Raw genomic sequence first — 134,481 nt, 5'->3', positions numbered from 1 at the left:
AAAGTGACTGGATACAAAATCAACTCAAAATCAGTAACCCTTCTATATAAAAATGACAAATGGGCTGAGAAAGAAATTAGGGAAACAACACTCTTTACAATACCATTTCTTAAAATCCCTAAGACAGACAAGTTTCCTGAGGCCTATTTTCCTGTCTAGGTGATTGACAGGCCCATTTTTTTTATTGACTATTAGAGGAGAGGGTAAAAGTATGTCATTGTTTCTTACCAGAAGCCCTTGGCCTGACAGTCATCTTAGAAGGTTTAGTCAGCTATTAATGGCCTTCCAGGCATTCAGAATGCCGTGTCTTTCCTCAGGGCTCGAACCATGACTTGGATCCATTTCTTGTGACCAGTCATGTTACTGCAGCATTGCATCATGACAAGAATATTTATTACTCTCTTCATTAAGAGACTGGACCTTCTTTTAGGCCTCACAGCTGGAGGTAATAACACACTTTGAAGTCACGAGATTTAAGCTGCTATCCTGCTGGGTCCTCAGCCTGCTTAACCTGCCTTTAAGAGAACAAGGTAACAATCAACCTTACTTGCCTTAGATCTCCCATGTAAGCAACTTTTACAACTCAAGCAAGCACATAGCTCTAATCCTAAAGTATATACTCTTTCATGGCCCTGGCCCAAGAGTAGTGCATGCGTGCTGGGTGTGAATGCATGCATATGATCATTTACTGGAATCAGAAATATAGGCTGAAGGCGGCCTTATAAAATGAATATCCACTTGTCTTAGAGTTTCTTTTGCTGTGGTGAAATGAAACATCATGGTCAAAATCAAGTTGAGGAGGAAAGAGTTTATTTGGCTTACACATCCACATTGTAGTCCATCCCTAAAAAAAGCCAGAACAGGGCAGGAACCTGGAGGCAGGAGCTGATGCAGAGGCCATGGAGGGGTGCTGCTTACTGCCTTGCTCCCCATGGCTTGCTCAGCCTGCTTTCTTATAGAGCCATTTCCAAAAACTGGGGTCCAGATTAGGGAAGTAAAGGAGAGGGACGAGTTCCATTCGGTGGATGCCCTCAGGCCCGCCAGTCTCTGGCTGGCCCACATTGTTCCAGTCCTGCAGGCTCAGAAACAGGGAGAGATGCGCATGGCTTTTGGCTGGTTTTGTTGTCTCACAATAGGCTGAAAGCAGCTCGCACTGAGAGAGGTGAAGGAAGCTCATATATCACCCACTCGGGCTGAACTGTGGGTGATGCTCCTGATATCAAGTGGTCTGTCTTCCCACAGAGAATCCTTTCCTCCCCTTCCCTCCCCTTCCCCTTACGCCTCCCTAGCCCCACCCTTACCCCAAGAGCTGGGGATTGAACACAGGGCCTTGCATATGGTGGGCAAGTGCTCTATCATTAAACTACACCCCAGGTCTCTGTGCTTCTTTAGCCGCTGTACCTGCTGCCCTTGAATTCACAATTCTTTTTCTCCTTCCTTCCTTCCTTCCTTCCTTCCTTCCTTCCTTTCTTCCTTCCTTCCTTCCTTTTTTCTTTTCTTTTTCTGTTTTTATAATTTAGAGATTGAGGGCTGGAGAGATGGCTCAGTGGTTTAGAGCGCTGCCTGCTCTTCCAAAGGTCCTGAGTTCAATTCCCAGCAACCACATGGTGGCTCATAACCATCTGTAATGTGATATGCCGCCCTCTTCTGGCTTGCAGGAGTACATGCAAGCAGAGCACTGTATACACGCTAATAAATAAATAAATTAAAAAAAAAAATTTAGAGATTGAACCCAGGAGCTTTGTGCCGGTTAAGTAAGTTCCCTACCACTGAGTCAACCCCCACCCCACCCCAAATCTAGTTTTTTTTTTTTTTTATTTTTTTTATTTTTTTTTATTTTTTATCAAAGAGATGAAAAGGGAGCGTCATTTGGTTGTATTTGGTGGCTTCTTTATCCCTGGGTCTGCTCTTTTCCTTTTCATGTTTTTTTGGACTTTGCGCCTGGATTAGTTGTAGTAGGATGAAGGGACCTTTGTACACAGTCTGAACTCAGGTCTCAGAGAAGCTTGACTCTTCAGGAGGATGAGCAAGCAGCAGCAAGCGTGCACTTGTGAGGCTGTCGGGCACCTTTCCTGGGTCATTTGAATTAATTATCTGTAGGAGTTGGGGTGGGGTGGCCCTGTTCCTCCCTCTCAGGTCCCCATTCCCTGATCAGCAGGCAAAGGCTTTGGGCCAGAGCAGGCTGCTCTAGCTTGCCTGCATGTCCTTCCTGTCTATGCTTTGCTGAAATGCAGCTTTGACTTCCAGGCCTTGGGTGGGGGAGTATAAAATTCTAGGCATCCCACACGCTCCCAGATGACGACCACTCAAGAACCTTGCTTTTCCCAGTCTAAGACCCTCAGGATGGCCTACCTTCTGAGCAAGGCCTTATGTTTCCAGGGGCCTTCGGGTCATCTCAGTGTGCCGGAATGTGAGAGACTTATCTGTGCTACCCAGTGGGGGTCCAGCTGCACCTATGTGTCCTACAGGGTATGTTCTAAATGGCTAGAGCCTGAGCCACATTGGAGATCCTGCCTTAATCAGCCAAGAGTGACCTAGAGCCTGGGAACGGTCTCAGTGCCCCAGTCTGCTCCAGCCCTAGTGTGACACCACTGACTTCATCAGGGCGATTCGTGCAGCCATAATAGGTCAGAGTCTTTCTTACTTTTTTTTTTCCACTGCCATGATGAAACACCATGGCCAAGGCAACTTATAGAAGAGTTTATTGGGGCTCACAGTTTCAGAGGCCAAGTCCATGACCATCATGGCGGGGAGCATGACAGTAGGCAGGCATGGTGCTGAAGCAGTCGCTGAGATCTCACATGTGATCTCTGAGCAAGAGGCAGAGGGAGAGAGAAGATCTTGCTGAGAACTCCACCAAGATCAGGGCCTTAGTTATGATGCAAGCACACGATCCATTACTTCCGTGCGCACTATTTGTAGAGAGGGTTCCTGTGACATCTGCTTTTATTCTATCTGTTGGTACTCTCATCCAATATATGCCAGAAGCCACCCTATGATCCATTCTCTCTCTCTCTCTCTCTCTCTCTCTCTCTCTCTCTCTCTCTCTCTCTCTCTCTCGCACACGCACACACACACACACACACATACACACACACACGGGGTGGGGGGCAGATCATTAAAAAGAAATCTTTCTGGCCAGAGAGATGGCTTAGAGGTTAAGAGCACTCACTGCTCTTCCAGATGTCCTGAGTTCAATTCCCAGCAACCACATGGTGGCTCACTACCATCTACAATGGTCCATCCCATAGTAGCATAGTATAAGTCACTGTTCTTCACCCCACCAGCTGTGGAAACAGATGTGTGGAAGGGTTGCCAGATAAAATGTCATCCATCTAGTTAAATTTGAGCCCCAAATAAATAATTTTTTTGTGTATCTCAAATACCAATAAACTGATACATACATTTTGTTGTTGGCCTACAATTTGCATCGAACCTGTGTTTTTAGCTGTTGAGTGGAACCTCCCCTTCCCATGAGCCCCCTCACTCACCTGTGCAGGTATAGCATAGACATATTGAGAATGGGGAAGAATTGGGAATTGGAGGTACAGATGGGACCTGGGAGAACTTCAAGGACTCCCACACCACAGTCTCTGAAGCCATCGAGACACTCACAGGTGGGGTTGTCAGTGGTTAAGTAGAAGTCAGAGAATCTCTTATGGTAGCTCTACGAGGCACCTTCCGGTCCCTCCTGGTCACAAGCCTCTGTCGAATGGGAAACATTGCATAATCCTAAAAGCATTTCTCTAATTATCCCTGAATGATCCGACTTCCAGTTGCATGAACATTACATCAGCCACAACTGTAATTGAGCACTCGAGGTGCCAATGTGGAGGATGACCACACAGCATATTCCAGACCAGCCAGGACTATACAGTAGGACTCCAAAACCAAAAAAATCCCCCAGAACAACAACAAAAAAAGAACGGCCACTGACAAAACCATTAAATCATCCATGTCAGGAGGATGAGACTCTGGTGCCCAATCCTGTGACCACCTCACCACAGCCCAGAGCATTGGATCTACTGTCCACAAACTGAAATCTCTGAGCCATGAGCCAAAACAAACCCTTCCTCTTTTTGAGGTGAATGTCTCGGGTATTTTGTTACAGTGAGGGAAAGCTATATTCTTATTTCTTTTCAGACCATAACTAATTAGCTCTAAATCATTGGATTAAATTAGCAGAGATTAGATAAGCTTATGTTGTCTTCAGCATAATACATGCACAAAAGTTGTGTTATTATTAATTCAGAACAGCAAAATTTCAGAAACCAAATATATACTTGCAACTAACATCCAAAGAAATAGAATATACCTCCTAATCTCATAATTCCAGATTCCAAAGGACCCTTGTTACTACTCAACCTCAGAGGTCAAGGGTTACCATTGCTCAATCTGCCTGGCATCTCTTGCCTGCTCCTGCAGAGCTGTCAGTAGGATGAGAGCATGTGATCTCTTTGGTGCCTGGCTGGCTCAGTGCAGGGCTCCTTAGCTTCTGCCATGCTGACTAGCAAGCCTGGGGTTTGCTTTGCTTTGCTGTGGAGTGAGTAGAAGTCCACTGTTCTAACACACCACAGTTTACTCACCCACCTCCTGCTGGGTTTTCAGCAGCTGTCAGCAGTGCTGTGGTGTGTAGTCCGGTGAGTACCTCACACACTTCTCTCTGACAGTCCTGGAGTGACTGTGAGGCAGTGAACAGTGTGAGAACTGGAGCAGATGTGAGGCAGTGTGCATGTATGAACTGGAGTGGATGTGAGGCAGTGTGCATATGGGAACTGGAGTGGATGTGAGGCAGTGTGCATATGGGAACTGGAGTGGATGTGAGGCAGTGTGCATGTGGGAACTGGAGCAGATGTGAGGCAGTATGCAGTGTGGGAACTGGAGCGGATGTGAGGCAGTGTGCAGTGTGGGAACTGGAGCAGATGTGAGGCAGTATGCAGTGTGGGAACTGGAGCAGATGTGAGGCAGTATGCAGTGTGGGAACTGGAGCGGATGTGAGGCAGTGTGCAGTGTGGGAACTGGAGCGGACATGAGGCAGTATGCAGTGTGGGAACTGGAGTGGATGTGAGGCAGTGTGCAGTGTGGGAACTGGAGCAGATGTGAGGCAGTATGCAGTGTGGGAACTGGAGCAGATGTGAGGCAGTATGCAGTGTGGGAACTGGAGCGGCTGTGAGGCAGTGTGCATGTGGGAACTGGAGCGGCTGTGAGGCAGTGTGGGTGTGGGAACTGGAGTGGATGTGAGGCAGTGTGCAGTGTGGGAACTGGAGTGGATGTGAGGCAGTGTGCATGTGGGAACTGGAGCAGATGTGAGGCAGTGTGCAGTGTGGAAATGAGCGGCTGTGAGGCAGTGTGGGTGTGGGAACTGGAGCGGATGTGAGGCAGTGTGCAGTGTGGGAACTGGAGCGGACATGAGGCAATATGCATGCGGGAACTGGAGCAGATGTGAGGCAGTGTGCGTGTGGGAACTGGAGCGGATGTGAGACAGTGTGCAGTGTGGGAACTAGAGCAGATGTGAGGCAGTGTGCATGTGGGAACTGGAGCAGATGTGAGGCAGTGTGCATGTGGGAACTGGAGCGGATGTGAGGCAGTGTGCGTGTGGGTACTGGAGCGGATTTGAGGCAATGTGCAGTGTGGGAACTGGAGCGGATGTGAGTCAGTGTGCGTGTGGGAACTGGAGCGGATGTGAGGCAGTGTGCAGTGTTGGGTATGCATAGCTTTGGAACACTTACACCATTTTGGGAAACTGTATCAATCGGATATTCCCATTGCCCTTATTGTTGAACATAGGAAGCCCACTTGAGGCTACCTGAAAACATGATTATGCAGCTTTTTTGTTGGTGATGATTTTTTGGGACTTTATAGCCCAGACTGGCCTTGAGCTCATGATGTCCCTGCCTATGACATCTCAGCCTATGAGTGCTGAGATTTGCATCACCAAGGACTTTATGTGTTCAGCTGTGTCCCCTACAAACTTATGTGTTGACATGCCAGGCCTGAGGACCTCGGAGCAACATTATTTGGAAATAAGGCTACTGGGGTATAGTTTTTAAGTTGTGAAGAGGCTACACTGGAGAAGAGTGCTCCCCCTAAAAGGAAGGAGCAGGTGCTACGCAAAGTGGAACTGCGCCATGCCATGTCTCTACAAGCAAATGACTGAAGCAAGCACCAAAGCCTGGGACAGACACAGGCTCTAAGGGCTCTAACTCCTGCCACATGGTTAGGGGTTAGGGCCACCCTGAAAGCTCAGAGTGACAGAAGTCTTATCTAGATGCTCCTCCCAGCCTGTGCTTTCCAGAGAAGGGTTTCCTTCAAATCTCACCCAGGAAGCCATCTCCTGTATAATTTGTCACCTTTCTAACTGCTTGCAGGGGAGGTCAACAAATGACTCAGATGACAGTAAAAGGCTCATTGTGATGGCCAGCCCATTGACATCACCACCCACTCCCTCAGGCAAGCGAAGGGCCTGGCTGATCATACACATTCTCATTGGGCTGTTCTATGCACAGGCCTGGTGAAGGTGGGAGATCTGCCTGCATCTGGCCTTTCCTGTGCTCATCTTGTAGATTGGACCTCCCTACTTACTTGAACACACACACACACACACACACACACACACACACACACACACCAGCATGCATGCACACATGAACAGAGATGCACACACATCAATAAAAATACATCTCCAAAGTTCATGTTTGCCTAACATTAAATATTTTTTGCTGTCTTCCCTGGACTTTTGATTATTTCATCCCAAAGTCTTCGCTAATATGAAGACCATGATGCTGAGGAGCTTTTTGTTAATTTGACACAAGCCAGGATCATCTGGGAAGAGGGAACCTCAATTGAAAACTGCCTCCATTAGGTTGGCCTGCCGGCAAGTTTATGAGAGATTTTAATTAGAGATTGATGTGAGAGGACCCAGCTCACCGTGAGCAGTGACACTCCTGGGCAGGTGGTCCTGAGGAGTGTAAGAAAGGCTGGATAAGCCAAAATGAAGAAGCCAGAAAAGTCTTCTGCCGTGGTCTGTGTTTCAGTTCCTGCCTGTTCTTGCCATGACTTCCCGTCACGATAGACTGACATTTAAGCCAAATAAACATGTTCCTCCCCAGACCACTTTTGGTCTATCCCAATGATAGAATGCAAACCAAAGCAACCATTTTTCATTCTTTTGGGGGCTCTGATGGGTGACAACAGGCTAGGCAGTCACCATATGTACATGATCATCGAATGAGTGAAATAAGAAAGCGCCAGCTATGGGACACTTGGTGAGCATTAGCACTTACCCCGACCCCCCCCCACACCCCCCCCACCCCACCCCCCCGCCTGCCCTGACTTCCTGTTTTCATAGCCAGACATGGAGAACCTTTGCTAGTCATTTCAAATAGGTTGAGTGACATTTATTTTAATGGGCATCTTAAGAGTCTCTATGCGATTAGCCGAAACCATCTGCCAGCCTAGTGAAATCAGAACAGCCAGTCTACTCTGAGATTAGGGGGAGGGGTGGGGTGTGGGGTGTGGGCAGGGAGGAAGGAGAGGGGGGAGGGGAGAGGGGAGGGATCCGGGTCAGCACAGGTCAACACAGCTGTGGAGGCCACCAGGGAGCAGATCCTGGCCTCTGACCTGCAGTCAGGAAGTATCTGAGGATGCAGTTCCAGTTCCTGGAAGAAAGGGAGGGAGGGAGGGAGGGAGGAGAGGCGGGAAGGTGGAAGAGAGAGAGAAAAAGGAGGGAAGGAAGGAGGAGGAAAAGGAGTAAGAAAGGACAGGAAGGAAAGAAAGGTGGAAGAAGGAAGTGAGGGAAGAAGAAAGGGCAGGAAGAGAGAGAAAGGGTGGGCAGACTAGGTTTTACTTACCAGCACCTAAAAGAGACGGTGCTGTGCATACGCTGTGTCCATCATATGCTGGAAGCAGATCGAGGCACGAGGTATATATGTTACTGAAAGGTTTTGCTCTGCTCATTTAAGCCTTTTCCTTCCATGGAAACACCTCAGAGGAAGGAGAGCTGTGGCAGCAGAGAGCAGTGCTAACGTCAGTCCCTGTGAGGCCGGGGCTCAGTCTGGCTCTGGGGGTTGGAGCTGGAACCTCTGCCATCTCGCAGTTCTGGAGCTGCACGCTAGGAGCCTGTCCTAGGCTCCTCCGGATGCTCCATGTGCACTGAAGTTTCCTGGGAAAGCCACATTTGTGCCGAAGAACTTTCAGACTGGTTGATTAATTCTAACTCTGGGATGGTAGAGTTGGAATGTTGCAAGTCCAGAGCTAACATTCTGTTACAAGATGAAGAAGCCTTTGAAATGTGTGGACCTGGAGCTTTCACCAACTCCCAAGCTAAGAGGCCATGAGAGAGGCCTGGAGTAGAGATTTCTGCTCTCTGCTGTAACCTGTCTACCTGATGTTGTCCATGGTGTAGCTGGGAAACCTGCTCAGTCATGCCTTTTCCTCAGTCCTGTAACTGAGAAACTGTAAAATTATAAAATGTAAGATGCTTGTTTACCCTGCCTACCCAGAGGCTTCTCCCGGTTCTCGTTACTGCTAGCCTCAGGAGTTCCACCCTAGTTCCCAGAATAGCTACATGCGAGCTCCCAAATATCAGAGATCCCATACAGTTTCCAGTAACCGCCCTAGGGACCCACACCTAAGTCCCCACAAGAGGTCTCCCAATGCCAGATATCCTAATGTCCATATGATCTAACTTGATAAGTAACCCCACCTGCTTTGCGATTTTAGCCTTTAAAACTAGCCTGTAACAGTCACTGGGGGTCCTTGGCCTCTCGAGTGGTGAGGGACCCTGGCGCGTCAGCAATAAACCTTTGCTTTTGCATTAGTGCGTTGTGCCTCGTGTGGTCTCTCACGGCGACCCCCTTCCTGAGTTGGGCGTGAAGGTCCAACATAACTAAACAGCTCATGCAACTGTTTCCAGAAGGAATGTGACATCCATGTCCCCAGGACTGTGCTCACTCTCATACTCGGCTTCAGAATAAGCCATCTCTTCCTTCCTTTGGAATAAAAACTCTGCCTTGCATCGACAGTCACCGCAAACCTTTTTCTCCTAATAGGTCTTATCCAGTAGCGTAGCCCACAGATATGTCTGGTTAGTCCTTACAGAGACTCCACAAGCTCAGGACTCCAACACACAGTCAGTAGAGATGCCGCAGGTCTGCTCTCTGCTCCTGGACACTCCCTCCCCTGAGGCCCAGCACGTGCTGCTCTTGCATTCTTTATTGCTGACCCCAGGGCTGGCCCTCCTGGAGACTCTGGCAGAAAACTGGAGCCTAGAGTGGCCCTGGGAGGGAGGGGAGTGGATCTCAGGGCTGGTTGCTCATAGGAATCTCTGGGATGAGTGGACTTCGACTAAGTTACGCAAGTCAAAACCCCAGGACCTTCAGGGGCCTCTGTTACTTATTGAACAGTTGGTCAACCAACTACCTGGGTCAGACTCCTCTCCAGGCCTAAAGTCTCCCATATGTGGGTAGAGTTTGTTTTGCAGTTCAGAGGCTCATTATAAACCCCTTTCTCTCTCTTGTTTTTTCCACGATCTTTAATAATTTTGTATGTATAAATTGATGAATATAATCATGGGAAGAAATGCCAATGAAATGATCATTACGTGGGAGGCCTAAACAAATCCCAACATGCTGCAAATTGTAAAAGTAATCTGTTTCACTAGCCTGGTCTATAGAGCTAGTTCCAGGACAGCCAACGCTACTCAAAGAAACTGTCCTGAAAACAATATCCAGATGTGGTGGCGCATGCCTTTAATCCTAGCCCTCAAAGAGTCAGAGGCAGGCAGATATCTGTGAGTTCAAAGCCAGCCTGATCTGCAAAAGGTGAGTCCAAGACAGCCAGGGCTACACAGAAAAACCCTGTCTTGAAAAGCCAAAGCAAGCCGGGCATGGTGGCACACGCCTTTAACCCCAGCCCTCAAGGAGGCAGAGACAGGCAGATCACTGTGAGTTTGAGGCCAGCCTGGTCTACAAATCGAGTCTAACAGCCAAGGCTACACAGGGAAACTCTGTCTCGAAAAACCAAAAAAAAAAAAAAAAAAAAAAAAAAAAAGAAAACCAAACTAAGTCAATGAGTAAGGCTGTTTGTTGTGTAAGCTTGAATACCTGAGATCAAATCCCCAGCACCCATGTAAAAAGCTGAGTGTGGCCAAGCACAACTGTAACCCGAGTATTGGATCAAAGGCAGGATTGCTCAGACTTGCTGGCCAGCCAGCCTCACAGAAGAACTGAAAGCTCTAGGTTCAGTGAAGACAATAAGGCAGGATGCCAAGTTGTCTATCCCTGGCCTCCACACATGCACCACTCACACACCGAATACAACACATACATGTGTCACCCTCTCCCACACACAAAACAAATGGATTGTCCAGTATGCTAAAATGATCCAGGAGATGGACACAGTCAGGCAGTCTGCATTCCTGGATTCTGGCCACAGTCCACAGCGGTGACATCAGGTGGGTGTGGGATGAGTGTCAGGTGCGCATGCAGACAGTGGAACAGAACTCTGCGCGGACAAGAAGGCCTGCGTGCCTGTGGTCTAGTGGGTTAACAACACCAAGAGCAGTCATGAGGAAAGAACAGCTTTTCAACAAGCAAGACTTTTGGTTCCACTCTATAAAAAATTAAATTGGATCAAAGAGCTAAACGTAAAATTTATGATGTTCCATTTGGCTTCTGAAGTATGGTGCCAAAAAAAAACCAAACATAAGCAAGTACATCTTAATCTTCCTCAGCAACTGACGAGTCTGATGCCCAGAAAAAATATACATAAGCAGAAACCATTCAACTCAACAACAGTCAAAACTCAATGAAAAATGGGGGGAAAGTGGGGCTCCACATGGGCAGGTCTTGTGCCTAAAATCTCAGCACTTGATTGGCTGAGATAGGAGTACAGAAGGCAAGCCTGGGCTATGTAGACAGCTTGAGACTAGACAGAGCTACAGCCAAGCTGTCTCAGGGAGGGTGAGGAGAAAAAGGAGGAGGAGAGGGAGGAGAGAAGAAAAAGGAAGGAAAATTGGGAAATATAGGCAGAGGACTCATACAAACTTTTTTTTTGTTGTTGTTGTTTTGTTGTTGTTTTGTTTTGTTTTGTTTTGTTTGAGACAGGGTTTCTCTGTGTAGCTTTGGCTGTTCTGGATTCCCTGGAGCTCAGGCTGGCAATGTGGCAGAAGGCCAGAGTGAGAACAGTTCCGAAGGGAATTCTGCTGCCTCTCAGTGTGGTCCATCAGGATGCTCCTGCTTGGAGCTTTCTGCCTTCTGAGTTGTGGAAACCCCAGGCATGGGAGGAAAGCAGGCACAGTTTTTCACACAGGTTGTCAGCCAAAACCCACCTTTGGGTCATCACAGCTCGGGGGCTGAGAGCGAAGGAGTCCACTATATCCGGCTGTCCTCACCCAAGTAACCCCTCTGTGCCTCACTTAAAAGCTGCACCCGTGACCCTGGCACCCATGAACTCATTCTTGCCTCTGGGTGTTAACTTATGCATGGTTGCTACAGAGCATAGGCAGTGAGGTACAATCCAGGGCGGGACAAGGGTGGTTGATGGGACTCTGGGAATGGGACCTTCATGAGGTGGGGTCATGCTGGAGACAACAAACCGAAGAGCCCCACTAGCTGGCTTCAGACCCCAGCACTGTGGCCGAAGGAAAGCAGCCTAACCTTTCTGAGCCTTGGATGTGTGTCTCTGTGTGGTAAGGGCAATAGCAGCCTCCAGGTGCAGAGTTGTCAATGCACAAACAGGGCATGCTCATTGGAAGTACAGTGTAGCTGGCGTTTGCTACTTTCTGTCTCCTTCTCCTCCTCCTCCTCCTACTTCTCCTTCTCCTCTTCTTCCACCTCCTCCACCTCCACCTCCTCTTCTCTTTGTAGCCTTGGCTGTTCTGGACTCAATTTGTAGACCAGGCTGGCCTCGAACTCACAGCAATCTGCTTGCCTCTGAGCGCCGGGACTAAAGGCATGTGCCACCACAACCAGCTGGGTGGTTCTTTCTTCCACTCTTCTCTACCTCTTTCCTTCCACCCTTTCAACCCCCTAACATTATAGATAGGAGAGAAAAAAGGACAAAGGGGGAAGGGGCTAACACTATTGTTAGACTACTTCCTGCTTTTCAGGGGTGTTGAGTTCCTTGGGAAAAGTTTGATTTTCACTGTCAGAATATCTATTCTCTCCTCATTTCCTTGTGCATGACAAATCTCAACAATAACCAATAGTATCCAACCAGCAGCCCATCCTGCCTCTCAGGGCTCTAGCATTTATATACCCTCTAAAAACTTCCCATAATTCCAAACATCATGGAATCACAAAAACTATCTGCTGCTGGCAAAATGACACCTCTGCTGGAGCTTGAGGCATATCATAGCCAGCTGCTGCAAAACAGCCCCAGATCTCCACACCTGAGATTAGAACAAAAACATATTTCTCTCTCTTTCTCTCTCTTCTCTCTCTCTCTCTCTCTCTCTCTCTCTCTCTCTCTCTCTCTCTCTCTCTGCGTGTGTGTGTGTGTGTGTGTGTGTGTGTGTGTGTGTTTTAAGAAACAAAAATTACCAAATTCTCACTACAGTACAGTTAGTGTTTTCTGTCAGTGGTGACCAGCACAGGCCAGCCAGGGACTGACAAGGATTTAATAATGCCAGCTTCAAGGAGCTAGTAGATTTCTTTGCCTCACAGAGGGATAGCTGAGAGAGAAACAGGCTCTGCTTCTCTGCTTCTCACTGATTCAGTATTTGGAAGGTGGGATATAAAAGCCATGTTCCACTGGGAAGAGTTGTAGGGCTTCTGCCAAGAGGCCTGGTGTAGTTGGGTACAGTGCCTAGTCACAGGGAGGGAAGTCAGGAATTAGCAAGTCAGAGAGCTTGGCTTGGGTGCACATTACTTGTATCCGTGTGTTTAGAGAGACCATAGCCCCAGGAAAGCACAGGTGATGCTGCTGGTAGACAGTCTGGGATTTGCAGTCTGGGCTGGGTATTAGTGATCAAAGGTTCACCCTAGACAGTGGTTGGGAATGTATATGCTGGTCACAGAGCAATCTAGACTATTCTCAGGGACCTGGTGCCTCTTGCATCACCTGCTAGGGCAGGGACCCTCTCCTCCCCTCTGCACCTTCAGGGTGGGACTGGAATCAGAGGGTTTGAATCCTTATGCCCCAAACACAGACACATGTGCACACTGCCTTTTAGATACTGTTAACTTTCTCTCTGTTGGTCTTGCATGTCCTGGGAAAGTGAGTGGTGTCCAGCTTTCGTCCTTACTCTTCCTGATTCTCCAATGGCAACAGTTCTTTCCTGTGGCCAGGCTCCCCTCAGCAGCAGAGGCTGGAGAGGTGATCCTCGGCCGTGCAAAACAGCTGTACCAGGGGAGGCTGCAAGCAGAGTTCTAAGGACCCTGAAATTACTTTGATGAAAACCCTACTTAACGATAAACTCCTATTGTGCAGCAAATCTGCGTGAGCCATCTGCCTTTATTAAAGACCATGATTTGATGGCTGTCCCATAGAAGATGCCTGCCACAGCCACTCCTCCTCCTCCTGAAAGGAGATTATATCATAATCGCTCAGGTCCCCGAATGGTTAAGTCTCATCGTGCCCATCACTGCATATAGTGGGTTTTTAATAACGGGGTGAATGAATAACTGGATAAAGGCACTGGCAGTTAAGAGGACCTAATTAAAACCATTCCAATTTAAGCCTCCCAGCTGGAGGCAGCTGGGATTTTCAACCACCCCCTGCACGGCTGCTGCGCTGGCTAGGTCGCTGGTTTCCTAGATTGGACGGGAAGGTGCTGAAGAGCAGAGCAACAGCTGGGTGGCCTGTCAGCCCTTGCACTGCAAGATCAGACTGGCACCTGCCCCCAGGACTCCTCCCCAAAGAGCCTCCGTGACATGATTGGCAGCTGTCATACCTGGTGGGGATCTTGAAGATCTCCGGATTGGACTCTGACATTACAGACAACTTAAGAACCTGCAGAGCAGCCTGCGCCCTTGGCAATCACAGCCCCCTGTGGCAGGCTGTCCTTGGAATGCTGCCACTGTTGACCATGTTGGTCCCTGACCCTACTTGTGGCAGCCCTGCACATAGCAGGCACTTTCGGCTCTAGCCTAATTACAGGTATAGACAAGCACTTTGACTCTTGGGGGTTCTTGGGGGGGAGCCCTGACTGCCTAGGGGTTGCTGGCTCACTCTGCTTTTATTTGGGAGTTCTCTTCAGCATTGAAGCGCTGGCTTCTTGTCAGTTTTTGACTGAGGGACTGTGGACTTGATGTGTGGGTTGGCTTAACGCCCAGAGGATGCTTCAGGAATAGGCAGTACAGGCCTGGGACTGCACCAGCCCTGAGAACCTAGAACCGAGGAGTATGTATGTGTGTATCAGGGATTCCCAGTCCGGGAGCTGCCTTCAAAGCTTGAGGCACACATTTCCAATATTTTCCCATTAATCTCCCCTCCCACCAAAAAACAAACAAACAAGCAAAACAACAACAACAACAAAAAAACACACAGATCTCATTCTCTGACAGTAGATTTGAATTCTAGAAAAAGCTGAGTTTGGGGAGCCAAGCTGGTGATCAACTTTGGAACCTGCATTTTTTTTTTAGGTAGGAATTGAGGAATGCCTTTATAGCCATCAACTAGTTTTAGGTGTCTCCCAATGTGATTTTCTAAGTCTAATGGTGATCCATTTGACAGAGGCAACAAGTTGATCAAAAGTACATTTCTCAGGGCGGTGAGATGGCTCCATGGGTAAAGGCCCTCGTGGCTAAGTCTGACATCCTAAGTTCGATCTCTGGCACCTGCATAGTGGAAGGAGAGAGCCAACTCCTACAAATTGTCATCTACCCTCCACACACACTCTGTGGTATGACACTTCCCTCTAATAAATATAAATAAATAAATAAATAAATAAATAAATTAAATGTATATGTCTTTTTAAAGTATATTTCTCCAGAAAGCTGAGGAAACATCCATCTATGTGGAACGCTCTCTTTGAGAGCTTGCCCAGGCTCCCTCGGAGACATGGGGCCACCCTGTAAGGCATTCAGAAAGTAGTGAGTTTTGGTGTCCGCTGAGAGGTCCCATTTCTTAGTCTCGCTGTCTTCAGAAGGAGTTCCTGCTGAACATTAGGCCTGACTCTGCCACATGACAAAGGTGGAATTTATTTACTGGAATGAAACATTTGCTAGATTAAAGGTGGGATTTATTTTCAGATTCTCTCCTAAATAAAGACATTCTGGTCATCTTAAATTTCTATGGCAAACTCATTATCAGTCAACCCTGAGTCCACGTCTCCCCTCTGCCTTCTGAGGAGGCCTCCATCTAGTAGTCACAAATTCATTCCCCTTGCAGCCAGGAGCACATTAAATGGAAGCAGAAGCCAAATCTGAGTTTCCTGACAGGAGGCACAAAAACGGGTGCGTCTTCTAGTTGCTTCTTGCTATTTCAAAGGTAAATGCCGAGTCTGCGGCTAGGAAGCCTTTAGGAAAAGAAGAAGTGAGCCTTAGGACAAAGAGGCTGACACACAAAGATGAAGACAATGTTGGGTCCTTGGTGATGATGGCATACAAGACCAGGAGAACCTATGCTGGCTGACTATGCTCTTTTCTCAGCATCAGGCCCGCAGTGACTTAGTGCACAGACTAGTCGTCCCTCAGAGGAGGGACGAGAAGAACCAGAGATTATAAGGCTGACAGATCTTGTTAAAGAAATTTGGTCAAATATGAGGCACCAGAGTACGTGTGAAAGTCATACCCCACTCTCCACTCAACTGTGGAGAATGTCCTGACCATTGGCTAGATCTGGGTAGGGGTTTGAAGTTTACGGCCTGTATTGTCCTTGGCTGGTGCCATAGTTTGAGCGGGACCCCTGGGCCCAAATCTGCCTATCATAATGTTCTTCTAGTCGGTTTCTAGGACCATGTCCCCTGGAGGGGGAGACCTGGTGGCACTCAGAGGAAGGATAGCAGGCTACCAAGAAGAGACTTGATACCCTATGAGCATATAAAGGGGGAGGAAGTCCCCCTCAGGCATAGTATATGGGAGGGGAGTAAGGGAAAAATGGGAGGGAGGGAAGAATGCGAGGATACAAGGGATGGGATAGTCATTGAGACGTAACAAGAATAAATTACTAAAAAAAAAAGGCAGAGAAAAAAAAAGAAAACAAATTCAATCTTTCAGAAAAAAAAAAAAAAAGAATTTTGGAATCACTGGCTCTAATGGAATCTTGTCGATGACTTAAAAATGCCACCAAAGCGACTGCATATTACAGTGTTGGGCTGGCCATGGTAATGATAACAGCTTCAACCCAGCACTTGGGGAAACCGAGGCAGGAGAGACTCCAGCTTGAAGCCAGCCTGGAGTTTGCTCATGCCCCATGTGCTGGAGGCAGGAACCAGACTGTGCTGGCTAAGGTCCCTGTCAAGGAATGAGGAGCCTCCTCTTTGTTATGAGCCAGCTCAGTGTAAGAGGCTCCACCTGCACCATCTCATTGCCATGGCCACCTTAACAGACTGGCCTCCTAGCTTTTCCATTGTCCTTTGTACCAGCTCTGGGCCTCTCATGGCTATACTCAGCTCACAAGTACTTAATGGACATGCGTCAGTGAGGAGCTTCAGGCCATTAGGGAGGTCAGTCCCCTCCATCTCCCTCCCTTTGTTCTTTCCTTCCTGTGGGGCTAACCATGTAACCTCACTTTTGCTGTGTGAATTTAGGGCCCTGCTCTGGGCTGTTTAGATAGCTCGGTTAAGAGCTGTTGAAAGAGACAGTAATAGATTCAAAGCCACCATGATCCCACTAATGCCGTGTTCATGAGAAACCCAGCCGGGGTCATCTGTCTAACTCTCTCATCAGAAGGGAAAATAACAGTTATGATTAAGCCATTCTGAGTTCAGTTCCAAGATGGCCTTTCTCATAGGAAATGCACCGAGGGTCATCTCAACGTTGAGTTTTGGCTACGGCACAGGAGTGAATACGCCCTCAATCTGAAAGGCATTTTAATTAGTTGCATTTCCACGGAAAGCAACCCAAAGGCTGTGCTGTGGCCAAGTGAAGGACTCTGTAGGATGTGTGTAGGAAGGCTGAGAACACATCAGAGCTTCGCATGTCCAAACCTGCACCTCTTTACATCACCATCTTACGTAGCATCCATGAGCAAGCAGTGACGGAGACTGGATCACTCTGTGCTGTGGGTGACTTGTGCCTACTACCTCACCACTGAAGTATGGCCTCACTCCATCAGTTGGCAAAAAGGCTGATCTGTAAGTAATGAAAATGAAACTGTATTAGAATAGGGTGGTCCTGATGCAGTATACCTGCTGCCTTTATGGGGGGGCGGTGCTTGCAAACACAAGCACACAAGCACACACACACATACACACTCATGCATACGCACGGGGCTGAGGCAGACGTTGGACTGGACAAATCAGTGAAATCAAATAAAAAAAAAAACAGCACTGTTGGAATCTCAGTGTGAGTTGGATGACAGTGGGATTAATCCAGTTTGAAGTAAAAAAAAAAAGGTTTTAAATTTTAAACACAGAAACTGGTCAGTGGTGGCACAAGCCTTTAATCCTAGCACTCGGGAAGCAGAGGCAGATGGATCTCTGAATTTGAGGCCAGCCTGGGCTACAGAATGAGTTTCAGGACAAGCAGAACTACACACAGAGAAACCTTGTCTTGAAAAAAAAAACGTATATGGATAATGAATTTATTAAAGTGCTACGAGGGGCATCCACAGGTCATGAGCACACCAAGGCAAGGCCAGGAATCAACAAAGCTTGGTGTCCCTAGCTAACATACTCAGTGTGTGAGCCCCCCAACTCACCACACAGAAATCATGGCTGGAGGGTCCAGGGCGACTCAGCACTGTCTCCCTGGGGCAGTGGGGAAAGGGCCCCAGAACCTCAGTGTGGTTAGTTCTAGTGCCCAAGTGCTGAGCCCACTCCTTGTGGCAGTCACTGCCCAGTTCTTGCTTCCCAGCTTCCCACCCTGGCAGGATGATCTCAATGTGAGCTTAGTGTCCCCCAGAACTAGAGTGGAGGGAGATTAGGGGTTGCTAATTTGGGACCAGGATTGATGCGCTATAAAAAGCAAGGAGACTTTGGGATCTGTAAGCCGTTTTAGAAATGCATCCCACACAGAAAGCATGAAGTCAGTAGAGTTTGTCTCTCCCTCCTCACCCTTTCCTCTTTTAAAGAGCCTTGCAGAGCCTTCTCTGAACCCTTCATGCCTTCAATGGTGTCCCTGTCACAGAAGATCTGGATGGAGGGGTCGGAGGTGACAAATTCAGGGCTCTTAATCCAAGGCCAACACCTTATCTGTCCTTCTGGGAACCTGGGGATCCAGAAACACAGGGCCTGAATGAGGCGAATGAGGGTAGCAAGGAAGTGGCAGGGGACAGGAGAGCTGGCCCTAGTGTGATGCCCCACCAGGAACATTGGCACATCAGAAAAGCTTTGTAGGAGAATCACAGTGCGAGGGGATCTTTAGGGGGACTCTGTAAAAATTGCCTTGACATGAGCATCTACCAATATATAACGTTCACCCCCTCCCCCAATGTGTGTGTGTGTGTGTGTGTGTGTGTGTGTGTGTGTGTGTCTAAAGCTCAATTCTCTGTATCTTAGAAAATAAAAGGAACCTAATACAGGAGACTAATAAAATAGTATGACGAATATATACATATTATATATAGTGTCAGCGTATAATGGTTATATGGATTAATTTACACAGAATAGCATAATTTATGTATTGTATATGTGTCGTCATTTCTTTTCTTGTTGCTGTGATAAAATACTCTGATGAAGGCGACTTAAGGGAGAAAAGTTTATTTCAGCTTGTGGTCCAGCATTTCAGAACACCATGGTAAGGGAGTTACAGTGACAAGGGCTGAGGAAGGTGGCCACATTACATCCCCAGTCAAGAACAGAGAGGAACAAATGCAGGCATGTTAGGATTCAGCTCTGTTTCTGCACTTTCACACAACCCAGCATCCCTGTCTAGGGAATGGTGCCACTCACAGGTGGCAATTCTTCCCACCTCAGTTAACACAATCGGGATAACCCCCCACAGACAAACCCAAGGCCCATCTCTCAGGGGATTCTAACTATTGTCAAGGTGACAGTCAACAACAACATGACAGTGTAGTATACTAGTCATTAACCTCCTTTCGGTTGTAACAACTTATTTAATCCGAAATATTGAAAAGACTATCATTTCATTATGTAACCAACATACATTTATTAGCCAAGTATATGTATTTTTGTTACTAAATCTTAAAAAATTCTCTTTGCATGTTCAGCTTCCAGCACCTCTCTACTTAGAACAGCTCCCTTCCAGGTGATCTGTAGCTCTACACAGTAAGCAGCTGCCATTCTGTAAGCGCAGCTCTGATGCCTCTGACCCCTGACCCCCGACCTCTGTGAGGTGAATGGCTCAAAGCTCCTTTTCTGCCAGAGATGAGAAAACATGCCCTTCTTCAAGCATCTCTCCTCAGGGCCAAGGAGGAAAGAGCAGCGGCTGCAGGCTGAAGGGAAATCCTGGGTGTTAAGTATTGCTTCCCACCAGGCACTTGGCAGGGAGCCAACAACTGACCCTCAAACAATGCAGCCATATTGTCGCCACATTAACGAAGGTTTAAAACACTTCCTCTGCTGTTTTAATTACTGTTGCTTTATAGTACAGCTTGAGATCAGGTATGGAGATTCCTCCAGAGGATCTTTTATTGTACAAGATTGTTTTAGCTATTCTGGGTTTCTGTTTTTCCATATGAAGTTGAGAATTGAACTTTCAATGTCCTTAAAAGAATTGTGTAGGTATTTTGATAGGGATTGCATTGACTCTGTAAATATTTTACCATGTTCCCTGGATGGGGAGGCCTGGTGGCACTCAGAGGAAGGATAGCAGGCTACCAAAAAGGGACTTGATACCCTATGCGCATATACAGGGGGAGGAAGTCCCCCTCAGTCACAGACATAGGGGAGGGGAGTAAGGGGAAAATGGGAGGGAGGGCAGAATGGGAGGATAGAAGGGATAGGATAACAATTGAGATGTAATATGAATAAATTAATAAAATATATTTAAAAAAGAAAAAAAAAAAACACTACCTCTGCTTTAGGTGTCCCTGGGACTGGGGGTGGGGGCTCCTGTTCCCAGCTCCTTTGACTCTGATCATGGGATCTGGCTCTAGATCTTAAGCGTGCAGCTTCTAGGATTTTTTCCACCTCCGGACTTTTCATTTAAGTTTACATGCATTAGTGTGCCCCACCCTAACACCTGAGCATGGCCTTCTGAACCTATTCTTTCCAGCTGGAGGAATTGCCATGAACAGGTGATACCTTTTTTTTTTTTTTTTTTTTTTTTTAGTGTATGTGTGTAGATATGAACCCATGAGTGCAGCTGCCCTTAGAGGCTGGAAGAAGGAATCATATTCCCTAGAGCAGGAATTACTGGTGCTGTGAACTGCCTGACGTGGGTGCTGGGTCCTCTGCATGAGCAATACGACCTCTTAACCTCTGAGATATCTCTCCCTAGGTGACATCTTTTTTTTTTTCCCAAGGTTTTTTTTTTAATTGTTGTTGTTCTTTTTTTAAATTTTATTTTATTAATTTATTCTTATTACATCTCAATGGTTATCCCATCCCTTGTATCCTCCCATTCCTCCCTCCCTTCCTCCCTCCCATTTTCCCCTTACTCCCCTCCCCTATGACTGTGACTGAGTCGGGTATGACTTTCACACGTACTCTGGTGCTTCATATTTGACCATGTCCCCTGGATGGGGAGACCTGGTGGCATTCAGAGGAAGGATAGCAGGCTACCAAGAAGAGACTTGACACCCTGTGAGCATATGCAGGGGGAGGAGGTCCCCCTCAGGTGATATCTTCATTTCCACTCATTTCAGCTTCCTGAAGTGTGCTTCACAGAACATTCTTAAACCAGAGGAGGCCTGCTTCTGAATCCAGATGAGATGGTGTCCAGCAAAATCCATGTGCCACTAGCCATGTTCTCCTGAGCCCTGACAGCCTTCATTGCCTTTTGCCGAGGCTGTCTGTGAGGGCCCAGGGCCGGGATGCTCTGAAGGGAGACAGTCTCTTGTCAGTCACTGCCTGTCTCACATGCTACAAGGAGCAGAAAGCAGGACACAGCCAGCTCTGCCAGGGCTTCTCTCCTTTAATTTTTACATAAATTCTTATGTAATCCAGCACCTGCTCTATACAGGGCCATCTCAACCTTCCCTATGTTAACAATGAGTCCCACACTCACTGCCAAAGCCACCCACATTCTCTCTCTCATACACATATGGCCACGATTCCAGGAACACTCCCGCACACGCTTGTACTCTGACACACGCTCTCTCCATGTGTCTATCTACCTCTGTTTCTGTTTTCTGTCTGTCTCTCTCCTAACCTATCTCTTCCTCCTGGGGTCTTTCTACACAGGATTGTAGGTGGCCAATGTGTACCAGCGTATGCATGTGTACAGTGTGTGCATGAGTGTGTGTTGGTGAAAGGATGTAGGTGTACAAGTGTGACTGAGTGTGCATGTTTGAGAAATGTGGAATGAGGTTATGAGAACACATGTATGTGCACGTGTTAATGTGTGACTATACAGCAGGCACCAACAACGCCTTTGGATGAACTGAGTGTTTAGGAAATTCTGTGAGGAATCACACTCTTTTCTCAACACTTTCTGGGCCTCTGACCTTGGTGGTAGCATCTTCTGCAGGTCCCCCATAACCATAGGGTGGCTCCAAGTGACATACATCATCTAGGACAGCCTGGTGCTAAGATGGGAATGAACTCCTTGCTAGAACATGCTGTGCGAGGTAGAAAAGGAACAAATAGAAGCTCCCACGCCTCCCATGCACAGGGCTGCAGCAGGCGAGGGGGATGACTGACGGCTGAGTCTTAGGCAGATGTGGGAGCCAGCCCAGCCAAGGCTCTGCTGTTCTAAGGCTTAAATGGTGCTCTTCTTATTATTTTATGTTGGTCTCCTTCCCGTGAGTCACTGCAAACATCTCTGCAGGATCACTCTGGGTTCCCTACCCCCACAAACAGTCACTTAAAAATAGCCTAATAAATTTCAGCCCAGAGCAGGATACATTTGACAAGAGCTTGGGATTATTTTATAAGGGATATATATATATATAAAGCAGGCTGAATGTTGCTCATTTCTTCCCCTGGAAGGATCTTGTGAATATGTGGCTGAGGTTAAGGCAATATTTTTCGGTCAAGACTTAATGTACTCTATTGTGCTGAGGAGCTCACCATCTTCACATCCTAAGGTGATTCTGCAACATTCTTGACCATGTGTCACCTGTTCTCCATGTCCTGCAATGCCTTCAGCTTCATCTCACAGAACAGGCACCATTGTCAGGCCCTGCCACATGGCTCTGTCAGCTGGGGGTGGGTGGGCTCCCAAGCTAGAAGCCTCACGTGGAGAACTGTGAGGCACTGGCACGGGGAGCTCTGGCCAGCCAGGGAAAGGCTTTGCTACCAGCCTCTTGGTTTTGAAAGTTCATGAGGTAGCAACAAAAAAATGAAAGCAGAGACATAATCCAAAGGCTGACCAGGGGCTGGGAGAGCCCTGGGCTCACCAGAGAGAGTTCCACAAGTAGGAGGCTTTGAGGTAGAGAGTAAGGAGACCTCTGAGGTTGGAAGCCACTAGGAACCGTGCTATGTAGGTTGGGTGGACTACTATGGCCCAGCACAACAGACAGGGGAGGTCAGGTGAGCTACCATGACCCAGCACAACAGACAGGGGAGGTCAGGTGGGCTACCATGACCCAGCACAACAGACAGGGGAGGTCAGGTGGGCTACCATGACCCAGCACAACAGACAGGGGAGGTCCGGTGGGCTACATGGCCCAGCACAACAGACAGGGGAGGTCCGGTGGGCTACATGGCCCAGCACAACAGACAGGGGAGGTCAGGTGGGCTACCATGGCCCAGCACAACAGACAGGGCAGGTCAGGTGAGCCACCATGGCCCAGCACAACAGACTGGGGAGGTCAGGTGGGCTACATGGCCCAGCACAACAGACTGGGGAAGTCTAGGCTTGAGGAGCTGGCTGGTTGAGTTACTAGCCTGCACTCAGCTTCCTTTCAGTGTCCTCAACATGGCAAAGAGAAGGAGAGAGCTCAGGCCACTAATACTGACTTAGGGGCCTCATCCTCATGTCCTGGTTGTTTTTAATTGTCGATGTGATACAACTTTGCACATCGAAAAAGGAAACCTTAAGTAAAGAACCACTTTATTTAAGAATTTCAAATTGGCCTATAAGAAATTGTCTTGATTGATGATGGATGTGGGAGCACCATTCCTAGGTCTGTGGTCCTGGGCTGTGTAAGAATTAGCAGCCTCATGGATATTTCATCACCTTCCAACCCCAGCTCACTGCAGGTTGGGCCATTATCATAAGACTGAGGGCGTGGCTGAGCCGTAACTCCAGATAGAAGTGTCCTGACCTGTAGCAGACACCTCCTCTACCCCGGTTCCACGTGTGCCTTCCCTTTCCCAATCTTGGCCCCTTGGGACACCTATTGCAATATGGCAGAGGTCTTGATTTGAGGAGATCCTACCACCTTTATTATCCCTGTGAGTAAACTCCATCCCTTCACTTGGAAGTCCTGAGAAAATCTCTGCTTCTGGAGAAAACAGGAAATCTCCACGGACTAAGCCTTCTAAAGCTAGGTTTGCTGCTTGCTTTTAGTTATTTTTGTTTTGAGATAAAGTCTCACTCTCTAGCCCAGGCTGGCCTGGAATTGACTGCAGAGCTCAGGCTAGACTCATACTTGCCAAATACGTTTTATTATTTTAATTTTTCTTTAAAGTATTTACTTATTTTATGCATATGAATGTTTGTCCCACATGTGTGGATACACTCCATGTGTGTACCTGGTACCTAGAGAAGTCAGAAGAGGGCATTAGATCACCTGGAACTGGAGTTACAGACAGTTGTGAGATGTCACATGGGTTCTGAGAATCAAACCCAGGTTCTCTGTAAGAGTATCCAGTTCCTTAACTGCTGAACCATCCCTCCAGCTACTGTAGCTGGTCTTTGCTATTTTGTAGATACTTTTCTTTTCTCACCCTTTATCTGCCCTGCTTCACCTTCTATCATTAGATAGGAGAGAAAGAAGGGTAGAGGGGGAGGAGGGAAGAGAGAGAGGGAGGGGGGGAGGGAGAGGTGGGAGGGAGGAAGGGAGGGAGAGAACCCTGAATCTAATTTCTTTCTTCTTGTTTCTTCTTTCAGCATGACTACTAACAAACCTCAAACAACCCCCTTGAATGATCAGCAACCACCCTCACCTATCAGGCACTGAAAAGTTACTAGAATTCCAAACATCACACAACTGCAGAAATTATATACAGCTGGCAAAACTATGCTTATGCTAAAAAGCACGAGGCAACGCATAGTCGGCTGCTTCGGACAGTCTGAAACAGCCGCATATCCCCACACCTGGGATTAAAGCGGAAACACATTTTTAAAAAAATATTTCTGAGTTTTTAAAGAAACCAAAATTATAGAATTCTCACTACAAGCCTTCTTATTTTATTTCATTTTATTGGTGTATAGTCATTGCATGTAATGCTGGGTTTCATAAACATAATTTGTTTCAAATATATCCTGTGATTTGACCATCTTCATACTCCTCCGTGCCCTCCCTCTACCCACCCCTTTTCTCTCCCCCCTGCACCCCAGTCCCATTCATTTCATTTCCTTATGCTTTTGCATTATATATTATAATGTTTTTTATGTATTTATAAAGGATTATAGGACCCCAAAATAAGAGAAAACAGCAATCTGTGTCTTTCTAGCTCTGGTTTATTTCAGCTTAACGTGTTTACAGTTGTATCCATTTTCCTGCAAATGACATATGACCTACCTCTACCACCCAAAGGGCTTTAAGATTCCTGCATAGTCCTGCTCATCACAGTGCTGCTCAATCATAATAGTCAGGCTCCAGAGTGAGAGTAGGTTGACAGATGAGTGGGTAAAAAAAATGTGGTGTAGTGGGCTACAAATATGGTTAAGGGGACTTGCTGCTCTTCCAGAGGACCTGAATTCAGTTTGCAGGACTCACATTAAGTGTGTGGCTCAAAACCACCTGTAACTCCAGCTCCGGGGATCCAAGAATTTCCCCAGGTGGCCGGGCGTGGTGGCACACACCTTTAATCCCAGCTAGTAAGGACTTGGGGAGAAAGAGGATCTTCCAAGGAAGAAGAAGTAGACTATGGTGTTATAAACACATAAAGGGAAGCCAGGCATGGTGGCACACACCTTTAATCCCAGCACTCAGAAGACAGAGGCAGTCAGATCACTGTGAGTTCAAGGCCAGCCTGGTCTACAAAGCAAGTCCAGCTACACAGAGAAACCCTGTCTCAGGGAAAACAAAACAAAACACAACAACAACAACAACAAAAGAATTTCCCCAGGTGACCCACACAAGTGGAATACATTCATACAGACATAAATGCACACATACATAAATAGCAATGATAAAAAGCTAGTATTTTTAAAAGGAAAATGCAACACATACCCAGGCAGGACTTTTAAATGGAGAAAAGCATAGGGCCCATATCAGAGAGCTCAGGCCTGGCTGCTGTGTTAGTCAGCTGGGATTCTCTCTGCTTCTGCAGCCCTTATGCTCACTAACTTCCCAGAAATGGTTTTTACTAAGTAGGTGATGAAGCCCAGCTCCTGAAAGTCTTCACAGACTCACTGATGGTGCTGTGTGAAGGCTGCCTAGGCAGTGGAGGTGTGTTGCCAGCAGTTAGAGTAGACCTGGCAAGAGCTGACAGAACAGCCAGCAGTCCCCGGGGCCCTGAAGACCAAACACCTCTGATCTTCTCTTCAGAAAGCTCACAGTGGGTGGTGAGTCTTCCAAAGAGGACACTACAGACTGGGGAAGGACCCAGGGGTATATCACAACAGAACGCCCTATGCAGCATGGACCTCAGCAAATGACTCTGGTGGTCCTGGCAGTGTGAGCCCTGGCTATGATGTGATTAAAATGGAGTGCTCCCCCTGGGTGCCCCCTTTTCCCAAGCACACACAGTCCCTTCTGGTCACAGGAAAAACATCAGGGATATTCAGAGATGGGCAGCTCCTACAACACATCTGCTTGGTAGTCCTTTCGGCAGACAAGGTCATCCCAGTCAAGACAAGGAACCTAAAGAGATGTGACAGCTCCGTGCAGTGTAGGATTCTGGAAGAACAGGTTAAGAAAACACTGAGGATCTCTGGGTCTCAGCTGGGAAGAGCTGGGTGTGGTGGCACTGTGTTTGCTGACTCTAGCACTTGGGGAGATGGAGACAGGTGGAGGGCCTAGGCTTGTTGGGAAGTCAGCTGAATCTGGTTGGCTTAATTGGTGAACCCCAGGTCAGTGACAGACGCTGTAATAACAAGCCACAGTAACAAAAAAAAGGTGTACGCTGCCTGAGGGATGACACCTCAGGCTGACCTCTGGCCTCCACATGCATGTGAACCTCCACATGAGCAGACTTGTACATACACACTCAACAGGATGCATACAAATGTGTTTTAATATTGCTTGCTCATAACAAAATGCACCATTTGTGTAAAACATTAAGGAATATAGGAACTCTTATCTGCCCAATATATTTGTAAGTCTAAATTTATTTATTTATTTATTTATTTATTTATTTATTTAAATCTACTTTCAGGCCACAGAGATGGCTCAGTGGGTAAGGCATTTACCACCAAGTCTGATGCCCTGAGTTCAATCCCCAGGACCCACATGATGGAAGGAGAGCACCAACTCCTGCAAGTGGTCCTCTGATCTACACATGTGTACTGTACCCATCGCTCCCCATGAGGCCTGAGCTAAGGATGCTTTAGCTAGTAGACAACCTGACACTACCTTTGGTCCTATCAGAAGGCAAGGACACCCCGCGAAGCATCAGCCTGAGCAGGAGTGTGCCGGGTCTACCACTTTCTACTCCCACCCGTAACCAGGGCCCTCCGAGGCCTATGTCTGAGAGGAACAGAAGTGGCCTCAGGTCTCAGGAGGGCCATGAAAGGCTGTTGGTCTCTTGGTCCTATCACACTGAGGTCCCCTGCCCTTTCATCCCATCCCTATATAATCCTCCTAGTTTCTCTCTCTCTCTCTCTCTCTCTCTCTCTCTCTCTCTCTCTCTCTCTCTCTCTCTCTCTCTCTCTTCTCTTTGAGACAGGGACTCTCTGTGTAGCCTTGGCTGTCCTGGACTCACTTTTTTAGATCTGGCTGGCCTTGAACTCACAGCAATCCACATGCCTCTGCCTTCTGCGTGCTGAGATTAAAGGTGTGTGCCACCACGCCCGGCTTCCCTTTATGTCTTTATAACACCATAGTCTACTTCTTCTTCCTTGGAAGATCTTCTTTCCCCCAAGTCCTTACTAGCTACTGAACTTCTGCGGTAATTTGGATGGAAACACATCAATCAATCCATCTAAGTCATCAAAGAGAAGGTTTTGTTTTCAATCTTCTTCATCCATAGTGAGTTCAGTCCTTGGGTGCAGGGCTGTGTACACAAGTTAAATGGAGTGGTGGCTGGAATGTGCTCCCATGTAGAAGGGATATTTGACCCAGCCACCCTCTGTGATCATTTGTATCAGTTGACTTGTTAGCAGAGATTATCAGCTGGGTTATTTCACTTGGACCACCTTCATCCTAAAATGGTTCTTCTTCTTATTTTCTTTAACTTAAAAAAAACAAATACAAACAAACAAACAAAAAACCCAAATATCTCAAGGGCTACTCAACACATTCTAGAACATTCCTTCCCGAACCCCATAAAGCTACCACAGTCAGCATTGGCCGATTTCCTATGACATAGCTGAAGGGTGCTTAATTAACTCTGTTACAAGAACATAAGCAAAGATGCCAGTTTCTGAAGTGGAGCCCGGCCTCATGGCACCCACATGTAATTTCAGCTGTTCTGGAGGCTGAGGCAGGAGGATGAGGGGTGTAAGGCCTGTCTTGGCTACTTAGCTTGCTCAAGACCGAACAATTTAGAGAGGCGTGTCTCAAAACAAAGAGATGCTACAGATGTACTCAGGAGTAAGTGTGTGACTGGCCCACAAGACTCGAGTTCAGTGTCCATTACTATTTGAAAAGGACAGGAGACGAAAAGATGCCATCACTGCCAGTCAAGGGATCTTAATATTTTAGTGTTATGATTGGGGCATGTCCACCTCCAGGCATCAAATTCAGATTCAGAAAGATTCTTCCATTTTTAAAACAATGCTTTATTTTTGTTCCCCATGGATTCTTTACATGGGAAATAATCCTAAGCCTAATCTGTCACTAATGAGTGACAAAAGGAGCTCAGAAGCTTAGGGGCCAAAGCCCAGAGGCTATTAGCTCTCTAGGCAGGCTAGTGCAGTGACCTCACCTGTCACTCTGCTATTCCTTTTGTACAGACAATTTTATCCAGAGCCCTTATCCTTCAGAGGCCTGACACAGTCGCGGCCGTGGGCGAGGGTGGGAGGAGTGATGTCTGCTGGCTCTGACATTTCCCTGATAGGCAAGGATCATCTGACGTCCTAGCCCTCACTAGGCTCCCCAGGGAGGAGGGTGTGAACACAAATGAAGCTCTACTTAGGCTGAGGATGGGCAAAGGTCAACAGATGCTCTCAGCAGGCCACAAAAGGGGCCTTCCCCAGGACCTTCTGGAAGTTAGTTGTCTTTGGCAAAACTTCAGAATTCTCCTTGGAGAGATGTCCTAGCACAGATGGAATATCAGGGAAAGTGGGGGAGAGCCTGTCATGAACTTCAAAGTAAGAGTCTTGAGCCATTATAGCTGGAAATCTTCCCCCACATTCTGCCCACATAATCATTCAATAAAGGGTTCCCCCCCCAACAAAATTTATTTAAAGAACATTGTCTTTTTTTAAGCTGAAAAGTATATATAAAAGATAATGTTAGTAACAACTCCCAATAGGCATGGCTCAGTGTGGGACCTGAGTATTTCAACAAAGGGAAGTTTGCCTTCAAACTCCCAAATGTAGTTGTGTGATATGATAAGGTTTACCGAAAAGTCACTGGGAATTGCTGTCTGTCTGCCTTTTCTCCGGTATTCCCTAACCGGGACTCTCTGGTTGGCTTTTAGATCCCTGATCGATGCTCAGGCAGCTGGTTAGCATAGTCCAGGTTTTGTATCAATTCCTGGGTGGTTTTTAAAATGGTAGCACCAAGCCTGATGCAGTGTGGACCAGAGATGAGCACTTCCTTTTTGGTTTTCCACACTGTCTCTGCAAAGCCCAGCACTTCCGCTGCACAGGCAGCCAAGACTCACTGGTGTGTGTTCTCTCTTCCCTCCTTTATTTCCTCCTTCTCCTGCCCCCCCCCCCACTACTCTTTCTCTTCTTAAACGGTCAACTTTATTTGAAAAACATTCACATCACCTAAGAAAAACATGAGCTTTTGTGATAATCTTCAAGACCCAAGGAAACCACACTTTCCCCCACAATCCATTATCCAGGGCCACAGAGCTCCTCCATCAACACTAACAATTCCCGTAATTACAGTAATTTGGTTCCCAGAACTGAGGTGGCTTGTGTGTCTAGTGTCGCCTCCCTGCTCATGGGCACCAGCAATGGCCAGCCAGGAAAGACGCTCCTGGATCCCCTCCTGACTTCTTACAGGCTGGTCACTGGTTACCCTCAGCAATATCAAAACTTGGGGGGGGGGCACAAAAGGGGACACTTCAACCTCCTGCCTGCTTCTGCCTTTAAGCACCCCGGCTTGTGAGCAGACAGGGTGCTCTGATTTTTACAGAAAACCCCTTCAGCAAGGCCTGGATTGTACTAAGTCAGCTGTTTTATAGTCTCTTTCCTTTCTTTTCTCAATAGCATTCACAATCTCTGTCTCTCTCTGTTGCTGTCTCTGTCTTCCTGTTTTTGTCTCTGTCTCCCTTTGTGTCTTTGTCTCTCTGTTTCTCTCTGTCTCTGTCTCTCTCTGTCTCTGTCTCTCTCATGTGTGTGTGTGTGTGTGTGTGTGTGTGTGTGTGTGTGTGTGTGTGTGTGTGTTAGATATAGTAGTAGTGGTGCTCGTGTTCAAACTTACATCCTTGCTATGCCCAGCAAGCCCTTCTGCCATATCTCAAAAAACATTTTTTTTTTTCCCCAAAAAACTTCTGGGTTTTAGTGCCTAAAAAATTCAGTACTCAATTTCCTTTATTTTATTTGTTCATCCTAAATAACAGAAAGGAAAGAGAGGTTGATTCAATCTTTTGCAAAACTCAAGGCTTCCTGTGGTAAGATAGCTGATTGAATCATTATCTGATTGAAAATCTGGACTGGCTTAAACAACTATTTTGATTTCCCACCTGGTCCCTCTCCAAAGGATTTTGACCAATATCAGATGCAGATTTTCAGAGTTTCTGTGCCATGACAAATGGTGGCCTTTGTTGCTGGAAAAAGCTGAGTCAAGCAGAACCTTCTTCACTTTGCAGGTGTCTGATGTTGTAGTGTAGCTCTGTCCAATCTCACATGCTGCAGAGAATGTGCCTCTTCAGGAAATACAAGTTATAAACACAAAATTTTTTTCTTAAAATATTTTGACTTGAATATTATTTAAATCAAGAACTTTTGGCATAATTACAACAACATATACTAAAATAACCAATCCTTTTGCATGAATCTGTACATGACAAGAAACAGTGTCAAAGTTTTTGGATGCTATCTTCAATACCCTACTTATGTCAATTTTTTCCTGCTTCTGTAACAAAATACCTGATGCTGCGTACTTATCAGGAAAAGAAGTTTGGGCCTGGAAATGTAGCTGTTGGCAGAGTGCTTGTCTGGATTGCAAGAGGCACAGCACTGCATAACCTGGGTGTGGCAATCACATCTGCAATCCCAGTACCCAGGAAGAGGCTCCAAAGGTCAAATTCAAGGTTCTTCTCTGTCACAGAGACAGTTTGAAGTCAGCCTGGGACACCCAACACCTCTGAAAACAACAACAATAAAACATGACAAAACAAAGAACAAATAAAAGGAAAAGAGGTTCAGGCAGAGGGTAAAGCTTGGTGGTAGAGTGCAGTGTGATGTCTTGATGGCTCCCCAGAACTACATGCACGCACGCAAGCACGCACGCACGCACGCACGCACGCACGCATGCACGCACGCTTTTATTTAGTTCATTGCATATACATGAGCATCAGTGTGGCTCTGTTAGGAACTGCATGGTGGATGGCATTACGGTGATGGGCCTCACTGGAGGGACTGAGGTCACACCACAGACAGGACGCCATCTAACTGCTGAGCGGCAGGGCAGTTCTTTACAACAAAAGAGCAGGAGAACTGACTGGGAACAGCTACTTAACTCTCTCCAAGGGAGATGCTTCCATGGCTCCCCGGACCCGACCTACCCAACATCTTGGGAAACTAAGCTTCCAGTGCATAGCCTTTGTGGGACACTCAAATCCTACCACTACCAGCTCTCCTGTCCTCCTTGAGGGGATCACAAAGAGTCACATACTGGGTCTCACATTTGTGGGATGATGACACTCTAATGCTAGTTCAATTTCAAGTTTTCAGCATAGCAGTTGTATAAAAAGATGTGCCTTTGTTCCCGGAAACCAGGTGGAATTGCAGTCTCTTGCTGGGCTATCAGAACACGATAGGACACTCCTCCCTGGGGCTGCTTCAGTGAACCTGAACTCCGAAACGAGTGGTGTTGACGAGCTAGGGTGCTAGCAGGTTAAAGGGCAAATTCATCTTACTGTGGGTGTATGGGAGTATGACCCCATCATAAGCGGAGGGGTATCTGTGGTAGCTAGGGATACTGACTACAATTCATCACATTTCACTTCCTTGCCCACATTCTCACACGCCCCCTCCTCATGGGACATAGGGAGGAAGGCACATTTAGTGTTGAGCAGCCTGAGTCACAAACAAGGGTTATTCTGTGAATCTCAGTTATGCTGTTTTTTTTTTTTCAAGAAGGATGTGAAACCAAAATATGAAAATATCTCAGATTATGAATGAAGGTGCTTATTAATGCGTGTTCGTGAGATATTTATTTGGGATGCGGAATCGTGTCTCCACTTAAACAGTTACAAGCGATGGCTCACCAACCTCCTACATGCATGAGTTGAATCGGAGCAGTCACTGGGCTTGTGACGTGTACACATTTTTTTTTTTTTTGGTAGAAAAAGCTTGGCAGTTTGAGCGCAGGGGCCTGGTAACCCTACTGTGCTTCCGTAAAACTCTGGGCTCCGGGGGAGTATACGCACTTCCTTACCCACACCAGAAAGGTCTGGTTACCTGACTCCAGGACTTCAGCCTTATCTCTGAGTCAGTTCAGCTCTCAGAGAATAATGAGCAACTGTTGGTTTCCCAGGCTACCACATCACAGTGCTGGAAATAAGTTAGAGCCCAGCTATTAACCATCGCCCAGCTTCCCAGACCACATGTTTTCTGACCGCTCAAGGGAGGACTGTCTTCACTCCTCCAGCTCTGGCTCCACACTCTGGCGGACAGGCATCACTCACCGCTGGCTGTGTTTGCAGGGCTGTCTTGTTAAGGCTTTCTGTTGCTGTGATAAACACCACAACTGAAAGCAACTTGGGGAGGAAGAGGTTTATTTTATTTTGTAGCTTGTAGTCCATCACCCAGAGAAGTCAGGTCATGTGTAGCAGGTCACATGTAGCAGATCACGTGTAACAGGTCATGCGTAGCAGGTCACGTGTAGCAGGGCTTGCTAGACCCTGCTGTTAAGGGTGAAGTCTGGCATTACTGGAAAGCCCCTGAACTTGGTGCTAAAATTCCTCCTCTTTGCCTGATCTTGGGTTCTAACAAGAAAGACATAGCCTTCAGGGAGTTTACAAGCCCAACTCTTTCCTGATAGGAACCCTGTTCAGTATGCACCTGGGGATTCCTAGAAATACCGTCCCTAATACCCATGCTAATCTTGGTACCTTAGCTTTCAGCCAATGAATTTTTTCCACACCTCTAACTGTGCCTGGAGTTCTTCTCCCACCCTCTGCTGCTAAGAATAATTAAGCACTGTGTTCCCTTTCTTAAGACAGGACTGTGCTGCTGCATGCAAATGAGGTACCCGTGGTACTTTTAGCCCCAGCCAATCAAACACATTCACCCCAGAAACCCCTCCCACTGCCCAAAGTTTATAAGTCCGCGTTTTACATGAAATAAAGGGGGCCACCACCATCTATTTCACCAAAGATTGTTGTCTTTCCGGGAGAGTACCCGACAAAGCCCAGGCTCCCACCAGACGCAGAAGGACAACGGCTCATCCATTTCACTGCTTGACTGCATGAATAGGCCACAACCACCTTATGTAACCAACGGTTCGTAACCGTTTGTTCTCTGTCCTCCAGCCACATTCTTCTCCCCACCCCCACCCCAGCACAGGATGGAACATCCATGACTGTTCTAGCCCCTATCTTTCTGGGACACACATGCATCTTGTTGCTGGATGTGCGCTCTGGTAGAATCCCCGAAGCCCATCCATGTATGAGCCTACATGCCAGATGCCACTGTATACCATGGACTCTCAAGCAGGGACGTGGAGGCCTATGGAGAGGAAACCTGATGTGTGCAGTGAAGGGCTAGCTCAGGAGAAGCATGGAGGGTCTCTACAGTGGGTGCCTGGGGAGATGGTGCGATCCCTAATCTTGACTTACAGGGTGGAAGGAGGGGCCATTGTGGGTTTGGCTTGGCCCTGGGAACTCTCACGATGCCTGTGAGCACTGGGTATGGTAGTAGGTATCTGTAATCGAAGCTCCTGGGAGTGGACGCAGGAGGATCAGGGGTTCAAGGGCTTTTTTTTTCCCGGCTGTACAAAGAGTTTGTGGGCAGTCTGGGGTACAAGAGACCTGGTCAAAAGCTGCTCTGTGCCCAGAGTGCAGCTAGTGTTATTTGGCCCCGTGCTTTAGTCCTGAGAAGGTTACGCTCTTGAGGCCAGACTCTGGAACCATAGGTGTGGGCCTCAGTGGAGACGAGAGCTCTCAAGAGTAATGGGCATAGAGAGAATTGCCAGGAACCAATAGTGCAGGGTGAGGCACCAGCGCAGTGCAGTGGGAGAGCAATGCAAGCTGGGAAAGCAAGACAGGCTGTGGCCTGACCTTTTTGTGTACAGACAGCTCACAGTGTTGTGCTTGTTTAGTGGACAGAGTCTGTGGGTGTCACTACATGGTGATGGTGTGTAGAAAGGGGTAGGTTGTCAGGGGGAGCGCGGGGGGGGGGGAGCGGGGGAGGCGGGGTAGGGGCGAGGGGGGCGAGGCGGGGGGCGGGGCACATGCGCCGGCTGAAGGAGGGGAGAAATTTGATAAGAGGACTTCAAAGGACCTCCTCAAAGAATTAAACGGAGGCAGGAGAAGGGAAAACACAAGAATAAGAGGGTGGAACTGAGTGGAGATTGCTGAGCTTAGCAAGGTCGTGAGGCGAGGTCAGCTGACGCACAGATCCACTGAGCACCAGGTGATGGGGGTGGGAAATGTGTGCCATACGTCTCCTCCACAAATGTCTGTGGCTAGATCAAACCAGAGCCTGTCTTCACCATATGCCCAGGAAAATAGTGGCGCTGTGAAGTACCTCCATCTCAATTCTGCCTTTTCGATCCACACTTTTACTTAATCGTCAAGTGCTGGCTATTGTGGGAGGCAGATAATTCACTGACACAAAAGAGATGGGTGGGTGGCAGGTGTATAAAATCCAAAGTCCTTACATAAAATGTGTATGGATGCATGTCAGCGCATGCGCATGTTTTCATGCATGTGTGTATGTCCACACGCGTGTGACATGAGCTCTTTTGAGGCTGGTGGGGGATGGGGACAGCCTGCTGGCCATGTGTGACAACGATAGGTGTCCTCTTAGGCATCCTTGGCACCAGTGTCCTGAGGCACACATGGCCTCAGTGAAGGTATGTTCTTCTGCTTCTGAGGGTGGCCAGCTCAACCAGCCAGCCACAGAGGCAGCCACTGCCCATCTGCCACACTTACTGCTGGGGTAATACAGCCCCTCCCTGCCTGGCTTGTCTTGAGCCAGATAGAGCTCAGTCACTCTGGTTCTCTCCAGGACTCTACTGAGGCCCCATTCTTTTCAGGAGCATTCTCTCTCTTGAGGAATATCTGTCAATTTGAAGGCACCATGGTCGGCACTTTCCAAATTCTAACTATGAACGTTGGGAGAGAGGGCTACAAACTCAGATTGCTTTCACCCTGTGCACTTGCCAGCAGAGCCATGCTGGGACCTTCTTCTGTCCTTCCCTGCCCTCAGAGGACATTGGAAGAAATACATAAATGATAAATTAGTGCTTAATTAATAGTAGTCCTGAGGTGGTTGCTTGGGAGGGAAAGGAGTGGAAAAGGTCTACTGGCAATGCTGAGCCAAGTCTCAAGGGGAGCCAGCCCTGGAGGCATCCTGGAGGCTGGAGGGACAGGGAACCAGCTGCTTGCAGGGAATATGGGCATGAGTCACTCGGGAGACTCAGGGAGAGTGAGGAAATCAGCAATGTGCCTGTGAGAGAGGAGGGTGCATCTGTCGTGCTCCAAAGTTGATTGACCAAGTGCTGATGGATTGGGAGATGGAAGGATATAGGATATGGGTGTATTTATCTTTATTGATGGGATATTTTTAGTATTGAAACTAAAATGCTGGCTGGGTGTGGTGGTGCTCACCTTTAATCCCAGCACTTGGGAGGCAGAGGCAGGCAGATCACTGTGAGTTCGAGGCCAGCCTGGTCTACAAAGTGAGACTAGGACAGCCAAGGCTACACAGGGAAACCCTAACTCAAAAAATCAAAAAAAAAAAAAAAAAAAAAAAAAAAAAAAAGAAGAAGAAGAAGAAGAAAATAAAATAAAATGCTGGAATGTTCTAGTAAATTGTCCAACAGATCTTATAGGCATAAAACAAACATACAAACAAACAAACCCAAAACAAAAAAAGGACTATGTAAGGAAAGTAACAAACTGGAGTTGTAATTTTCTCCTCAGCCTGGCTCTGCCTCAGGCTAGGACTCTGGTTCAGGAGTTCCCAAGAGCTCTCCCCAGGGATCGGATGGCCTGGTGGGGGGCACAGCAGGTTGCTTGAGAAGCCTGCGGTTACTCAGCCCTCCTCCATTACTAGTCACTGGACATGCTTCCTGGGTCAGGCCACACACAGCTGCAGCTACTCAGGAAGCTGGGAAGTCACCGTCTAATGTTAGGTCCACAGCCATGCTCCTCTGCTGTCCTCTGGGAGGAAGTGGACTGGTCCCCTTCAACCTTAGGACTGCAGGAGGATTCCAATCCCTAATGGCACTAGGTGATCACAGTATGGGCATTGGAGTGAGTCCTGATGTCTGAGTCTGCATTTTCTCACCGTTTACACAACGAGGGGGCTGTCTGAGTGTGCACACGGCTCCGAGCTGGAGGTGTGCACAGAACTCACAGAACTGAGCTAAAGCAGCTCTAGGCTTCGCTGGGGAGCGGCAGAGAGGAGAGGGGGCTGCAGGGAGGGAAAGAACAGCAGGTGCAAACAGCAACGAGAAGACTTTTCTTTGTCTTTCCACAGACCATGGAGCTTGTTAGGCTCCCTTAGAAGCATGGGGGTACTTTTGTAATTTTCTTTTCTTTTTTGTTTTTTCAAGACAAGGTTTTTCTGTGTAGCCTTGGCTGTCCTGGACTCACTTTGATCCGCCTGCCTCTGCCTCCCCGAATGCTAGGATTACAGGTATGCGTCACCACACCCAGTTTACTTTGGTAATTGTCAAATATATTTTTAAATAAGTAAATCAGACAGGGGTGCAGCATGTGTGGCAGATGTGTTCTGTATGGGGCTGGCTATTACCTGCTACCAGTTTTGCATTCAAACTGGATCCTTTTTCTCTTCTCGGAACCAATAACGCAGTGGAGCACCAAGGGAGCAGTAAGGGAGGAGGGAGAGGAAGGAGGAAGAGGAGGAGTAGGCATAGGACAGTAGTGGTTACAGATAGATGGTGGGAACCAGATGTGCTGGCTCACTCTGGCAATCTGAGCACTTGGGTGGGCTGAGGCAGGAGGATTGTCATGATATAGGAAGCTAGTCTGGGGAAAAGATAGGCTAATAAAAGTGAGGAATATTCTTGTGTTTTTCTGGGAATACAGGGATTTCCTTGGAATTAGGGCTCTGATTTTTTTCTCTTTTTAATTTTATCTTTTTTAGTACAGCCTTGGCTGTTATCTTGGCACAGGCTGTCGTGTTGTTTAGTGTGCAGATGGCATTGTCATGAGGTCAAGAGTTTGTCTGGTATCACTGTGGCAAGCCACCTAATAACCAACCAGTTTCAGCCAGCCTATCTGAAGAGGGACTTCAGGTCTATGGGTGTTTTGTCCTCACAAATAGACAAGATTAGGGAGGCTGAAATTCAGGCTAGGTAACATAGGGGAAGGGGAGGAAGGGGGGGGGGAAGAGTCGGCTTCAGGGCAGGCAGGGTGAGTGATTGAGGCAAAAGGACCCTGAGGAGGGGTGAGTGACGCCATCCACAGTCCTGAGGGCTTTGGGTTTGGAGTCCAAGATAGGACAAAGGGCAGAGCTTCAGGGGATTGTGATAGGCCTGAGGGAACCCCAGGTGCACACACAGGAGTTCAGCCTCCAGCCTCTCTACAGAGCAAGAAAGAGGACATAGATGGAAAGGAATTAGGTGAGAGGGGAGTGGGGCCTTGTGGGAAGGCCACTTTGGGCCCTGGCAGCAAGGACAGGGTGTGGGAACCTGTACAGCAGGAGCTAAGGCTGCTTGTGCAGAAGCCGGCAGGCCCTGGGGCTAGAGAGTGAGGGGTTAGGAATAAGTCTGGCTGCCTCCATGGATGGACGGGAAGACATGGGGCAAGGATGGGCTAGAACTCCTGGGCTGGTCCGGCTTGTCCCCCAATTCTTAGGGTCTTCTTCTAAATCTGCCTTCTCCAAGGGACCCCCCCCCCCTTTGCTCTCTCATGAGCCCTCCTGGTTTTTTCCCCTGTGTAACCCTTCCCTTGGCATGTTATTCGCAGACTGTGTATGGCAATTGGTTGGATTTAGGAGCAAGGTCGCCTCCTTTGTAGGCAGCCAAGGTAACAGGCCCAAAGAAAACAATGCATGGCACCCGAAGTCAGTGTTTACCATAAGCTCTGCCTATCAATGCTCTCAGAGCTGAAATACCAATGGATTCCTGATGGCATTGCTGATCTCAGCCTCTGCGGTTTCTTTCACTGCCTGTTCTTCTTCCCTCCTTCTCTGAGCCTGTGCACTTGCACCAGAGACAACAATCCATGTTCTCCAGCTGCATTCACATTAACCAATGACGATCAAGTTCATTTCAATGCATACTTTACTTATCACCTGAGTCATACTGAAAGTTGAAAGCCAAAAGCCAAAAGCTGGTCCACTCAAAGAAAAGGCAACAACAGCCACATGATATATTTTGTTTGTTTGTTTGTTTGTTTTTCCTTTTTTTTTTTCCAAGACAGGGTTTCTCTGTGTAGCTTTGGCTGTCCTGGATTCACTTTGTAGACCAGGCTGGCCTCGAACTCACAGCGATCCACCTGCCTCTGTCTCCCGAGTGCTGGGATTAAAGGCGTGCACCGCTGCCGCCACCACCACCACCCGGCTGATATATTTTGTTTTTACTTCCAGGTTTCAGGTGACAGGAGATAGGGACTGACCGGAAATCCCAGCATTCACACACTAGGGGCTGGAGGGATGGCTCAGTAGTTAAGAGAGCTTGCTGCTCATCAGAGGACCCAAGTTCAGTTCTCAGCACCCACATCAAGCGGCTCACAAGAGACTATAACTCCAACTCCAAGGAATCTGATGCCTTCTCTTTTTCTTAGGGGGAACCTGTGTACACATATGTACATAAGCGTGTAATACACACATCTTGTGTGACAAAACTTTTCCTGGGGAGATGCAACTCACGTGTGAATTCACCCTAGATAGGGTACCATCACCAAACCAAAGTACAGATCCCACCAAAGTCCCAATTGGTGAACCAATGAGTTTTACTGGGGTCACTTACAGGAATATGGGTGAGGCATTACTTACAGGAGCAGAAAAGACACAAAGGCAGCGGTGTCACCAGGCCCACCCCAGCACCTGTGATGGTTCCAGCACACTGCCCAGCCTGCAGACAGCTCAATTGCCTGGAGAGTGTCCTTTCCAGGTGCTCGGTCTAAATCTCTTGCAGTCAGCTCAGCTGGGTTCTCCTTCTCCCAGGATGCAGCTGGTCTGGTCTCAAGCTCTTCTTTGAAGCTCCCTTTACAGTGCTGCCTCTGCCAGGTAGGGGCCTAGTGAATCTGGTCAGCTTCAGGGACTGGCTGAAGCTATTGTGATTTGTTTGTTTACCTTTCCGACTTCAGGGATTTCCCTTCGGGATGGAATGTTTCAGTCTCAGAAGAAGCACAGCACCAAGCAACACACAAGTAAAATGTTACGGTCTCTTAAAAAATTAACATAGCAAAGAAGCCGGCTTGCTGAGGGAGACTGGAAGTCCTCCCTTATCTGAGCTTCAGCTAAAGAACTGCGCACACAGGGTATCAAGTCTCTTCTTGGCAACCTGCTGTCCTTCCTCTGAGTGCCACCAGAGGACATGGTCAAATATGAGCATATACAGGGGGAGGTAATCCCCCTCAGGAACAGTCATAGGGGAGGGGAGTAAGGGGAAAATGGGGGGGGGGGGAGGGAAGAATGGGAGGATACAAGGGATGGGATAAACATTGAGATGTAACAAGAATAAATTAATAAAAAAAATTAAAAAAAAAAAAAAAGAACTGGGCACACAAGAGGGGAAGGTGCGGACTACTAGAGTCCTAGAAAGGAAGTGCTGTTCCCTGAGTGGCCATTCTCCTCAGCTCCTTAGCCCATGTCCACCTCAGGAGTGTTTTTCCTTTCCTTCTGCTGCTCCCTCCACCCCCTTCCCCGTGCAATCTTATGCTCCGGTTTGGCACCAAGGGTGCTTTCCCTGACACCATGGCCTTCTCATGGTTTCTCTGATGTCCATGGCTAACTTAAAAAGCAGGACTTTCCATCTTCCTGCCTCTTGGAGGCTGTCAGGAGTTTTTGTTTCCTTGCACTATTGTTTTTCTGTAGAACTCCAAGAAAATTGGCCTTGACCTTCCTTCTGAATCTGATTTTAATTTTTTATATTTAAATTTAAAAAATATGTATATGGCTATTTTGCCTGCATGTGGGTCCATGCATCTTGTATGTGCTCAGTGCCCACAGAGGTCAGAGGAGGGTATTGGAACCCCCTAGAACTGGACTTATGGACACTTGTGAGATGCCATATGGGTGCAGGGAATTGAATCTGGGTCTTCTGGAAGAACAACACGTGCTCTTAACCATGAGCCATCTCTCTAGTCCCCTAAATCCTTTTTAAATAAAGCCAAGAATACTAAAGGCCTTTCAGTTTCTCCATTAAACACCAATGAAACAGAAGCCTTTCACAAGCAGATGCTGTGGGTTCAACTGTAGACTTCTCAAAGTCATGTTATATCCCAACATTCAGAGGAACTGGCATTATGTGCGAGGTCTTGCAGATATCTTCAGAGTGGGCCATTAGTCTGAATGTAGCCCCATAGAAAGGACAGATTGACACAGACACACAGGACGCACGTGCAGATGAAGGGAGAGACTGGGGTGATGGGTCCACACAGCCACGGAGCATGATAGGTGGCCAGCAAACTGCTGTGGAAGTCCTCAGAAGTAAACTGTGGACACCCTGATTTTGAGCTTTGAGATTGAAAGAACCACGAGACAGTGGATTTCTGCAGTATATGTCAGCCAGTGTGTGGTGTTTTGTTAGGGAAACACTGGATGGAGAATTCTGCTAAGAATTTAAATTTTATTTAATTTCTTCTAGACTAGATATATTTAGGTTATGGAGATGTCTTTGAAAGGTCAGGTGTGGAGAGTACAGTCTTCCCAACATGCATTTGCGCATTCAGCCAAGTTTCTCCCACCTTGAGTTTTGTCTCCATGGACACGTTTTGATTTGAAACTTACTCCAGAAAGAATAAGCCAAATTGCAGCTCGTAGTGATGACTGTCAGAGCCTGATGCAGCCTGACTTTGGTTACTAAATTTATACTCTGTTAGGGAGAAAAACCAGAGGTGATTTGGAGTCTCTTCCCTCTTGGGGTGTCAGCACTAGCACTGGGCGATGCCCAAAGTCTTTTGGTTTGTGAATTCTGCCATGTACAGAGGGCAACAAGAGATGAACCTGGCTTTATAGGGAAGGGCGGCCCTAGGATCTGGGGTGACCCCAGGGAACTCCCTCTTCTTGTTATGTCATAGGTTTCATCCAAAGACGTTTGATGTGTCCTGGCCTGTGGGACAAATTGAATCAGGGTTCACTTGAAAGAGGGAGTGGGGATTAAAAGTAGGGTACAGAGACGTGATAAATAATGAGTCAAGTCTAGAACTTTCTGATCAAGACTCCCTTTAATGCCAACGAGTAAGACTTTTTATAGCAAGGGCAATAGGATCTATTCTGATCCCTCTCGCCCTAGGCCCCAGGCAAGAACACAATAGCCTGAGTATCTCTCTGTAGGAACTTCCTTAATACTCTGAGTAGCTCTCTGAAAGGACTTCCTTAACTCTCAGGTGTCACTCAGTAGAGATTTCCCTACTTCTTTCAAAGGTAAAGAGTCCAAGGATAGCCTGGAACACAAAGACCTCCTTCAGGCAAAGCTCAGCAACTGGAAGGTCACTGCGTGCAGCCTAAGCATGGGATTTCTGACATGGCAGAATTTAGCGTGGCCCCCCACAGACATTGAAATGTAAATGAACAAAGAAAGGTTGACTCCCCAATCAGCTGCTCCGTTCTGCAACATGAGAGGCTCCCTAAGGCCCCTGGGTGAGGTGCCAGGGAGAAGGTGGTAGAATTCAGGAGGCATCACCTTGTCTTTCATCCAACTGGGCTGGTGAGTATCTATCAAGATGGCAAGCCTCCTTTGTGGATGAAAAAATTGAGAGGAACAGTGAAACCTGGTCAATGTGTTTGGTTGCAAGGGAGAAGATAGTTCTGTATAAAACCACTAGGAAAATACAGAAAGGGTATTATTACAGAGCTTGTATAGAGGCCCTAGGATGGGAAAGAGTGGAATCGCCACACCCCCACCTGTCTCTGATCTTGGAAGAGGTGGGTCATGGCGTGTCTCCTGCTGTTTGGCTTTTGTTGTTGTTGTTTTTGGTTTTATATCACTTTTTGTTTTTGTCTTTTCAAGACAGGGTTTCCCTGTGTAACCCTGGCTGTCCTGGACTCACTGTGTAGACCAGGCTGACCTCGAACTCAGAGAGATCCTCCTGTGTCTGCCTTGGGAGTGCTGGGATTACAGGCTTGATGGTACATGTCTAAAATTCCAAGGTTCCTGAGGCCGAGCAGGAGGATTGCTAAGAATTGAAGGCAAGCCCAGGCTCCAAAGCAAAACTTGATCTCACAAAAACAACCCAGATAGCCACTTTCTGTTTGGGTTTAAGTCATGCTCCACAACATGAAATCCACACGTGGCACTATTGTTGGGTGAAGAGTCTGTAGTTAGAGGTGGGAGACTCTAGGGCAGGGATTCCCAACATGTGGGTCATGACCCCTTGGGGGGGAATTGAACTACCCTTTCACAGGGGTCACCTAAGACCATTAGAAAACACAGATATTTATATTATGATTGATAACAGTAGCAAAATTACAGTTATGAAGTAGTAATGAAAATATGCTTGGGTTCTCCACAACATATCAAAGGGTGGCAGCGTTAGGAAGGCTGAGAACCACTGACCTAGGAGAAGGCCTACTACTATTATTAAAATTGACACAACACTAACGTGGCTACCACTGACTTATCACTGTACCTCTCAAGCCTCATCAGGGAAGCTTTTATCTGCAGTAGATGATCAACACGGAGACACACAACCAGCCAAGGTTTGGAGAATAGGAGCCTTCAGAATGTTCAGCCCTAAGTGGAACACCTCTATCTACTGCACCCCCTCCTCCCAAGGCTCAGGGGCCATTTTGGAACAGGAAGCAGAGACGGGAAGAGCCAGAGGCAGTGAATGAACTCAAGGGAAGCCTGTCCTCAGGATAGAGCAGGGCTGCTGCACAGATGAACTCACTGCAGCTCTGAGAGTGTGTGTCAGACCTGTGCAAGCTCAACCACACACACACACACACAAACACATGCAACCTCACACAGAACCACCCCAGCGTGCGCGCACACACACACACACACACACACACACACACACACATGCAAGCTCACACAGAGCCACCCTCAGCACACACACACACACATACATACACACATGCAAGCTCATACAGAGCCACCCCCAGCACACACATACACACACGCACACACACACACACATACACACGCATGCAAGCTTCACACAAAACCATCCCCCAGCACATACACACACATGCAAGCTCACACAGAACCACCCCCAGCACACACACACACACACACATACATGCAAGCTCACACAGAACCATCCCCAGCACACACACACACATACATACACACACACATACATACACACACACAAGCTCACACAGAACCATCCCCAGCACACACACACATACATACACACACACACAAGCTCACACAGAACCATCCCCAGACATAACACAGACATGCAAGCTCACACAGAACCACCCCCAGCACACGTGCACACACACACACACACACACACACACACACACGCAAACTCACACAGAACCATCCCCAGCACACACACACATACATACACACACACACAAGCTCACACAGAACCATCCCCAGACATAACACAGACATGCAAGCTCACACAGAACCACCCCCAGCACACGTGCACACACACACACACACACACACATGCAAGCTCACACAGAACCATCCCCAGCACACACACACATACATACACACACACAAGCTCACACAGAACCATCCCCAGACATGCAAGCTCACACAGAATCATCCCCAGCACACACACACATACATACACACACACACACAAGCTCACACAGAACCATCCCCAGACATAACACAGACATGCAAGCTCACACAGAACCACCCCCAGCACACGTGCACACACACACACACACACACACACACACACACACGCACACACGCACTCACGCACTCACGCACACACGCACTCACTCACACAGAACCACCCTCAGCATGGAGAGAAGAGGTGAGAGGTGGACATGGAGCCTCAGCCCCAGTTGAAAAGCTGTTGGTTAATTAATAGCTCCAGGGAAAGGGAGTCAGCTTTCTTTAATTCTGTGGCCAGTCCTAAACCGACCATGCTCCAATGGAAGGCCACACATCCAGGATTACATGAGCAGCACAAATTGGGTTTGATGGATGAGGGGGAAAAAAAAGGTGGATAGGAAAGTGGGGCATGGATCTGGGAGGAGTTGATGAACATAGCCAAAATTCATTGTGTAAAATTCTTCAAGAGTTAAAAATAAAAACAAGGAAACTCAAAGAAACAAGCATATTGGGGTTTAAGGAGCCCAAGCCACTTCAGGTGGGATGATCTTCAAAAAGAAACACCTGAAAAATTGTGCACGTGTTGGGGAATGCTGCAACACCTGAACATCATGACTAGCATATTTGCTCGTAGGCTGATGCATACCTGTACACCCAGTCCTTCAGAAACAAGGGCAGGAGGGTCAGGAGTTCAAGGTCAGCCTGAGCTACCTGAGACCTGGCTGCTCCCTGCACCCCTGCCCCCCCCAAAATGAGTAGGAGATGTAGTCAAACACTGTGAACTCACAGGAACAGACATGTAGGATCCAGGCCTATTACCACAGGCTTAGCAGTGGTAGGTGTTGCTTGGGAGCCAGGCTGTCGTTAGCACAGCATGCTCTCAGCTCCAGCCATGCTGCCTTATATAGGACAGCATAAAAAAAAAAACATGCTTTTTAATTGACTCTAGTGGGATGCTTTTCTTGCTAAATGAACTAACCAGCTTGGAGAAAGCTTTTGTAGAATGACTTATACCATCAAGGAGGGTGTATTTTAGTTCTCACAATAGCAAAAGTTAACCCTTGAAGGTAATGCTGAATTCCAGACCAGGAGCAAAAGCTTAAAGGCTGGGAAGCCCAGCCTCACAGGTGGTAAGTAGTCATTATTATTTTTCCATATTGATTTTTTTTTAAAAAGAAAGAATCTTATTCTGAAGGCCAGGCTGGTCTTGAACTCACAGCAATCCTTCTGCCTCAGCCTCCCAAATGCTGGGATTACAGGAGTATGCCACCATGGCCAACTAGTAGGATGCTATTTTAGGAACACTGAGATAGGCTTGGGTTTGCTCTATTGTTAGGGTTTCCTAACTGCCCCGCCACCCAAACAAAGTGGGGAAGGGCAGCACCGAGGGGTGTACATCCACAACATCTTCAGGGATAAGCACAACACCATTTTTAAAGATTTATTTTGGATAAAAAAATATTTATTTTATTTTACATGCTGAGTGTTTTGTGCCCCTGGTGCCCCAGGAGGTCAGAAGAGGATGCTATATTCTTGGCTGAAATGATAGGATAGCTGTGAGCCACCGTGTGGGCACTAGGAACCAAACCCCAGTCTTCGGCAAGAGCAGCAAGTGCCCTTAACCCTTGAACCATCTCTCAGCCCTAAATATTTCTTTTCATTCTGAACTGTGTGAAATTGTGCTCATGAGCGCAGTGTTCATGGATGTAAGAAGAGGGTGTCAGGTCCTTTGTAACTGTAATTATGAATAGTTGTGATCTGCTCAATATTGGTCCTGGAAATCAAACTTGGGTCCTCTGCTGGAGAAGTGCACACTCTCAACTGCTGAGCTACCAAGCCAACTCTCCAATCCCAACTCCCCTTTTTGAGACTGAACTTGCAGCAATCTTTTTGCCCCAACTTCCTAAGTGCCAGGGATAGCGAGGATAGCGAAATGTGTGTCGTCATGCCTTGCTTTACACTGTTTTTTTACATTTGTTTGTGCACATGTGCTTGTATAGAGGGCAGAGGACACTTCTCTGAAGTTGGTTTACTCCTTGCACCATGTGTGTTCCAGGAATCAAACCCAGGTGGCTAGGCTCAGAGACAAGGGCCCTTACTGAGCTGTTGCAACAGTCTAGCACTATAATTCTGAAATGCCGGCTATAGAAGAGTAACTAAGGCAGTGCTGAAAATACTTTAATGTTGTAAAGACAAATTATTAAGCTACATGGACAAAGTGATTATATATATAAGTATATATGTGTGTGTGTGTGTGTCTGTGTCTGTGTGTATATATATATATATATATATATATATATATATATATATATATATATATATGTATATATGACATATCACATTTACAACCTGTAAAACGATTCACTGAATGAACTCAATTTCTCACAATGTAATTGATTTAAAAGTGAGCCTGTGTCTATCTGTAGTTTTGGTAAATGTTGGCTTTGCAAAAAATTACATACACACACACACACACACACACACATTTATATGCCTCATTTCGAGTTTGTGTTTGTTTTCTCTACCTTCTCAAAGGTGAGGAATCTATTTCCCTTGTGGTAAATATGTATATTTAAAATATGTATATATAAATATATATCTATCACAAACATAGATAATTGTTTTTGAGACTGAGTCTTATGTAGCCCAGGCTGGCCTCAATTTTGCTGTGTAACTTAAAATACCTTAAGAAGTTCCCTCTTCACTGCCCTAGTACAGGGATTACAGGCACAGTAAATGCCAGGCTGAACAGGTGTATATTTTTAAAGACAGTGGGAAAACAAACAATATACAAAAACACCAGATCAGGATTCATTCTTTGGAGTTGCTTTATTTCTCCCACCCTCAAAGTGCTGAGAACCAAACCTATACCCCATGCTAGGCAAGCGCATTATCACGGAGCTATACCCCAGTTCCATTTGTGTTTATCTTCAAATGGCAAATGATTCTAGCGCTATTTGGCACCAAACTTCTGAGAAAGTAAAGAGGAAGTGGAAAATCAACCGTCTCCTTCCCTGTCAGTAATCATAAGCTCCAGCTGGCTTCAGGACGGCACCCCCACCCCCCCGGGTTGCAGCTTATCCACTCCCCCATCTTCAGAAACAACCCTGTCCTCGAAGTGGTCCCATGTATTTCTCGGGGTGATGGTGGTGGATTCCGAATGTAAAACAACAGTCCGCCAAACCGGGAGGAGCATAAGTAAAGACAGCAAGACCGGCACCACCACCAACCCCACTGTAGAACTCAGGGTTTGGGGGGCAACTGCCCTTGTAAATCCCCTGAGTCCCGGTGACAAAAGGCAACCTGGAAAGGGAAATTCCTAGTGGGACAGTTACAGATACGGAGCAGCTGAACCGTGATGGGGAGGTGGTGGTGGTTTTCAGGAAGAAAACCCCTAGCGTAACAGCATCTCTGACCACTACAGTGTGACCGGTCCCACGACCCCCCACCCCCGTTTGAGTGGTACCGGGTACTCTAGGACCTAGGGTCAAACGTCTCTCAGCTTATACGGCTTGCGCTTTCCCACTATGCCCTTCGACTTGCCTGCCTGCACCCAGGGTCCTTGTGTCTTGGCCCCAGTGTCTCAGTTTGTTTACCTTTGGGCCGCCCACGGGCTGGCACACCTGGTGGGCACACTGTCAGCCGGGGTGGACATGGAGAGAAGGAGGCAGTGAGGTGAAAGAGATCGGGGTGGCTCCTTGCAGCTTTCGGAGACACAGCTGGGATGTACAGGTTTTCCTCTAGAACAGGGTCACAAATCCTTAGACAGGTAACAAATCCTTAGACACACGCTTCCTGACAAAGCAGCCAACCCTGACAGATGCGTAAGGGATGTAGGGTGCTGCGGGTACTTGGCAGTGTCCATGGCCAGTAGTCACGGTTTCAGACGTGTTTGGCGGCAGCTCTCCGCCACCCCCCACCCCTCCGCCTCCCCAAATGGAGAATGGAGCTTCTCATGGCTCTGCCCTGGTACTGTCCCTTTTCACCCAGGCGTCCTCCCTTGATCACCTTTCCATCTCCCCAAGATCTCTATCCAGCCAACCTGCCAGCCACAGCCAGCGTGGGGTTTGCGTGACTTGAGATTCGGCAGGCCTCGTCTTCCCTTCGAGTTACTCCCACCAAATCAGCCTCGAGTGGGGACAGGTTCTCCCCAAGGTGGTGTTTCCTCCAAAGTGGACGGATCCACCGACCGCCCCAGAGTGGACGCCCTTCCATGCTCTAAGAGCGTTTCCAGGGAATTCAACTGGCCTCAGAGCTCCTGTTGCCCAGGAGGTGACCTGTCCTGGGGCGGCTGGAGAAACTGACCCTCCTCCGGCCCCGGGGCAGGTTACGGTCCTCTTCCGGGAGTGGAAAGGGGAGGTCTCCAGGGGCCGGTACTTTCCAACGCTGGAAACCTGCTCAACCTTTGGCGTCCCGGGACCCCCATCACCACCCAGGTCCCCGGGGAGCTGCCCTTGCAGGGGCGGGGCGCCCGCTGTCCCTCACGCTGGCTTTCAACCTCAAGAGTTACAGCTTTGGTTTCTCCTGCGAGTGCCTCTCCCTGGCCCAGGACGAAGCAGTCCGGTGGCGGTGTCGCTCAGGAGAGAGAGGACCCCTCCCCCACTGCCCCCACCCCCGCTGCGCCCGGGACTCCAGCTGGGAAGGCGCCCCGCCCCGCCGCCTAGCTTCCACCCGGCTGGGCAGCGTAGGGAAAGCCCCCGCGGCTCCTCCCACCCCAGGGGCTTTTCTCCAGTCGCCAGTGACTTCGCTCCCAGAGCGCAGCTGCCTGGTGCTGCTTTCCTCTGGAGCGCGTGGGGGGTCCTTGCTCTTCTACGAACGCAAGGGGCAAGGGTCAGTGACCTCGGGGCGCTCCCCGTGTCCTTGTCCCCTAACCCGAGCCCCAGCCCCCGGCCCGCGCCTAGGCCTTCAGCATGGTGCTGCTGGCTGGGCCCGGGCCGGAGGGCGGCGGGACAAGTTGCTTGTCCCCGCAGTCGCCGACGCCACCTCGGGGAGTACAGACGGGGGACGACCCAGCGGACTACGAGGAGTATGAAGACTTCTCGAGTCTGCCCGACACCCGCAGCATCGCTTCAGACGATTCCTTCTACCCTCCCGGAGGCGAAGAGGAATGCGGCGCGTTGAGCGCGGAGAGCGTCCCGGAGGGCGTCCCCGAGGCGGCGACCCTCCTGCGTGCCGCCTGCGCTAACGACGTGGGGCTGCTGCGGGCGCTAGCGCGGCGCGGACCGAGTTCGGAGGAGGTACGGGAGACTGACCGCAACGGCCGGGTAAGCCTCGCGTCCGGACAGGGTTGGGGTCCCTTCCGATCTCTTCCCTGTCCCCCCAATCCTGGATCTACTGCTTCTCAGAGTACTCTTTCCTTCCTGGTTGGCTTGCGGCAATGGGACCCCGTTTGCTCAGCTCAAAAGTGAGGAGCGGGCGGGAGATGGACCAGCCTGGCTTCCTACTGCATTCCAGCTCCTTTACCTCCCAGGGATCTCTGAATTCTCCTTAGAGGCCCGCGCTGGAAATCTGTTGACATGCCGGGCGCGGGGGTGGGGGGGGTGGGGGTGGCCGGGGGTGGTGGTGGCGAGCTGTCCCTTCCACTCAGCATCCTCCTGGACTGCTACATTTCCCTCAGGCTCCAGGCAGGTGACGGTTTCTACTCCCTTGCAGGGGACAACCTTTTTCTACCCCTCCCCCAGCCCCGTTTGTCCCCTCGGCCTCTCCCACTGACCTTCTCTAACGCGTTGGTGCTCGATTGTGATTCGGAAGCTACAGTTTCTTTTCTTGCCCAAACTGGCCTTTCTTCCCATGCTTCTCGTAGTAACCCGCGCAGCGACCAGCCAGCCTTACTTGCGGTCACCGCTGCGGGTCGAAGCCTAGGAGCCCTCACAAACCATCCTTCAGACAGGCCCGGTGCCGCGCAGCACAGGAGCGGCACACATACGGGGCTCCACACACGGGGAATTGCAGAGACAGTCTCTATAAATTACTCCGGGACCCAGAGAAAGCGAAAAAAAGTTTCAAAAAAAGAAGAGAAAAAGTTGGATGGCTGTTCCCACTGCACAGTAACTGGGAAAGTGACCGCTGTGGTCGCAGTATCCCCATTAGTCTCTGCTGGGTAGACAAACAACCTCACCTGATTTCCATGTTCCCGGAGGCCCCACGGTTTCTGCAGACTCAGCCTTACACAAATTAGGGACGGCTCGTGCTTCTTCTTGGAAGGCACAGCTGACGGTAAATATGGCGTTTTAGTATAGCAACCTGGTGACCCCCGAGCCTTTGGCTTATCCCGAGCCTGTATGTATGCAGTGGTTTGTCCCTGACTGGAGTCTGGGTCAGGCTCAGGTAAGTGTGAAGCCAGTGTGTTACTTTTTGTGCTTTCGATAACCTGAGAACATTGAACCTAGAGGAATGACTTGTGTTTGCCATAGGTCAGGGAGACCTTTATGCTGAGGGCCTGGCGCCTGTGGTGGCTGTTCCAGCCGGCATGCTGCAAGGTGGAAAGGCTCAGGGGCCTATTTCTTTCTCTGCTCCACTTTCAGTTTAACTAAGCGAGTTTTCCGGGTCAGATACTCGCATTAGAAACCTCTCCTTCCAGAGCCAGCCTAGCAAGCAGCTTGGATGGCCAGTGACAACGGGTCTCTCTCTATGTTTGGGATGGAATTTACTGCAAGCCATCACCTGTGAGTGACACTCAAGCGCCGCTTCAGCTTTATTATGTTTTCTGTGTGTGTGTGTGGTGGGGGGAGAAGGGGCGGTCAACCAACAATAATCAAAGTTTGAGAACAGCCAAGGAAAGAAAGCTGAGAACAAGTTAAACCATGCACAGGAGGCTTGTGTAAGACTGATCAAATTCCAGGACCCCTGGAGAGCTCCTCCTGGGAGCAGAGGCAGGAGAGGGCAAGGCGGGGGAGGGGGGGAACTGTCTACGTGAAGCTCCCATTTTCCGGACATGTAGCACCCCTGCAGAGACAACCCCTGCAGAGACAACCCCTTCTGCAGCCTGGTGAGCTTTAAGCGCTGTGCTGCTCCAGAGCTGGGAAAAGCCCCGCGTACGTGGTCATCACTCACTTCCTTTCTCCCTGTTTCTTCCTCATTAGCGTCTCTCTTGTTCTGAAGAGAATGTGGTCCAGCCTTGTGCCCTCAGCTTTCTCTTGCCGTTTTTTCCCTCTTCCCTTGGTGATGATGATGGAGACTGAAGGGCCCTTGTTGTTCTGCTTTGCACCCATCAGATAACCCTGGGGACCAGAGGAAAGGGCCCTGGATTTTTTTTAAATCTCTGGGTCAGAGGACTAGGCCTGTGTTCTCTGTGCCCTGAGGGGAGAAAGCAAGAGATTGTGTTCTTAAGAGATTTAGGGAGCCAGGTGGCAGGTGGCAGAAGATATTCTGGTCAGCCAGGTGGAGCCAAGAGATAGTGGCAGATGTGGCATGCCTGGAGTGGAGCGCAGGGGCTGTGGGAGCCAAGGTTAGAGAGGCCCACTCAGGTCAGGCGAAGAGTAACGCAGCTGTCCTTAGGTGGCTCAGAAGTGCCGGGAATTGGGAGAAAACAGTGTCAGTTTCCCTGTAATGCTTTAGTAGTGCCTTTCTAGTATCATGACTTGCTTTCTCACCACATAGAGGTTTTTGTTTAAGGACACTTTCTCTGGAAGTTTCCACCTGCCTCCATTTAAGCCCAGAGCTGGCTAAGGGTAGTTCACGTGTTAGTGAAATACAGATGGGCTGAGACTGTCAATTTGGATGGCCATTTGTGAGCAGGAGTCCCTTAAAAACAAAGAAGAGTCTTTAGGCAGATAGGGGAAACAAACGTACAAAGGTCCTGCGGCAGGAGCAGCATTTCAGCCTGGCCTACAGGTTGATCGTGATCTGCCTTAACGAAAGCCTTAAGGCAGACTCCAAAGCTATGGTGGTTTTATTAACAGCAGGTGACAGCTGGTGGGTGCCTCTGCTCAGGGCCAGCTTTCAGGAGGAGCCCCTAAATCAGAGATTCTCAACCTGTGTTGGGGGTGTCAGGTGCCCTTTCACAGGAGTCGCATGTCAGATATTGGCATTCCGATTCAAAACAGCAGCCAAACTACAGTTATGAAGTAGCAATGAAAATAAGCTTTTGGTTATTTGGAGTTCAGCACAACACGAGACAGCAGCCTTAGGAAGGCTGAGAACCACTGCTTTGGCTAGAGGCTTTTGAATGCTGCTGTAATGCAGAATAGCTCTCAGGACCACATGTGGAGACTCGGGGATGCTGCCCTGGACTACCACGACCACACAGCTTTGCTTCTGAGACATTGTTCTGGAAGGATCTTAGGATTTGCTGCACACGGACATTGAAACACTTGTTGCTCCTGTAAGCGCCAAGCACGTGTTCTTTCTGTGCTTTTGGGTGCAGGTTGTTTGGTCCCTTTCATTAAAGGATGGCGAAGACCTCCAGAACCCCCTTTCCTGATTCTTCACTTACTCACTACAGCCCTGGTGCCGCTCCCTCCCTTCACTGTGAGATGGAAGACAAGTTAGTGCCATTTTAATGGCCGTAGAAAGGCCGCTTGCATGCCAGGTGCCTGGACCAAAGTGGGCCTGGGTAAGCTGAAAGGTGGAATGCCTCAGTGTGCGGAAACCTCAGGAAGTTTCCCACAGTCACTGATCATTTATTTTATCAGCACAGCAAAGCCCCCCCCCTGTGCAGTGGCCCGCCCCCCCCCCCCCCCCCCCCCCCCCCCGCCTCCCCCATGCAAGAGGTTTACATCTCAGTTTTACAGAGACTTGGGTATGATCAACACTTTACTTTGAAATACAACTGAGAAATTTGTTGCATTAAAAAAACAAAGATTTATGGATGTAGAAATCTCCTTTTCCTAAATTGAGGATCACAAGTGTTGGAATTCATGCACAACCCTTCATTACCCCCTAGGCCTTGGTAGGTATGACCGGTGAGTGCGTAGAATTAAGCTGACTCACAGAGAAGCTGGACTCTCAGGTCTTTCTAGTTCCTATGGAGAGTGGCCTTTGACCTTGAACCTCTGATGCCTGCCAAGGGCCCAGTGCCCACAGGGAGAGGTTTGCTTTGCTCTTTGGGACGATGTGTCCATGTGTTCCCCCCTCCTCCTAGCTAGCCCCCCTCCCCCACGTGTGTGTGTGTGTGTGCGCATGTGTGTGCGCATGTGTGCGCGCATGTGTGTGCGGGTATTCTTACCACAGTGCTTGTGTGGATGCCAGAGAGCAACCTTGGGTGTCTGTCCTCACCTTCCACCTTCTTCGAGTTGCTTAGTTTGCTTCTGCATGTGTCACAGTGACCCACAAATTGCGCGACATTTCCCTGTACCTGCCTTCCTTATTGCTGTAGCGACGCTGGGACTGCAGTGTAGAGCTGGGCTTGATGTGGGTCCTCGGGGTTCAAACTCAGGTCCTCATGCTGTGTGCCAAATGCTTTACCACTGAGCCATCTCCCTGGCCCATCGTGTTCCTGTTTTAGTTCCATCCTCCCATGTGGGGAAGGAGAGAAGGCTGGGGGCTCTTCCTTTTGGCTGACCGTGGGCATATGCAGGCTCAGCAGCAATGGAGAGACACTTACATTTTAGGTATAAGGCTATGTATTGGCTATCTGTGCCTACTGTAGTGATGTGTAGTCAGCCCTGTGTACCTATAGCAAAAACATCTCTAGTGATAAATTTATTTATTTTATTAATTTATTTTTGTTTTTTCAAGATTGGGTTTCTTTGGGTAGCCTTGGTTGTCCGGGAACTAGCTCTGTAGACCAGGCTGGCCTCCAACTCACAGAGATCTGCCTGCCTCTGCACCTCCTGTACTGGATCAGAGGCATGTGCTAGCACCACCCAGCAGTAGCAATACATTTACAAGAAAATGTTTGTGTTTTTACTTGTGTAGTTTCCAGGCCAGGCCTGCACTGGCCTATTGTCTTGGGCCTCTGGGTGGTAGATGGCTGTGGCTGCAAGCCTGGGGTGGAGGAAGGTGCTCGCCTTGATGCAGCATCAGACCTTTAAGTGTTATAGTCTCCTTCAAGGACACACACCTCATGTGACCTAAGAACCTCATGCAGGGCCCACCTTCTAATGGTTTGACTGTTTCTTAGGAATACCATTTTGGGAACCAAAAGCTTTGAACCCATGGGCCTTTGGGGACGTTTACCAAAGCCAGATACCACATAACTGACATCTAGGAAACCCCAGGGGTTCAGGAGGAACCCTTCAGTTGACGGTGGCCAAGTGTAGCATATGGAGTCTAGGTTTTCTGTTTGTCTGCACCCAGCTGCGGTGGGCTGCACTGGCACGAGTAGGCTGGCCTGAGCTGGTTACACATCTCTGCTCATCTTCCAGCAGGCTGGTCCTGCTGGGTTTCGGTAGTACATGCGGGTTCCAGGAGGGACGTTTTGGCCCAGGTTTAATTCCAGTTTTGCTGAAGCAAGTCACAGGTCAAGGCCAAGTTCATATGGAGAAAATAGGTTTTCTTCTCAGTGGAGGAGCTGTGAAGTGAGGGACAGAGGCGGGAAGAAGCTCTTCTTGCCATCAGTCTATCAAAGGAAGATGAGGCTAGCCCAGGGCAGCGATATGCTCTCCTCTGGGTATCATCATCAAACCCTAGGCTTTTGTGTGTTTAGCTGTTGAGCAGTGGTGTGTGTGTGTGTGTGTGTGTGTGTGTGTGTGTGTGTGTGCGCCTATTTGAGCTCATGAGGAATTGTGTCGGGGCTAAGGAGGTCACAGGTCATGGTCTGAGGGCAACCCTCTGCTCATTATGGTTGTGCCTGCTGGCTGGCAGGGGTTGCTCTCTGTTGGTTCTTTCTTAGTTGCTTAGATGCACACTAAGCCACCGTGCCTATAAGATGCCTGGGATTTCTAGGCCACCAAAACTGCCTTTGGCGCAAAGTTCAGCTCCAGGGAGGCTGTGGATGAGGGAGTGGTTACTTCAGAACAGGTGAAGGGGCCCACGAGATAGCTCAGCAGGTGAAGACGCTTCCCACACAAGGCGAACAACCTAAATTTAATCCGAAGACCGGGCATAAGGGTGGGGAGGAGAGAAGCCACTGGAGAGCACTGTCCTCTGATCCTTTGCACATGCGTGCTCCAGTGTGAGTGCCAGTAAAAGGTTTATTTTGGCTCACCGTTTCAAAGGTCTCAGTCCACAGTCACTCGGGCCTGTGGGATCGGACCTGTGGCTGCGCAGTACAGCGTGGTGGGAGCATATGACGGGGGAGGCTACTCAGGTCGTAGCATTCAGTAAGCAACGAGAGAAAAGGGCTGAGATACTTACTACTCATTTGAAAAACTTGTCCCTAATGCCCTGACTTCCTCCCTGTAGGCTCTACTTCCTAACGGTTTTTATCACACCTTGGTAGTGGATAGGACCAAGCCTTCAACACATCTATCTCTGAGGAACATTCAACGTCTGTTTTATAATAAGATAATATACAGAGCCCTTTCATTTTTATAGCTGGTGAAATAGGGCTCATGAGGCAGGCAGACGGGGCAGAGTGTTGAGACATTTGCTACCAGGTCCCATGATCAGAATTGCCCTCTAACTGCCCCACACAAGCTCTGGGGCACACAGGTGCCAGCACGTGAGACTCTGGGCATTAACTATCTGTTGGATGTGTAGCTGGCAAAGGGTCTCAGTCGTTTTGTAGGGTGCCTCTTTGCTTGATTTGACTGTTTGCCTTGCTCTATAGGAGCCTGTGAGTTTTACGTGGTCTCCTCATTTCCTGAGTAATTGGATTCCTACCTGTGCCTGTGTGCTGCGGTACACTGTCTATCACCCCTTTGAGCAGTTTCAGGTTTGACCTTGAGGGTTTTGACTCTTTTGGAGTTGATTTTTGTGCAGTGAGAGATAAGGGTCTAGTTTTTCTACATGTGGGAATCCAGTTGTCCCAACACTGTTGCTGAAGTGGTCGTCTTCCTGTCAGTGTTTATCCTTGGTCAGGTGCCTGTAGTTGTGTAGACATAAATCTGGGTTCCCTAGTCTATGTACATGTCTGTTTTTGTGCTAATGCCATTCTGTTTTTATTACTATAACTCTGTACTATAACGTGGGTATGCTTCAGATTGCCTTTAGCCAACCCTGCTCTCCCCTCCCCCCACAGCCTTTTAATTTGTTGTGAACCAGTGTTGCAGCTTATTGGCGTAGTAATTCTAAAATCATAGCCATGGGGCATACATAAGTCAAAACAATCTCTTATATAAAACAATGTTATTTATTTTTTATTAAAAAAAATAAGAAAAACTGGAAGTTGTTAAGTTGAGTGAAGACAATGTGTCTAAAGAAGTTTGAGAAGTAATTTATGTAGGTGGTCTGGGGTGTGTGTGTGTACATGTGTGTACATATACATGTGTAATCATGGCATTGTAATTGTGTTCTGGCCTTCCCTTAGCTTCCTGATCTCTGTGGAGAGAATTCAGATGGTATGGTGTAGAGGATTAGTGGATTTATTACTGAGTAAATTGCATTATTCCCAGAGAGTGAGGCTTCCCAGTAGCCAGAGAGATCATTGCAGAGTAGAAAACTCTCAATGGGTGAACATGGCCAGTGGCCAGAGAGACTGCTGTGTAGGGCACTCTCAATGGATGGCCATGAAGACTGGCTAGAGAGGCCATTTTCCAAACTTTTATTTCAGGCAGGTTTTATACCATTTCAAAAGTCTCTGAAACAGCCTTCCCAGTTGGTCAATTTCCTGTCAGGTGATTGGCAGGCATGTTCGGAGTGACTCTTGCAGGAGGGAGCAATGGTAGGTAAAGTGTCCTGTTAGATAGATAGATCTTGAAGGAGTCAGGATTCCTGGAACCAGGACTAGATACTGATCAATGGGTGACCTTCCAGGGAGTCCAGAAAGTTCATGTCTCCTACCAGGGCCAGAGATAGGACTCAGATCCTGTCCCTCTGACTGGTCAAGTGAGTCCTACTGCTCCAAAATTTTTCAAGGTATTGATAATGAGGGAGGGGTCCTTACCCACTGCCGCTCCATTTTGCTGATTCCTAACTGGATACATAGCAGTACCAAGAGAAAGAAGGGATCAAGGAGGATGGGGGATGGAAGGCGCAGAGACTTGAATAACATGGGGACAGGCGGAGTGTGAGTGATGACCTCAGAGCCTCTGTGCAGCTCTCAGGAGGTGGCTTTTAGATGATGTAAGACACTTAAGAATTTGGGGCTGGAGAGATGAAAGCACTTCCTGCCCTTCCAGAGGTTCTAAGTTTGGTTCCTAGCACTCACATCAGGTAGGTTACACATGTCTGTAATTCTGGCTCCAGGGGATCCAATGCCGTCTTCTGGCCTCCATGATACCTGCACATAAATGGCACACACACACATAAAATCCTTTTGTAAAGTATATTAAGAATATTTGATGTCATTGTGTATATATGTATGTAAGAATCTAGAAAAGAGGTTTTTAAATGGTGTTTTTGAATTTTAAAGGACAGCTGGAAGTAGAATTGACTTATTTCACCTAAGTCAGAGAAAAGGAAGTACGGTGGACATGAAAGACCATGTGACACCTGGCTTTATGGGAAATTGGATTAGAGTGATGGGATTTGAGTGCAATTTCTAAGTAAGAGCAAAATCAACACAGGCTTCCAAAGGCATATTCATGTCAGAGCCAAATACGCTCATGCCTAAAGTAGGCACTGGATGAACAGCGAGTCAGCATCTCTGTCCGGCTTCCGCTGCCTCTTCAATTGGAGACAACACTGGGATGTTTCAGGCGAGCGAGGCGTAGGCAGATGTGTGGGTGGAGAGGTGGCATATCCAACTCCTAGTGTGCTTGTGGGAGGCATCAGTTAAGAGTGCTAAAGGTATAGTACCAATATCTCCAACAGTATGTATTTGTTGTTTGTTTAGTTAGTGACACTGAGGATGGAACGTAGGGCCTCACACTTGCTAGGAAAGTGCCCTTCCATGAAGTTGCTTAAAACGAAGAAGTTGGGCCTCATAGTTCAAACCTGTAATTTTAGCTGCTGAGAAGGCTGAGACTGGAGGATCAAAAGTTCAAGGCCAGCCTGAGGAACTTAGCGAGACCCTATCTCAAAATAAGAAATAAAAAGAAGGCTATAGCTTAGGGGTAAGAGCTCTTGTAGCATGTGTGGGGCCCTGGGTTCAGTACCCAGTTCTGGGAGTCGGGGAGGAAGATGAGGAAGTTATACTGAGTGAAAAAGAGCTCATTCAAGATGGCAGCACTCTTGAATAATGTGGCTGTAGAGATAGAGGAAGACTCGGGGTTCCAGAAGGCAGGGCTGCTTCAGAAAGAAAATAGGGGAGCCCCAGGGATGGAGCAGTGCTGCTCCCTGCTTGTAGTGGCTGTGGGTTAAAAGTGCACAGAGCTAAATACAGGCACGCACACGCCCTCTAATATGCACCTGTGCACGCACCCTCTCAAACATGCATGCGCACACCCTCGTACATATGTGTGCACACTCATTCTCATACAATGCATGTCACACCCCTATCACGCCCTTATGTACATGGATGCACATACGTTCTCACACAATGCATTCACCACCCACATATGCTTACACATATGTATGCACATACCACTTCACACAGGCATGCACACACCCTCACACATATGCATGCATACGCTCTAGTGCACATATGCATGGGCACACCTTTACACACATGTGTATGCACATACTCTTGCACACCACACATGCATACATACACCCTTAAACACACATGCACTCACCCTCACACACACGTACCTGAAGTATACGTGCCATCTGAATACATGCGTGGTTTGCAGCAATGTCAACTTTCTGGTATTGCTGTTGTGTCATTTTCAGAGTACTGGCATCAAGGACAAACGCTGATGAGTGCAACTTCCTGTGGGCCTGGTAACTATTTGAAGACGTTAACAGGGGATTCCCCTTTGATGTCTCCCTCACTTTGCGCTTGAATTTACCCTTGGTGATGTGGTTGCAATGAACTTGGGTCAGAACTGTGACAGGCCAAACCCCTTGGCATTCTTAAAAAGTGTGCACAGCAGGAACTTTCCTAAGCGCAGGTCTCAGGCCTCCTGGGGCTGCTGCTGACCTGGGAAGCAGTTTCCTGGGAACTGAAAGCCGCCCGCAGCCCCTTCTGCAGGATACACTGCTGCTGCCTCAGGTGCCCTCTATGGCCGGATGCCAGCACTCTTGCCACCCTCGCTAGCCCCGTGACTGTTGTCTTTGCTGGATGCTGTGCTGCCTCGCAGCAGGAACGAAGCCACAGATGAGTACCTATCCTATCTCTTCAAAGTATCCTTCCTGTAGTCCCTTCTTCCTCTGGCTACTTGGGAGAGGGGTGCACTCAAAGACAGTTTTGAGATGTTAGGTTGCAAACATGACTCTCAATTAGTTTAATTAGTTTCTCCTCCTTCCTTGGGATTCTTAATGTAATGGAACAACTGAAGATTTTTGTAGTGGATCCGGCACACACAGGCTTCACAGCCCAGCAGCTACAATGGCGCTTGCTAGATGTTTGTTATTTCAGAGTAATTAAAATTAATGTGTAGATGCCAGTCTCTAGTGAGCGATCTGGTCCAGCAGCTCCAAGGTGGGTGATTTAGCTGTTAAGTCCATTGCTATGTGTTAAAACAATAGAGAAGTCATGCATTTACTTTATGCTGGCAGCCACAATTGGATCTAGTTTTGGGAATGAAGCAGGCTCAGAGCTACGTGGCCATTTTGGGTTTCTGAGGCAGGGGCATTGGCAATCCCTGGGAGCTTTCCTGTGTGCTGGGTCTTGAGCCTCTATAGGCTGTCCTCCCAGGTCTTCACGTCTGTTGCAAGGTCTGAGGGTTAGCCTCGTGTGCCTTTAAGTGCAAAAGCTCTGGAGACATTCTTGGAGTTGATACTGAGGCTGGTGGTCAGAAGTACAGCTGTCAGGTAATGTGATGCTCCACAAGCCATCTACTCTTTTGAAAAATATTTTCTTTTTTCTTTCTTTCTTTCTTTTTTTTTTTTTAAAAGAAATTATTTTTTAAAAGATTTATTTATTTATTATTTTGTATGCAATGCTCTGCCTGCATGTACACTTGCAGGCCAGAAGAGTATCAGATCACATCGTAGATGGTTGTGAGCCACTATGTGGTTGCTGGGAATTGAACTCATGACCTCTGGAAGAGCAGTCAGTGCTCTTAACCGTTGAGCCATCTCTCCAGCCTCAAATATATTTTCAAAGATTGATTTATTTTACTATCTTGTGGGTGTGAGTGTTGCCCGCATGTATGTGTGTGCACCCTGTGCACGCCTGGTGCCCTCACAGTTCAGAAGAGGGCTTTGGATTCCTTGGGACTGGAGTTACAGATGGTTGTAAGCTACCATGTGGGTGTTGGGAATAGAGCCAAGTCCAATGCAAGAGCAACACACGTGTTTTTAATGGCTGAGCCAACACACCAGCCCCTTAAGATATTTTTTATACATGGTGCTTACACGGAGGTCCAAGAACAGCACACAGGAGTCGGTTCTCTTTTACTCTGTGAGACTGCACAGGTTGCCAGGACTGGCAGCAACTGCCTTTAACCCACCGAGCACCTGATTTTTTTGGTCTTGTTTCCTGGGAGGTCTGAAATGGAAAGGCTCCTAGGCACAGCACCACCTCCCTGTGCTTCCCTGCGGGATACAAGGCTCCTTAAGTAGGAAGAATTTGTCTGGTTGGCAGCTATTGTTTCTATGAGAGGAATTAATATCAAGGTCGTTCCTTGGTACTGCTGGCTGCCTTCTAACCCTGGAAAAAGGTGGAAGTGAAGCAAATGTTTAAGCAAAAAGGAATAATTAGGGAAATGGAGCTGAGTGTGGTGGCTTACACATGTAATCCCAGCATTCAAGAGGCTAAGGCCAGGGCAGGGGGATTGCCTGCCATGAATCTGAAGGCCACTCTGAGCTAAGTGTGAGACCCTGTTGAGAGAGAGAGAGAGAGAGAGAGAGAGAGAGAGAGAGAGAGAGAGAGAGAGAGAGAGAGAGAGAGAGAGAGAGACAGAGAGAGACAGAGAGAGAGAGACAGAGAGAGAGAGAGACAGAGAGACACAGACACAGACACAGAGAGAGAGAAAGGGAAAGAAAGAAAAGGAAAGGAAAGAAAAAAAAATAATAAGGTAGGTGGTACAGCACAGTTGTAGTCCCAGTACTTTGGAGGTAGGGACGGGAGAACCAGGAGTTTGAAGTCATCCTTGGTTATACAGGGAGTTTGAAATACACGCACCCCCACATGTCAAGGACTCTCATCCTGTTAGGTCAGTTGTGGGGAGACGAGGAAGCAGCTGTGGCGCATATCTGGGTATACACCCCAAGTCCAAATGAGTCGTTACTGAGGTGCTGTACTGTGGGAAACAGAGGGGAGGCAGATAGACCCGGAGGGACTGCAGCCATCCTCAGTGAGGGCCACAGCTGGTGGCTGTGGTGCCGGCCCACCCATGGTCTGATAGTGGGGTCTACAAGCAGCCGAGGTATATTTCAGGAGTTTCCTTTCAGTTCTGTTTCACTTCAGTGTGGGCACGGTGCCAGTTCTAAAGGACCCTCCCCTGCCATTCTGCAGGTTCTGTCTAAACCTTCCCTGCTCCCTGACAACTCATAGGACAATAGCCATCTGCTAAAAATAGCGGGCAGTGACCCAGCTCTCCCTGCACTGGTAGTGGCTAGGCTGTTTTCACTGGCATGAGGACATGGGTGGGTTTCTAGGAAGTGAGTTCCAGGTACGGAAAAATCAGGCGCACTCGGCCAATTCATAATTGAACCTGCTTGCTGGACTGTGCTGGCCTTCTTTTCTCTCGAGTACAGATGCCTGAGCAGGCCAGGGCCATGTTTCCAGAAGTCCCTAAGGCCCTGGGTGGGCACTGTATGGCAGGGGAAGGAGAGACTCTTGTACATTTTGTCATCTGTAGGCCCTCTCTTCAGTGGTGGCCTGGGCCACACATATTGACTCTAATGGTGGGGAGGCCATTCAGAAGGCACCAGCTGGACTAGGCATCCATCTTGCACTGGGTGCTTGTGTGTGCCTACATGTTCATGTGTGTGCATGCATGTGTGTGTATGTGCATGGCTGCTGGGGTAGACTTGCTGTGTGGGTGCTAAAGACTGATGTTGGGATGCCTTCGTCCACATCATTGCTCTCCACCTTTGTTTTTGAGGCAGGGCCTCTCACTGAGCTTGAAGCTCTCTATTTCAGCCAGACTGGCTAGCAGGGGAGCCCAGATTCACCTGCCTCTGTGCGCTCTTCATCCTCTCAGGACCAAGGTTACAGATGTACACATGTCACTCCTGACTTCAACTGCAGTGCTGCGCATCCAAACTCAGGCTCTAATGCGCACGTAGCCAACACTTTATCCCTACTTAGCCATCTTCCAGCTCTTTAATCACGGGAGAGTCTCTTTAATCCTGGTGGCTCCTGCCTGTAATCCTAGCACTTGGGAGGTGGAGGAAGGACTGTTGCTGTGAAGCAAGCTTGGGCTACACAGTGAGGTCTAGGCCTGGCCTTCCAAGAGAGACTGTGTCTCAAAACCATCCATCTCCTCCCCCAAGCAGATGCGTTTAGTGCACCTAGCCTAGCAGGCACCGTAGGTTAGCAACATGCATTTGTCCTGTTGGCTGGTCAGGGATTGTAGCATGCTGCTGGTGCTGCTATTGCTGCTGCTGCTGCTGATGTTGTTTCTGCCACTGCCCAACAATGAGAAGGAAGGTGTTACTAGCCTGGGAAAAGACCAAACTCAAAACCCAGAATAGATTCCTCTGCACGTGTGACTCTAATATTACCATGACTTCAGAAATCTAAGGCACATCGCCGTAAGTCTTGAGCTGTCACTGTTTCATAATAGACTAGGATTTCCCAAGCTTGGCCACTCCTGGTGTGGTTGGCTCCACAACTTTTGTGTGAAGACTGTCCTGCCCATTGTAGGATGTTTAGCTGTGTCCTGACATCTCTATATTAGATGATAGGACAAACTCTCTCCCCAGTGTGACAACCCTAACTGCCTAGACATTATCACGTCTTTCCTAGGACTATAGTTACCCTGGGGTCAAAGTCCCTAAGCTAGAGTAGCTAGAAAGAAGTGAAGGTGTTGGGAGGTGTACAAGTCTGGGAAGGAGCTGCTTGCTCTCTTGTGACATTTTTACAATCAACAATCTGGTCGCATGCTTTCTGTTTATATATTCTATCACTGGTTCTCATGAAAGGAAGCTCCAGACAAGACAAGACAAGAAAGCCCATCATGGGTGCCATGGCTTCTTCAGTCCCACCTGGCTGTTGAGTGCACCAGGTATACACTTTTCTGTGTCCTCCCAAAGAGACCCTGAGCTGTGGTCTGTGGTTAGTGACTATGTGATAGGTGACCACTGGGACCCTTAAAACAGAAAGCAGAGCTAAGGTTCTGGAGTCAGGTAGGTGGCCTCACCACGTAGCCCCGCGGCTCCTCCATCCTTGCTTGAAGCAGACAGGGCATCAGTCTTCCTCCTGGCCAGTCCCCATGAAGACCTCAGCCTCTGTGTTAATGCGGCTCTTGAGATTTCTCTATCATCTGTGCTCATTGCAGTTCTTCTGTTTTTGCAGTCAGGGGACAATATGGAATAACACAACAGGATGTGGAGAAGAAGAAAGGAGGAGGGTGGCATCGGTGCCACAGCCAGTGATGCCTATTAGAAACCACTGTTTGGATCTGATGCAGTATTAGAATATTGTGTGCCTAAAGCTCTTGTCGCTGTGCGTGCGTCCGTGCGTGCGTGCGTGTGTGTGTGTGTGTGTTACTTTCTTCTCTTAAATTTCCAAACACTCCATAAGATGACATTTAGATCAGCAAACTGTTCTCATCAGTCTTTTAGTGTTGAACAAGCTTTTCTATGCAGCGCTATAGCGCATAATTTAGAAAGCTCGTTATCTGTATCCTGTAGTCAGAGCCAGACTCAAATGTCGATCTTTTCTGGATAAATAGGGGCCTTTCCCAATGCATTTCCATTCCCAGGACATTACTCATATTTTTCTGGTGTTTGGTTTTACAGTGCAAATGTGTGTTTCCCCCATACATTTGCATGTACCAGGACATTGTTTACCGGGTCTCTGGCTTCTAACTCACGAGAGTGTGCCTGTCTTAGGAGCTGGGAGATGCTTTCTCTTGATCAAATGCATTTGAGGCCATGCGAAGTTTTCATGGCAAGAAGATGCTTCTGACTTGAATGATTTGAAAGGCCTCTTTGGTGTGGTACAGGTTCTTGAGGCCGTGGCTCCCAGGGGACTGCGGAGGTCGGGGGCGGGTCCCAATCATGACCACCTGAGCTTCATTTGCAATCATCCCTTCCTTTTCCTAGCCCCTCAAAAGTGCAGGCCATGTGAACTTCCTGTCCATCCCATACTCCTCTGGTGCCAGGGCCTTACTGGGTGGGGGATGGGGTCGGGTGGGAGTGTCTTCTTCTCTCTTCAAGGAGGCCTACGGTTTCAGGTAGTCTGCTCCACCCCCTTCAGCCTTAGGGAAAGAGGCAGAGTGTGTAGTGTGAACAGGAAGGTGATGTCTGCCCAAGCCATCAGACAGCCTCCCAGAGACAGGGACCGCTGTGCTGATTGTCATGACTCATTCAGACCAACGCTGCCTCACTGTCTCTCTTCTCTCCCGTCCCTGCCTGATTGCCCTTGACCAACCTACATACTTCAAGGTTGTGTCTGCTCAGCCCCTTTCCGTGTTGTAGAAAGAGAAAGGCCTATTCCTTGAGCCATCTGACTTCTAGCAGGGTGAGCACAGGAGTTTATGAGAGAGACTTGCCTTGTGCTTTCCCCAAAATGATCCAGTCCACTTCAGTCAGTCCACCTCATGACACCTGGGATCCCAGATTGCTCAGAGTGTTAGAAAGCGCTTTTCCTGGCTGGCTCCTCTTTTCCTCATCGACCCTGTGAGGGGGTGCCACCCTTTTATCAGGATCTGTGAGCAACAAGTGTAACCACCTCATCCCAGCCACAGTGTCTCTCCTCTAGGAGTATCTCTCCCCTTCCCTCTCCTGACTGCATCAAACTTGCTTGATACTTTACTTAATGAATCACAGTGTGTTCTATACATCTCTTAGCTCTTTTTCCTGTCTGAGCATTTTCAGTTAACCAACCACCCCCTTTCACTACTTTTCTCCCTGGCCTAATCTTCTTTTGTAGTTTTAATTCTTTTTTTAAAAACTGTTTCTGTCGCTGGAGAGATGGCTCAGCAGTTAAGAGCACTGTCTGCTCTTCCAGAGGTCCTGGGCACAATTCCCAGCAACCATATGGTGGCTCACAACCATCTATACTGGGATCTGCTGCCCTCTTCTGCCATGCAGGTGTACATGTAGCTAGCACACTCATATACATAAGAAAAAATCTTTAAAAAATTGTTTTTGACTGAAACACGAAACATCCAAACTAAACACAGTAAAAGCAGCATTTTGATTCTGCATGTAGTGTGTGATGTTCAAATCTCAGTAAGTTTATCTGTCTCCTCAAATAGATGTCCCTCCTTTATGACAAATACTTTGAAGTTATTTTCTTCTGGTGTTTTGAAATACACATTGCCTTACTGTAGCCGTAGTCACTCCACTATGCAGCAGGCCCTGAACTCCTATTTCTACTATCTCTGGACCCATTGACCCACTCCCCCCCCCCCCCACCTGCTTTTAAATTCTTACCTTCACTTGCATATTTTATTTAAATGACTTCCTCCATTTCTTCCATTGTAACTTTAACTTTTCTCAAATCTCTTTATTTGGGGTTCTTTAGTGCTTGTACCTCCTTTCCAACCCACCTACCCTAGACAGGAAAGGAAAGAGGTTAATAGGAACAGGAGAAGTAGACCTTCCTAAGACTCAGTTCCTGGGAGCGATTCCACTGGTATAGTTGGCAGGATTCCAGCAGACTCGTTAAACAGCAAACCAGCAACACAGCAAAGGTGACCGCAAGCGCAGCAAACCAGAACCCGGAGCATCAGCTGGAACCCAGAACCTCGAAGCATTCTCTGGAGTGGTTCACTCTAGGAGCATCTTGAAGTGGAGCGATGAACAGCCAAACAATAGGAAACAATGCAAAGACCAAAAAGCTCAGCCTCTTGTTTTGGGCTCAAATGTCTATGTCTTCTCTCAGAGTGCATACTAAGATGTTTTTTTAGATGGCAAAGACCAAGCCTCCAAAAGAGGCCATTCCTCTTGTAGTGGATAAACATGACCTGTTTTCTCACAAGTCTGTTTCCCATCCCACAGTTGGGATCAAAACAGTAACATGTTTACAATCCACTACCCTCCATCTCTTCCTTGTCCTTCCCTTTTATTTCCCCTTATTCCAGTACTGGGGATTGAGACCTTCCAGAACCTTGTGCATGCTGACAAGCACTCAGTGGGAAGGTATTTGCCTAGACATTATTTGGTTCTTTTTCTTTTCCACTTTCAGCCTTTGCTAGAAAAAATGCTTTTCTCCATTTGTTATCAGTTTATTTTATATGTAAGAAGTTCTTTTAAAGTCAGACAGTTTTCGATACTTGGGTCTCCTGGAAATGTTTTCTCTTAGTCTTGTCTCCTGGTACTTCTGGTCATTTTTTCTGTATTCTATGACAATTAAGTAGCCCTGGATGGCTAACCTCCCCGAGAGTTGCTGCTGGCAGACAGAACAGGACAGGCTGTTGGAGATTGGCTTGTGGTCATTGTAAGCCCATTCTCCTCTGGCTTACCTTAATGCTTAGGGCTAGCTTTGGATTTCCTACCGTGATGGCATGTTTGCAGGTTTGCTGTCATTTGCCAGGCCCATGTTGACTCCCTGACTGTTAACTCCAGGTTCGGGTGGGTTTACTCCCTATTGCTTTGCTTGCTCCCTGCTTGGCTTGTCTGCTTTTCAGCAAGTAAGAAGCTGTTAGGATCTTTCTGGGGACCAGGACAGTCCTGCTTGGTAGGAAGGCAGATGTCTCCACTAGATTTTTGTTTTGTTGAGGCAGCATTTCATGATGTACCACTGGCTAGCCTGGAACTCACTATGTAGACCAGGCTGTTCTGCCTGCACTCTCCTCTCTACTAAAGGCATGTGCCACAACACTAAATTGTGGAAGTTTAAGAAAATATTTTAGTCATCTTTATTGATTTTAGTGGAAGAGAGGGCCTGAGGGGTGCCCTGTCTTTCAACTGTAACCGGCAGTCTTTGGTTTGTTTTGCATAGTCTTGCTGAGAAGAATTACATTTTAAGACAGCAGAGTCAACCCGGTTCTTTGGGTTTGGGGTTCAGGCTACCTTTCTAAGCCAAGTTTATAGAAGGAGTCATTTGAATTTCTTCCCAGGGTCTTTACAGAGTCTGGCACACTTATATATTCATTGTTTCTATGCCTTCAGAGCTCTTTTTTGTCTTATGAGTAATAAACTGTTTTAGGGTATATGTGTATGTAGATATACATTTATTTTTGCCCTTAATTTTTAAAACACTTATTTATGTTTGTTTTGTGTGCCTGTGGGAAGGGGGCCGAGATGCATGCCATGGTGTGTGTGTGTGTGTGTGTGTGTGTGTGTGTGTGTGTGTGTGTATGTATGTATGTGTGTGCATGTATCAGAAGACAGCCTGCAGGGACTCTTTTCTCCATGTGAGTCCCGGAGATTGAACATAGGTAGCCAACCTTGGCAGCATGCCCTCTGTGATGAACCATCTTACTGGTCCCTGAAGGTTTTCGCCTGTGTTGTGTCCAGAGACAGGTTTTTTGTTTGTTTGTTTGTTTGTGTTTTTGGCTTTTCAAGACAGGGTTTCTCTGAGTAGCTTTAGTTGTAGGCCAGGCTGGCCTCAAACTCAGAGATCAACCTGTCTCTGCCTCCTTGAGTGCTTGGATTACAGGTGGGTGCCACTGTGTGCCACTGCGCCCCGCTAGGAGACAGGGTTTTACTCTGTAGTCGTTGCTGGTCCAGGAGGTGCGTGCCCAGGGCTTGGGGCAGGGATTGAGGCAGGTTCTTGATGTTTACCTCAGGCTGTCCTAAAGATCTTAGCCCCGCTGCCTCCTTCTGGGTTCTGGGATTGCTGGTGTATGCCAGCACATGCTTCACATTGTCTTTTTATTACTTAGTTATTAACTTACCTAACAAAGTTGTTTGTGTCGTCTTTTCATTGTCCGGGCCATTTCCTTAACACTTAACCTTTTAAAGACAAAGGAGTTTTTCTAGGCCGTCTGTTCTACCCACATCCCCATTAATTTGCATTCTTATTCCTGAGTTTTATTTTCCTTCCCCCTTTTCCCCCCCTTTCTTTTTGCTAAACTACCAGACACACATGCCTTAGAAAACCATTTCGAAGACCGTGAGCTTGTGGTAGGCTGTGGCAGTTTCCGCTCCAGACCTCTTGCCTGGCTGCTGTTCAGAGTGATGGAGCACTTTCAACTGTTCTCGCTTTCACTTTCATTCCATCTGGCCTGGACAGGCCGCTCTTCTGGCAGGGAACGAGTCCTGATTTATCAGCTCATGGTGACGCTCATGACCTGCTGCTGTGGCAGATGGAGTCTTTTTGTTCCTAGCCTTCTTTCTCCCCTTCCTGAGTCAGACCCCAGCCTCATGTCTGTGTCGCATCATTTCACGCGTGTTAGTCTCATGCTCCTTGTATGGCGCGCGTGCGCATAACGCGAGCATTTGGGACCGGTTTCTACTATGTAACCCAGGTTGCCTTCAAAATTGAGATCCTCTGGCCTCAGCCTCCAGAGTATTGGGATTGTAGATGTGCACCACCATGCCCACGCTTGTCTGGTTTTATTTTGACCTCAACTCCATCCTCTTCAGCCCTGGATGGTGCTTCTCAGCATCTCTGGAAGATAAAGGAATTCTCAGTGCCCCCAGTTTCCCCCATGTTCACCCTGCCTTCCATCTCCACTACTTTCCTGATGACAAGATTAGTGACACTTCCTTGTCTTCATAACTATGCTTTTATCTCAACTTCCTAGTTTGATTTTCCAAACTGAACGCATGTCAGATCTATATTGTTGTAACACAGCGTTGCGGTGGTGAAGAGTCTCCTGGCAAGACAGGAGGATCACCTTTCTTTCTGCGTGGTGATATGCTTTAATTTACTGCAGCATGTATTTTACTCGGTTTTTATCCTTGTTTTCTTTTTTGAGGGGGCGGGTAGAATCTTAGCTATTAACTCACCATTCTTTTCCAAAAACAAAGCAAAACCCGTGTTTCACAGCTCCATCCCGGCAGCTTCCTTTGGTCAGACATCGCTCCGGGTATAAGAAAGCAAGTGTTTGAGGCATGTGCTCGGCTCCATCTATAGAGGGGCACGTGTGTCTGGTGTTCCAGCTGCAAACACGGCGAATCTGAAGCAGCTGGGGTGACAACAGTACCTCACCGGACTCACAGGCAGCGGGTGTTCTTCTACTGTGGGCAAATGATTCCTGTGTACAATTTTCTAATTAGTAAGTTAGGCCCTTAAACTAAATGAACGGCGGGAAGTTCCTGCCTGCCCTCCTCCGTCCACCCCCCACCCACCCCCATCTCTTAGAATCTTAAGCTCTCCTGAGGGGATGACGTCTTGTTATAGTCTTTCTTTAACGGCTGGCTTTTATTTACTTACTGTGTGCTCGTGTGTGTGTGTGTGTGTGTGTGTGTGTGTGTGTGTGTGTGTGTGTGTGTGTGTGTGTGTATGTCATGGTGCAAAAGTCAGAGGACAACTCAGGTCATCAGACTGGGCGGACCTGATGGTGTGAGTTGCCCCACCGCCTCCTTTTCATTTTGCTTTAGTCCTTTTAAAGGGGCAGCATGGTCCGTGGCATTTGTGAAGTGTTTGCTCTGTGTGTTTCCTCCATCAGCTCTTATGATAAGTCCACCCAGCCTTCAGGTAGCTGGAAGAAGAAGAGACATGCAAACGACGAGAGAGTGTTTTGAGTATAGGTGTGTATGGTACAGTCAGATTTTATTTTATTTTTTTTGCAAATGTGCCAAACAAATACCTACTTTTACAACAGGTGCCACTGGGGTTGACAGGACCCCACACTGTACCTAGGCTGTGAACTAGGAGATGTCGCTTTTCTTTATACTTAGTTGCTGGTTTTTTTTTTTTAAGTAATATTTTCATATTTTTTGTTTATATTATGTATAACTGATTCCTTTATATATCTGACCTGATCAATTTATATATACTTGTGTTTGATATTTATATTACCCATGAGAAAAAAATGTCTTTGATTAAAGAAATAAGGTAGAATGTTTTGGGTGTCTCCTAGAAACTTCATACAATTTCCAGGGTCTAAAGCACTTTCTCTCACAAGATCTCTGAAGCCGTGGGCTGTGGGCAGTGCTTGCATTCTGCATATTGATACAAAGCATAAAGCTGCTCCCTGGTGGCTTTAATGGGGGGTTAGGGGTGGGGGGTGGGGGGGCTCAACTCGGGTAGTCAGATGAGCCACTTCTGGAAGCAGGGTGTCCAGTTGGGTAATGTTCTCAAAGGAGCCATGCTTGCAGACACACCTTCTGTGCTGCTTTTGAGGAATCTGTGGGACTCACTGTTTAGCCTAGCCTGGCCTCAGACCCACAATCCTCTTGCCTCCAAAAAATGCTAAAAATCTACAAGACAACAAGCCAAATTCTCTTTCCTTCTTCCACCTCTTCTTTGTCTCATATCCATGTTTATCTTTATAGTAAGTATCTCTATAGTAAGTTTTCCTAGTGTTGAGGATGGAACCCAGGAATCCTGGCTCCTCTCACTCACCTGGGCTGCAGCTTAAGTTTGCCATCTTGCTCACCTCTAGACACCCCCCCCCCCAACTCTGTCCCTTACTACCCCCTTCAGTCACCTCTCTACCCTGGCTCACAACTGACCCTGCCAGAATACCTCTAATTCTGCCACCAATCCTGGGAAGCCACCTTCCCATCCCCCACCTGCCCACTCTGCGCCCTCCCTGTCAGGGCCCTCCGCTGAGCTCACCAGTCCCAGTAGCTGTGGGTTCCTGGCATCCATCCGAGTGAACTCCTTTCCTGGCACTTCCGTTTTCTGCCAAGAACTCATTCTTCTTCACTTCCTGTCTCACCCTAACCCAAATAGAAGAAGCATCTCCCCGGGACCTCAGGAGCCCCACACCCCTTGTGGCTCCCCCGAGGTCTTCCAGAGCTCACGGGATGAATAAATGCACAGAAAAGACTAAGAAGCAGAAAGCCTAGGAGGACTTTTAGAAGCTGCTCTCTCTTAGATGTGCTTGCAGGCCACAAGGAGAACTGCCACCCCTGGTGACACACAAACCCCTCTAGATTTCTGAGGTAGTCCCTCACCATCTGGTCCGCCAGCTTTGTTCTTTGAGGGTGGGCTTCTGTGCAGGTTACATGCCATCATCACCCCGCCGTCACCCCAGGGTCACCCCACCATCACCGCAGGGAACCATGTGACGAGCAATCACACTTAGCCCTGGGACTTGCGGCTCAGGAAACTGACTCACTGGAGATGAGCCTCCCCTTCAGACGTGTGAGCTGCAGAGGGGGTGTGGTCTGGGATGGGGGGGGGTCTTTGAAGTGGGAAGTGGGGTAAAGGTCACACCCTGAGCCTGATGGGAGTGAGGGGAGGAACTAAGAAGGCGGAGCTAGCCTGGTCATGGTTGGGGGGGAGGGGTGCTGGCTCCTACCTCATTCCTTACAAAGGACCACAGACTAGGCCCTAAAACCCACAGTTCTTAAGTCTGGACGTTAGGGACCCAGGTGACAGCAGAGCCATGCTTCCTGTCTCCTTTGCTAGCTTTTGTGCCTCTTCTTTGTCCCTTAGCACAGCCAGGCACTCCTGGGTTTGTAGTGGCATTGCTCCAAACATCATTCGCATTTTCATGTACTCTTTGCGCTGTCTCCTGGATGACCCCCTAAGATCTGTTTCTATAATCAGATCATACTGATGTATACTAAGAATTATGGTCTCTTCCCCCACCTCCTGTGTGAATCTATATCTTTGAAACAGCATCTTACTGGGAAGCCCATTTGGGGTCCTGCTACATCTGCTAAGGCTAAGGCTAAGGCTAAGATTGCCCTTTGTGCCTCTGTGCCCTCTGCACATGTCTTTTTTTTTCTTTGTATTTTTTTTTTATTGAAAAATAAAATCATTCATATTACATCTCAATTGCTATCCCATCCCGTGCATCCTCTCATTCCTCCCTCCCTCCCGCTTTCACCCCATTCCCCTTCCCTATGACTGTGACTGATGGGGGCCTCCTCCCCTTGAATATGATGCTAGGGTACCCTTGCACATGTCTTTTTGAGCTGTGCCATGCAGTCTGTTTCAGACAGTGGTAACTGAAGGGGGAGGAGCGTAGCTCAGAATCCCGTGCAGCAGGGTGTGCTGTGCGTCCCTCAGGGATCTGCAATGCTTTCCTGAGGCTTGCCCATCGTTTGCGAGTCCTTACCCTGACACTTCCCTGTCTTTTCTGGTCATTGCCTCTGGAGGATTCTGACTCTGGAATCCACCAGTGGTTTTCCTCCTTAATGAGTGATGCCAGTCTGAAGCTTGGGAGGAGCGGGGGAGGTGCTTTCCTAGAGAAGTTCACCCAGGGCATGGTGGAGCTGCTGTGGCTGGCTCAGAAGTTGGTCTTGTTTGTGCCTGAGGCATCTATTGTTCCTCGAAGGAGCTGGACAGCCTGTTCCAGATGAGGAAGAAAACACACCAAAGCAATAGAATGACTTCATTATGTGTACAGTTGTAATCCCAGCATCCTTTGCAAATAATTACACTTGCTATTATGAACCCATACCGCAACGAACCTATATATCAAATTGATATGTGCTGGGTGTGTACATGGGTGTTGGTCTAAATGGTTTTGGATTTCTGCCCCTTGCTGTGTTTACAAAGAGTCCTAGAGTTGTTGTTGTTGTTGTGTGTGTGTCTGTGTGTGTGTTTCCTCAACATATCCTCCTTCAGGCACCCAGTCAGGGGTGGATTTCTCTGCCTTCTTCTTTCTCTCCTGCTTTTCTTCCTTTAGCTGAGTTCTCTCTACCCGACGGAGGTGGGGTGGGGAAGGAGATGTTGGCTCAGGTGTTGGAACACTTGTCACCAGTCTGTGGCTCGGTTTGAGGAGAGGTGCAGCTTTTCTGGAAGGCGTACGTCACTGGGAGCGGGCTTCAAGGCTTACCCTATTTGTAGTTAATGCTCCCAGATTCCTGTGTGACAAATTGTGACCAGCCATCTTGCTCCTGCTGCCATGGTAGACTTCCCCGTTGGAACCGTAAACCAACAGAAACCCTTACTTCTTCAAGTTTTGTGGAGATAGTTTTGAGATATTTTATCTCAGCAATGAAAAATAAGCTAAAACACAGAGGGCCGTGTGTGCTCTTTTGTGGCCGCCTTATGCCATTTGTATAGAATTTTCCGGTCTCACTTATATTGTGGCGTATTAGGATTGTATTCCTTTCTCAAGTGGAGAAAGAGACTTGTGTGTGTACAGCACGGGTTGCTTATCCACTCACTTGCTGAAGCTGTGGGTGTTTTAGTTATTGTGAGTGATGCAGCTTTGAACACAAGCGTCCTGCAGTAAACGTCCTCGGGTGTGGACCTAGGAACGGGATTGCTGAGTTATACGGCAGCAAGCGCTCCGGGTGTTTGTCTGTTTTGTTCAGTGGAATGTTCAAGATCTCTGTCAGTGTTGATGCATGGAGCAAGATTTTGTTCTTATGGTTTGCATTTTCTATATTTGTGTATTTCAGTCCCCCTTTCACTTTTCTTCCTTCTCCTCTTCCCCCCCATGTAGCCCAAGAAATAGGAGAGCAAACACGAGCTGCCATACCTGGCTCTTGATGATGAATAAAGTTTACACTGTTTGCCATTTGGGGCTTTGGGCTATGAACTAGGCTCTCAACGTCCTTGTATCTGTCTTAATTTGGGAACAGACATTATTTCCCTGGAGCGTGTCTGTTGAGTGGCACTGCTGTGTCATGAGCTGGGCATGTGCTAAGCTTCAGGAGAAACTAGCTTTCCAGTGGTGCTTCCTTCACACCCCCATCTGCTGGGAACACAGGCACTCCACACCCTTGCCAACATTTGGTGTTGTCAGTCTTTTTAATTTTAGCCGTCCTGGTGGGTGTGCGCTGCTGTCTCTTTGTGGGTTTAATTTGCATTTCCCTGGTGACTAATGATATTGAGCACCTTCGCATTTGGAAAAGGTTATAATTTAAATTCTTTTACATAAAGAAAGCACACGAGGGGACATTAATGAACACCTGTAAGGGCAGACATTCTGAAGCCCAGAATGTCCCGTTGGAGTCATCCACCCTGACAGCTATGAGTCAGACAGACAGATGTCAGTTTCAGTTACATTTGAAATGACAAATGAGCTGGCAGCCTTGTTTAAAACACACACACACACACACACACACACACACAAAACCCCCAAACAAAAAAACAAATAAAACAACCCCCCCAAATGGGGAGGGACATGTATTTTATTTTGGAGGGGAAAAAAAAAAAAAAAAAAAAAGGAAGCTGTCTTTTCACCTCATTTCCCACTGGAGAACCAGGGCTTTTGGAGGAAATTCTGACTGTGCTTCATCCTGTGAAGACCCTGCTGTGCTTTTCCCTAACTTAGACGGGGGTCAGGGCTTTAGCCTTCACTGTGAACCGCTTCAGCCTAGAGACTTCTCTGCCTTTGTGACGTGGCTGTGGTTGGTCCCATCCTCCGTGGCCCCTCTGGAGGCTGCACTGTGCCAACCTCTCCCCAGCATGAGCCAGTTTCCACCTGCTTCACACCACCCACTGTCCCCTGGGACAGCTCGCCTTTCATTGTTTACTTCCTGGGCTTTTTCTCTAGACCCAGTGTTCCCGAGAGGAAGTGCCTTGTGCGTTCCTCTTGCTTCCTCTTCTATTTCCACACCCTGCCAGGCCCTAGCTGGCGACCAATGCCTGCTTGTTGGGTTGGCGAGTGAAGAGGATTCTAGATGCAGTGTGTCCCTCCCCGCTGGAGCCTGCTTTTTGTGGATGTTTATCTATTTACTCACTCTCAGCAAATATGACTATACCTATATATTCTTAAACCCAGAAGACAAATACAAGCCGCTCTTTCCATCCTCTGCCTTTCTTCAAGACCATTGCAGCCCAGCCTGTCACAAGAGGCTAACATTTGTTCTCCAGGAGGCAGTCTGCGGGCAGTATCATGTAGGACGCATTTGAAGGTGACTGTGGGTACCTAGGCTAGAAATAGGCAAGAATTTATTAGGAACACCATGAGAAACATGGGACAAAACAAGAGAGTGGATGTGGCTCTTCATTCAAGTTTTTTTTTTTTTTTTTTTTTAAGTCACAATTAAAGGAGAACAAAAAAGTGTTGAACTCTGTGCCTGGCGCTGCTGAAAGAGGGAGAGATGTGTGGATCTGGGTTCCGGGGCAGTGTGAGAGCATCTTCACTGTCAAGCCAAGAGCCTCCCTCACCCAGCATCCTGGTCCTTCATCTTCCTGCCTCATGCCCTCTCACTGCCCAGCTGAGAAGAGCATCGTTCGCGCTGTACCCTTGTGTTGCATTTTCCTGCCTCATGTCCCACAGGCCACTTGGGAGCTTGTTAAAAAGTGTAGGCTCTGACTCAGGGGGCCGGGACTGGGGCCTGAGGTGTGCATTTCTCTCCAGCTCCTGGCAACACTGATGTTACTGGTCTGGAGGCCTCCCTTGAGTGGCTGGGGCAGAGGCTGAACGCAACCTGCTTCGTTGTTTGAGCCATCAGCCAGCTTGTTCATTCTCCACCCTTTGCATCGACTCGTGCCACACTTCACACGCTGTGAGCTAGCGTTTGTGATCCAGCTCAGTATTTGTGAAAATATTGTCTCTTAAAAGTTGTGGTTGCTGGGTGGTAGTGGCGCACCCACACCTTTAATCCCAGTGTTTGGAAGGGTGAGGCAGGCAGATCTCTATAAGTTTGAGGCCAGCCTGGTCTACAGAGTAAGTTTCAGGACAGCCAAGGCTACACAGAGAAACTGTGCCTCAAAACAAAACAAAACCCCTACAAAAGATGTGGGGAGATGGCTTAATGTATAAAGTGCTTGTCAGGCAGACACTCTGAACAGCTGAAGTAGGGGCAGGTAGCCAATGGGTCCAGGGGTTTATTGACCAGAGTTTAGCAAGTCAGTGAGCTCCAGGTTCAGTGAGAAGACACTGAGCTAAAAATAAATTGGGCAGAGACAGAACTAGACATGTGATGTCGACCTCTAGTCTCACATGTGCATACATGGGCATGCGTGCACATGGATGTACACATAGGCAGTCACATACACTGACACACATAGAATCATACACAGGTATACACACACAGACATACACACACAATCATACACAGACACACAGTCACACACACACAGTCATACACAGACACACACACACAGACCAGACACAAACACACACACAGACATACACAGACATACAGTCACACACAGACAGACACAGACACAGACACAGATACACACACACACAGATACACAGTCACACACAGACATACACACACACAGATATATACATACACAGACATACACACATAGACACACACACACACACACACACACACACACACAAATAGGGTCCTATTTAGCACTAGGTAGCGCATGCTGATGTCTGAGGACCTGCAGTAGACTGCCTGGCAGCAGATAGGGAAATGAGAAATGCTTGCAGATTACCTCCATGTGTTCAAAAGGGCTTAGTTCTTTGAGCCTAACACTAGTGGGAAATTTAGATTCCTATATTGAATTTTATGGAATTTTTTTCTTCCCCCAAAATCCATAAAGCTGATCATAAGCTGTGCCCTTGAGAGGTTCAGTTTCTTGTTCAGTTATTGATTGGTGGCTGGTGTGGCCAGCTTGTCGATGCTCCCCCTGTGCTTTCTACAGAACAAGAAGCAGCATTCTCTCCCCTGAAATGGTTTTTCACTGTCTTGTATGTGGTTAAAGGCACAAGATGGGAAGCTTTGCTGAAATTTTATTTTCTTAAAAAATTGGTTTTGGCCGGGTGTGGTGGCATATGCCTTTAGTCCCAGCACTCAGGAGGCAGGTGGATCGCTATGAGTTTGAGGCCAGCCTGGTCTACAAAGCAAGTCCAGGACAGCTAAGGCCAACACAGAGAGACCCTGTGTTGAAAAGCAAAACAAAACAAATTTGGTTTTGGTTATTAAACAGAACCAACTATTCATTACATAAGATGAGACTTAGTACGATAGAAGAAAAAGGTCATTTGTGTATTGGTTGCCTTTCTGTTGTGATAAAACGTACGAAACAGTTTATTATGGCCTATGGTCCCAGAAGGATAAGACTCCATCATGAGGGTGAGCCTCGGTAGTGCACAGCAGACATGGCAGCAGACAGCTTGATCAAGAACCTGAGAGACGGGCCTAGAGAGATGGTTCAGTGGTGGAGAGCACCGACTGTTCTTCCAGAGGTCCTGAGTTCAATTCCCAGCAACCACGTGGTGGTTCACAACCATCTGTAATAGAATCTTCTAGTGTGCATGAAAACAGAGCGCTCATATACAAAAATAAGTAAGTAAATAAATAAATAAATAAAACTTAAAAAAAAAAAAACCTGAGAGATGACATCTTCAAACCACACAGCAAAAGCAGAGAGAGTTAGCTGAAATGGGACGAAGTGAGAACCGCTGAAAACTGACCCCAGTGATGTGATGGACCTCATAAAGGTTCTGTGACCCTCTAAACTGCCTCACCAACTGGGGAGAAGTTTCAAAGACTGTGGGGGACGGTCTCACTTAACCACCATGGCTTAGTGAGTATACTCATCCTGCCCACCAGTCAGGTGGGAACCCTGTGGGCTTCTTCCCTATGCATTGTTAGTAGTTCAGTTTTCACAGTTGTTTTTTTTTTTTTTAATAAAAATTAATCTATTTTTACTATTTAATACTTTTCTCATGATTAAATTTCTTTATATAGTCCATTTTAAATGTTTAATGAGATTACACAATAGAAAAATTATTTTTTTAAAACTCTCTGTCCTAATTTCAAAGGAAGAACACTTTTTCCCCCCTTGTAAAAAAAAAAAAAAAAAAAAAAAAAAAAAGCACTGCTTTCATGTCTTCTAAGCATTCAACAAATCCTGACTAAAGCCTAGGGGAGAATTTTCCAAACTGGTAGGTGACGTCAATTATATGCCTGTAACCACATTACTCTAACATCTGGCTATTCTCATGATTATTGACATGACAACAATCATTATGTATTTCAGTATGCTAGTTATTTCTTATCAATACTCTCAAGTGCCATTCCCCACCACCCCCCCCCCCACCCCCCACCAAAGAAACGACTTAAGAGTAGAAGACTTTTAGCTCAGGGTTCAGGGATGTGATCCATGTAGACCGAGAAGGACTGACAGGGAGACCAGGCCGTCCCTAGTGTTGGCAGCTGCTTGTTCGCATCTGGGCAGAATGGGAATCAGGCGCAAGGGATTGCTGGGATTCAGCTGAGGTTTTCCTTTTTTATTCAACCTGGAGCCCCAGTTCATGGAGTGGTGCCACTTGCCTTTAGGTAGACCTCCACCTCTCAGTCAACCCTGTCTGGAAACACCCTCACGTAAAATCCCCAAAGCATATGCGATGGGTGCCCTAGGCCAGTGGTTCTCAGCCTGTGGGTCATGACCCCTTTGAGGGAGTTGAGCGACCCTTTCACAGGTGCACCTAAGACCATGGGAAAACACAGATGTTTACATTACAGTTCAGTCACTGCAGTGGCAACATTACAGGTATGAAGTGGCATGAAAATAGTTTTACGTTTGGGGGTCACCATAACATGAGGGTGGCAGCACTAGGAAGCTGGAGAACCACAGTGCCTAGGCATTTCTTAATCCAATCAAGTTGACACTCAAAATGAAGCATCACATGTCTACCTTTTGTCAGCTTGGAATTTCCTTGAAATCATAGTGTCCCAGCCCAGAGCTCTGTAGCCTCATGTCAATCTCAGTGTGACGTGCATTCAGTCATCTCTAGAGTCCCCGCCCCCCAAAGTCTCAGCATCCTAACTTGTTCAAAATTCCAAGATCAAAGTCATCTCTGAGACCCAAAGTAGTCCCTTAGCTGTCAGCTCTTATGAAAATCAAAAACAAGTTAGGCAGTGTGAAATGTCCCCATAGGCCAGTTCTTTGCCTTCCTAACGTGAGACCCTTAATACAGTTCCTCATGTTGTGTGGACCCCCAAACTGTGGTTGTGCATATAGCTGCTACATAAGTGTAGTTTTGCCACTGTTACGAATCATAATGAAAATATGTTTTCTCATGGTCTTAGGTGACCCCTGTGAAAGGGTCATTTGACCCCCAAGGGTTTGTGACCCACAGGTTGAGAACCACTGCACTGCCATGGGCTCTTTATTTGATGCTATTTGTTTTTGAGACTGGGCCTCACTATGTGGCCCTGGCTGGCCTTGAACTCACTATGTAGAGCAGGCTAACCTGGAACTCATGTCTGTCTGTCTCCTGAGTGCTGGGGTGAAAGATGTTCGATACCATCCATGCCTGGTTAGTAGGCTCTTTGTTTTAGCTAATGGTTCCTGGCTCTGGAACCTTTGAGGTGTAGCCTTGCTGGAAGAAGTGGGTTTCTGGCTCTGAGGCTTTATAGCTTGCCTCTACTTCCTGTCTTTTCCCTGCTTTCTGACTGAAGGTGCAGTGTGATCAGCTGACTCCCGCTGCCATGAAGGCTTCCCTGCCACATCTGATTATATCCCTTCTTCAAGTCTAAGTGAAACTAAATGTTTCCTCTGCAGTTGATTATTGTCAGGTGTTTGGTTACAGTGACGAGACCTAGCTAATGCAAGCGCTTCAGTACACAGAGGGAAGCCTTCCCCTTCCAAGAGGGGGTGGGGCAGACGGCTAGCGAGGACAGGGTCCATTAAAGCAAGAGCACTGGATGTGCCGCACCGCGTTTGTCACTCAGGTCAGGCTGGTGTCACCTGGGTTCCAGTGAGCTCGAATGGCCCTGTCTGTCCCACTGTATTGCCTGTGACACATGGGGCCTCTCTCTTGAGGCCCTCCAGTCTGTGTCTTGCCTCATGAGTGTCCCCACGTTTCTGGCATCTTCGGTGTCCTGGGGTCTCCACTGTAACTTTGGGACACTACTGAGAACACTTGTATTGATGTACTTGGGTCAGAGAGCAACGCTGGCCAGTGTTTCCCTTCCAGCTATTGATTTTGCTGCTACATCCCGTGAATTCTTCTTGTTTACAGTGTAGCAGTATTAAGTCAGTGACTCTGAACAGCGGCTTCCTTTGCTCTTCCCTAGGAGATGTAGCAATGCTGATCCTTGGCAGCCCGAGCATCATCCCAGGCTGTCCTCTCGTGACCTTGGGTTCTGCATGGTTTACTTTTTCCGCACCTAATGCGATTTGTTCTAAAATCCAAAACCCAAAACCTGGTCCTTGTATTAGTCTGTTTGATTCCGCCATAACAAATTAGACTCCATTGAGTAACATTTAAGAATACTAGTGGCATTGGCTCTGGGAAGCCGGGAAGTCTAGATCAAGGAGGCATGTGCAGGAGAGGTTTCCTTGCCGTGTCATCTGTGGCCGAATGAAGAAGCGCTGAGGAGCCTGCATGCTTGAGCAAGCAGGAATTGAACTTGCTGTCTGAATGTCCTTTATATAACTGGCGTTAATCCACTAATGAGGTGACCCACTTCACACTGCGCTTTGGACACTAAGCTCGCACACAGGCAGACCTTAGCATGCACAGAGCAGCAGTTTTGAAGTGGTGCGAGAGCGAGGAGGGGCAAGGCTACGGCGTGAAATCAGGGTTGCCCAGGGGCCAGGAGAGCTCAGTGGAGGATGGGACTGAGCGCCACAGGGCACTTGTGAATAACAAAGTTGGCTTGCCACATTGACAAATGGAAAATATCCACTATAGAAATTAAGGCAATGGTGGGTTAAAGACCTAGAAATGCAAAGGTTCCAAATGAAGTGTTCCAAATGAAATAGGAGTATCTTTGTGGTGCTTTCTTTTTAGTTCTGTCACGTTCTTACGTAGCTGAGGATGGCTTTGAACCCCTCTGCCTCCAGCTTCCGCCTTCTGAGTGCTCGGGTTAACAGGAGTATAATGCTATGCCCAAACGGAAGGGATTTCTGACTTTAGAAAATTATTATTCCTGTGTGTGTGTGTGTGTGTGTGTGTGTGTGTGTGTGTGTGTGTGTGTGCGCGCGCGCGCGCGTGTTTCACACAGCACACATGTGGAAGTCAGGGAACAACGTGTGGAGTCAGTTTTCTCCTTCCACCTGCGTGTGGGTTCTGGGGATCAAACTCAGGTAGCCAGGCTCTTTTTGTGGCGAGTGCTTTTACCCCCTGAGCTATATCTCCAGTCCAGGCACGATTTCATAAGTCACAGAGAAGCCTTACCATAATGGAAAGCACTCATTATTTTATTACAGGAAAATGAAAAAATTTTGATGGCAAAATATAAAATAAATAGGAAGGAAGGAAGGAAGAAGATAGATCTCACCCTTCCTTCAGAATTGATTGTGGTTGAAATGGAAATATTTTGGATATGTTAAATGAAATACAGTTGGGATAATTGCTTTTATTAATAGGGCCATTAGGACATTCTATATGACAGTCATTGATGGCACCTGTTCTATATCTCTTGGACGGTGATGACTTTGAATACATAAAGAACTTAGTCTTTGAGGATATAAGTAAACTGTTTATTAGAGGGGAAAAGCAGATAGCTGACAGTCAAGGAAGATGCTCAGTCTTACTCTAAATTGGGGCAGTGCAAACCTAAAGGACAATAACGTGGGTGCACTGAGCCTTTTTAGGCAAGACAGGATTTAAACTAGTTATATGTGAATTTTTTAAAAAATTATTTTTTATTCTTTGGAAATTTCAGACATGTTTATAGTATATATTATCATAGTCGCCCCTGTAATTCTTCCCATTTTCCCTACGTTACATGCATCTCAACTTCATGTCTGTTTCTTTTGTATGGCCCACTGTGTGCATAGACTGCCTCATGTGCATAGACATAGGGCCATCTCCTGGGGCACAGGCAGCCCTCAAAGGCCCACATCCCTGAAGAAAACGAACTCTTCCTCCCCAGCAACCTCCAGTTTCCTGCAGCTCGTCAGCTGGAGGTGGGACCGCGAGAGCTGCTCTCTGTGATATGCCGGTTATGTAGACCAGTCCCCAGAAGATAGAGGGCATAGTCCCCAAGGCCCCAGGGTGGAAGATGGGCGTCACTGCTTCCTGTCTCTGGCTGTTTTACCCTGAACCCCCAGGTTTAGTCATCTCTTTCTCTGGCAGTCTTTATTTCTGACCAAGCATCTTGCTGACACTGTCAGGCTGCCGTCATCTGAAGCCTGTTTCCTGTTGTGGGAACAGGTGGTGGGTGGAACAGATGCCCTCAGTAGTGAGGGGGCAGCAAGTCAGTGACAGTGGTCCCAACAGAACAGATGGCTGTGACCCAGGGACCCTGAGGACTGGAGTATTTACAGGAGGGTTCTGTCGGGGTGGCAACTGCAGCTGCCGCCGAGGACTTCTCTCAAGGACAGTTGCGCTGTGTGTACAGAGCGTTCAGTCTCTGTGCTTTAATCCAGACATGCTGCACTGATGTCTCCCAGGAGCGTCAGGACCCAACTGCATCAAGCCTTAGGCGCTCAGACTTCACCACGGTCCGTACACTCCTAAGGGAGAAACAGAAGGGCTTCGTTCAGTGACCATGAGTATAATCTTCTAGGTCTACAAGTTGTTTTCTGAGGTGCTTTTGGTGATGCAAAAGGCCAGAAACATATGGCAAATGAACCTTTTCACTTTGAAGAAAAAATGTGTGCGTGCGCTTGTAATTGCATAAGGAGGAAGTTACAGAGTGTTCAGTACATCTTATTTCTAAGTCAGGAAATTGTCAAATGCTAGAGCAATGCTTCCACTCAGAGACGTTCAGGATGAGTTGTGGTGCTCCCCGGTGGTGCAGAGAGCATGCTGGCTCATTTGTGCAACCCTGTGAGCTGACAGTTGAGCAAAGTTGGTGCAGTGACTGGGTCGGCAAAAAAGCTGCCAACTCCAGCATCTTGCTAAGCTAGCTGCCCCCCCTCCTCCCCTGACCCCACACAACTGCTCTGAGCTCTTTCTCTTTAAACCAAGAACTGATTTTTAAATTTTATTTTATGTATGGATAACCTTTTTCAACCCCCCCCCCCCAAGCTGAAGCGTATCAGCTAGCCTTTATGGAGGTGGTTATGCTATCCTGTGTGTGTGAGCTTAAAACACCATCATTATTTCTTAGAGCTTGAAACTTGTGGGAACATGATCAAATAGTCTTTTGGCAGGGAAATTTTTTATGATAATGGGAAAAGTACCTTATAAAAGACCATTCTTTTTCTGTAGTTTTGAGACAAGTTTGCCCTGTAACTCAAGCTGGTTTTGTGTTTTGAGATCTTGCTGCTTCCGGCTTCGGTCCCCTGAACGCTGAGATTACAGCAATATGTCACCGTGCCCAACTCATAAGTGATATTTTTTTTATCGAAAATCTGGTTTTCACAGTGCCGGACCACTGTGGGATTAACTCTGAACTTAAACGTAGCACCCTCCACACAGCAGAGCACGCACTGGCTGTGCTGAAAGAGGCTTACTTGTCAAATCTGGTTCCCGAGGGCCCGTGTTAGGTGATTGTTAACATCTCCTTGACCCTGTGGGTCAGAGAAGTCCTTTGCTATTCTAAGTGTTTTGGTCAGCTGGGGTTGCTGCAACAAAACCCTGTGGACTACGGCTTATGAACAATGAGAATTCCTTTCTTGCAGTTCTGTAGTCTATGGAAGCCAGAGGGGCTTGGTTCTGGGGAGGGTCTCTTCAGGTTTCAGATGGCCGCCTTCTGGAGAGTTGTCTGAGGTCGCTGTCCCGGGGGCACTAACCTCATTCATGATAGTGTTTATCCTTGAGATATTAGGCCCCACTTTTTATTTTTATTTATTTTTAAATATTTCTTTATTATGTATATGCATGCATGTACACCTGCGTGCCCAGAAGAGGGCATCAGGTCACATTATAGATGGTTGTGAGGCACCACGTGGTTGCTGGGAGTTGAACTCAGGACCTCCGGAAGAGCAAGTCAGTGCTCTTATCCTCTGAGCCATCTCTCCAGTTCCAGGTCCCACCTTTTAATGTTCTCACCCTGAGTGAGGAGTCTATAGGTGACTTGAAAGAGAACACAGACAATCTGTCTATAGCACCAGGTCCCCCAGGTAATGCCTCTGGGGACAAAGATGTGTCTCCTTGCATTGGATCTCATGTTTGTGCTTTCTTGAGTCATCTACCAAGTACATTTCCCAAAAGTATGTATCGTGTGTGTGTGTGTGTGTGTGTGTGTGTGTGTGTGTGTGAATGTGTGTGTCTCTGTGTGTGTGTCTCTGTGTGTGTGTCTATGTGTGTGTGTGTGAATGTGTGTCTGTGTGTGTGTGTGTATGTGTGTCTGTGTGTGTGTGTCTGTATGTGTCTGTGTGTGTGGTGTCTGTGTTTGTGTATGTGTATGTCTGTGTGTATATGTGTGTGTGTCTGTGTGTTAGTATGCCATGCCTAGATGTCGTGTTTGTGTATTCTTAGTGGCAGCATGGAACCCCCACTCTCCTCTTCTACCTTTGACTTGATGTATTGACAAAACTAAGCCATAGTTTTGCAATTCCCCTGACACACAAGAGGGCACCACTGAGTTCCAAAGTGAAGTAATTTCCCTGGAAACCACAGACCTCTGAGGGCCTACCGTAGACATAATGGTGACTAGGATCTAAGTGGCCTAGTGGCTGGAGCAAGCACGTGAGCAAGTTACGGACCTTCCCTTTGTAACTGCCACAAAATCCATTTCGAATGAACATTAGGCGTTACCTCCCTCAGCAGCAGCAGAAATCCTAAGAACAACAAGAGTGGACTTTGCACACAATTGGAAAGTCCTGAACTGTCAGGGCAGGTGAGGCTGGATACAGCTGCTCACACAGCCCTGACAGCCTGGGCTCTGTATCTTCACCTTTCTTGGTGGAAGCTGCCTCCTTAGGCCTCAGCAGTAAAATCCAGGAATCCTGCAGGAGCAGTAGGTGTGCCTTACCACTCATCCATCTCTCTTGCCCCTGTACCCACATTCTCTCATCCATTTGTGGGTTGATGCTTATGTAAGCTGTCTTTGCCTTGGTTATGGTGACTAGCACCACATAACATGGATGTTCTGGCATTTTTGTCGTGTGCTGGCTTTGAACCCTTTGGACATGTGCTCAGGGGTGGCATAGATGGGTGAGATGCTCTCCCTGTTTTTAGTTTTTGTGAGGAACTTCTGCACCAGTTTCCACAGTGGCTGCACTAACCTACATTCCCAGTGGTGATGCACAAGGGTCTACTATTACATATTCTTTCTTTTTGTTTTCTGTTTGGTTTTTCCCTTTGAGACAGGGTTCCGCTGTGTAGCCTGGCTGTCCTGGAATGTGCTCTGTAGACCAGGCTAGCCTCAAAGCCAGAGATCCTCCTCCCATTGCCCCTAGGGTGCTAGGATTAAAGGCGGAAGCTACCACCATCCAGCTTGTATATTCTTGATAATTTGGCTTGTATTTGACCAGTAATCTCCAAGGTCAACCATCACCCTGCATAGATCTCTCCCTGATGCCACACAATTCCCCCACTATGCTCTGGTCTGTATGGCTGCCTTTTAAAATACCTGCTTTACCCGGGCCTCCACTTCATTTGATGGTAGACATAACCACTCAGTTGCTTAGGATGCCACTTTGGGGCCATCTTGGTTCGTGTGATCCTCTCACACACCCCACGTCCATCCTAACAGAAAATGTACCTTCGTGAGATACCAGAGTCCACACATATCTCCTACCCATGGCCCTACCTTGGGCCACTGTCATGTGATCCTCATCTTCCACAACCCATACCTTTCTGATCTCCTGGAGCCAATTTCTGCCTCAAGTTCCATGCCATGAGAGAGGGGCCCCATGCATCACACTCTTCATGGTACTCTGCTGTGCTTGCAGGCAGGGGGCTAGCATAACTGTCATCTGAGCGGCTTCTCCCAGTAGCTGATGAGAGCAGATGCAGAGACCCACAGCCAAACATTAAGCAGAACTTGGGGAGTCCTCTGAAAAAGGGGGAGGAAGGGTCGAAGGAGCCAGAGAAGTCAAGGACACTACATGAAAACCTACAGAATTAACTAGCCTAGGCTCATAGGGATTCAGAAACTGAACCACCAACCAGAGCATCCCTGGGATGGACATAGGCCCTCTACACATACGTAACAGATGTACATCTTGGTCCTCAGGTGGGATCTCTAACAGCAGGAGCAGGGTCTGTCTCTGACTCTCTTGCCTGCTGTTGGATCCCTTTCCCCTAACTGGACAGCCTTGTCTAGTCTCAATAAAAGAAGATGCATCCAGTCTTATTTGATATGCCAAGGGGGGGGTGTTGATATCCATGGGGATGTCTTCCCTTCTCTGAAGGGAAAGAAAAGGGAACATAGAGGCAGGGAAGGGGAGAGGGAGGGGAAGCTCTGATGGCATGTAAAGTAAATAAATAAATTAATGAAAACAAACAACAAGTGTTCTAGGGCTCCTGGCTGCCCGGTGAGCTTGGGAACCGACCCCCCCCCCCCCCCCCAGTTCACTCTGCTAGCCCAGCTGGGCCACCTGGTAATCCCCTGATGGACATGCCCAGATCTGGCTTTGCTTCTGCAATTTTTCTGTCTGAGCTGTTTCCCAATTCTTGTTCCACTGGCTTGGGCTTCTGGTTTCTTGCCTCCTTCGAATCTGGGCCCAAACTCTTTCTAAGTCTGCTCTAACCCTGCATCCTGCCTCTCACATCCTGCCTTGCCCCACACTGCTGCCTACAACAAAGGATACTGGCAGTTTGCTTATGCTTTCTCTTCCACCAGAGGGCAGCACCGCTGAGGGCAGAGATCTAGTTGTTCACTGATGTCCTTATACCCTGTGCCTCACCGAGGATGAACTCTGACCACTGGCGTATAAATGAGTGCCTGATCTAAAAGGTGAAAATGTTGAAACCTGGGGACCAGTCGAGGTCCTTGCTGCCTCTCATCCAGTTCCCCTCAGGGTCCCCCAGAACTCACTGATCATGCTTGGGCTGTGTGCCTCTGACCCACTTCCCCTCTTCATTTCTAGACTGGCCTTATTGTCGCGTGCTACCATGGCTTTGTGGATACTGTGGTGGCCTTAGCAGAGTGCCCCCACGTGGACGTCAACTGGCAGGACAGCGAAGGGAACACAGCCCTCATCACTGCAGCTCAGGCAGGTAAGAACTGGTCTTCCTTCCTCCTCCAGGGTGCTGCTGCTGAGCAGTGAGGGCTCCTGTGACTTGTGAGTGTATGCCACAAAGGTGGAAATAGATCTGCTGCTGGCAGGGGCCCGGAGGGGGCTGACTGGCATGCAGGGCAGCACATTCTCTCTTTGCTCTTGGAACAACACATTTCCACACTCAGGCAGGATTCAGAATGGACCTGCTACCAGCTAGTGTCTTCCTTCACCAAAGAGCCTCCTCAGGAAGGCAGGCTTGCCTGCCACTCAGAGTACTGACACCGGTGGGTAACAGTCACAGTCACATGCTCTACCGATAGTTACGCAATTAGATACATTGAGAAGGTGACCTTGCACTTTACCTATAAAAGAAATGCCAGGGACAGCTCTCTGAGCTTCAGAGAATTCATGTAACAGAGCGAGACGAAATTAGTAAGAGCCCTGTAAATGCGGCTCCAAGTACATGTCACGGTCATCTCTGGAAGCTAGTATATACACCACTGTTGCCACGTGCACCATGGCTCCAGTGGATTTACAGTGCATTCAGAATGCTGGATGTAGCTCAGTTGGGGAGGGGGCAGTGCTTGCCTAGTCCCTACCCAGCACTGCACAAGCCAGGGGTGCTCTCAGATGTGCTAACCTGTGATGTCAGCACTCAGGAGATGGAAGCAGCGGGGTCAGAAGCTCAGGATTGTAAGGTCACCCATGGCTTAGCTCTGGAGTGAGAGGCCAGCTTGGGGAATGTGAGGCTCAGTCTCCAAACAAGCAAACATTCCATTCAATCACTTTGACATAAATGCTCACGCTGTCTCAAACGGTTGTGTAACTGATCTTTCCCTACATTCTTAGCCTCTGTAAATCAGCCAGCCCTTTGTATCCTGAGAGTCCCCACCTGCAGATTCAACATAGACCAAAAACTACACTGTTGTAGTATTTGGATTTGGAATAGGGGCTATAGATAGCTAAGTGGTAAATCACTTGCTAACCAAGTATAAGGCCCTGGATTTGATCCTGTGTGAAACAACAGCAGCAACAAAACCCACTCAAACAAAAACAGTGTGTCAGCACTAAAACATACAGACATTTTTTTCCTTGCCATTATTTGTTAAAACACAGTGTAATAAATATTTATGTTACATTTACACTGCATTAATTATTGTATGTCATATAGACATGGTTGAAGTACACAAGACAGGGTGTGTAGGTTATATGCCAGTACTACACCATTTAAAAAATTAAAAATTATTTTACTTTATGTGTATGGGTGATTTGAGTGCTTGTATGTCTGTGCACACACATGCAGTGCCCACAGAGGACCTGCAGTTACTTATGATTGTGAGCCGCCTTGTAGGTGCTGGAAAACCCTGGTTCTTTGCAAGAGCAGTAAATGCTTTAACCTCTGAGCCATTTCGCCAGCCCTACCACATCATTTTATATAAGACACTTGAGAACCTTGGGGTTTTGGGTCCTGTCCTCAAAGATACCAAGAATGACAACCTAAGACACCAGTCAGGTTCTTAGCGGCAAGTAACTCGTAGAGCTGTCCGTGGTTGAGTCAGGAAGAAGAGGCCTCTGTGTCCTGAAGGATTGTGGAACAGCGTGGGTGGTGTCTTAGTTAGGGTATCTATTGCCCCAATGAAACACCATCATCAAAACAACTTGAGGAGGAAAGAATTTATTAGGCTTACACTTCTGTGTTGCTGTTCATCACTAAGGAAAGTCAGGACAGGAACTCAAACACTGCAGGAACCTGGAGGCAGGAGCTGATGCAGAGGCCATGGAGAGGTGCCGCTTCCTGGCTTGCTCCTCACACTGCTTTCTTATAGAACCTAGGATCGCCAGCCCATAGTGAGGACACGGGCAGATCGTGAACTGTGGGAGAATGTGGAGAAGACTGACTTGCATGTTAATATTCAATACGCGTGGGGAACTTTCTGAATTCTTGCCTATTTAAAAATGCTTCTTGTTTATATAAGCATATGAGTACACACTTGACTGAGTATAATAACACTGGCTGCCCTTCCTCCCTCCTTCCCTCTCTCCCTGCCTCCTCTCTGCTTTCTTCACTCCTCAGTGTTGGAGGGAGTAGTTGGAGTCCCACCTACTTTTTGCATTTTGTTGATGCCTGAAAAATGTCATCCATCCTTTATGCTTGACATTGAAAATGAAGATACAGCTGGGCGCGGTGGCCCACGCCTTTAATCCCAGCGCTCGGGAGGCAGAGGCAGGCGGATCGCTTTGAGTTTGAGGCCAGCCTGGTCTACAAAGTGAGTCCAGGACAGCCAAAGCTACACAGAGAAACCTTGTCTTGAAACAACAGCAACAACAACAACAACAACAACAACAACAACAACAACAAAAGAAAGCCAAGATACAGTTCCCAGCACACAGATGGCATATTGTGTCTGTCCTTAACTAGGAGATCTGGCACTCTGTTCTGGCTCCTGTAGGCACCAGACATGCATTCAGTGCACATACATACATATAGACAGACAGGACATTTAATACACGTAAAATAAAAACAATAGAGAAATCTTTAAAAACCTATACAAAAGTCAGCTGTCACATCTGGCTCCTCCGTGTATTCACTTAGACTCCTCTTGGGTGTGTGTTTACTTCAGGATAAAGTTTCCAGCTGCTCCTGGAATCTCCAGCTGCCTGTTTTGTTCTCAGCCCTCCAGTGTTTACTCTCACCTGTGGAGTGGAGTGGCCCTTGTGTCTTCAACCCACAGGCCTGTGTTCTGAGCTGGGAAATGCCTCACGGTCCGCACATTGCTTCGCTTTCAAGCCAGTCTCCACAGCTTTGATTAGTGCTTCTGTGCTGGCAAGTAAGCTCTTCCCGATGCTCTATTGTGAGAAATCCAGAAGAGTTCACAGAAGAGTGGCAGCTGGCAACTTTGCCTGTTTGCTTTCATGTGTGCCAACTGCCCAAGTTACTCTTCTCATTGCTGTGACAAGGTGCCTGACAAAAGTGACTTAAGGCCCGGAGGGTTTATCTGGGCTCTGGGGTCTGAGGGTGCAGCCCATGGTGGAGGGGAAAGCAGCTTCAGCTGTGGTGACAGGGACTTGAGCCACTGGTCACACATTGCCACCACAGGCAGAATGCTGATGCATGACTCACTTTTTTTCCCCCTACAAGACAGGGTTTCTCTGTGTAGTCTTGGCTGTCCTGGACTTGCTTTGTAGAACAGGCTGACCTTGAACTCATAGAGATCCACCTGCCTCTGCCTCCCAAGTGCTAGGGTTGCAGGCGTGTGCCACCAAGCCCAGCTTCAACTCACTTTTTATTCTGTCAGGGTCTGCATGTAATGATGATGCTATCCACACTCTGGGTGGGTCTTTTCTCCCCAGTTAAAACTCTCCGGAAACATCCTTATAACACAGTGTGTGTGTGTGTGTGTGTGTGTGTGTGTGTGTGTGTGTGTGTGTCCTAGTTGATTCCAAAGTCAGTCAAGCTGACAGCAGGGATTAACAACCACACCATCTGAAGGTCAGTCACCTTCCTAGCAACCCTTGCAAGCCTCAGCGTGCATCTCCTAAGACAGGTGTAACAACCCACCTACGGAATATACCATGGAGACAGTTATGTATCCTGATGAAAAGTCCTCATTGCCCCCACATATCCTTATAGGCAAGGGCTCTACAGCAGCTGTATCCGACATAGTTCTACTCTTTAAGCCACAGCGGGCATCAGTACCACACACTGCAGTCACGTGTCACACCCCTTCTGCCCATCATCCTGAAGCCCTGTGGTCTGTGGTCATGGGCATGTCAGGATTCTTGGCTGCAGGTGTGCATGCTCTCAGGTCCTGGGGACGTTGTTAAGGCTCTGCCAAAAACCCTCTTTGTTTTGAGTCCCTCTGTCTTCCTGCCCACCAGAGGGTTGCTTCTCCTCTATCTATAGGGCCATGGTTGTCCTGTACTGGTCTAATTTCCAGATGACCTGAGTCCTGAAATGGGGGAGGTTCTGTAAGCTGGGCTCTGCGCCCAGGGTCAGTGGACGTAATGAGACTCGTGGCCTGGGGCTGCCCTCTTTCCTGCTCTGTTCCTCCATGGCCCAACTCTTTCCTTTCCATGGTGTGTAGTTCTGTGAGGGCTGAAGTAAAGCTTACACGTTGCCTGGGGTGGTTGGTACCTGCTGGACCAGGACAGTGGGCTGCCTTCAGACAGCGTAGGGTTACTTGTCAGTAGGTTAGAGCATCTGCCATGGACAGGAGGATCTGGGTTGCGGGGTGGCGTGTGGTTCTATCCACTGATTCTGACAGGCTGAGGCAGGTAGAGGATGATGAGCTTGACTGTGTGAGGCCCCTCCACAAGGCCTGGTTTTGCTCTTCTTGTGTGCTGCTTATGTAAGTGTGCTGCTTATGTAAGTGTGATGCCCAGTATTTGTGTGTGTGTGTGTGTGTGTGTGTGTGTGTGTGTGTGTGTGTGTGTGTGTGTAGCGGGAGTGGGGTGAGGTGGGGAATGTAAGCAATCAAGAGGTGAGCAGAACAAAGAGTTCTCTCCCAGGTCCTAGAGGGAGTGTCCAGCCTTCTGATATTGCAACATGAAGCTATTGTCTGCAAAGTTCACACTCACGCTTGAGACTGGATGCATGTGGGGGTGGAGGGGGAGTTGGAAAAAACCAAACCCAGTGGAAATAGCTACTCCATAATTAAGGGGGAAGTCTTTTTTTTTAATTGTAGATAAAATAGAGAGTACAGGCATGGTGGGGTGGGGTGGGTGGGTGAGAGTTGGCCATGGCCTCATTTGAGAGGAGAGAGAGAGAGAGAAAGAGAGAGAGAGAGAGAGAGAGAGAGAGAGAGAGAGAGAGAGAGAAGAAGGAGGAGGAGGAGGAGGAGGAGGAGGAGGAGGAGGAGGGAGGGAGGGGGAGGGGCAGACTGGCCATTGCAGAGCAGAGAGAATAGCAAAAGTAGTGGGAAGGTCCCTGCCAGTTCTAAGGGGTTATGCTGCGGCAGCGGCGGTGGTAGAGGGTTGACTGGGAACTAGCGTGGGGCTCTGGAGACTTGTTTGAGTTAATAGACCTAGATGCCCTCTCCAGAGGTGGTGGTGGTGGGGTCGGGGGCTGTCTGTAGGAGCAGAAAAGAAAGTAATGACCTTTCCCCAGCAAACAGATGCCCACTTTACAGATTTCTGAGGAACGCTGAGTCCAGGCTGAACCGAGTCCACAATGTTATCTTGGAGGGCTGGGACCTGACACCGACCAATTTAGTTACAACAACACAAAACCAACCAATGAGTCACCAAAACCAACAAAACCATCAAAACCAACAAAAACCAAACAACACAGAGCAACAGCAAAGCCCTTACAGTATTGTCAGTAACTTGAAAGTTTTGTGTGGACTGCATTGGCAGCTGCTCCTGACCACATACGGCGGGTGGTTTGAAGGACAACCCTGCAGAGGCAGCCATAATTAGTGCCTGATGTCTGGATAAGGGTTTCTTGGATTAAAGAAGAAAAGCTATTTTTTATTCTTTCCTTTTTTTTAAAACAGTGTTTCTCTCTTTCCCTGGCTTCTCTTACTGCACCCTCCTTGCCAGTTTTGCTTATCCACTCTGTATGTGGCTGTGTTATTTGTGCCCACACTCTACGCACCCCCACCTCTGCCCACACCGCCCACCTGGGTCCCCCATCTGCTTCTGCCAGCCCAGGCTTTCAGCTCTGCAAATTGCTTAGGGTGTAATAAGGAGGAGATGTGCGCAGCTGTTAAAAATGTAAAGTGAAAAGCTTTTCCCGGCTGCTGGGGGTGATCCCAGGGCCCCTTATGTACTGACTAGCAAACACTCTACTACCCCTGATAACCCCAGCTCCTTTTTTTCCCCCCCTGTCTTAGTAGTTTCGGCTTGATGAACATTTTCCCTGGTTTATTTGGGTATGTCAGAAGCTGCCTTAGCCCCGCGGCAAGGTGTATTCACAGCCTGGCTTCTGCATCTGCAGACCCTGGTAATCCACCCACAGTTTAATACAGGGCTGACTATAGCACCGACTCCCATGCCTTGTGCTGGGGGGTTGCGTTCTAAAAGTCTGAACCTGTCAGCGACTGTCAGGGAAGCTAGTGACTGCGGGACCCACTCTGAGGGCCTGGGTCTCAGAGGTTCTCCCAGCAGGTGACATGGGGCGGGCCTCTCAGGGGGCCACTCCAGGAGCAGCACCACTGACCCTGGTAAGATGCCTTTAGAGGGTCACAGAGGCATTGTGAAGTTCAAGTTCAAGAAAGGAAAGTGAGGCTGTCATTGTTCTCCAGAGAGGCCACAGCCCTCTTATCTGCTTGATTTCTTAATCCCAACCATTATCTAGAAATTGCTGCTTGCGGTAAAGTCACTACAAATTGTGTGTGTGAGGGAGAACTCCCTTTTCTCCTTTAACACTGTTTTACTCATCTGCACTCAGCAGGTCCCCAAGTAACCATGGTAACCTTACTACCCATCATTCTTTCTTCGTGGTCCTTTGCCACCTCAAAGCCAGTCCCCAGTGACACACCTCCTCCAACAAGGCCACGCCTCCTAATCTTTCCCAAACAGTTCCACTAACTGGAGTCCAACATTTAAATATATCTGCCTATGGTGGCTAGTCTCATTTAAACCGCTGTCAATGACTAGGATAGTGCTGTTGAGATTGTTTTCTGTGAGACTCTCACAGCTTTGCTTGTCCCTCATGGCATGCTGGACTCAGCTCCGTGTTTCCTAGCTAGATACCAAGACTAGAGCTGGTGCAATGGTTCGTTTTAATTGTCAGCTTTACGCAATCTGGAATCTCCTGGGATGAGTCTCAGTGAAGGATTGTCCGCATTTCTGAGATTGTTTTGGCTACATTAATTGACATAAGACCCAGTCCACTGTGGGTGGCACCATTCCCTGAGTATGGGTTCTGGGGTGTATAAATACAGAATAAGTGAGTTGAGTAGAAAGCATGCATTCAGCCAGGTGTGGTGGCACACGCCTTTAATCCCAGCACTCGGGAGGCAGAGGTAGGCAGATCACTGTGAGTTCGAGGCCAGCCTGGTCTACAAAGTGAGTCCAAGACAGCCAAGGCTACACAGGGAAACCCTGTCTCAAAAAAAAAAAAAAAAAAAGCATGCATTCATTCTCTCTGCTCTTGACTGTGGATATGAGGTGAATAGCTGCTTGAACTGCTGCCTTGATTTCCCCTCATTGATGGACTGTGACTCTGAATTGTTCAGCTGAATAAACCACTTTTCCTCTAAAATTGCCTTTTTTTTTTTAGTGCATTAGAGACGAAACTAAGGCAGGTGGGATCGTGGCTGCTGTGAGCTACCTGATGTGGGTGCTAGGAACCAAACTTCTCTGGAACAGCAGTGTGCTTTTTAACACGGAGCCATTTCTCTGGCTCCACAGCCCTTTGTTCTTTTGAAGTGGGTCCTACAAAATTGCCCAGTTGACCTTCAACTTACTGGTCTCCCATCAAAACTTCTTGAGCAACCGAGATTATGAACTCGTTCCACTGTGCCCAGCCCTCCAATTGTAATGTGTGTGTGTGTGTGTGTGTGTGTGTGTGTGTGTGTGTGTGTGTAGGTAGGGTGGGGTGGGGTATGTGCACGCAAGTCCAGATGCTCTGGAGACCAGAGACATGAGATTCCTCTAGAACTGAAGTTACAGTGGTTGAGAGGCCACTTGATTAGGGGCTTGAACCAAACCGGGGTTCTCTATAAGAGTAGTACCTACTCTTAGCCATCCAGTCATCTCTCCAGCCCTATTTTAAAAATCAACTGCCTTTTATTATTTTAAAATGCTATGTGTGTGTTCTCACACATAGGCATGCACATGAGTGCTGGCCAGCCCTTCATTTTTAAGAACAATCTTTTTTTTCCACTTATAATCACCAGGATCTTGTTTTACCTTGAGTTTTATGAGGGCTTGTTTTCTCCCCATCCTCTCTCCTTCTCCCTCCTCCTCCCTCTTCTATTGTTTTAAAGAAAAAATTAGAATTTGGCAAACCATTGGTTTCCTAACCCTGCCTGCTCTTCTAGTAATCCCAGCCTTCAGAGTTATAGCACACTGATGTGCCTACAGCCACCTTCCCTTCCCTTCCCCTATCTCTCTTCCTCTCCCCTTCTCCTCCCTCCCCTCCCCTCCTTTCTTCCTTCCCCCTCTCCTCTTCCTTCCCCTCCCCTCCTCTCTCCTTCTTCCTTTCCTCCCTCCTTTCTTCCTGCCCTTCACTCCCCTTCCTTCCCCTCCTCTCCCCTTCTTCCTCTTTTCCCCTCCTTTCTTCTTGCCCTCCCCTCCCCTCCCCTAGTCTCCCCTGCCCTCCCCTTGTCTCCCCTCCCTTCCCTTTCCCTCCCCAGCCCTCTCTACTCTTATTCAGCCCTGCTGCCCAGCTCTGGCATTTTCCCCTCTTCTGGTACGGTTTCCCCAGGAATCCCTGCACGCCCAGTGGGATACTGCATTTCCAAAGCCAACAGCTCCCTCTACTGGCTTGATTTGAGGAACTACAGTGAGTCAAACCATGAAAGACTATGGACAACCACATTCTCTAACCTTCTCAACCTTCTGAATGCCGTGGCCCTTTAATACAGTTCCCCATGTTGTGGTGATCCTCAACCACAAAATTATTTTTGTTACTACTTTGTAGCTGTAATTTTTCTATGGTTATGACTCATAATGTATGATTTTGATATTCAGGATATCTGATATGTGACCCCTAGGTTGAGAACCACTGCTTTACAAGTTTCCAACATTTCTAAAGCAGCTTTGCATGAATAAAGGAAGACATTTTTTTTTATCTGTCCCCTTTTCTAGTAACATCAGGACTCTCAGCCATATTGGTGCCTGTGACAATGTTGAATGAGTCAGTGATTGATTACTGTGGAAGCTATTTGATCTTAAATGACAGGGTTGATGATTACGAGGTATCTGATGAGGTAGCCTCTCCTAAGAGAGAAGTAAGCATCCTTTGATCTTCTCAGTGCATAGGTATTCACTGAGCCTGGTGTCTGCAGCCGGTTTGGGGGCTGTGGCTCCCCTCAGCACACTGAGGGTCAGAGTTCAAATCCTGCTGCAAGACATGAGAAAGAGTATTGAAGAGGACTGTCCACCAGCTAACCAGTCAGAGGGAGGCTGGGTGTTCTGAGTGGGCTGTATACAGAGGGCACAGGTTAACAGAGGAGTGACGACATCACAGAAACACTTACACATCAGCGCCACGGCGGCACTATTCGTGACAGCTAAGATACAGAGCAAACCTAGGTTTCCAGTTGCTAGAATGTACTAGGAAGTGTGGCATATGTGTACAATGTTTTTTTTTTTTCAGCCACAAAGAAGGAAGTAAGTTATATTATTTGCAGAAAAATGGATGTGACTGGAGATAAAAAGTTCCCAGAAAGACAAATATTGTACGCCTTTTCTCATTTGTGATAACTTATTCTGCGCAGCTACATAGTCAACATACGCAACGTCTACAACAGCTACATATACAATACCAAATAGAAGTAAAACTGCCCCGTGACCCTTTCACCGGGACTGCACGTCAGATATCCTGCATAACAGATGTTTACATTACAATTCATAACAGTATTGAAATTACAGTTATGAAAGCACGACATGAAGAACTGTATATTAAAGGGTCACAACATTAGGGGTGTTGAGATTCCCTAAGGGAACAAAGAGAACTAATAGGGGGGGTTTAAAAAAAAAGAGTGGAGGTATGAGGGAGAGTGTGCTCAACATACTGTGTGTGTGTGTGTGTGTGTGTGTATAAAAGCTTGAAAAGAAAAAACCCACAGCTGTGAGATCAGTGGGTGGGAGAGAGAGGCTCTGGCTGGAGGGACAAAGGATGAAGAAGAGAGGCTTACCATGCTTAAGGCTTCAAGCCTCTGAGAGTTTTGAGTAAATACGGCTGCTGTGGTCAGACGGGCTTCTCCCTGGATTACACACTATAGGGTGGAGCATGAGCAGCAGGGATGTGTGCACAAAGAAACTAGGATAGGGCATGCTAGAAGGCAGGTAAGGGGGAGATTTGCAGAATTTGCTGACTGGTGCCATGTGGGATGTTGGCGGGGCTGGTTGGTATGAAGCCCAGATGCCTGGGCAAGCTGCTGGAGTACTCATGGGAAGTAGTGAGGGAGGGGGGAAGTGGTCAGTGCTGTGGGGGGTGTCAAATAACAGAACGGACAAGCATGAAGCTCACCAAAGGCATTTTAGGAGTGTCAGTAGCAGGTGAGCACAGCACTGGAAGGAGTGGGATGGATGGTGGTCAGTGGCTGTTGTGTGGAGACAGGTCCACAGGACCATTGTTGGAAATATGAGCTTTCTATTTTGAATTATGTTTGTGTGTGTGTGTGTCTGTGTATGGGAGTGCAGGTGCCTGAAGAGGCCAGAAGAGTGCACTAGATCCCATAGAATAGGAGTTACAAGCGGTTGTAAGCCATTTGACATAGTCTCTGGGAACTGAACTACTGAACTCAGGCCCTTTGTAAGAACAGTACTCACTGTAACAGCTGAACCATCTCTACAGCTGGAGAAAGATGCAAGCCTTGAGCATGCATGCTAGCTTCTACTGGGTGAGTCCCTGACCCCACAGAGTCGAGTTTCAGGCATTATTACTGCTCACACTTCTGTGGATAGGCTGAAGGTCCGTGTGTGTGTGTGTGTGTGTGTGTGTGTGTGTGTGTGTGTGTGTGTGTGTATTTTTTTTTTTTTTTTAATGTGAGGACCCTGTTCTGGGACACTTTATCTACGGCAGCTAGCATTTCTTGTCCTGCTCCTTTTGGAAGCAGTGAGCCAGCTGAGGCATGATCTACTTGTGGTGGTGGGGGAGCTGAGGCCCCAGCATGAGAGAGACCCTGAGTTAGTTACATTTGAGTTTCTGTTGGCTTCCTGCCTGCAGATATCCCATGGGGCAGAGCCTCTTGTGACAGAGAAACCGTGATGTCACACAGCCAGGGGCAGGGTGAGGAACTGAGAGAGCCGTTCATGTGACCTGGTGGGAGTGTGTCTGCAAGGAGTGTGAGACTGATGAGTAGAGGCACATGAAGGCTAAGTGCTCCAGGAAAGGGGCACAGATGGCTCTCACGCCCAGGGGTGTACGATGGCAGGTTGGCGTCTTTAGTTATTATGTTATCACGGTTGTTGGTTGCTGTTTCTTCTGTAGAGCTGGGAAGTTGGCTTCTTCGATTAACATTATTTTTCCTGGGAGAGATGGCTCATTTGTTGAACTGTCTGCGTGCAAGTGTGAGGGCCACAGTTCGGATCCCCAGAATGCATGTAAGTGTTGAGAAGGCGCGGCACACCACTTATAACCTCACTGCTAAGAAGGCAGAGAATAGGGTCCCTGGAGCAACCAGGTAGGAGCATCAGAATAGAAGAGTTTTGCTATGTAGCCCTGGATACCCTGGAGCTTGCTAGACAGACTAGGCTAGAGTAGAACTTGCAACAGTCCTCCTGTCTCTGCTCTTCAGTGCTCGGATTATATGCATGCACCACCACAATTGCCCTCCAATGTCCTTTTTCTGTCCCAGGCTCTCACTCATGATTCCAAATTGCATCTCTGTGTCTCTAGGCTCCTTGTGGCTGTGACACTTTCTCAGACTCTCCCTGTGTTTGAGGACCTTAATAAATTTGCATACACGATGTGGTGCGTTGTAGGATGTCCCTTATTTGAGAGTCTTGCCAGGTACCTGCCCCGTGATTGGATTGCAGATAGGAGTTCTTTGGAGCAACCAAGAGCACAAGGCTACCTTATCACATCTTCAGAGGGCATGTGCTACAAACACAACTCTGATCACCTGGTTTGGTCGTGGTGGCCAGTTTCTCCACTGTGATGTTAAGGTCCCCACTCCTGTCTCCCCTGCTGTATATGTGCTGGAGAGAAGTCTCCAGGCTCAGCTTTCACCTCAGGAGTAAGGAGTCAATTTCTGCCTAGTAACAGTGGAGCTGTCACCTGTTCGGGTTCATCAGTTTCTATGTGTGGTTTGCTTTTTCAGTTGTTTGGTTTTGTTTGTTGTTTTCTTTTTTGAGGCAGGGTCCCGTGTATTCCAGACTAGCTCCAGACCTGTTAAGGAGCTAAAATGACCTTGAACTTCTGCCTCTGCCTCCCACATGCTGGAGGTGGGGGAGGGGAACATAGGTGTGACCAGAATTTTTCTGTTTGTCTTTTTTGCTGCTGGGGACTTCCCTGCACATTTTCTCTTCTCTGGCTTTTGTAACTGTACATTGACACTATCTGTCCATTTTATAGACATAGAAAAATTGGCGTCCTTCTCAAGGTGACCTTGGATTTTGCAGGGTCTGGGTGGACTCTAGTACTTTTTGAGTGGTGATCTTGGAGTTATGTTGGGCACCATGTGTGCCCTTTTCTTGGACAGGGTAAGGCTCACGGGGGAGGTAAGCCTGCCCTTAAGATTGAACCAACTCCAGCTGGGCGTGGTGGCACATGCCTTTAATCCCAGCACTCAGGAGGCAGAGGCAGGTGGATAGCCAGCCTGATCTACAAAGCAAGTCCAGGACAGTCAAGGCTAACACAGAGAAACTCTGTCTCGAAACAAACAAACAAACAAACAAACAAATTGGGTTAGACTCAAACCAGGTTTGCGCACACACACCCATACACACACACACACACACACACACACACACACACGTTGAATGGTTAGAAGAAAACAGAAAATCCATAAAGCACGTTGACCATTATACAGATGATTTATGTATATTATGAGGCTAGAAAATTCCACACGGGGAGCCTGTGTCCTGACCGCGGGCTGGAACTTTGGTGATCTGAGAGTCACTCGTGCATCCCCAGGCTTTGCCGGAAAGCTGAACAGCACCTCTACCATGCCCCTTTACCATGGTTGTTTTCAATAGAGTTTAAAGATGGACCCGATGCTTCTAACATTGCGTAAACATTAACTGTTCTTAAGAGTCAGAGCAAGTGGAGGCCAGGGTACCTAGAGAGTTATGTATGCTGCAAATTGTGACCGACGTGCGGCATCGCAGTTTTTAAAGGAAAAGATTAAAAGAAATCACAACTTGTTTCACTGAGACCCAGTCCACATCTAGCTGGTGTGGCTGGCGTTCAAGCAGAACACCACAAGGCAACTTTAGATCAAAGGTCTTCTGCTACCCCCACCAGTTTCAGAGCTATTGAGCTACCCTGGGCTCCTGACCCCCGGCTTTCACCTTGACCCTCCCCCCCACAAAGGAGGCCAAGTGGTAGTGAATCCAAACACCACCATCACAAGCTGGAGCCCCACAGCCTGGTCTTGTTAGCTTTGGAACCCTCAGCAAGGTGCGGACTCCCCCCCCCCCCCTTTCATGGCTGTGGCTGAGCTCAGTGGTAAGCTGGAGCCCTGTTCCTTAAGCACTAGCACTCTAGTTTATGTGGCTTGTTTATTTTTAACTTATAAGTTGGATTCGATTTGGAGGGTGCGGACAGAAGCCTGGAGTATATAATGTCCTTCATGAGGAATCAGAGGGGTTCCTGACCAGGATCTCTCTGTCACTTGGGTATGTGGTTGAAGCCACTCAGTGTACTGAGTGGATTTAATATTGTGCTCACCCAGTGGAAGGACAGGGGCCGGGGCTGATGGCCAAGACAGGTACATCCTTCCCTTAGCTTCTCCATCCCGGAACCTGTTCTGCTGGGCGCTCAGCCATAGCAGGGAAGCAGATTCTCAGAGCCCCTGCCACCAGCTTCAGGCTTCTCCATCTACACAAACAGGAGAAGCCCCCAAAGTGCCTCCATGGTCCCAGGTCCTACGTCGTGTCACCCAATTCAACCTCTGTCCTCTAATCATGCTCCGAAGGAGACTTGAACATAGGACCCCAACTTCACCCTTTGTAAAGGTAAACGGAGGGGTGGTGTAAAGTACAGAGAGGGTGGGAATGCCCCTGAGGCCTGGGACCCGTCAGTCTGATGGCAGAGTGGAAAGGAACATGGATAGAGTGGGGCTGAGCAGGGAGACTCCTGGCCTGTGTAAGGATGGGCTGGCTCCGCTCACTCTACCCTGGGGCACAGGAAGAAGGGCTTCTGCAGTGTCTCTCATTGCCTCAGGCTTGTTGGCCATCTTCTGCAGGGTCAGGAGGAGATGGAAGCTGAGGAGAGGGCTGCACACAAACACAGAGAGATAAGCAAAGGAAGATGTCTTCTTTTTAAAAATATTTTATTAATTTATTCAGATTACAACTCAGTTGTTATCCCATCACTTGTATCCTCTCATTCCTCCCTCCCTCCTGCTTTCACCCTATTCCCCTCCCCTAGGTCTATGACTGAGGGGGACCTCCTCCCCCCATATGGTCATAGACTATAAAGTCTCATCTTGGTAGCCTGCTTATTCTTTCTTTGAGTGCCACCAGGGCTCCCCACCAAGGGGAGGTGGTCAAATATGGGGCATCAGAGTTCATGTCAGAGTCAGTCCCCGCTCTCCACATAACTGTGGAGAATGTCCTGTCCATTGGGTAGATCAGAGTAGGGGTCGATGTTTACTATTGTATTGTCCTTGGTTAGTGCAATAGTTTGAGCAGACTGTCCCCCCCCCCCCCCCCGGGCCCTGATCCACCCATCATGACTATAGAATACTGCTCAGCTATTAAAAACAAGGAAATCCTGAAATTTGTAGGCAAATGGATAGGACTAGAGATGATCATACTGAGTGAGTTAACCCGGAAGCAGAAAGACTCACATGGTATATACTCACTTATAATTGGGCACTAGCCCAAAAGGCATGTCCCATGAAAGTCTTCACTTACCAGGAGATTGGGATAGGTGTGAGGACATCCTACTGAGACTCTAGGTGAGAGAAATATAGGAGATGGGGAAATAGAAAGACCCAGAGGGTCCTAGAAACCTACAAGAGGAAGGTGTCTTTTTGGCTGATGTGGATGGCCATGAAATAGTGAGAACAAGTCTGGCATGGGAATGCACTCGGGAGGCAGAGGCAGGCAGATCGCTGTGAGTTCGAGGCCTGGCTGGTCTACAAAGTGAGTCTAGGACAGCCAAGGCCACACAGAGAGACCCTGTCTCGGAGGGAAAAAAAAAGAAAAAAAAAAAAGAAACAGAATAATGGAAGTGATCTTGTGTAGCCCCTTCCTTCAGGGGGGATGGGGTAATGTTTAGATACTTTCTTAGTTGTTGGGGGCAGGGGAGGAATGGGGTTTGGTTGCTCTTGTGTTCTAGGAGGTACTGGCCAAAAATACTGCTAGCCAAATTGAGGGGTGTAAGTCAGCACCAGGATGGCTATCCAGCTGCAGTGACAAGACTGCTGGACATGGGACCCTGCTTATGCTCACTGAGCGTGGGTGGGCGGGAATAAATCACAGAAGGACTAGGAACCGTGGGCTGGTGGGACTTGAGTGACTGGGACAGTAGATTCAGCAGCCATCTCTGCTATGCAGGCAGTTGTTTTCCTGCCTTTCCATAGGAGCCAAGAGGCCCCTAATATGAGCACCTTTAAAAGTCCTGGGAATGAGTGGAAACCAGATTCTGTTTGGGAGGAACAAGGTGAGAAAAGGAAGACCCGGGTTCTCAAATGTGAGTTTTCACCTGGTTAGGTTTTATGGCTTTGTGTGTGTGTGTGTGTGTGTGTGTGTGTGTGTGTGTGTGTGTGAGCGCGTGTGCACGCGTGTGTGTGTACAACATATTTGGAGAGGTAACCAGAGGTGCCTCACATTAATGAAGATACGCTCTTGCTTTGATGGGTTTCCTGACTGACGCGCCATACTTGGAAGTGTTTCCCATGCTCCTTTGCAGCCTGGCACCTGTTTGCCCTGGTGACTCCTGCTGGGAGTTGACCCACACCCTGTAGGGGAAGTGAAGTCACTCTCTCCATGAGGCAGCCTCTTCCTCTGCCTCTGCCTCTGCCTCTGCTGTGGGGGCATGTAGACCATCTCACCAGGGGAACGGATGCAGAACGGGTGAGGTGGAGCACATTCAAACCCTGGAAATCTCAAATTTAAGATGGTCAGGAGTAAGAACCGCTCCATCCGTGTTCTGAGCCTGTGCGCCCTGGTGCGTGTAGCTACAGACCCTCTCTCTACCTCCGGGATTCTCCAGGCAGTCACGTAGCTGGCACCTGGATGCGAATTGAGCATCACCAGCATGCCAGCCCCACCAATGGGGTGTATTCACTCTCTCCCCACTCGCCAAGGCTCATATAGTACTTGTTCACCACGGAATAAATGGACGTAAGCTGCTCCACTAAGAAACACACTTAGAGCTGTTGCTCTAAATATCATCTTGTATTTGTTTCAATGGGAGAGCTCTGAGCTAAGAGAGGTGAACCGCTAAACTCCCTGGCCCTGCCCCCGTGCCCCCTCCCCCACCCCTCCCTGCATCCCTAGCTGGACTGGAATCCTACAGAGCCCCCACTTCACTCCTCCTGGCTCGGTGTGCCATGAGGCAGTGCCCAGACACCAAAGGATGGAGCAGAATGCGAAACCACACCCTATCTCCTGGTGGTGGGGAGATGGAAGGGCCACAGTGAGCTGCACTGAGTGGCTGGAGCAGGGTCTCCTGCATTCCTCTGCTCCTATGTCTGGGAGAGTTGTGTTGGAGAGTTAAGGAACACACGCGCAGGAGACAACCAGTGTGCGGGTCGCGGGTCAATGATGAGCAGTGTCTGTCTCTTCGTCTGCCACGTAGAAGCGATTGCCTGTGTGGGTACACAGAGCCTATGTGATTGTATAATTCTCTTTCAGGGCATGCCACCATCACCAACTACCTACTGAATTATTTCCCTGGTCTGGACCTAGAAAGGAGGAACATATTTGGCTTCACGGCCCTGATGAAAGCGGCCATGCAGGGCAGAACAGAGTGTGTGCGAGCCCTGATGCTGGCAGGTAAGGCCGCCTGTCCCGTGTGCTCTCCAGGCCCTAGGCATACCAATGGGGGACCTGTAAAGAATGCATCTTAAGCAGACCCATGCCTCTCACAGACACAGTGGCAGTAACAAGTAGATGCTGCTGTTGTTGTTGTTGAGCTGGATGCCTGTCATCATTTGAGTTTCTTTTAAAAGGCAAAAGTGAGCTAGCACACAGAGCTCAGTCAGTAGAATGCTTATCAAGCATACGCAGAGCCCTGGGACTCAATTCTAAGACAACACTAAACTGGGTATGCCCTTAGTCCAAGTACTCAGGATGCAGAGGCCAGAGTTCAAAGCCATCCTCAGCTGCATAGCAAGTCTTAAGGCTAGACTGGGTTACGTGAGATCTTGTGTATGTCTGGAAGGAAAAAAAAAAGCTCAAAGTAAGTGACTTCCAGGGCTGGCCGATGAGGACTGGTCACAACACTGGTCATTCCCTGAAGCCCTGGTTTCTCCCTGATTGCATCTTCCCTCACTCTTCTCTCTGTCCATCACTTCTCTATCTATCCTCAGATTTGTGTCTCAAGAGTGTGTATTCTGGGGGCTGGGCAGCTGTCTCAGTGGATGGAGTGTTGCCCCACATGCCTGCGGGCCCACATACATGCTCCAGGTGCATGGCAGCCCATCTGTAATCCCTACACTTGGAAGATTAGGACAGTAAGGGGAAATATCAGGAACAAGCTGGCTAGGTAGGCTGGCTGGCTGAACTAAGGGGCTCAAGAAAGATTGCTGACATAAGCCTTGGGTCTCCATGTACATGGCCACATATATGCATATACATCTGAACATACATGTACGAAAAAAAGTAGTGTTCATTTGGCCTTTCCTTTGTCCTAAGTACCGAAAGATGACCTGGGTGATGGGGCTGGGGGCTGGGCAGGGCCTCCATAGGAATATCCTTAGGCCAAAGCTGGATCGACAGGACCATACAGAAATACTTCTGTCTTCTCATCTTTCTCTCCCCTCTCCCTGAAGATGAATATAAGACTGTGGCTCATCGATCTGGTAACCTAAGCAGTTTCTTAGAATTAATTGAGAAAACAAATGTAAAGTGCATATAATACAGCATTCAGAGTTGATATCTAACACCTCTGGGGGTGGGGGTTGCTGTTACTTAATATATGCTTAATTTTCTTAACCAATATATTTTATTAACAACTTAGTGACCGAGCATATGTTACTTATAACCCGACTAACCAAAACAATAGGAAATGAGGATTAATGGACACAATAACAAAACCATAAGGATATATAGTTCTGAGGAGTGATTTTCCTGTCATAACCAGCAGGATTTCTTCTCCTGGAACCTAGAGTAACCAGAACCCAGAACCTCAGCAGGAGCCAGAGCCCCGAAGCCTTCCCTTGAGTGGTTCTCTCTAGGAGCGTCTCGAAGTGCAGCGATGAACAGCCAAAACTATCCCAAGTCTCCAAAAAGCCCCGCCTCCAATTCTGGGCTCATTTATATATCTCCTCCCAGAGTCTATTCACAAGATCTTTTCAGCTGGCAACAATCAAGCTCCCACATGAGGTCTTCTAGTGAGTTAACCTCACCTGGTCTCTCACGAGACCGTTCCAATCCCGCACTTGGGATCCTAAAAAACAGGTTATCTCTCCTTCAACTTAACGTGGCTGTTTTAACTTATCTTTGTTTTTGCCACTGGGTGTGGCCAGTCCTGAGGAGACAGTGCTTATTAACAGTATCTGTGTGCTGGTCTCAGCTCTAGAGGCTGGGAAGCCACACATCAAGGCCCCAGCAGATGTGATATCTGCCAAGGATTCAAGCTTCGTTCTGGCTTCACACAGTAGGGGATGAGGCTCCGTTAAGATTCCTAAAAAGGGCACTGGTCTTATTTATTGGGCCTCACTCTCAGGACAGAGCCCGTCCTAAATCTACATGTCTTATGAGGATGATATAAGGGAAAAAATATATAATTAAAATCGACTCCTGTGACAGGTTAGATCCTAGGACCCAAAAATGGAAAAGAACTGAATGCTTCAAGTTGTGCATGCCAGCTGTGGCGTGTATACACACATTCACGTGCATGCTAAAGTGTATTTTGGAATGGAGCCCACTGATTGTGACTGGAATTCAAGTGAATTTAACGTTTAAAGTCTAGATAGCAGTTTCAGGAGAGGGAAGGCGCTCCTGTTCCATTTCGGTGAGGAATAGTCATGCCTGGCTTAAATGGTGATTACTCGAGGCTGTTATTGTGTTGGGTGAAAGCTTCATCCATTAAAAAAAAAGATTTGTTTATTTTATGTATAGGAGAGCTATACTTGCTTTACCCCTACGTGCCAGAAGAGGGCATCAGATGATATTAGAGATGGTTGTGAGCCACCATGTGGTTGCTGGGAATTGAGCTCAGGACCTCTGGAGGAGCAGACAGTGCTCGTAACCTCTGAACCGTCTCTCCAGCCCCAGCTTGTCCATTCTTACTGTGTCAAGATCTAGTTATAACTGAATGTAAATCATTAGTGATTTACGTTCCTCAAGCGCAAAGTTTGGATGTCAATCATAATAGGTGCATTTCCCCCAGTGAATTAATTTGAATTATCAACTCTCTCTCTCTCTCTCTCTTTGGCAAGGGGAAATGACTATTCCTGTCATTCCTTCTTAGGTCTCCTGGGGTTTCAGGCATCATGTGCAGCATTTAAAGTTTCTCGGAAATGCCTTTCATGGTCCTGGAAGGACGTGGCAGCTTGGGCACGGTGTTAACGCTTCTGTTGTTCTTTCCTCTCCTGCCTGCTATTTGCTTACAAATTTGACATAAGGTCTCTGAACTTACTCTTCCCTGCTGCTCCCCACAAGCTCTGTGGGCATCTCCCCTCCACTCAAGTCTAGCATAATCCTGAGGAGTCATGCCCATCTCTGTTGCATTCTTTGGAAGGCAGCAGAAATACCCCCAAAGCCAGGAGTGCAGCTCCCTCTGCTGCCTCCTACTTACCTCTACCTGGGCCTGCCACTCACCTCTTTGGAGTCAGATAGTGACAAAGGGCCAATGGCAGCCTCATCGCAGGAAGCTGTAGGTGGGATTTTGTTCACAGGAGGACAGGGTGCCTTGGAGGAAGCTGTTGTCAGTACGTGCTGGTTATGATCAGCTTTCATTATTGATGCATTTACATGGCCAGGAGTCAATTGTGAATGAATGAAAAACACAGAGCCTATGTTTTCCTCTTTGGAAATTATCCTTGTGGTGAGACATTTGTGCTAACACGCACATGACCTCTTGACACTCGTGGCACGTGGGGCGTGCTCAATCTTTGTTGAGCTGTTGTGCCAGTGTTGGGCATTAGCATCTATGGCTTCCACTCACCAGAGGACACCCCAAAATGTCTGTGGATATTGTCAAATGACCTCTTATGGGTGTGGTTGTCTCCCATCCACATACAACTAACATGGAATAGGATTAAAATGTGTGTGTGTATACATACACACACACACACACACACACACACACACACACACACACACACACACACACACACATATACTTGTCTATTATCAGATACAACTCTTCTTCCTGACCTGCACTGCTCCAAGCTACACAGGCTCCATGGTAGCTCCTTTAGGGCACATTAGAGCTCCCCGAGAAGCTGTGTTTAACTTCTAGAATTGTCTTGTTTACACCTGTCTGGTTAACTTACAATTCTTCTCAGGAAACTGAGCTTTGTTTTCCTTTTAGAGTAGATGTGTGTGTATTTAAAAGAACCCAGTGTGTGAGTGAATGGCCACCCCTGGCTTGTTAAACAGCAGCAAGAATGCCTGTTGAGACATTTTAAAAGTTTGCACCACTACTTTATTATTTTCATTAAATACACCAGTATTAAGGAAATGGAGGTATTCATAGGTCTCAGTTGCCTGTGCTTTTCTTTAAATTAGCCCTTCAGCATAGTGTGTTTATGTGTGGTGGGGGCAGTGATTCAGTAGCAGACTGGAGGATGGCTATCCTATGATTGTTATAAAAGTGAAAGGCACATGCAGCACTACATGGTAATGGTAAAACACATTCCGATTTTTAAAAAATAGAATTACAGGATTCTTCAGTTTCTGGGTGCTTTTTAACCCCAAATTTTTGTTTCTGACTTGCAGTTTTATTACATTCAGTTGGAACCACTTCACCTAGAAATGGTGGATGATTGAATTGGCTGACCCCCCCCCCCAAACCCTTTAGATTTTCCACAGGCTGTAACACACGGGCGCATGTCAGCCCTTATCTGCATTCTCCCATAGAATAAAATAATGTTAGAATTATCAGAACTCTGGATTTAATGACAAATGCAGACGATTCTGCAAACCGGCCTGGTGGCTGTTTGGATTAGGATTCCTGATAATGTCAGCCATTCTGATAAGAATTGAAAGGGACGCGAGGCACCTTGTCAACCCAGTGGAATATTAATGCGCCAAAGTGACAGGTCTATTTCCTTAAGTGGCTCTGAGGAGCTGTGTCAACGGTGTGATTTTTTTTTTTCCCCCTATGGAGGTTGCCAGGTTCCAGACTTGCTCAACAGAGTTCATTTTCTTTCTGAAGCGTGATGTAAGTGCCGCAGCCTGTGGGAGGAAGAGCATGAGGCTGAAGCCTAGCATCCTCCTGGAACTCTTGGGAACAAGATGGATTGGAAGGGAGGTGACACACACACACACACACACACACACACACACACACACACACACACACACGGCAGACCCTGTTCCTTGTATGTTTGCTCTCATCTTAGACAAGCCCTCATGACATGCGTCTCAAGCCAGGTGATTTGTGTCAGCACAGACGTTGCTTCAGTTTATAAGCTAGATGGGAATCTCCTATCTGGGTTATGAGCTGGAAGGATGCCTACAAGCAGGCACATCACCCTGAAAGACTTCAGGGAGTAGGTTTTTTTTTTTTTTGTTGTTGTTGTTGTTGTTGAATGTGACCTTAGGAACAGGTACAGGGGATGGGAGGTGAGAGTGACTGGGTTGTGGGCCACTGGGCTGCTTCCCAGCCTTTGAGAGAATTAGACACCCCCAGGAATGCCCGCTGAAGGCTTCAGCCATATCCCAGGACTGCCAGGTTCCCACCTACAGGGTCACACAGGAGGCTTGTCCCCCATGCTGTTTTGGAGAGTGGTCCTTGCATCACAATTGGCTACTTACAGGAGAGAACAGGCAGAGTGGTGATGGTGGCAGGAGGTTGTTACTTGGACAAAAGAGAGCAAGGAGGTAAGGATTTTCTGCTTCCCTCTGGGCCAGGGTTTGGGTCTTCATTCCTCCTAGAGGACAGTATTCCTGAGACAGAGTAGTCCACCTGTTCTCTCTGGCACTGGCTTGTAATGGTTTCTGTCTCCAGTGATAAAAACCCTATCCTGGGGATGATTTAAAGAAGGCACACATGCATTTCTCACACCTCATTAGAGGCCATGAGATTAGCAGATCCTACCCACAGCTGACCTTGATTCCATGACATCATGGACCCAGGTTTTTTCTTTTGTCCACCAGTTCTCCTTAGCCTGTTGACTTATCATATCCCCCCTCCCACCCCATACTCTGTATGTGTGTGTATATGTATGTATGTATGTGTGCACATGGGTGTGTGGGTGTGCCTGCATGTGAACATGCATGTATGTGTGTGGGGGCCAGAGGTTAATGTTGGGTGTCTTCTGTTACTCTGTTTGTTATGGTTTCTGACTCAGAATGTCTGACCAGTGAGCTCAGGAGCCTCTGGGCTCTGCCTGCCAGCACTGGGGATTCAGGTTCCCATTGCTTGGCTTTCTGCACAGGCTTGGATCCAAATTTCTGTCCTCATGATCACATGGCAAACACTTTACACACTGTGCCATCTTCCAAGTCCCACTTGACACCTGCCGCTTCGGGGATCACTGGACCTCTGAGCCCGTGATCTGTGTTTCAGGTAGGAGTCAACAGCTACAGCTAGAAGCATGGGTAACAGATCATAGTCCTTAAGTTACACCAGTGACTCTAGGGTGCATCATGTTGTCTCCTAGGTGGTATTTGGCATGGCCAAAGAAGAGTTTGTCTGTTACAACAAGTGGGTTACTGCTGGCATCTTTTAGAGACCAGGGATGTTCTTAAAATTCCAACAGTGCATAGGCTAGTCCCATAATAAAGAAGCCAAAGATTCTGCTACTTTCAACATTGAGCAATACTAATGCTGTACTGTGAGGAGTTGAGCATAATGCTCCTTGGGTGGAGTAGAGCATTTTGCACAGGCAATTTACATCACACAACGTGGCAGGCAGTAGACAGGACAGTGAAAGCCCAAGGCATGGCTCCAGTTTTGTTCAGTGTATGAAATAGTGCTGGCTGGAATGAGGGGGTGAGGACGCTGGTATCCACTGTCAGGAGATGGCTACAGCAGCATTTCTGAAGCTCTGTTACTCTTTGAAAGGTATTTGTATGAGGAATGGATCGTCTTCTAGGATGGTAGAACACTTGCCTGGCATATAGAGGTCCTCAGTTCAATCCCCAGAACAGCCACATGTTCTGCCTGCAGCATGTCTTAGATTCTATGTCTGTGGGTTCATCTGGCTCTGATAGAACACACACACACGCACACACACACGCACGCACACCATGGACATGGACAGACCTTTTTTATTACCTTTCCCTAAATACAATGGAATAATGATTGATAGCGTTTATGTTGAGCTAGGGTTATGGATAATCAGGAGATGTTTCAACATATCTGCATAGTGGTTCTCAACCTTCCGGATGCTGCTGCACTTGAATACAGTTCCTTATGTTGTGGTGACCCCAACCAGAAAAGTATTTCATTGCTATTTCATACCTATAATTTTGCTGATATAAATCATAATATAAATATCTGTTATATAGGATATATAATATGTGACCTCCCCAAGGGCTATGACCCACAGACTTAGAACTGCTAGTTTATAGGGTGTACATAGGTTCTATGCAAATGTACCACTTTATATCTGGGACCTGAAGCACCCCAGAATTTGGTATCCAATGGGGGTCTTGAGCTCCATCATTTTTGGAGGCCAGGGACAGTTGTACTTGTCACTCACAGTTTAGTTGCTGTTATCCTTAGCAGCAATTTCTTGAGAAAGTAGGTCACTAACTTGGAGCATGGTGTTTCAGGGGTCCAGGGCTGCTGTGCTAGGATTGGCTCATCTTTTTGATTTATAGCATTTGTTTTCTGATCATGTTAAAAGGTAGGAGGATGAGCGCTAAGCTCTGGACAGCCGCTCCTTTCATTTTTCATTAGCATTTGAAAAATGTCTCTTTCGTGCAGTGTTCATTAAGGTTTTAATTTCTCAGTTTGTTCCCTTTTAAAGTGACATGCAATTAATTAAGGTTTAATGTGTCATCTATTTTTTGCAGTGGCGTTTTTACTGCCCCTTCTCATTTTTGCTAGTTTATAAATTGTTCTCTGGCTAATGAGCTTCTCCTGAATTCCAGCTCCAAATAATTGCCCCATTTCTAAGACAACTATTCTTCCACTGTGTCATGGGACTGCGGTGGTTAGGTGAGGTAGTCCTCCCAGTCAAGGCTGCTGTGAGCCTGCAGGGCAGGGAGGTGGCTGAGCCCTGCACTCCGTGCCTCAGAACAACTGATCTGCCACCCCGCGTCAAACCCTCAAACCCGTGGGTCTGTGTGAGATACAAATGAAGATGCCGCTGCTGGCCAGGCCCCTGGGGAGCTCACAGACTAGATTGTTGCCCCTCTCCCCAATCACCCGCATGCTTTGCCAGTGGAGGGTAACGAGACTTGAACTCCTGTGTGATGCTTAGCTATGTTGGGCTGAGATTGGACCAAGATGGACTGAACAGCAACTCTGCATATATTTCTGTAGGCAGAAGTTCAAATGTACGCAGATCTCGGCCGGCTTGGGGTGTAAGTCTGCCGTGTGTTTTGGGGAAGGGCACCCGGTAGTGAGGTTTCCAGGAAGTGACTGGTGTGAGGAAGAGAGGGATGTACCTGGAAAGTCTCCAAGGAAACAGCCCTCAGGGCACACAAGTAAAATGATTCATTTTAAAGAGAGTTGTCTTCGGCAATCATGGGAATTTGAAAGTCTGAGATTCATAGAGGATGTGCAGGCAGAGCCACTGCTCCCGGAAGCTTGTCTCTGCTCTTCCTGCCTGCAGCTGATGAGATGAGGGTTACCATGTTTGGAAAGTAACCCTTTTGACTTAAGTCAAACCTCTTCAGGCTTATGTGTTTGATCAAACCACTGGGTACTGTGGCCTAGCCAAGCAAATGTAAAATTAACCCACAGAACCATGTTGCGTATGTTATGCAGCATAATTATGGAAGTATATGGATCTGAGTGTAGGAGACTCAAGGCTGGGACTGCCTGGCCCCCCATCAGTGGCTTTGCAGCCTTGGATAGCTGCCTCAGCTGCTTAGACTCCCTTTATTTTTGTCAGGAGCCTTTGTTAACTACATCTCACTTGCAGGGTGAGATGTGGCCTCCACCCTGCAGGGCCCACTGGCTTACAGCGGCAGCTGTCTGCTCCACACAGGAAGCGGAACATTACCGTGTCGGTAGAGCGAGGCCAGTCATAGCTATCCACAGACATAAGACAGCACCAAGCTCTGCCAATCACTGTCAGGCCATTCCTCGTTGCTAGAGCATTCTTGCATTGTTCAGGTGATTGTGGGGCCCATTAAAAAGGATCTCTAAAATTACGTTTATGCATTTATTTGTATGTGTGTATGTGTACACGTGTGTACATGTGTGTGTATGGCATGGTAGTCCAAGCACCATGGCACACACACACAGGAGTTACCATGCTTTGGTTCCAGGCATGGAATCCAGGTCATCATGTTTGGTGGTAGGCACCTTCACCCACTAAGCCATCTCACCAGCTTCATGGACACTTACTTCTTTAAAATAAACAAGCTATGATTTTATTACCAAGGTCAAGGAGTACTGTTTGCACATGTTTGGTTTTCTGAGACAAAGTCTTGCTGTGTGCAGCCTCGGCTGGCCTCGAGCTCACCATTTAGCCCACCTAGCTTCACACTTGAGAGTTTTTCTCACCTCAGCCTCTAAGTACCCAGGTTACAAGAAGTGCCTTGCTTGGCTTTGTGGCAGGATTTTATCCAGGAAAGATGAACCATCGAAGAGGCATTTGCGAGGCCAAGGGATGGTGCCTTTGAACATGGGAGCTGTGATTGGACTGGGCCTGGTCTCCTGAAAACAGTGTCTGGATTCCGCCATTGTGCTTTGCCTGCAGAGGAACGTCCTGGGCACCCACCTCACTGCTGCATGTGTGCTTTTTGTTTTTCAGGGGCAGACATCCAAGCAAGGGATCCCCGTCGTGGGATGTCACCACAGGAGTGGGCTGCGTACACTGGCCGAGTGGAGGTTGTGCGTGTCATGCAGAGGCTGATGGAGCGACCCTGCCCACAGCAGTTTGGGGACAAGTACAAGCTGGAATTGCCGCTTCCCGCTGAGGCAGTCTTGAAGAGGGCAGGCTCTAAAAATTGTTTGCAGAGATTCACCGAGTTCCTGCGCTCCACTCTGACCTCCCGATCAGGCCGGAGCCTGGAGGATGGAGGTGTCCTTGATCACATGGTCAGGATGACCACAAGCCTTTACAGCCCTGCTATTGCTGTAGTCTGTCAGACTGTGTGCCCAGAGAACCTTCCTTGTGTGGGGAAACGACGCTTGGCCGTGCAGGAAATTCTAGCAGCTAGGGGCAACCGGGATGCCCATGTGCAGGATAGCAACAAAGTAGAGGGTTCTGAGCCACAAGTCCAGACTTCAGAGACCCTCAGGGCCTCAGGGCCCACCCTTGCCCCTATGACAAGGAAGGCCAGCCTCCTGCCTTTGCAGTTACTGCGAAGGAGCAGTGTGCGGCCTGGGGTGGTAGTCCCCAGAGTACGCATCAGCAAGGCCCCGGCACCTACTTTCCAGCCAGAGCGCGCAGCGCCCAAGGGCAACACCAAGGACAGCATCTACCTACAGATCCCCAAGTGGCGGTACAAGGAGGCCAAAGAGGAGAAGAGGAAGGCGGAGGAAGCTGAGAAGAAGCGCCAGGCAGACGCACAGAAGGAAAGGCGGGCTCCACGCTGGAGGAAAAGGACGTGAATGGGCCGTGATGCTCACCGTGCATGCCTGGTGTGAGGAGGCAGCGCAGGGAGCCAGCCAGAGGTTGCAGACAGTACCACAGAGAGGGATGCTCTGTCTGCTCTGGGGTGCATGCTGCATCACACAGCCTCTGGGACACTCTCCTTTCCTAGACCCATGAAGGGCAGTCCCTGTTGCTCCCAAGGGAGCATTGGGAAGGGGACAGGTGGTTTTGTATAAAACCAGTTCTCTTGAGCAATTCGTACACCCAGAGGCCAGTTTACCTAGATGTCACCCTTAGCGAACCCCAATTAAGAATTAAAAAGAACCCAATTTATCAAAGGTCATTTTCACATAAATTTGTATTTTGTTATTTATGAAAAGGTGCAGCATTTTACAAGTGACAGGCTCTTTGTAATTAAGTTGGTTTTAATATTTGTGTTTGGAGACCCTTTGTTTAAAATGGCGTCTTTAGCAATAAATACTGGTGTGTGTGTGACTGTGTGAATTACACAGAACTCGTGGGATTCTCCCCTTTTGCCATTTTGTTCTGGCCTTTGCCTTCTCCTGTCCTATGGACACACCTGTGCACTGGCTTTTCCTATTAACTTGAGTGATGCCAGATGCCTGTCTTCACTTGAGAAAGGCGTTGACTTCTTCTGTTCAAAGTGATCAAGTGAGACGAAGCCTTACTTTTGTTCATTTTAAAACACTCGTTTGTTCTTATTATCACTACCACTACCACCACCACCACCAGTCATGATTGAATGGCACATTGCAGAAATACCTATGTTGCTAGGACCAAACTCATATCTAAGCCATGGGGCTTAGATAGACCATCTTCCAGGCAATTCGAGGAAAACAATTATTTAATGGAGGCAGATTTAACGAATGAGCAATAGAAACAAAGCCATCTGTGCTTAGAAACAGCAAATGTGGATATGCTTTAAAATGTCAAAGGTGCAGAGGGCAGGGAAGTCAGAATGCTTGCTAATGTTGAGGGGCCAGCGCGTGAGTTTAGAACAGGTGGTACATACTGGATACTGGTCCGAGTAGTTTGCAGAAGACTTTCCGGGAGTGGACTACGTCCTGACGGTGGCCCTGTCCTCCAGATTCGAGTCCAGAGAGTCCCCTGTGTATGTTTGTCTTGACAGGTCCCTGATGTTTAGTCCATCCCCACTCCAACTTTATGGACCTTCCAATACATGGGGACTTGGGCAGGGCCAGAGATGGCACTTACCCTGGGTGCCAAGCTGTTGGTGACAGTTTATTTTCTACATGTTTCTCTCCAAAGCACTGCGAAATCCCAGGTGGGCCCAAGAGTATTTGTCACACCTGCGCTTTACTTGAATATTTAATGTAAAATACCTGAAAGCTATAGATTCAGAATCTTGGGCTGATTTGGAAACCCTTTGCTGAGGCCTGTCTTACTTGGGGGATAAGGGGGGCTGGCTTAATCTATTCCTTCCTACTGGGTACCATTAGGCACTGAACAACAGATCTCCCACCAGCCCTCCCCCAAAACTCTATAAAATATGCCCTCAGGCTGCTCCCAGGTGGGCTTGACATTGGCATCACCATTCAGTGTTTAAAAGTCACATTTTGGTAAGTTTCTCTTTAACCCTAGAAAACTGTCATGGTGCACACTGGGGTCTAGATCCTTCTAGAACTACTGATATTAGCTGTCCGAGTTTAGTTTGTTTCCTGGAGAGAAACATTAAGCTGTGAAACTCGTGGGACCCAAGGGAAGGCAAGGGAAGGGAAGGCCACATTGTGCTGTAGAGTCTTTTTGGTGACTCTCTGGAAATGCGTCCTAGCTTGTCCTGTGGGAGACTTTCTCTTCAGCAGAGGAGATATGCCATCAGGCATTTCCCTAGTCAAGGAAAGCTACGCCAGACCTCTTCCTCAAGCTGGGGTGGAGGTGGCTTTTGCTCTCCTGAGTCCTGGGAAAGGGAGGAGGTACCCTGTCTGGAGTATAGAGTTGGGGTGGGGGGAGCATGTGAACAGAGTCCTCCTACCCATGCTTGTCTGGACCTTCAGGGTCACCTGCGAGCGAAAGTGGGTGAGAGGAAGTAAGTGCGCAGGCACCCACGTTCACGGAAGGAAGAACCCCTGAAGCTGCTAGTGTTCTCATGGGAGTGACTGAAGGAAGCCACCCACTCTTAAGCCCCCCTCAGTTGAGGGGTCCTCTAGAGACGTTATGATTCTCAAGGTCGAGAATCAGCCCTAGTGTCCCCGACATCCAGCTATTATCTACTCACAGAGGAGTCGCTTTCCCTGTACCCCCATGCTGGGAGGGGGGTGTTGATGGATAGCCTCTTTCTTTGCTGCGCCCAGCAAAGTATCCCTGTGACTGTTGTCACACCCGTCACCTCGCATTCTCTTCACATCACCTGTTCTTCCACTCGCTTCTTTCCCCAGTTTGATAAAACCCCTTGCTTATCCTTGCACAAGGTGCCTTGAGGTCTAAACAGACAGAATAACAAAGGTTCTTGAGAAGCTGCTGGTGTTCCCACTGGGTAACCAACCAGGCTGAGACCTCTAAATCCCCAGGATGGGGCAGCAGTGAGGGTGCAGGGGCCATTGGGGCTGTGGCTTTTGGACTTCAGCTCTGCCTTCTGCTTTTAGAAGGACTGGTCAAGGAGCAGGCTCGGGGTTCTGCTTGCACTGTGTTTATTAACTGTAAATAGTGAATTCCAAACTGACAGGTGTCTTCTCAGGGATTTATACATAAATATAGTTAGAGGGCAAAGTTGAATGTATTTGAAATCTTTTTGGTGTTTGAGTCAGTTAGGATTAAACTGGATAGAAGAGATATTTCCAATACAGTGGGAAGAGTTATTGTTGTACTAGAGGAAGACAGCAGGTGGCAGGAGGGACGTTGTACCTTCCTTTCAGCTCCTACCAGGCTCCTGGTCACACTGGACACCTCAGAATAAAGTCTGAAAGGCAAGGCATTTGGATTTCTCTGACATGGGAGGCTTGTCCTACATGTCAGGAAAGAGGAAATTCACAGTGTTGGCTAAAAACTGGATTCATAGCCTCAGAGAGGGTGTGCCCAGCAGCCTCTGCCTGTTCCTTCCCGGCTGGCAGCTGGGACCACGTCTCTGGAGCTGTTACAGGTTCTAGCTGAGATAGAGGCCTATGGGGGAGGGGCCTGCCTCCAGCCCCAAAATGATGAAAAGCCTGCTGTTCCAGGAGTCTGGAAGCATCAACACCCTGCTCAGAGTAAGCCATTTTTTCCTTCCAGTGTACGGGACATTCCAGCAGGTTCTCTAAGTGTTCTCCAGTGCTGGTCACTGTATGGATTCTGGTTTGTGCTGCCAGCCCTAGGCCCCTTCAAGCTGGGCAGCAGTGTGCAGGGCCACAGCTTCTAGAGAGTGATGGGGGAACCCTGACAATGATGGATCCGTAAACAAACAAAAAAAGTCATGTTTGTAACAAGGACAGCTGGGACCATCAGGGTGAGGGTAGAGTTAACTACAAAGAATGAAAAACCACTTCTTAGTCACCCACCGCCAGTTCTGCACATCTGTGTGACTGCAGTCAACTGTTAATATCTTTGCCCTTGAATTCGAGTGTTTACTTCTTAACAGTTTGAATGAGCGGCTGGAAATTCCCCTGGAGGCTTTATTTATTATTACAGAAGCAACAATGTTATTGGGAACGCTACCTGGATTTGTTCCGCTGGTTTTTGGGGGGTGTTGCTGTTGGATGCCAGGTACAAAACATACAGTTCTCACATTCTGCCCTGGCCTGATGTAAGGCTGTGATGAAAGGCGACGCCCCATTGGTAGGCCTCAGCAGCAGGTTATATTAGTAGGGACCATGCATGACATCCACTTAAATATGCAAATTGAGGGCCAGATCTCTGTGCTTGTAAATGACCTAGCTGCAGTGGGTCACTGCACTGCAGCTGCAGTGACCCCCAGGGGATGTCCCTGTGACCTGTTTTGATGGTGTATATTCAGACAGATGGCAAGGCCTGGTGGCCTACCTGGAGTCCTCAAACAATGCGAATCCTGACACGGCTGGAGTTTTCACAACCTAGGCTGCTCTACAGGAAGGCGGTGCTGACCTAGGTGCCTAAGAGCAAATAAAGTGGTTGCATCAGGGTCAGCTCTGGCTTTGACGTGTGACGGTTACAGGAGGGGACCAGATTGGGGCTGGGGTAGATTCTGCGGGACCTGGCACAAGCGCACCCTTGGACAGTATCTTAATCTACGCAGCATTGGGATTCCCTAGTTTGTCTCAGTATTAGATCTGCTGGCCAGCACTGGCTTTGAAAGCATTCTCTCGGCTGTGATGTGCGTCCTTCTGCTGTTTTAGAAGAAAGTATAGATGGGAGAAAAATGAAGCTGGCCATCCAAGGCAGAGCAGAGGGCTGTGCTGACCTGACCCTTTATGAACTTGGAGGAGGCGCCTAACAGCATCAGTTAGAAAGTTCTAGATACTGGTTCAAAAATGATGCCACTCTGAGTTCACTTCCTGGAGACTGTGGGTGGGCACTGCACGTCCGGAAGTGGCCTCTTGCTCCCGCCCTGAATCTGGAGTTAAGACTAACCCCACCCCTGCTGTGGCATTCGAACCCAGAGCTCCATCCAAGGGACACATCAGTCTGATATGCCTGGAACGTTCTTGCTTCAAATGATAGTTCTGGAAAGCAAACGACAACAGTAAGAGCTGTGACCAGTGTCCACTGCTGGGTGAGAACGCGCGCTAGCGGAGACCAGGCCTGTGAGGGATGGACACAGACTTCTGCATGGCCAGGGGGTCAGGTTCTGCCTCTTGGGTTGAGCTCTGTTTTCTGAACTGGAAGTGGTTTCCTTTGTCACGTCTGAGACTCCCATTCTGGATGTCATAAAGCTGTTGAATATGAATACTACTGTAAATTTCAGAGTATTTTATTTTGAGATGAGAGTTTTGCTACAGTTTATTAAATACAGGATATTTTCCTATTTAGACCTCAGGGCTATCTTGGGGCCCACTAATAAGTGTGGTCCTCCCAGCAGCTTCAATTCTGCATAAACAAGTTACATAACGTTTAGGTTAAATGTGATATTATTCAGCAGGAAGAATGTGTTCCTCTCTTTTAACTTCTGGCAAATTTTCTTTTAAAGGGTCTAGGAAAAAAAAAAAAAGAGACACTGGAAAAAAACAACGATAAAAGAATTAAAAATTGACTGTAAAATAAATGTTCTCATGGCATAAAATTGTGATATTTGAATAAACTTATGTGCATAAATTATTTAAAACTACTATGGGACATATGGTACTTTCCTGTCACTTTTTGATTGAAGTTGTTTTATACATTTTATTTCCCTACACTTCCCCTTTATTTTTCAAAGGTAATGGTCTTTAATGTGGTATTCCTCACACCTCATAATGATTTAACCACGATCCACCCCTTCCAGGATGGGAGAACCCCTCAGACAAAATGTGCCTTTGTTTTCTTATGTCTTCCTTTACCTGAGCAACCATGTGTGTTATCATTCAAGGATTTTTTTTTTCACCAATTAAAATGTCCTTCAGGAGTTTCAAAAATAATTTAGAAATATATTTTTATATTTAGCGTGTGTGTGTGTGTGTGTGTGTGTGTGTGTGTGTGTGTGTGTGTGTGCGTGTGTGTGATGTTTGCCATTCATTTGTGTGGTGGATGAGAGGACAGCTGTGGAAGTTGGTCCTCTCCTTCCTCCATGTTGATACTGAGGACCAAACTTAAGTCGTCAGGTTTGGCAGCAGGTACCTTTACCCACAAAGCCATATTGCCAGCCTAAAGGTGTAGTTCCTATTGACCTCAAACTTGTGATCTTTCTACCTCTGGCTCTTCAGCATCTCCTACTTGCGTGCACCACCAGAATGGGCTTAAAATACAAAAAGAAACAACTTTTCATGCCAAAACACCATAATAAATAAACAAATAGGAGGGAAAAATATAGAACTGTATCTTTAACTTTTAATTAAAATTGATTTATTTTACTTTATATGTGAGTGTCTTATAGGCCTGGATCCTCTGGAATGAGTTACAGATGCTGTCAGCGGCCATGTGGGTGCTGGGGACCAAACCTAGGTCATCAGGAGAGTATCCAGTGTGCTGAACAATTGAGCCACCTCTCCAGTCAGGGGCCACTGTCCTGCAATAGGAGCCAGGATCAGCCTATCAGCCTATTAGTCCCAGAGCACATGTGAGGGAGGGGCAGGGAGGGCCAGCCACTGCCACTCACCCTCTTGTGTGACCTGCATTTTGTTGTGTTCTGCGCCCAAACATGCTCATGTTCTCTTGTTTTTTTTTGTTTGTTTATTTATTTATTTGAGACAGGGTTTCTCTGTGTAGTCTTGGCTGTCCTGGACTCACTTTGTAGACCAGGCTGGCCTCGAACTCACAGTGATCCGTCTGCATCTGCCTCTGCCTCCTGCATGTTGGGATTAAAGGTGTGAGCCACCATACCTGGCCCATGTTCTTTTAAAAAGAAAACCAACTAAAATATAAAGTGTAGCAAAATATAGCATGTTTTTTCTGCTATCAGTAATTTAAATCCACCTTGTTGTTTCTTTTTTGTTTGTTTTTAAATTTTATTTTATTAATTTATTCAGATTACATCTCAATTGTTATACTCCCATTCCTCCCTCCCTCCAGCTTTCACCCTATTCCCCTCCCCTATGTCTATGACCGAGGGGGACCTCCTCCCCCACTATATGGTCATAGACTATCAAGTCTCATCTTGGTAGCCTGCTTATTCTTTCTCTGAGTGCCATCAGGCCTCCCCACAAAGGGGAAGTGGTCAAATATGGGGCACCAGAGTTCATGTCAGAGTCAGTCCCCACTCTCCACATAACTGTGGAGAAAGTCCTGTCCCACCTTGATGTTTCTTAAGTGTTATTTTAAAAACAAGGAACTTGAGACCTACCAGGGAGGAGACCTATGATGAGGAAGTCGTACCCTATACTAGAGATGGAGAGTGACACTCCCCAAGCAACGACACCCCTCAGGGAGACCACCCTGTCTGTAACTGGGCCGAACACTGTGGTCTATGTTTTGTAGAGGGTCTTGTAGTAGAATGGCTGTGAGCACCCTGCTGCTATTCCTTTTTGTCTTGAGGCTTCGAACCCACACTCCTTGGCGCTCATTCCCAGAGAAGGATACAACGAGGGCCTTCCTGACCATGTCCTCTCTTGGTGGCCACACCAAGCACACGTGTGTACTCTGTGGGGATGATGTAAGACACGCCCTCCTCCTGCCTATGACTTTGCAGGTGTTAAGTCTGAATGTCCCAATGCCTGCCCTGAACCCAGACTGTCTTCCCACTCCTTATCCAGCCCTAGAGCCACAAGGCCATTGAGACACCAACAACTTCCATTTTGCACCTACTGTTAGTGACTGAAGGACAGTCCATAGGGCAGCAGCACCAGTCACCGGCAGTCTGTCAGAGAAAGCTGCAAGAAACGGTTTGAGGGGACAAACAGGGCCTGTGGCTCATCATACGATAGGCAGGATCGTGAGCCAGGGCCTTCTTCAGGGAGCAGAGCAAGGAACAAGGCTGTTTAGGCCATGAACGTCTCTTCTGGCTAAGCTAACTGTTCAAGTGGTGTCTAATGTTGGGCTTCAGTTTAGTCCTTGTTAGTTTTCTGTTGCTGTGACAAAAACACCTGAGAAAATCAGCTCAAAGGAAGAGAGGTTTACATTACAGCCTTATTGTTTTGGGGGCCATGAGGAGGAGGAACACTGAGGTAGGGCACGTGTAGTAGAGGGAGAGGCAGGGAAGAAGGAGCCAATGAAGACAAAATATATCACATTAAAGGCATGCTCCTAGTCGCTGGGCTCCTCTTCCTGGAGGTTCTACCATCTCCCACTGTGGCACAGGCAGTCAAATCTCCTGTTGTCCTGTGCTACAGCCCTTCCTGCTCTCCCTGCAGCCATGATGTCATAAGGATGTGACAAAGCCTTTCTTCTTCCCAGGTGGGAATTTTTGTCCCTTTGCCCGCAGTACTCAGATCTTGGGGGCCTACCACTCCCTCGTCCTCTGTTCAGTGCCTCGGTTGGCTTATGCCCTGGCCACCCAGCAGAGTCGCTCTCAGTCTTTCTGACACCCTACCTTCTCCTGTCCCTTCACTGGCACCTTGTGAGCTGTACCCTTCCCACCAGCCCCTCATCCATGGCAAGGTGGTGGCTGCATCTCTCTCTTTCCTGGACTTGCTTAGTAGAAGTTGTTTTATGGTGTTCAGTGTGTCCACGGGGCAGGGGAGAAGTGAGCTGTGTGTTAACTTTTTGATGCAGGCCTGGGCCTTCCAGCTGAGAGGGAGTGTGAGCAGAGTCCAGCCTCTGCCCTTTGAAAAGCTGAGAAGGATGAAGTGGATGCAGCCCATGAGGCTATCCTGAGGCAGGGCCAGGCTCTCAGGAGATCTGGCAGAGCTGAAGCACCCCATGCTTACCCCTACCCTTTATCTGCTCCCAAACCTCCTAACACTATTAACAGGCCTTCTTCATGGTCTCTTAGGGGCTTTAAAGCTCCGAACTGAAAGACAGATGACTATTGTAATAAACTGTAATGAAAGTGCCCAGTGCTCTGCTTCCATGCTCACTACACCCGACAGAGCAGAAGCGAAGAGAGAGCGTCATGACCCTATGAACTCCAGGCCGAGAGGCCACCCCCCAAGCCTTCATGGCCCTGCCCTGTTTAGCCTTCTATGCTGCTTTCTTTGGCATCCAGCATTGCCAGCAGAAAACTCCCATCATTCCCTGTGGTGAGCGCTCATTATTCTGAATGGCCATCTCTCACAAGGAAAGCATCCATTGCCTACCCATCCCTCTACCCAGGAGTCAGAGAAAGGGCTTGTCATCCATTAGCATGAGTGTGGTGGCTGTCCTATGAAATGCCTGTCTGGACATTGCAGATTGGGGCTACGTTAATAAGGGCATTGGCCTTTTGCTAGGGGAATGTTGAACAACAGTGGAAAATGGCTAAGTCAGCTCAGCTGAAGACACAGTGTGGAGAACACTGGCTTTATTAGATCCATCCTGGCTCCTCTCCCAGAAAGGCATACGGGGAAGAAGATGCTTGCCTTGCTTAATTAAACCAGAGGACACCATGCATATTCTAAGATGTGTGAAGAAAGTCTTTGGAGGCAGACAGACTGGAGTCCAGGGTGATTACATTTCCCCACTGTGATCTGTGTCCTGTTAGTGAATTCATATATGCTGAGCCCAAGCTTGAGCCTGGAGAGCATCTTATGGGAACTATGCTGAGCATAGACTCAGTGTCCATGATCTTCTTGGTGTCAGGAATTGCCCAACTTTCCTCTGCTTTCAAGCCCTTCTGGCCATCAGGGATATCTCCCCAGTAATTCCTGATGGAAAGCTGAGTAGCAAACAGGGAGTGGAAGTGAGATGTGTGTTTCAAAGGCTTCTTGAATTCCAATCCACTGAGGAGACTGCAGCTAGATCCATTGAGCCTCAGACCCATGTGAACTCGGGTGTCAGTGAGTTGCTCTGGACTATTTTCCTGCAGGTGGAGATGTGGCCTTGGCTTTCCCCAAGGACCATGTTGCAGTCATGGTCCAGAAGACTGTACAATCCATAATTCATGCATCCTCAGGACCAGAGACAGCATCCCGATCCCAAGAGCCAACAGCTTTCTATCTGTCTTGAAACTCATCAGAACCTGCCACTTTCCCCATGCCTAGTGTCAAGCTTGGCTTAGGGCTGGTTTTGACTGCCCTCTGCTGTCCAACTACGTAGGATAGGGAGCAAAGCCTGTCAATAAGGAGACATAGCTCACTGTGAACAGGAAAGCCTCTACTTTGCTGTCATGTGTCCCTGCTAACCCCATCAGCCACTGGTCCTTCTCACTAGTCTTGCCAGAGCCTGAGGTTAGAGCCAGGCACTGCTTCCCAAAGCAACCAGCTGGCCAAGTATTCAACTAGTTTGCCCCATCCCCCCATGCCTGCCTCTCATCTATAGGCAGGAGGTGGTCATATTACTTTCCTAAAGAATCTTCAGACAGCTGGGATACTACAGGAAATCTAGAATGAGAGACATATGTTACATAGTACTGAGACACAGCCCTCATGGTTTCCTGTGTCCACCTCCAACTAAAGAGTGCATGAGAAACTGTTAGTTCATAACCCCTGCATAGAGGAAGCACAGGGGCCCTCCTGTCTCTCAGGGCCTGAGTTGGCCTGTCTTTATTTTGCTTATGTTGCTCTAATAAAACACTATGACAAACACAACTTAGGGGAGGATGGCTTATTTTAGCCCAGAGTTCCAGGTTACCATCTGTCACGGTGGGAAGATGAGGAAACAGGAGTGTAAAACAGCTGGTCACAACCATGGCCAGGAGCAATGAGAGAACACACGCACTCACACATATCCTCAGCTCGCTCTTCACTGTTGTACAGCCCAGGACACCCTGTCTAGGGAATGGTGTCACCCATGGTGGGCAGATCCTTCCACTTTAGTTAATGTAATAAAGACAACCCCCCCACACCCCAGAGATATGGACACAAAACAACCTGGCCTACACAGTCCCTCACTGAGTTCTCTTCCCGGGTAGTTATACAGCCCATATGTCCAACGGGCTATATTGTCCAGAGGGCATGCTATCCTCCCACCACCAATGTGTGGCTTCAGCTACAGCCTTGGGATGGCGGTGTCATTGTCTAGGCATGACAGGTTCGCAGTGCATGATGGAACTTGGCCTCTGGGACAACTGACATTCTGTCATCCAAACTGTATGGTTGATCTTTTCTGCATCTCCACCCCAACTCTGAAATTATGTGATTTAGGGATCCTGACCTAAGATTTGTGTGGCCAGACCATGCCATATACAAAGTCACTATCAGTATGACATAGGCCATCTAGTGCAAAGAGACACAACTAGGCCTTTCTTTGGGTAATGCTCAGCGCTTCCTTATATATCTGGCTCCATGTTCAAGAAGGAAGACATTCTAGGAGGCATTCTGATCTCTTCAGAGAGTCCGGGCACTAGATCACACTCCAAGGTCAGCATGTAAGAAGAGAGCAGAGAAAACAACAGAAGCAGGTGAACTGGGAGCTGTACTCACACCCAGTGATGTGGTCCTGATGCAAGCCTGGGGAAGTAGAGATGCATGGTGCATTACAGTATCACCCAGAGGAACATCACTAGATGTTTCTCACTGGCCCCGGATCCCATGGCTTCATCCCTGACTCTTAGACTCTGGACCTCCTCCTCCTCCTCTCAGAAGATCCCCGGAAGATCCTCTTTTGTGTGACACTGGACAATCTCAACAGGTCACAGACTAGAATGCCCTCCTTGAAAGTAGCCTCTGGCTGGCTGTCCTCATGGTTCCACAGAAAAGCTGAAAGGAAGCAAGGAGGTATCAATGTCTCCTCCTTCAAGAGGAAACTTGGGCTTTGAGAGCATCTGTAGCAGTCAGGATTAGGGTGAATTCCATGTAGCAGATAGCACAGTTATCACAGTTAGTAGCACAGACAATACAGTTCCAAAGTATTTTTTTGCGCATGCCATAGGACAGGCATGTCAGAATATGACAACACGGGCTGGTACTATTCTTATCTTACAGATGGGGAGACTGAGACAATGAGGACAAGTATTAAGGAAGTCCTGGCACTCATAACAGGAGATGCTGAGAAACAGCTAGGTGTTCAGTATCAAGCCTATACTTTGGTGCTGGACAGCTGGGAGTGGTGGTACATGCTTATAATGCCAGTAGTGGGGAGGTTGAGACAAGAGAGCCAGTATAAGACAGAAGAATTTGAAGATAGCCTGGGCTAGCATGATATCCTGCCTTGAGAGACAAGGAAAAAACATTAGCATTAGAAAGTATAGGTCTTAGCAGGCATGATGATACATACCTGTGATCCCAGCACTCGAGGTGGGGTGGGGTGGAGGCAGGTGGATCTCTGTGAGTTCAAGGCCAGCCTGGTCTACAAAGCGAGTCCAGGACAGCCAAGGCTACACAGAGAAACCCCGTCTTGATCACACAAACAGACAAAGTATAGAACTTGGTGTCAAATTAACCAAAGCTTTGCCACCCAGTAACTGTGTGAACCAGGCTTGCTAGTTTTCTTCACTAAGCTTTATTTTTCTTGTCAGCAATATAACAATGTGTAGCAAGTAGGGTTGCTGGGAAGGCCTGGCACTTAATTCAATAAGTGTGGGAAGGTGGATGAAGACGGTGGTGATGATGAAGATGGAGATGCCAGGGTTGGTGGTATAAGTTTCTGATGATGGTAACGATGATAGTGGCAGTTGTGTGCATGCTCACAGTGGGGGTGGCTTAGCCCCAGTCTTCCCTCCAGGGGATATCCATCTAGTTCATTGTCTCTGTGATTAATGAAGTATGGTGTTACCATGGTTAAGTTCATGTGGCTTAAACAAAGGAGATAAGTGCCTCCATCTATCACTAGCTCATTGTGTTCAGGTTATCTAAACGTCCTTGGAGAAAATACTTGTTCACTGAACTAATGCCAGCTCTTCTTCTTAGATATGCTGTTTTGTGCCTGCAATGTAATAGTTGGTTTTGCTGTTGTTTCCTGGGCTAAACAAAACAAAACAAACTCTCTCTCTCTCTATTGTGTGTGTGTGTGTGTGTGTGTGTGTGTGTGTGAGAGAGAGAGAGAGAGAGAGAGAGAGAGAGAGAGAGAGAGAGGGAGCACGCTGTGTGGGCATGCATGCCACTGGTCACATGTGGCGGTCAGACCACAGCTTTGTGGCTCTGCGGTTCCTTCTGACCACTGTTCAGGTTCGAGGCTTGTTCAGCAAGCACCTTTACTCCCAGAGTCATTTTGGCGGCCCTTCTTCTCAGGTAACTGGGAATTTTTCTTCTTTGTGATTAAAAAAAAAAAAGCCATAAGAACAGTTAAATAAGTTAACTTGCTACTGAAGAAAATTAACAATAAAGCAGGGAAATTACTTTTAGTTGTGGCACCAAAACAACCAGTTTCTGAAGGACAGTCAGTTGTCACCCTTTATTTTAGCACTCGCCCCCCGACTCCGGGAATGTTTGGAAGTAAATTTCAAGTCATTCAAAGTGGATTGCTTATTACACGTTACGGAAACGTGACTGTCTTTAGGTTTTACTTACGTTTGACCATTTCCCCTGCTTTGCAATCCTCTTTACTTTGAGGGTCTGAGGGGAGGCATGGCTCCGGATGGGGTCTCCTGCACTGGACCCGGTCTTGACAGGTGGAGGCGGTGAGAAGGCAGTAGACCTTTACAGTTTGTTCTGGCTGCCGCTCTGTTGCCTTTCACAGCCATGTGGCCGCCCCCAGCTGCATATGTTGCAACTGGAAACAGAGCGACCGGACAACTGTTCATTGCCAGAGGGCTGTCAGGGAACCACAGTTCCGTGTTCATCTTCAGGCAGCATGGGGTTAAGTGAGTGCATTCCTCATGAACTCTGTGAGGTAGGTTGGTTCCACCAGATTCCTCCTCCTGGAGGGGAATGGGGAGGCATATCAAACACAAAAGAAAGGTAGGAAAACTCAGAAGAAAGGCACAACCTCCCCAGGGGTATGTAAGCACTGGGAGAGAGGAGGGTCTTAGAGCTACCTGCAGCCTGTGCCAGGGGCTCCAGAGATGCAATATTCATGAGTGGTACCCATGTTGGGGTTGGCTTTCAGTGATGTAGCTGCCAAGTCACCCATACACCTGGAAGGAAGCCCAGTAAACTTATAGTTCGCCAGGCCACACTTGGCTGGAATCATGGCCTTGGTCTGTCAACAGTGCCTATCGGGGTGGATAGGGGCTTATTGGTATCTTTCCAGGCAAAGCCACACAACCAGTTCATAAGTAGTCTTTGCTCCTCAGGATAGAAATGAGAGTGTGTTGAGGGCTGTGATAGGTAAGGAACCATGCTACGAGAGACAAGGACACGAGTCAAGGCGAAGGCCCCCTCTACCGGAAGATGCTCTTTACCTATTCGTGTCTTTCCTAGCAGCCTGTTCTACAGAGAGACTCCCGTTTTCGTCTTTAGCTACTTGTCCTTTTGCAATGAGTCCTGATAGCTTTGAGGTCAGCCAGCTTGAGGGCGCACTGTGCACTGAAGAAAACAGGCTGCAATCGTTCGGAAAGAGGCTTCTAGGCTTTTCTTAGAGAAAAATTAAATAGCTAAGCCAAAAGCCTGTAAGCTGGTCCTGCCTGCCCTCTGCGAGTTGGCTGGGGAAGCCACCAGGGGACATTTATCTCGCTTCTTCTTTGTATCACCATCGGAGAAAACAACCATTACACTGTAGCTCTGCCGCACGCTCTCCCTGAAGGAAGAGATTTGCTCTATCTAACACATCCAGGAGCGAATCTGCATCACAGCAATTCGCTCGGCAGCGCTTTGGGGACTGAGGAGGCACGCGAGTGCAGGCTACGGCAGCCGCTTCCACTAAACGTGCCTTTATCACAGAAACGTGGATTATGTGTTTTCAGGATTCCAGATTGAGGGAAATTGTCTTTGAGTGGTTAGTTACGTTATTGTAAGCCACAGGCTTCTAGAACAGGGCAGGCACATGTGACTCTGATGGGTCCTGGGCCTGTTGCCTGTTGGGTGTCTAGCTATGTCCCCGGTGTCCCTACTGGATGCTAGCAACTACCTTCTGCCCCAGCTTCCGAATTGTGACAACAAAAACTGTTTCTCAACTTTGTCAAATGTTTCCAGTAGGATATCACTCCCAGGAGACAACCCTGCTCTTGGATAATGAGGGTCCTTATTGATTCTCTAAATACATTCCATAGTCCCAGGAATCTCTCTGGAAGAGACCATGAGGGCTCTTGTGATTTGCATGGAAAACTGAGCCCTTCTGCTTTAGAATGTTGGCCTGGCTCTTTCAAGTGACCTTAAACAGCCATGTGATGTAATAAAAAAAAATCTTATTTAGGCCTTCTGAGTAGAGTCCCAAATCCTCCTGATTATATTGGCTCATTATATCAGATGGTGTTGGGTTTTTTCCAGTTGACAAATTGGATTTTTTTTTAAAAAAGCATGGCAGTTGGATTTATCATAATATTTAGGATTAAAGGGGAGAAAGGGAAAGAGGAAAGAGTATTTTATCCTGTCATGAATGTCCTTAACTGACTTTTAGAATACCTATTTGGAAGAGCAAATTAAATGCTAGGCAGAATGTTGCCAAGACCTGCGTACATGTCAGAGGGAAACAGATCTGAAATGCTTGAGACCCAGATAAATATGAGGGATGGACTATGTTGCTTTATGTTCTGTGCAAACATGCCATGCCACAGTGTCTACGGTTCAACATTGCACTGCATGTCCGTGTGGGGCAGTTTTGAATGTAGCTTGAACTGGTGAACTTTGACTAAAGCAGACTGTCCTTCAACACACACATATGCACACAAAAATAAAAACCGCATGTTATACATGGATATGAAATTGTAAATAAACAGAGCAAAACAGTTTCTATGAATGTGTTTGTATGTACACGCACAGTTAGATGCCGCTTAAGAATGGGTGTTTGTCCTGAGAACACTTGTTCATGATCCGTGACATAATTTTTGCCATTTTCAAACCTCATAGTGTGTGCTTACACAGCCCGTGACAGGCACAGTGTCCATAGGTGATGTAACCTCAGAGAAACACCCAGTAATACAAGCGAGATAAATGAGTCTTGTCCTTGGCCACAATGGTATATGAGGTGTGACTGTGTGTAGTCGCAGTCTTTGGCTCCGGGTCTCTAGGGACTGCTGGTTCAGACCATTGTCAGGCAGTTGTTTGAGCACAGAGATTTCAAGTGTCCAAAATTCCCCACTGCAGCCTTCTGGGTCTTCAGGAGTGGCTGGCTGGAGATGCAGCCCTGTATTCTCGAGAAAGGCGTAGGTTTTTGTTTGGTTTGCATTTTGATCCTGCAGAGGCCAGCAGGATGCCCTGTCTTGGGGAAAAAACTACTTTTGAATTTGCAAAAAGTAACATTTAACCAGCACAGCAGCTGGAAAGCCAGGAACCCTGCAGAACAGCCGGACACCAAGGGCTGCAGAGGCAAAGGGCAGATGTTTAAAAAATAGTTAACCACAATCCTGCTGGGTCTGCCAGTACCTGCCCCTCACTCACCCAGCTGGGGCATCCGAGTTCCAGGCTCCACCTGGCCAGGCTCTGCTCTCTGTTTGGCTGATGGCCATTCCCCGTCCAGTGGCCAGGGCTACCTGTACATGTTGTTTTTATTTCCTCAGATGAGGGGATGTGATGAGAGCCGTTCCCAAGCCTTTCTAGCTCATTCTAAACTCTTGCTGGCTGGTTCAACTCAGCTGTTCTGGCCTGAACTCCTCTACAAGTTGACTGACTCAAACTGGCTTCTCTCAGCTTCTGACTGCATTGCTCTGCCTGGCCACAAACTAATTCCAGCAATATGTTTTAATCTTCTGGCTCATTCTCATTCTCTGACTTGTTCTGTCTTCACTTGTGTCTAGCTTATTTTCTCTGCAACCTGTCTCTGTACAACTGTACTGTAAAAACCTCTCCCCTCTCTCCCTACACTCCTAAGTAGCCTCTCCTCCCTGTCCCATTCTCATGAAAGTTGGGTATATCCTATCTCTGACTCCTTCTGTCAAATCTTTCTCTGATTGGTCACTTTATCTGCCCCTCAAGTAGACTTCATTTTCAAACATGGCTGCTCCCTTCTAGAAACTATCCTTATCTTCATTGTTTGGGATTAACTGTGTGTACTAAGGGCATGTCTGTATGCCAGCTAGATGATACTGTAATACAGGGCGGGTCTGCATTCTAGCCAGATCATATAGACATAGAAGGTGTTTGGATGTGATCCTTTGCCAGACCAGCCATGTTGCTGGATTAAAATTCCTCTACGTGGTGGGGTGCAGGTGGGGGTGGGAGGGGCGAAGTGGGGAGGACTGGAGAGGTGGCTCAGAGGCTAAGAGCACTGACTGCTCTTCCAGAGCTCCTGAGTTCAATTCCCAGCAATCACATGGTGGCCCACAACCATCCGTAGTGTGATCTGGTGACCTCTTTCTGGCCTGCAGGTGTACATGCCGGCAGAGCACTGTGTACCTAATTTAAAAAAAATCCTCTACAGCTACCAAAAGCTGTGGCATGTCCCACCAGTGTCTTTGCTCCTGGATGCACATGGAGGCCCACGTGGCTTCCACACTTGGACATATGGAAGAGTGAGGGGATGTATATGGCAGTATTGTGCACCCTCCAGGCAGCCACTCATCTTGTGATAGCGACTGTGTTTCTGAGCACACACACCTCAGGATTGTTTCCTCCTTTTCTTCCCCCACCTCCTCTTGGAATTTGATAACTGGGCAGAATTCACACAGTATCTCTGATCTTGTTTTTATAAACAAGAATGATGAGAAATCAATGCCATCAGAGAACCGACTGTCTTAACATGTACAAGGGTCATCTGGGAACTTCTGGGAGGCTCTGCAAAGTTCCCTGTGACATCATGACAAAACTGAGGCTAAGAAAAGAAAAGCAAGCTGCCCAAGGTCTTATGGGTAATAAGCAGACAAGGCAGAGTTTAAATTGCGGCCTACCCTGAGCTCTGGGGTCTGTTATCCCAGACACTAGGAACGGAGGAGAATTTACATAATGGATGGTGTTGATCTGCTTAGAACAAATCCAGGACTCATTTGAGTTTGGCATCCTCTTTGGATGCGAGGAGGCAACTCTGCCTTTCCTCTGCTCTAGGATCCTAGGGTTACTTATGGGAGCCTACTTAGCCTGCGGTCACCTCCTTAGCTTCCTGGTCCTGTTCAGTCTGTTTCATCTGCCACGTGTGCATTCTGGCACGCCTCTCCACCCTGCCTCCTCCGTTGTCATATGTGCAGTGTTTGCACGGGCAGTGCCCATACCTTCTTCCTCACCAAACCCTTTGTTAGCGCCTCCATGCCAACAATCTCCAGGCTGCCCCCAGTCTTGGCATCTCTCCCAGCCTTTTTGTCAACACAGCAAAGCTCTGATGATCAGCTCTGCTGGGGGTGGTCTGTCTGCTTCCACCCATGTCTGTCTCCACTGATGTTCCTGATAGTGTCACTAACTGTAACCTCTTGGCTGCAGGCCTGAAAGCACAGCAGTAGCTTGGCCCTCTGCCTCTCCCACTCTGACCAGATAGGCAGCTGCTCTTCCTTCCCACGGCCACGTGGCCCGAGGCTCTGAGTGCTGTGGAGACGATGGCTCTGGAGTCAGGACCATGTGGATGTGAGCCTCAGCTGTGCCGTTTGCTGACGGTGACTTTTAAAGACACCATCTTTATTGAGATGTGATTCCCACCACGTGATTCACCCACCTAAAGTACAAAACCTGAAAGTATAAAACCTGAGTTTTTTTCCACAGGTATACACAAACCATTCAAAGGAACCCGAACTCTCTAGCTGCTGCTTTTCTTTTTTAAGAGTTATTTTCATTTATGTGTTTCTCTGCGTGTGCAAGCATTTATACAGATGTCCAGGCAGGCAAGAAGGGGCATCAGATCTGAAGCTGGAGTGATGGGCAACCCTGAGCTACCCAAAGTGGATGCTGGGATGTGAACTTGTGCCCTGGTCAAGATCAGAGCACACTCTCAACTGAGCTATCTCTATGTCCCCTCGCTGTGACTTTTCAGAGTCCCCCTTCCCCTGTCATCACCTAACAGCCTCTCTTCTAGATGTCTATTCTGGACACTGCACAGGAGCAACCGTAGAGAACGCGTGATTTCTTGTGACTGGCTCCTTTGACTGGCACGGTGTTTTCAGGGTTCACCTGGGCTGCGGTGTATCGTGCGTCATTCCTTTTTTATTAGTGAATTATATCCTATTATATGGATATACCACATTAAAAAAAAAACCCACTCTTCAGTAGGTAGGGAGTTTGAGCCAGTTGTACCTTTTGGATAATGCTGATATAAACATTGTGTGCAGGCTTTGTGTAGGCGTGTCTTTATTTCTGTTGGGCTTACGGCCAGCGGTAGGTAGCTGGCAGGTAGCTGGCAGCTCCATGCTGAACTGCTCAGGGAACTGCTAGATTCCTTCTATAAGTGGCTGCACCGTTTTACACTCCCAACAGTACCGTATGAGAACTCTTTTTTCTACATATCCTTGTTAGCTCTTGTACCTATCTGACCTTGGCTTTAGCCATCTTTCTGCAGCAGTATTTCACTCTGGGTCTAAATTCCATTTCCTTGGTGACTAAAGACATGAACATTTTTTTCTTTTGTAATTTTTTTGAGACAGAAATCTCACTGTGCTGTACAATATGGCCTTCAATTTGTGATCCTCCTTTGATAGGCTCTCAGGCGCTGGGGTTATGGGCCTGTGTCACCATGCCCAGCTGGACCTGTACCTTTTTATGTGCTTGCAGGCCATTGGTATATCTTATCAGAGACCCGTTCACTAAGGAGACTTTGACACTGACTATGGAGATTTATTTTGTCTTTTCCCACACTAAACCACACCCACTGGGAGGTCACAGTGCAAAGCTGGGACTCCTGGAACTGCAGACAGGTGACTGAACCATGAGAAGCATAAGCTGCTGCACCCAAGACCGAGAGCTCAGTGTGGGGCCTGGCACTTCTGTCCTCTTTGTCTTCTCTCTCTGCTTGTCAGTTCTGGGGCCTGTTAGAGTGAATGTGGGGGGAGGCTTCAGGCTTCTAGCGTAAGGCTGATGTCCTGGGTTAAACAGTTTCTCTCCTCACACCCTAAAAAGAAAAAAGAACTATCCAAGCCTCTAATCTTAGGATCTGTGGATGTGACCTCAGTTGCAAACAGGGCCTTTGCAGATGTGGCTGCTGAAGACCTACACTGCGTGAATAGGAAATGTTTCCAGCAGGCTCATGCCCCAGATGCCGCGCTGGTCAGGAAGGTTATGGCGTCTACTGACCACATTAGTTACTGAGAACACCTCTCTGTCCCTGAATGCAAAATGCAGATCTCCATTGCTGTCCTTCATGAGCCAGGACTCAGGATTAACCACCCACAGTGGCCTCCATGGGTGACCAGACTAGCCGAGGAAGGACAGGACCAGTGGGAGGCACAGAACCAGGATGTACACGTAGCTGTGGGTGGAGAAATGTCAGCTGTCTCGAAGTTGGGGCTCTAGCCTTAGCAGTTGGGATGACTTTCTTGTCTAGGAAGATCTGAAATAGGTAAATGGCTTGCATATCAAAAGCTGTTTGGCATTACCCATTGGCCTACTACTACTAATTCTCTTTTAAGTCTGCCTCCGGAAGGCCCTATGCAGCACAGGGCCAGCTGCTGGACCCCAGCCCAACATGTCAATCAACTCCATTATGCTTTTCCATCTTCTGCCAGTTCCAGAGGCAACAATGCTTGAGTTGCCAGGTGTCCAACAGCTCAGCTGTGTTTGGGAAGTCAGTGTTGAGAATATCCACCATGTGTGCCTGTTGGCACTTCCACTGAGACAGCCCTAGGAAGCTATGAAAAGGGACCTCTGACACAGAAGAGAGCGGCTGAGGCAGAAATGCAGGCGCTTTATTATAGTCAATATATTCTCAACATCAAAGATTAAGAAATTCATTCGGGAAAACATTCAGTGACCTGGAGTCCACAGACGCAGAGCAGAGCTAGCTCAGAGTATGCGGAACAGGGGGCGGCCCCTTGAGTTGCTGAACTAAAAGGGATTGTGGATGCTTCAGGATGTATGAGAAAGTCTGCAAGGGGGACCAGGAGTG

General features: G+C 47.9%; 1 protein-coding gene across 1 annotated transcript; it reads left to right on the top strand.

The window, feature by feature from the left end:
• The first annotated feature begins 48,598 nt into the window (after nt 1-48,598).
• On the top strand, nt 48,599-113,931 carry Ankrd33b (ankyrin repeat domain 33B). Its single transcript, XM_051151022.1, has 4 exons — nt 48,599-49,169; nt 86,876-87,005; nt 103,655-103,795; nt 113,071-113,931. The coding sequence occupies exons 1-4, from the start codon at nt 48,816-48,818 to the stop codon at nt 113,871-113,873; spliced, it is 1,428 nt and encodes a 475-aa protein (XP_051006979.1). The 5' UTR covers nt 48,599-48,815; the 3' UTR covers nt 113,874-113,931.
• The last annotated feature ends 20,550 nt before the right edge of the window (nt 113,932-134,481 follow it).

This window comes from Acomys russatus, chromosome 9 (assembly GCF_903995435.1).
Source record: "Acomys russatus chromosome 9, mAcoRus1.1, whole genome shotgun sequence".
Taxonomy (NCBI): domain Eukaryota; kingdom Metazoa; phylum Chordata; class Mammalia; order Rodentia; family Muridae; genus Acomys; species Acomys russatus.
Note: the sequence above shows the minus strand (reverse complement) of the source record. Positions and strands in the feature narration are given on the sequence as shown.

Coding starts and splice junctions, on each gene's coding strand:
- Ankrd33b (XM_051151022.1), top strand. CDS start 48,816: ATGGTGCTGCTGGCTGGGCCCGGGCCGGAGGGCGGCGGGACAAGTTGC. Junction 87,006..103,654: donor CATCACTGCAGCTCAGGCAG/GTAAGAACTGGT, acceptor ATTCTCTTTCAG/GGCATGCCACCATCACCAAC. Junction 103,796..113,070: donor GCGAGCCCTGATGCTGGCAG/GTAAGGCCGCCT, acceptor TTTGTTTTTCAG/GGGCAGACATCCAAGCAAGG.